Source organism: Leptosomus discolor, chromosome 1 (assembly GCF_034619465.1).
Source record: "Leptosomus discolor isolate bLepDis1 chromosome 1, bLepDis1.hap2, whole genome shotgun sequence".
In the NCBI taxonomy this organism is placed as follows: domain Eukaryota; kingdom Metazoa; phylum Chordata; class Aves; order Leptosomiformes; family Leptosomidae; genus Leptosomus; species Leptosomus discolor.
In genome coordinates, this window is record NC_141391.1 from 2,442,106 (window position 1) to 2,572,823 (window position 130,718).

At 65.2% G+C, this 130,718-nt stretch overlaps 2 protein-coding genes across 2 annotated transcripts; both read right to left on the reverse strand.

Annotated features, from left to right (window-relative positions):
• Positions 1-1,099: 1,099 nt before the first annotated feature.
• Positions 1,100-59,183, reverse strand: PDE2A (phosphodiesterase 2A). The gene is made up of 31 exons (XM_086481619.1): positions 59,116-59,183; positions 30,822-30,882; positions 14,342-14,431; positions 12,248-12,336; positions 10,436-10,545; positions 10,058-10,113; positions 9,904-9,963; positions 9,634-9,793; positions 9,461-9,513; positions 8,735-8,809; positions 8,542-8,583; positions 8,379-8,447; positions 8,100-8,230; positions 7,035-7,146; positions 6,903-6,942; positions 5,363-5,426; positions 5,163-5,241; positions 4,881-5,058; positions 4,517-4,629; positions 4,163-4,240; positions 3,811-3,933; positions 3,528-3,598; positions 3,286-3,408; positions 3,102-3,189; positions 2,927-2,974; positions 2,730-2,804; positions 2,444-2,543; positions 2,142-2,254; positions 1,822-1,860; positions 1,546-1,652; positions 1,100-1,322 (listed from the first exon to the last, which is right to left on the reverse strand). The coding sequence occupies exons 1-31, from the start codon at positions 59,181-59,183 to the stop codon at positions 1,100-1,102; spliced, it is 2,838 nt and encodes a 945-aa protein (XP_086337745.1).
• A 17,964-nt stretch (positions 59,184-77,147) lies between these two features.
• On the reverse strand, positions 77,148-116,152 carry ARAP1 (ArfGAP with RhoGAP domain, ankyrin repeat and PH domain 1). The gene is made up of 34 exons (XM_086481620.1): positions 115,479-116,152; positions 106,414-106,562; positions 104,652-104,722; positions 103,578-103,678; positions 100,744-100,908; positions 98,125-98,194; positions 97,715-97,835; positions 97,373-97,578; positions 96,855-96,961; positions 96,570-96,769; positions 96,369-96,454; positions 94,302-94,484; positions 92,426-92,600; positions 90,863-90,997; positions 90,448-90,583; positions 89,534-89,636; positions 89,249-89,444; positions 88,859-88,904; positions 88,431-88,594; positions 87,860-88,072; positions 86,779-86,884; positions 86,349-86,496; positions 85,976-86,059; positions 85,734-85,802; positions 85,459-85,576; positions 84,112-84,225; positions 83,161-83,303; positions 82,226-82,258; positions 80,928-81,010; positions 79,416-79,466; positions 78,997-79,060; positions 78,616-78,771; positions 77,406-77,444; positions 77,148-77,185 (listed from the first exon to the last, which is right to left on the reverse strand). Exons 1-33 carry the CDS (start codon positions 116,150-116,152, stop codon positions 77,427-77,429), a joined length of 4,488 nt encoding a protein of 1,495 aa, XP_086337746.1. The 3' UTR covers positions 77,148-77,185; positions 77,406-77,426.
• Between the last annotated feature and the right edge of the window lie 14,566 nt (positions 116,153-130,718).

Genomic DNA, 130,718 nt, shown 5'->3' on the forward strand with positions numbered 1-130,718 from the left:
GCTCGTGGACATGCCGGCCACCAGCGCAGCCGCTTGCAGAGGGGACGCTCTGGGTGGGCACCACGGTGCCGAGCCAGAGAAACCCCCACGTGGTGGGGACCCAGCGGGGACACGGTGGGGTGCGGACCACCCCCCCCCCCCCTCCCCCCACTCCTGTGGTGTCCCTATGGGCGCGCAGCCCCCCCCCCACTGTGCGTGCCAACCGGGAGCAGGAGCCTCCCCCAGCCTTGGCACGCGTGTAGCCCTTGCAGGGGACGTGGCTGCGTGGGACTGAGGTGGCCGAGGGCCACGAGGGGGTCCCGGGTGGGGGGCTTTTAGCTCAGGAGCTGCTGGGAAGAGGCAGCAGCTGGTTCTGCAGCGGGGGGGGGGGGGGGGGGGGGCGCCAGTCTGGCAGGACCTGGCAGCGGGTGCAGGCAGAGCATCCCCATGGCCATGGCCATCCCTCTCCAGGTGCCTCTTCCCCTCCTCCAGCCTCCTTCCGTGGGCCTGATCCTGACTCCTCTGGCCTCAGCCCTCCCCCAGCCTCATGCCCCCCCCCCCCCCTCCGTGGTCCACAAGGTGCTCCCCCACCCCCATGCCCTGCAGCCCACCCCACCGCCCCTCACCATCCTGCCAGCACCATCCCACTGCCCTCCCCCCCCCCCCACCCCCGCAGACCCCCAGCCCCGTTTCAGAGGGATGACCCCTCCAGGGGGTGCTTCCACCGAGGACGTTGTCCCCATTGTCACCCCGTGGGGACAGGACCTGTAGCCTTAAGGCAGTTTAAAGCACATCCATCCCCGCCCCCCGCCAGCCCCACAGTGTCCCCTTGGTGTCCCTTGGAGGCAGAGTCCCAGCAAAGAGGGGTCCAGGGACCACCGGGTGGAGGGGACACCTGAATACTCGCCCCGGAGGGAGGGGACAGTCACCCACCGGTGGGGAAGGACCGGCGGTGGGTGTCGGCAGCACACAGACCTCGCCGTGGTGGTCCAGAGTCACTGATGTGTCCCCCTCCCACCCCCCAAACCTCCTCCCCAGGGGCTGGGGCGGGGGGGGGGGACACGAGGGTTGGGGATGCTACTGGTCCAGCCGCGGTTCCCCCCGCCCCGGTGCCTCCCCTTCATTCGGTCCCCGCCTCGAGCTGCCCCCCCTCGGGCTCCAGGCAGCCGTTGAGCTGGGGGTCGGGGGCTTGGGGGTCGTATTCCTCATCCAGAAAGTCCAGGGAGTTGTTACTGGGCAGGCCCCGGATGGTGAATTTGTGGGACACCTTCGTCCACTGCTCCCGGTTGCTGGCCACCCTCTCGTAGAGCTCCGCCGCCTTGGGGAAGAGGTCCTGCAGCAACCTATTTTTTTTGGGGGGGGGGGAGGGGGGGCACCCCATCAGCACGGGCTTGCACCCCCTCGGTTGGGTGCAACCCCGCTCCTCCCGTCCCCGCTGCTTGGAACAGCCCCCGCTAAGATCTGCAAGACCCCGTGCCCAGCGCCCCCATCCCACCCTGGCATGGCGAAGCGGGGGGTGATGGCAGAGGGGCCCCCCCACCCCCGGTGCCATCCTTGGGGGCTCACTTGTAGATGGGCATGGCGATGTGCTCCATGAAGCTGATCTGCAGCTCGGGGATGTAGGCTTTCTCCCGGTCCATCATCTCCAGCGGGCGGTTGCCCATGGCCTTCTCCTGCAGCGGTGGCAAGGGAGGCGGGGTGTGGGGTCAATGCTGGTCGTCCCCCCCCCATTCCTGCCCAAGACCTCCTTGCCCACTCCCCCCCACCTCATCCGAGCTCCTTTGGGGCTTGCCAAGAGCGTTGGCCAAGCCCAACCCTGCCCCAAGTCCTGGTGTCACCTACCAGGTCACCCTGGGAGAAGAACTCCTTGTAGATCAGCTCCTGCAAGGGACAGGCTGTCAGCACGAGGTGGGGGGCATGCCTGGGGTGACCCCCTGACCCCCAGACCCCTCTCCACAGCTCTGCGTTGGGCAGGGACATGCTTCCGCCATGGAGGAGCTGCTGCGTGGTCCAGGGGTCCCTGCATGGAGGGACCCCCTCCATGGGGCACGACGCCACTGAGAGGGGTAGGGCTGGTTCCCCGGTGCCTGGGGGATGTGTGGGTGCCCGGGAGGGGTGGTTGGGTGGTATTCAGGGGGTCAGCCCCACGGTGCGGTACTCACCGCGATCTTCCTCGTGGTCTTCCAGCCCTTGGTCTGGTCGGAGAGGTCGCAGGAGGTCATGAGCAGGCAGAGGAGCAGGCTGCGGTGCTGCTTGTTCTTGGGGTCGTAGCCCACTGCCGGGCAGGGAGCAGGGGCAGGGGTTGGGGTGGGGGGGCTCAGGAAGGAGCCCCACAGCCCCCATCACACCCCCCCCCCCCCCGACGTGAGGACTTTGGGGACTGCTAGGACCTGCCGTTGCCACCTCGCAGCCTTGGTGGGATGAGTTCCCACCACACCCCCAAGCACAAGCACAAGAGCTTCACCTTCTGCCATCTTCTGGAGGTCCTTGAAGATGCGCAGGTGGTGGGCCAGGTCGGTGGCCAAGATGATGTCCCTCATGAGGTCCAGCATGCGCTGGTAGTCCTGCAGGACCAGGCAAGGTGGCCGGTGTGATCAGCTCCATGCCCCACCACTGCCCAGCCCCTGCATCCCAAGGGCCGGATCCAGGGATGGGGAGTTGGGGGGTCCGGAGGGGATGAAGGGGCTCAGCCCGGGCAGAGGGGGGTGACATGGGAGAGGAGCCAAGGTTGGTGGGGGGGGGGGCCTCACCTTACGGGAGAAGTGGTCGAAGATGTTGCAGCCTTGGCTGTTGAGGATGGCGATGGCTTGGGCAAAGTGGTGCCTCTGCGGGAGAAGCCGGGGCCGTGGGAGCAGGCAGGGAGTGGGCAGGGTGCGGGCAGGGGTGCTGCCGCACGGCTGGAGAGCCGGGCGGGGGGCGGGGGGAGATGTTTTGGGGAGGACCTTACCTCCATGACGGAGCCCTCTGAGCTGTACAGCGCGGCCAGGACCGATTTCTGCAAAGCAGAGCGGCCCGAGTCACGGAGCTATGGGGGTGAAGACCCCTCCCCCCCCCCACCACCCCAAGCTCTGTCCCCATCCCCCCCACACCCCGTGCACATCCCAGCGCCGGGCTCGGCTCACCGAGGCCACCTGGAAGGAGTTATTGGTGCCTCTGTGGTCCAGGTCGTGGCACATGCAGGAGATGAAGAGGGCAAAGATCTCGATGTCTCTGGGGAGGGGAAGGAGGGAAACTGAGGCAGAAGGGAGGGCAGGGAGCACCCCGGCCGGGCCGGGGGACGGGGACAGGGATGGCTCCTGGCCTTACTCCAGGTAGTTGACGAGCTCCAGGTTCTTGTAGAGCAGGTAGCAGAAGTGGGAGACGGAGAAGGCGTGCATCCAGTTGTGGTAGGGGGGGTCACGGTAGCCCTTCTTCACCATCAGGCAGAACCTGGTGGAGGGGACGGTGGGGACAGGGCCATGAGGACGGACCGGGGTTGGGTGTCTTCACTCCCTGGAGACCCCCCCCGCTTGCCCAGCATGGGGACAGAGACCGGGATGGGGACCCACCTGGTGAGCGTCTGACGGTCCATCTTGTAGTTGTTGATGAAGTTCATGTCCTGCAGCATGCTCAGGATGGCCTGCGGAGGGGACAGGGTGGGTGGCAGGGGTGGTGACAACAACCAGCAGGGTCCCCTTCCCGCCCCATGTGGGTGGCAGGTAGGGTGATGCTTGGGGAGGGGGGGTGCGGCTGCATCCCCCTCCATCCCAGCACCCCAGACTTAAGGTACGTGACCTGACTGAGGGCAGGCGGGGGATGGTGGCAGTTGGGGACAATCCCCGCGGTCCTCACCATGGAGGTGTCGTCCTCGGGCAGCGAGCGGGGCGTGTAGGTGAAGCTGGCGAAGTTGGGGTCGATGGTGGACACAGGTTGGATGCCCTCGCTCAGCAGCTTGGTGTACTCATCATCCGACACCTGCAGGAGACAGCGCCGGTGGCCCCACGCTGTGACCGGGTCCACGGGGTGTCCCCAAGCTGTCCCCTGGGCCATGTCAGCCCCAGCGAGAGCAGAGAGCCCCACGGGGGGTATCACCGCCACCCCCACCCTCCCCAGGCCACCGCCTCGGGGTGGAGTTGTAGGGGCACCACGCTGGCAACGGGGGGTCCCAGCTTGCGTCCCCGTCCCTGTCCCCATGCCACCTCACCTTCATGTGGTACATCATCATCTCGTTGGCCAGGTGGCTGCGGTACTGCGCCTCGTTCACCTTCTTGTACAGCAGCGACTGCGGGGGTGGCAGGGGGGTAGGGGAGAGCTGGGGGTGGGCAGACCCCCCCCCTCCCCCAAACAACCCACCCTGGCCCCCCAACACATCCCTGCTCCCTCCGTGTTGCCCTCTCCATCCCCATCCCACCACCGCTTGTCCCCAAGGAATGGGGACCCCGTACACACACCCCACCCCGTCAGTCTGCGCTGGGGCCAGCTCTAGGGCAGAGCTGGGGGGGGGGGTGTTCCCCTCGCCCTTTTCCCCAGGTTGGGGGACCCCTCCCCGGGCACGTACGTGGGCGATGCTGATGCCACAGTAGATGGAGAAGGCGGTGGCCAGGTCCTCGTCGAACTTGCTGAACCAGGGGCCGTTGATCTTGTTGACCAGCTCCGCCACCCCGATGACCTCTGGGGGCAAAGAGAGGGGGGGGACACACGACAGGGGACAGCATTAGGCCCATCTGCTGGGGGACCAGGATGGCGCCCTCACGCTGGGGACACCGCTGTGCCCCCACGCTGGGGACAGGATGGTGCCCACGTGTTGGGGGACGATGTTGTGCCCGTGTGCTGGGGGACGGCGCCTTGCCCATGTTTTGGGGGGGGGGGGGGTGTGGTGACAGTGCTGTGCGCCCCCCCCACCACCACCCTGCTCGCCTCACCCTGGCTCTCGTTCTTGATGGGGAAGCAGAGGATGTTCCTGGTGCGGAAGCCGGTGCTGTCGTCCACCCCCCGGTAGAAGAGCGGGTGGGAGTAGGCGTCCTTGATGTTGAGGATCTTGCCCGTGGTGGCCACGTGGCCAGCGATGCCTTGGTCCGCCGGGATACGGATCTCGTAGCTCTACGGGCAGGGAGAGGGGGTTCACCAGCACGGCTTGGGGGGGTGAGGGTGGGAAAGACCCCAGGACCCCCCCGCAAACCCCGTCCTCTTGTCCCCACGCTCACCTCGTCATCCACCACGCCGCCGTCAAACACCTTGGCCACCAGCTCGTGGCTGAGCCGGTCCAGCAGGAACACGGAGCATCTGCAAGAGACGCCGCCCACCGCTCGCACCCACTGGGGGGTGCGTGTCCCCCTCACCCACCCACCCACCAGTGGGTGTCGTGGTCGCCCCCCCCCCCCCCCCCCCCCCAGGGCCCACTCACATCTCGGCGTTGCTGAGGTTTCGGGCCTCGGTGATGATCTCCTGGAGCAGGACGGAGACGTCGTCTGTGGGGTGTGTGGGGAGGGGGGGAAAGGGTCAGGGAGCCCCCAGCCAGGCAGCCGCTGCCCACCTCACCTCCCCACTCATGCAATGAAAGGGGGGGGGTCTCAGCTCAGTCAGCACCGCGGGTGGGCTCTGCCTGCACCCCCCACCACAGGGGCACGGGGGTTGGGGGGGGAGAGCAGAGGGACGGGGTCTGCATCGTGCGTGGGCCTGCAGGGGGGTGCGTGCACACTGAAGGGCAACGCTGCCTGTGCAAGCGGGCAGCAGCGCATGCGCTGCGGCAGGGTGCTCGTGTGCAGCGCAAGCTGCAGCAGTGCAGGGGCGGGGGCGCACAGCAGCGCACGTGTTCCTGCAGCAGCGTGTGTGTCTGCGGCGGGGCACGTGGGGGTGCGCAGCAGGGCGGGTTTGCCTGCAGCAGCGCATGTGTGCCTGCAGCAGTGTGTGTGTGTGCAGCGGCACGTGTGTGCAGCGGCACGTGTTTGCAACAGCGCGTGCGCGCATGCAGCAGTACGTACATGTGAGCGGCGGCGTGCAGGCACTAGTGCATGTGTGTGCAGCAGCATGTGTGTCCGCAGCAGTGCATGCATGTCTGCAGCAGTGTGGGTTTGCCTGCAGCAGTGTGTGCAGCAGTGCATATGTGCATGCAACAGCGCGCGTGTGCGTGCAGCAGTGTGTGTGTGCAACGGTGCATGTGTGTCTGCGGCAGAGTGTGTGTGCAGCAGCACGTGTGTGCATGCAGCAGTACATACACATCTGCAGCAGCGTGCAGGCACTAGTGCATGTGTGTGCAGCAGCGTATGTGTCCGCAGCAGTGCATGCATGTCCAGAGCAGTGTGGGTTTGCCTGCAGCAGTGCATACATGCACGCAACAGTGCATGTGTGCCTGCAGCAGTGTGTGCATGCAGCAGCGCATGTGCTCATGCAGCAGCATACGTGCTCATGCAGCAGCATACGTGCTCATGCAGCAGCATACAGGCACTAGTGCATGTGTGTGCAGCAGGTATGAATCTGCAGCAGTGCATGCGTGTCCAGAGCAGTGTGGGTTTGCCTGCAGCAGTGTGTGCAGCAGTACATACGTGCGTGCAACAGCGCACATGTGCCCGCAGCAGTGTGTGTGCATGCAGCAGTGTGTGTCTGCAGCGGCAGTGTGTGTGCAACAGTGCATGTGTGTGCCTGCAGCAGCGCGTGTGTGCAGCAGCACGCACGCACTGGTGCATGTGTGTGTGCAACATCACGTGCATGCAGCAGCGCGTGCGCGCGCACGTTTCAACGTGCAGCCGTGCAGCCTCGGCGCCCGCCCATGGCTGCCCTCCTCCCACCATCCCCCCGCACGGCCAGGGCTGCCAGCGCAGGGGACAAGGACCCCCCAGCGCCCCCAGGCTGGGGACAGAGGACCCCGGGGCCATGCATGCAGGGGGGGGATGGGTGTCCACCCCCTCAGCCCCCGCGCATGGCTGCTCCCTGCAGCACACACCTACCCAGATGCGTGAAGAGGTTCTTCGCCACCTGCAGCAGGGCCTGGCGGGGACAGAGGGGACACCGTCAGCCCCCGCCGTGACACGGGACACGCGCACACACACGCGTGTGCCCGGCGTGCCGCGGGCGCTCACCTGGCACTCGCACTTGAGCTTCTGCTCCTTCTGGAAGGCCAAGGTGCTGGTGAGCACCGTGGAGGTGTAGCAGAAGCAGTGCTGGATCTTGTGCTCGTCCGCCTCCGTGTAGCTGCGGATGGCCCGGAGGAGGGTGAGACGGGGCGGGGGCCTCGTGGTCCCAGTCCCCCATTCTGGTCCCAGTCCCCCATTCTGGTCCCAGTTCCCCATTCTGGTCCCAGTCCCCCATTCTGGTCCCAGTCTCCCATTCTCTTTGCCCTAAACCACCATACCTCCCCCCCATGCAGGTGTCAATTAACGGACTTTGTGGCATTAACATAAGTGATAAGATTGTCTATAGTCATCCCCACCCGCACCTATACCCCACTGATGTGATGTAAAAATTCGAGTATAAATATCACCCCAATTTCGGCCCAAAAATCGGGACAGGATCAACTCGGAACCATACCGACGACCGGACGGATTGACGAGTTCGCTCCTTCTCCATCCCCCCCGACTCGGGACGCCGTGTGGGTGAGATTATTTACCTCAGCTAACGCTGAGAGATAGACTTTTCCTCCCCGGGTGTATTTCCCATTTTCTCCTCAGGTGCATTTCTGTGCTTCCCTGAGTGTATCCTTGGTTCCTGTTTGTCACGGCTTTACTGTCTCCTGTCCCACTCTATCCCTGTTACACAGGCTTGTCTATTTGCCAGGCGGCCGGGGCTACAGCGGGCAAGTTGTTATTGTTGTTGGGGTGTACGTGTGCGTATGGTGTGTGCTGTTGTTGTTATATTAGTGATAAACCTGTAGCTATACCTGTAGCTTTTCATTTATCACCGGCAATCCAAAAGAACCTGTAAATGTGGCTGTAAATAAACGATTACTATTTGTCTCCCAGTTTGTGTCTGTCGCGTATTCGGTGCCAGCCGCACCAGACTGGGTTGATTTCCCCATTTTCGCAACTGGGGGTGTGTGTGGGGGGGGGGGGAGATCCCGTGGGGATGGGACCCCTCAGTCCCCACCTGTCCCCACGCCACCCCTTTGTCCATGGCGGTGCCTTCTCCACGCCAAACCTGCTGCTCACCTCTCCCCGCTCAGCTTGTTGAAGGCGCAGGCCAAGGCCACCACCTGGGAGGTGGCCCGGCTGATGACGGGGACGCAGAGCATGGAGGTGACCTCAGAGCCCAACATGCTGCTCAGCTGCTTGTGCTCCTCCTGCGGGAAGGAGGCGAGGTGGGACACCCAGGGGGCACCCAGTATGGGGGGGGGGGGACGACGACGTGGGGATAGGACACCGTGTCCCCGGGGTGGGGAGCTGGAGGGGGGACAGTCCCCAGCCAAGGCGGGAGAGCTGGGAACGCACCTCGCTGATGTCCTTCAAGGTGATGGACTTCTTGTCCTCCACCACCTGCCCCAGGCGCCCGAAGGTGAGCTGTGGGTGGAGGGGACGGGTGAGCCCATGGCACCCACTGCCCACCCACTCCCCCCCCACCCACCCCTCCTCTGCCCCTCGCCACCCCGCTCACCGAAAAGCTGATCTCCTCCTCCAGGACGCGGTCCCCCACCACCTGGAAGAGATGGGGGTGGGGTGGGGGGGTGAGCAGCCACGGTGGCTGAGCCCCATGGAGCTGTGCTCGGGGGGGGGGGGGGGGTACAATGGGACCCACGGTGGGGGTGGGGGGTGGGCAGGGCAGGGGGGACCAGCCCGGTGGCACCCACCTGGCAGAAGAGCTGGTGGTTGTCCTCGGAGACAAGCAGGAGGCAGCAGCAGAGCGATTGGGTCTCCTGCTTCAGCTGAGGGGGGGGGGAGGGGAGCAGGGCGGGGGGGGGGGTCAGCACCCCAGCCTGCCCCAAGCTCCCCCCAGGGCAGGATCTGGCCCCGCTGCCTCCCTGTGCCCAGGGCACCCCCATGTGCCACACAGGGCCAGGTGCTCTCCTAGAACCTCTCCCCTGCGTCTGAGCAGGTTCACTCTGGAGGCTACTGATGGTGAGGGCAAGGCTGTTCACTCTGGACACTACTGAGGGTTGTGTACGGGATGCTAGAGAGCAGGAGGAGAACCTATAGATGCTCTTGCAGATTTTCTGTGTTTAGTGTGGCACTGTTAACTCTGGAGACTATGGATGGTTATGATGGCTGTTCACTCTGGACACTACTGAAGGTTGTGTGCAGGATGCTAGAGAGCAGGAGTGGAACCTATAGATGCTTTTGCAGAGTTTCTGTGGCTAGGGTGGCACTACTAACGCTGGAGACTATGGATAGTTATGACAAGGCTGTTCACTCTGGTCACTACTGATGGCTGGACAGCTGATACTTGAGACATTTATTTGGGAGAATTTTCTTTGTGGGTTTTTTTTTTTTTTTTAAGTAAAACAGAGCTCCCTGGTGTGTCCTGGGGCTGGGGGCAAGGGGGGTTGGGGGGGGAGGGAGGGCGTGTAACTACTCACATAATTGATGACCTTGAGCTGCAGCGAGGCGGCGTCCAGGTCATACAGCTCGCCTGCACAAGGGGCGAGAGCGCCGTGAGGGACTCAGCACCCTGACTTCCCCCTCCCGTGCACCCTCCCTTCCCCTCGGTGTCCCCCCGCCCCCCCCCAACACCCCCCACCCCTGGCCTCACCGCAGAGCTGCAGGATCTTGCAGTCCAGGTGGCTGTAGCCGCTGTCGGGCGCCTTCTCGGGCTTGGCCAGGGAGTTCTGGGAGGAACTGGTGGAGAGGCTCACCTGGGGCCAGGGCTGCAACTTCTGCAGGGCTTGCAGGCGCCGGTACGCCACCAGGGCCTGCAAAGCAAGGCGTAAGGGACAAGGGACATGGGGGGGGGGGGGGCTTGGGGAAGAGGGTGGCAGGTCCCCAGGCGCCGGGTGCCACGGCCGAACCAGGGGTCACTCACGTGTCTCTCCAGCGCCCGCAGGTTCTGCTCGTCCGAGTCGCTCAGCTGGCCGCAGTGGACCTGGTGGGGTGGGGTGGGGGGTCGTGGGGGTGAGGACCCCATGCCCGGGCCCTGTCCCCGTCCCGCAGAGCCCTGCCCGCGTCCCCACGCTCACCAGGATGACGCACACCACGGCCCCGCTGTCCTTGTCCACCAGCGGGAGGATGAGCACTGCGAGCCAAGAGAGAGGGGGTCAGTCCCGGGTGGGCACCGGGACGGGGGGCAGCCCTGGGCACGGAGTCCTCGGGGTGCATGTCCCCACCATGTCCCACGCGTCCCCCACCCACCCAGCCGGCCTCCCACCCACCTACTGGCTTTCCCACCCATCCCACATCCACCCACCCACCCACCCATCCACACCCATGCCCACCCATCGTCCCACGCACCCGCTCAGCCCTACGCCCCCCCACCCCAGCCCCCTGTCTGCCCCACCTGTGCCACCCCCACCCCAAACCCCCCCCGTCCCCCCCCGTCCCCACCCCGCAGCCCCCACCTTGGGTGCCAGGGGCCAGGGGTGCTGCCAGGGGGCCCAGCTGCTGGCCGGGGAGCTCGGCGGGGGGCAGCCCCCCGCACTCCACCCGCTTCTGCCTCCGCACCGCATCCCTGCAGGGACGGGGACACCCTGAGCCACCGCCCCCGGGGGGACCCAACGGCCCCCGGCAGGGGCACAACACTCCCCCGCCACCCCCCACCCCACCCCCCCCGGCAGGGGACCTGCACGTTCCGGGAGGGGACAGGCCACCAGGACCGAGCAGCACGTGTGGGCACGCGTGTCCCCTGCACACACGCAGCGCCTGTGCAGGAGGGGGTGTCCCTGTGCACGCGTGTCTGCTGCACACGCACGGTGCCTGTGCACACGTGTGTCCCTGCACATGTGCATATGTGTGTCCCTGCACATGTGTGTCCCTGCACATGTGTGTCCCCTGCACACGCACAGTGCCTGTGCACACGTGTGGCCCTGCACATGTGTCTCCCTGCACATGCACAGCACGTGTGCACATGTGTGTCCCTGCACATGTGTGTCCCCTGCACATGCACAGTGCCTGTGCACACGTGTGTCCCTGCACGTGTGTGTCACCTGCACACACACAGCACCTGTGCACACATGTGTCCCCTGCACACACACAGCGCCTGTGCACACAAGTGTTCCCTGCACATGTATGTCTAAGCACATGTATGTCTATGCACATGCACAGCACCTGTGCACACGTGTGTCCCTGCACATGTGAGTCCCTGGACATGCACAGCACATGTGCACATGTGTACCCTGCACACACACAGCACCTGTGCACACATGTGTCCCTGCACATGCACAGCTCCTGTGCATGCATGTGTGTCCCTGCGCATGTGCATGTGTCCCTGTGCATGCACAGCACCTGTATACACATGTGTCCCTGCACATGTGTGTTCCCACTGGGCCACATGCGTGTGCATGCATGCACACCCGCTGGGCCACACGCGTGTGCATCCCACACACACCTGCACATGTGTGTCTCTGCACATGCACAGCTTGTGTGCACATGAGTGTTCCCTGCACATGTATGTCTATGCACATGCACAGCACCTGTGCACACGTGTGTCCTTGTATACGTGTGTCCCTACACATGCACAGCATGTGTGCACATGCGTGTCCCTGCACATGCACAGCACATGTGCACTTGTGTCCCCTGCACACGCACAGTGCCCGTGCACACATGTGTCCTGCACACACACAGCACCTGTGCACATGCGTGTCCCTGCACATGTGTGTCCCTGGACATGCACAGCACGTGTGTACATGTGTACCCTGCACACACACAGCACCTGTGCACACGTGTGTCCCTGCACATGCACAGCTTCTGTGCATGCATGTGTGTCCCTGCGCATGTGCATGTGTCCCTGTGCACACGCAGCACCTGTATACACATGTGTCCCTGCACATGTGTGTTCCTGAGCACAGCACCTGTGCACGTGTCCCCTGCACACACACAGCACCTGTGCACACGTGTATCCCTGCACACGCAGTGTCTGTGCATGCATGTCCCTGTGCACACGTGTATCTGCTGCACACACAGCACCTGTGCACACGTATGTCCCTGCACATGCACAGCACCCGTGCATGCGTGTGCGTCCCTGCACACACACACAGAGCACGCTGCACACCCTCTGCCACACCGGTGCCCAGCTCCCAGGGAGCTCCAGGGACACCCGCCGGGCCACATGCGTGTGCATGCATGCACACCCGCCGGGCCACATACATGTGCGTGCACACCCGCTGGGCCACACGCGTGTGCACCCCACCCCCACCCCCAGGGCCAGGGCTCACCTCAGCTTCCCCTGGGGCGGCAGCTCGTGGGGGGGGTCGTCGCAGATCAGCCGGGTGTCCCCGTCCAGCAGGTAGATGTAGACGTGCTCCTGGGGGGAGAGCGGGCAGCGCTGGGGGACAGGGCCCCCCCACCCCCTCACCCCCACCCCCTTGGCAAGACCTTGTCCCCCTGGATCCCCCCTGATCCCCCCCAGCTCTGCAGGGCCTGGCCGGGGCCAGGGAGGCGCTGCGTGCCTCAGTTTCCCCAGGTGCACAGGGCTTTTGCGAGGCGAGCATGAGATGCCACGCATAAACACGTGTGCACACCCACACACGTGCATAAACACCCGTACATACCCAGACATGTGCATAAACACGTGTGCAGACCCACACACACGTGCACACGCACACAGGTGCATAAACACACGGGCATATCTAGACATGTGCATAAACACACGTGCACACCCACACACCTACATAAACACCTGTGCACACCCACACACGTGCATAAACACCCATACATACCCAGACATGTGCATAAAAACACGTGCACAAACACACACGTGCACAAACACACATGCACAAACACACGTGCACACCCAGACATGTGCATAAACTCATGTGCACACCCACATACGTGCACAAACACCTGTACATACTCAGACACATGCATAAACATGTGCGCACGCCCACACCCATGCATAAACACCCGTGCATACCCACATAGGTACATAAACCCACGTGCACACTCACACGTACACACGCACATGCACACTCCTGCACACACACCTGCGCACACTAATGCAGTCGTGCACGTGCATGCACGCTCACCTGCACACGTACGCACCATACGTACCCGCACACACATGCGTGTAGACCTGCGCACATGCTCGCACCCCCCGACACGTGCAGCCCTCACACACGTGTGCCCACCTGCACGCACAGACCTGCTCACACACACACACGCACGCACGCGTGCTCGCCCCGTGGACCCCAGCCCTGCCCTTGGCCTCGTGGCCACAGCTGTGGCTCCCCGTGCTATGGCGCTGGCATGATGCCTGCCCCATGCCAGGCCACCAGCAGCACCAGGGCCACCAGCAGCACCCTGGGGCCACCAGCAGCACCAAGGCCATCAGCAGCACCAGGGCCACCAGCAGCACCAGGGCCACCAGCACTGCAGGGCCACCAGCAGCACCAGGGTCAGCAGCAGCATTGAAGGGCTCCCAGCAGCACCAGGGCCACCAGCACCCTGGGGCCACTCCCAGCACCCTGGGGCCACCACCAGCACTGGGGTCATCAGAACTGCAGGGCCACCAGCAGTACCAGGGCCACTAGCACTGCGGGGCCACCAGCAGCACAAAGGCCACCAGCACTGCGGGGCCACCCCCAGCACCCTGGGGCCACCACCAGCACTGGGGTCATCAGAACTGCGGGGCCACCAGCAGCACCAGGGCCACCAGCAGCACCAGGGGCATCAGCAGCACCAGGGCCACCATCAGCACTCTGGAGCCACCACCAGCACCAGGGCCACAAGCAGCACCAGGGCCATGAGCAGCACCAGGGCCACCAGCACTGCGGGGCCACCCCCAGCACCCTGGGGCCACCACCAGCACTGGGGTCACCAGAACTGCAGGGCCACCAGCAGCATCAGGGTCATCAGCAGCACCAGGGTCACCAGCACTGTGGGGCCACTACCAGCATCCTGGGGCCACCACCAGCACTGGGGCCATCACCAGCACCAGGGCCAACATGAGCACCAAGGCCACCAGCAGCACCAGGGCCACCAGCACCCTTGGGCCACCAGCAGCACTGGGTTCACCAGAACTGCAGGGCCACCACCAGCACCCTGGAGCCACCAGGAGCGCTGGGACCACCACCAGCACCAGGACCAACATGACCCCCAAGGCCACCAGCAGCACCAGGGCCACCAGCAACACTGGGGTCACCAGAGCCGCGGGGCCACCACCAATACCAAGGTCACCACCAATACCAAGGTCACCACCACCCACTCCTCCCCCCCCAGGACCACCACCACCCCGGGGCCACCACCAGCACCAAGGTCACCCAGACGAGTCCCGGATCATCCCGGATCGGTCCCTCTCCCACCCCACCTACCACTCTGGGCAGGAGGGAGACGAGGGCATGGCGGAGGGCGTCCCGCAGGCAGGAGACATCGAGCACGGCCCCCAGGCTCAGCAGGGCGTCCTGGGGAGAGAGCACAGCAGGGGCGGGGGGGGGTTAAGGTGGCCCGAAGCCACGGTGAGGGACACCAGGCAACCAGTGTGTCCCCCCCCATCATGTCCCCAAGGTCCCCATGGCACAGGTCCTCCTTCCCCCAGACCCTCGGCCACCCGGCCAGCTCCTTTTTGGGGAGGGAATGTCCCTTTTTGGTTGATGCCCATCACGGGAGAGCTGGGGTGATGCTGGGAGGGAGCCGGTTAAGGTGGCCCAAAGCCACGGTGAGGGACACCAGGCAACCAGTGTCCCCCCCATCATGTCCCCAAGGTCCCCATGGCACAGGTCCTCCTTCCCCCAGAGCCCCGGCCACCCGGCCAGCTCCTTTTTGGGGAGGGAATGTCCCTTTTTGGTCGATGCCCACCATGGGGTGGTGCTGGGAGGGAGTTGGGGGCTCCCCAAAACGTGGGGGGGTGGGGGGTGCACTGGGCTCAGCGCGCTGGCGGACTGGGAGCACTGGACTGAAGGCTCGGCCCGGCAGGGTTGGCATGGGGACGGCATCCCCAGGGAGCTGAGTTTGGAGGGTGGTGGCCCCGAAGGCACGCTTGGGTACACGTGGCCTCGCACTAGCCACGCTGATGGCTGCACTAGCCACCCCAGTGCCTGTATTAGCCACCCCGGTGCCTGTATTAGCCACACCAGTTCCTGCACTGCCAATGCCATGCCAGTGCCTGTGCCATGCATGCCATCACCAGCGCTAGCCACGCCAATGCCTGCACTAGCCACGCCACCCCCAGCACTAGCCACGTTAATACCTGCATTAGCCACACCAGCACCTGCACTAGCCACGCCAATGCCTGCACTAGCCACATCGATGCCTGTTCTAACCAAGCCACTCCCAGCACTAGCCACACCAGCACCTGCACTAGCCATACCAATGCCTGTACTAGCCACACCACCCCCAGTGCTGGCCATACCAATGCCTGTACTAGCCAAGCCACCCCCAGCACTAGCCCTGCCAACACCTGTATTAGCCACACTAATACCTGCACTAGCCACGCCAGCACCTGCGCTAGTCATGCCAACACCTGCAATAGCCACATTAATACCTGCACTAGCCATGCCACCTTCAGCGCTAGTCACACCAGCACCTGCACTAGTCACATCAACACCTGCACTAGCTATGCCAATCCCAGCACTAGCCACACCACCCCTAATGCTAGCCATGCCAATGCCTGTACTAGCCATGACAACACCTACGCTAGCCACACCAACGCCTGCACTAGCCAAGTCACCACCAGCACTAGCCACACCAATGCCTGTACTAGCCATGCCAACACCTGCACTAGCCATGTCAGTGCCTGCACTAGCCAAGCCACCACCAGCATTAGCCATGCCAATGCATGCACTAGCCATGTCAGTGTCTGTACTAGCCACACCGACACCTGCACTAGCCATGTCAGTGCCTACACTAGCCAAGCCACCACCAGCACTAGCCACACCGGTGCCTGCACTAGCCACACTACCACCAGCACTAGCCATGCCAATGCCCGCACTAGCCATGCCGACACTCGCACTAGCCGTGCCAGCGGCCGCACTAGCCACACCAACACCTCGAATCCCTTCGCTTGCTGCCGCCGCCTTCCTCAGCCCCGGACTTGTTCAATCCTCCATCCACGGCTGAGCTCCTGCCTGCGCTGCCGGCAGGGAGGGCAGGGGGGCAGGGTGGGCAGGGGGGCAGTGCAGGTGGGGCAGTGCAGGTGGGGCAGGCAGGGGGGCAGTGCAGGCAGGGCGGGCAGGGGGGCAGTGCAGGCAGGGCGGGCAGTGCAGGCAGGGCGGGTAGTGCAGGCAGGGCGGGCAGGGGGGCAGTGCAGGCAGGTGGCAGTGCAGGCAGGGGGGCAGTGCAGGCAGGGCGGGCAGTGCAGGCAGTGCAGGCAGGGGGGCAGTGCAGGCAGTGCAGGCAGGGGGCAGTGCAGGCAGGGGGCAATGCAGGCAGGGAGCAGTGCAGGCAGGGGGGCAGTGCAGGCAGGGGGCAGTGCAGGCAGGGGGCAGTGCAGGCAGGGGGGCAGTGCAGGCAGTGCAGGCAGGGGGCAGTGCACGCAGGGGGGCAGTGCAGGCAGGGCGGGCAGTGCAGGCAGGGGGCAATGCAGGCAGGGAGCAGTGCAGGCAGGGGGGCAGTGCAGGCAGTGCAGGCAGGGGGCAGTGCAGGCAGGGGGCAGTGCAGGCAGGGAGCAGTGCAGGCAGGGGGCAGTGCAGGCAGTGCAGGCAGGGAGCAGTGCAGGTAGGGGGCAGTGCAGGCAGGGTGGGCAGTGCAGGCAGGGGGCAATGCAGGCAGGGAGCAGTGCAGGCAGGGGGGCAGTGCAGGCAGGGGGCAGTGCAGGCAGGGGGCAGTGCAGGCAGGGGGGCAGTGCAGGCAGGGGGCAGTGCAGGCAGGGGGGCAGTGCAGGCAGTGCAGGCAGGGGGCAGTGCACGCAGGGGGGCAGTGCAGGCAGGGCGGGCAGTGCAGGCAGGGGGCAATGCAGGCAGGGAGCAGTGCAGGCAGGGGGGCAGTGCAGGCAGGGGGCAGTGCAGGCAGGGGGCAGTGCAGGCAGTGCAGGCAGGGGGCAGTGCAGGCAGGGGGCAGTGCAGGCAGGGAGCAGTGCAGGCAGGGGGCAGTGCAGGCAGGGTGGGCAGGACAGGCAGGGCCCCTGCCCTTCCCTCGTTGAGTCGGTGCTGGTTCCTTTGCACTAATGCAGGGGGGGCCAGGCCGGGTCCGTCCCCGCTCCCCACCCCACATCACCCCGGGGGTGCACGGGCCGGCGGGAACCACGCTCCCCACCCTGCTCCCCGCCAGCTCCCTTGGCTTTGCCGGAGGGTGCCGGGGCGCAGCCGGGGCTCCTGCCGGCCACCCGAAAGGACCCTCGCAGGCAGGACAATCCCCGCTGTCCCCTTGCCGGGCATCACCGGCGGCCAAGCCGAACGGGATGAGGAGTTGGGGAAATGAAAACTCATCTGAGGATTTACGACCCCAACCCTGCAGCCCGGGGACCCCAGCCGGGACAGCAGCCCCCTCGCCAGGACCGTGGCACCCAGGAGCCTCCTTGGCTGTGGGGTCGGCTGCGGGTGGCGGGTGGGAGCGTGGCCGGCGGCGGCGGCGAGGGCGCTTCCAGCTGAAGACATCGGCGCTGGCTGTTATTCCAACAGGGCTGCATCTCCAGTCGCTTACTCACACTGGAGACACATGCACTGTAGAATACAGCCGGGCCTCGGCCGGGTGTCCGTCCTGCCGTCCCTCTGGTCCCTTCCCGGCGGCTCAGCACCCCCGCCGGGTGCGGGGAGAGATGGGGCAGAGCCCAAGCAGGACCCTTGGGGCCGCTCGGAGCGGCAAATGGTGGCGGTGGGGATGGACGGGTGGCAGCTGGACATCAGCGATGGCTTTAATAGGGCCAGGAATCCGGGTCCATCCCCGGAGGGGGTGGAAAAAGCTGCGGGAGCTAAAAAAAACCCCATCGCCACGATAAGGAGAGAGCGGCAGAGGCAGGCGGGAGTGTTTGCTGCAGGGGGAGGAGGCAGTGGGAGCAAGGCTGGCCTGGAAGGGCATCCCACTCATCCCACTCATCCCACTCATCCCACTCATCCCACTCGTCCTGCTCATCCTACACCTCCTGCTCATCCCACTCATCCTACTCATCCCACTCATCCCATTCATCCCACTTGTCCCACTCGTCCCGCTCATCCTACACCTCCTGCTCATCCTACACCTCCTGCTCATCCCACTTGTCCCATTTGTCCCGCTCATCCCGCTCATCCCACTCGTCCCGCTCATCCCATTTCTCCCACTCATCCCACTCATCCCGCTCGTCCCAATCCCAGCCCCCGCTCCCCCACCCGCAGCGGGAGGTTTTCCCCAGCAACCCCTCGCCCCCCAGTTGCTCAGCCCTGGGGGTGCTGCGGTGCTCAGCCGGGGGGCTCTGCACCCCTTTGCTGCCAGGACGCAGCTCTTCTCCGCGCCGGGCAAGGAGCCAGCGCCCGGCCGGAGCCACCAGCCTGGCCACAGCCTATTTTTTGCCATAAATAGTATTTCCCGCTGGCCCCGGCTGGGCCGATCCCACCGCAGGCTGGGGCCCCGCTGTCAGCTCTGTTTATCGCTTTTATTTAATGAGCCCACTCGGGAGGCGAAGCAGCGAGTCCCTGCGGGCACCCAGCGAGCTCGGAGCCGTGCACGGCACTGGGGGGGACACCACAGGTCCCCAGTATCCCCCCTCTGCCAATTCCTCCTCCTGTTGGGGTCCCTCCTCCCGCAGATTTGCCGGGGAGGTGACGAGCATCCCGTCACGCAGTCGCGGGGTGGGGGGGAAGCACAGATGGGATGGGGGTGTCCTCCCTGCCACCACCTTGGGGTGACCTGGGGCGGGCAGGCCGCCTGTTTGGGCAGCGGGGCACGGGGAGGGGGTTACCCCTGCGCCGGCTCCCACGGATGGGGCCCCGCTGCAGGCAGGGTGCGGGCAGCGCGCAGGCAGCAGCGTGCACCCGCTGCATCCTTCCCCCCCCCCCCCCCCCCCAAAAGGGGCTGCCGGAGAGCAGCGGGGATGGGGCGGCAGGATCCATCCCCCCCCTCCCCGCACCCCCAAACCAGGCAGGGTGCACCCCTGTGTGCCAGCGGGCACTGGTGCGCTCTCCCACAGCCTGGGAACTGGCCAGCGCCCCTGCCAGGGAGCTAATGAAGGGGCTAATGAAGGGGCTAATTAGCTCCCAAAGCTGGGCGAGCCGAGGTGGCTTTGCCATCTGCTGGGGTTGGCAGCGAGGGGGACAGGGTCCCCCATGTCTCGCTGCTGGCTCTCCGCACCACGGGCCCCATCCAGGCAGCACCCCGGGTTGGGGGCTGCGGTTGGGAGACGTTGGGGTGGGGGAGGGGGTGTGTCCCCCCAGATCCACCCAGGAAGACACAACGGGACGGGGAACGCTGCTGGGCATCACCCACAACCCCAGGAGGGACACCGGTCTCGCTCTGCCAGCTGCCTGAGCTCCCTGGGTGACACATGCCACCGCTGACCCACCCCGGGTCAACAGCGGGGATTTTGGCGGCTCCCGCTCGGCTGGCACGCCAGCATCCCCCAGCGCGGCGCAACGCCGGAGCCGTATCTGCCTCGATATTTCCCGCTGGAGCCACCGGGTGATTAATGAAGCCGTTCGTCTCATTCGAGCCAGCAATCCGTCTTGGCTCCGACACCAGCCAGGGCACAAAACCCCCGCGGCTTCGGCAAAGCCAAACCTCACCGCGGCCCAGCCGGCCGGAGCGCAGGCTGCTCGCTCCTCTCCGGGGAACGTGGCATCGTTTCATTTTCCCTTGATTTTTTTTTTTTCCCCCTCCCTTTTTTTCCTTTCGGAGAGCGGTGGCAGCACCCCGGACCCAGCCACGCCAGGGTGGGGACCCCCAGCACAGATCCCCCACACACACTCATCCCAGCTCCCCCCAGGCTCCCTCAGACCCCGCTGGGATGGAAAAGCTTCTTTTCCAGCGGAGGGAATTGTCCCGCAATGAAAATGTGGCTTTTTTCAAGGGAGGGAGAGCCGTGTGCTGGGTGGAGATTTCTGGGACAGATCCATCCCCCTGCTCACCCCCACCACCCGCAGCAGCTGGGTTCGGGTGTCCTCCCCCTCTCCCCGGCCTCTCTGGATGTTTATGGAATAGAGAAATCCCATCCTGGCCGGCTTCCTCTCCAGAAAGGCTCCTCTCACGCTCACCATGGGGAGGGAGAGGAACCAGGGGGGTCCCACGTCCTCCCCCAGCACCAGCAAAAGCTCAAATCCAGGACCTGCCACCCACTGAGCTCCCCTTTAACCCAGGGGAAACTGAGGCACGGAAAGCCAGGCGGCGATACCCAACGCCTGGGAGCATCCTGCTCCCACAGGGATGCGGAGCTGGGCTGCAGGGCCCCCCTCCTGCCTTGCAAGAGGAGCTGGGGTTGAGTGTCCTGCCCGGCTCCCAGGCCGAGGACAAGGGTCCTGAGCTGGGGGAGGGGAACAGATCTACAGCCTGGCTGGATCCTGCTGTCACTGCGGGAGCACCCATGGGTGCTGGCTTTTGCCGTGTCCTTCCCCACTGGGACAGCGGCCCCTACTCACTGTGGGGCCACCCTCAAGGGAATGAATCATCTCCCAGTTGAGTTCCCAGCCCAGTAAAAACGGCAAGGAAATTCTTTGACCGGCGCGACCCTTCGAGCTCGGAAGGCGTCTGTCTCCCTGCGAGCCCTCGGCGCTCATCTCCCGCCCCTCCCGTGGGACTTAATCCACCTGGGAAACGATCCCGATGAATTCTGGAAGCGGTAGACCCTGCGTGAGGCGATCGCCGTCGGGATGGAGCCGGCCATCGCTCCGTCTGGATGACTTCACCCCCCCTCCCCCTGAGCCGGGGCGCCCAAATCAAAGCAGAGCATCCGACACGCCGAGGCCGCAGAGCTCCGTGCCCACGGGCATCGCGTCCCCCCCCCGCCCTCCGGTACCCACCTCCCACCGTCCCCGTCCCCTCGGCAGACGTTGCCCGGTATCTTTGCCCGCCGGCTGACAGCAGGATCCACCGGGGCTGTAGATCTGTTCCCCCCCCTCCGCCACCCCAGCTCAGGACCCTTTTCCTCAGCCTGGGAGCTGGGCAGGACACTCAACCCCAGCTCCTCTTGCAAGGTTGCCCCCTTGTAGGCAAGTGGTTGCCCCCTTGTAGTCCCACGGAGCTGGAGGCTGGGGGCTCGGCTCCCTCCCCCCCCCCTTGGCTTCGTCCCATCGGATGCATTTTTAGCCGCCAGCCTCTGGGTCTCGTTCCGCTCTCCCGCCTGACGGGCCAAAAAGTAAATCCCATTTGTATTCCCGCCGCCGCTCGCTGCCATCTGGGCGGCAGCCTGCCTCCGCCGCCACAGCCCTTCGCCCATCCTCGTGTCCCCAGCCTGGGGACCTCCCCGGGGGGGATTGGGTCACCTTCCTCAGCCCGGGCAGCCCCAGGAGCTCCCTGCCTGTCCCCAAACCTGCGGACAGCGGGTCAGTGCCTGCAGGCAGGGACCCCCAGATCCTCTCCCGTGCCACAGCTCTGGCTTTCCCCCTCACTTTCCCCTCTCCAGGGCGCTTTCTCCCCTCCCTCCTCCTCTTTGCAGAGGAAGGTGGTGGCCCAGGACCCCCTTCTGCCCCCACCTATTGCACCCAGGGCTGTTTCCCAGGGCACTGGGACGGACGTCCCTGCCTTTGCCACCTCTCCAACGCATGGCAGCAGGGTGACACCACCACGCTCACACCCTGGGATCCCAGGGGAGCCGCCGAGGGCCCCCCCCCCAAGCCCCAGCCCCCTCCCCCCCCCCAAGTTGAGCCCCAGCCACCTGCAAGCAAACACCCAGCCCCGGCGCCTGCGCCACCCTGCCCAAGCATTTGCCGAGCAATCTGGCAGCGTTAAAAATATCCCCGAGCCGTGATTCATCCTCTTCTCCTGCCTCCCCCTCGCCTCCGGTAACGCTGAGCACCCCCCACCCCACCCCACCCCCAGCCCCGCTGCCCTCCTCGGGGGTCTGCTCCCCGCCAACCCCTCCCGGCTGCTCGGCTTCGTGCTCCGGCCGCCGCGGTTAAATATAGCCGAGTTCTGGCTGTGTGTTAGCAACGGGGAGCTGACAACAAGCAGGCAAAGGCCAGGCAGGAGCCCTGTTGTTGCAGGCAGAGAGCATCGCCGGGCTAAAACGCTGCAAGGCGAGCAGGGAAACTGAGGCACGGAGCGGGGAAGCGACTGCGGGAGGCAGCAGGGCCCCGCCGCGGGCAGGAGCTTCGCTGTCGCCCGCTCTGCCGTGGGCTGAGCGACGCTGCTGAGGTCCCTGTCGCCCTCACCCCGCGCTGCTCCTGCCCCCAGCTCCAGGGCCACCATTCCCCAAGGAATCCTCTCCGTTGGGGCAGGGATATAGAGGCAGCATCCCTGGGGCAAGGGCCAGGGCAGCGGAGGATGGAAGGACGGAGGGATGGATGGACGGACAGAGGGATGCAGGGGAGAGCTGGCAGCTCTGCCCGACCCCAAGCCGGGAAGACATCCATCACCTCCGAGCCTGCCCAGCCCGCATTAGAGCCCTGCTTTCGGTCCCAAATTACATTGCTTTAATCTAATCAGGCAGCAACAACCTGTAACCCGAAGTAGCTCCTTAATTACCTCATCTTTTATAGGGGGATAATGAGCATAAACGGGAAGGAAACACTTCTGGGATATCTCTTGCCTCCCCACGGTCATTTGCCCGGGGTCCTGTTGCAGCAGTCAGATGAGGAGCTGGGGCCCCGGGGGGCAGAGGCTGGAGGCAGGAGCGGCCCCGGCATCCAGCGCTGCTGGGTTGAGGCTTCTCAAGGCCGGAGGATGCAAAACTGTGGGATCACCCGCTCGGAAAACCACAAAAAACCCCACTAGGATCCCAGCACATCCGCGCCTGCCTCAGTTTCCCTGGCTGTCGCAGCCACGCAGCACCAGCTCGGGGTGATGCTGGGGTTGGGTCCGGCTGGGAAGGGCTGTGCCGAGCCCAGCCTCAACCCCCGATGCTCGGCGCATCCCTCCTCGCCCAGGCAGCGGCCTCGCTCGAGCCCACCGCGCTCAACCGCGGCCTTCGCCGCCACAGAGAGCTGCCTAACGGCACCGGCGAGCGGTTGGCATCTCCTTCAAGAGCGCTCGAACGGGCATTTCAGGGGCTCTCGGCCTCTGAGCGAGTCCCAGCGGACGGAGCCGCGATATAATCACCGCTGAGGCCGGCGGAGAGCGGCGGCCGGCGCGGCATCGCCCTTGCCGGGCCCACGGCGGGCAGCCGGGCTGGCAAACCGCAGCGGTTCGTGCAGGGTGGGCTGCACGGGGGTGGGTTCCACGGGGCTGCTGTTTGCCCAGTGTGGTCTTGACGGGGTCAGTCTGCACCCGGGGTATTTGCATGGGGCATTTGCATGGGGAGGTTGGCACCGACTGGGACCAGGTGAACCGACGCTCCCTGGGGACACCGCAGCCTCCCCTGGCGGGGCTTTTTCGGATTTTCCAAGCAAATTTTCCAACCTCTGTCATCCCCCGCCCCCCCCCCCCCCGGCTTCGAGACCTTCAGGGGTGCTCCCCAGGTTCGTCCCCCAGCATATCCCGGCCTCGCCTCCCCCCCGGGGGCTGATGGAACAGGGCAGGAGTCAAGGTCCCTTCCTGTTGATGTCCCTTTGTCGGGCAGGACAAACGGCCGGGACCGCAGCCGTCCTCCTCAAGGATTTCCCGTCCCCAAGAACATCGCGGCCTTCTTGGAACACCAGTCCCTGGCCGGGCTGGCCAAACGATTTTGCTGCTAATTAGTTGTTGATAAGAGCAGAGCTGGAAAGAGGAGGGGGAGGGGGGGGGGAAATGAATTGCGAGGAGGAGAGAAATGGCTGCTCAGCGCCTCTGCACCCCGCAGCCCCCTCGGGGGGACCCCTGGGCACCCTGCAGCCAGAGCAGGGCGGTTGCTGCCTGCAATGCTGCCTGCAATGCTGCCTGCAATGCTGCCTGCACCCCGCTCAGCCCCCCCATCACTTGGCCTTAACCTGTGTCCCGTGGTGGGGAGGGGGACACAGACCCTGCTCAGCCCCCCCATCACTTGGCCCTAACCTGTGTCCCATGGTGGGGAGGGGGACACGGACCCTGTTCAGCCCCCTGTCACTTGGCCCTAACCCATGTCCCGTCGTGGGGAGGGAGACATGGACCCTGCTCAGCCCACCATCTCCCACCCCAGCCCATTTTGGGGGTGCAGCAGCGCCGCAATGACACCCTGGCGTCCCCAGGAAGGGACTTGACCTCGCCACCCTTTTGTTCCCAGCACGGAGCTGCCCGCCCCGCAAGGCTGAAGTGCCGATAAATAACGTGCCGGAGGATGGGGGGCAGGCAGGGATGGGGAGAGGGGACAGGCCTGGGGGCCGGGGGGGTGCCTGGACCCAAGGGGGGTGATCCCGTGGGTGGGCTGGGGGTGCAGCCAGGGCCGTCCTGCAAACTCCGGGCTGAAAACGGTCGTGGGTGAGCTCGGATCAGCGGCCGCATCCCGGCGGCGATGCCAGCCCCCTGCCAGGGCTCGGGGGCCATCTGGGCAGAAAAAGCCCAAAGCCAAACTGGTCCCTAAAATCCTCCCGTCATCCCACGGGCACCGCACGCCCTCCCCGTGCCACGGCTGCAGCCCCAGACCCTCCTCACCCTCCTCCCTCGGCAGCTGCCGAGAAACCGCCCCATCCTTAGGAGCATCCCTGGTACCCGATCGCCTTCGCCGCGAGGGACGGGGACATTTATAGCAGCCACCATGCCCACCCCGGCACCCAACTGCCGGGGGTGGCCGGCACGGAGCCTTCGGCGCTGGCACCGGCGGCAGAAGCAGGCACGGGGCCGAGCATCGCTGCCGCAGGGCCCCGGCTGCGGGCAGTGCCATCGGGGAGCTGGCACCACGCACACCCCCGGGACGCGGCGTTCCTAGAAGGCTTTCCCTGGCCCACGGTCCCCTTCCTGTCCCCAGCCGGCCACCAGCACCTCCCGGCTCAGTTTTAAGGACTTTCCTAGATGTTTTCTGGCAGATTAGCCGTGCCGAGGCTCCCCAGGTCTGGCTCTGCTCGGGAGCATCGTGGCAAAGCCTTCCCCACCCCACCCCCCCACCCCCCCCCCCCAGGTTCTCCAGGGATGGGGCTTGGAGGGATGGGGACAGCCAGGTCCCTGGGGGGACACTTGGAGCGGTGGGATGGGGAGATGCAGCATTCCTGCATCCCCTCCTGGTGCAGCCAGGGATCTGCGCGGTAATTAGGGAGCTCATTTATCCGCCTCTGATGGGATCTGGGAAAATTGAATTCCAGGCCATCTGCAGCTGGGGAGGAATTCAATTTGGGGCAGCGCTCCGGAGCAGGGCCCGGGTAGCTGGGGGCTGGCAGAGCCACCTCCCTTGGGGGATTTGCTCTGTATGCACAGGGACCTCTTTTATTTTCCATATATAAGAGGATCTGGTTATGGGATTCAGCTCTCAGCCGCTGTGGAGGGGTCTGGGCATTGTGGGGGGTCTCAGCACTCAGATGGGGAAACTGAGGCACGGCCAGGAGAAGCCCAAAGCCACCAGTTCAATGGCTGCCCATGCAGGATGGTTTCCAGCGCCGGAGGCTGGTGGATCAGCACCCAGCTGGGCACCACCAGCACTCGACCAGGGGTCCCATCTCCAACCCCCACGTCGGTCCCAAAGCCAGCCCCAGGCACCCAAAGGTACCAGGCACCGTGTGCCCGCCAGAGCCACGGGCATCATCCTGCCCGGTGCGCAGGTGGCCGAGGGATGGGCCTGCGGGGACCTGCCCGAGCCAAAAAGCAGCGAGAAAATACCCGCTCTGGCTGGCACGCAGCTGCCAGGGAGGATTTGCTTCTGGGTTTGGCAGCATCCCGATGGAGCCGGGCTGGGAGCAGCGATCCCCTCTCCTGTGCCAAGAACAGGGAGTCTCAGGAAGCAGCAGCCCTGCTCCCCATCTGCTCCCCTCCGCAGCCCCCAGCCTCTCCCTTCCCCACACCTCCTCCTCGGGGCAGGTCCCCAGCATCCTCGCCATGGGGCAGCCAGGGTAGGGATGCTAACCGGGTCCTCCTGCAAAGATCCAGCAGCTCCAGATCCCAGCGTGGTCCCCAAGTCCACCAACTCAACTCCAAGAGGGTCATCCCGGAGCTGGTTTGGCTCCTCAGCCCTGAAGCCCATTTTAGGGATGAGCCTTCCCATGGCTGCGGATGCTCGGGGGGGGGGCTCAGGTGAGACCCAGGTTCAGCCCTCCCCAGTGACACCCCGACTGCCACATCAGTATGAGACGGATGAGAATCCCCCGCTGGATTCACCCCTCTCTCCCCACTGCGCTGCCAGGGATGCCATCGGCCCCGCAGCGAGCCCCCCACCCCGGGGCAGGGGATCTCTGCCATCACCTCCCCGCAAAATGCCTCAGCTCAGCCCCAAAAAGGCGAGGTCGTCCACGGTGCCCCGCGGGGCTGGGAAGACGGTGCGAGAAATTCCTCCCCTCCAGCAAACACCAAAAGTCAACCCCGACCCGAATCTGCATCTCCCAGTGCTGATGCCTGCCCACAGCCCCCGTTGCCCAGGGTGCACTGGGAGCACCCACTCCCCAGCTCCTCCATCCCTGGGATGCACCGGGAGCACCCACTCCCCAGCTCCTCCATCCCTGGGATGCACTGGGAGCACCCACACCCCAGCTCCTTCATCCCTGGGGTGCACCGGGAGCACCCACTCCCCAGCTCCTCCATCCCTGGGATGCACTGGGAGCACCCACACCCCAGCTCCTTCATCCCGGGGATGCACCGGGAGCACTCACGTCCCAGCTCCTCCATCCCTGGGATGCACTGGGAGCACTCACGCTCCAGCTCCTCCACCCCTGGGGTGCACCGGGAGCGCCCACACCCCAGCTCCTCCCTCCCTGGGATGCACTGGGAGCACCCACACCCCAGCTCCTTCATCCCTGGGGTGCACTGGGAGCACTCACACCCCAGCTCCTCCATCCCTGGGATTGCACTGGGAGCACCCACTCTGCAGCTCCTCCATCCCTGGGATGCACTGGGAGCACCCACACCCCAGCTCCTCCACCCCTGGGGTGCACCGGGAGCGCCCACACCCCAGCTCTTCCACCCCTGGGATGAACTGGGAGCACCCACACCCCAGCTCCTCCACCCCTGGGGTGCACTGGGAGCACCCACACCCCAGCTCCTTCATCCCTGGGGTGCACTGGGAGCACTCACACCCCAGCTCCTCCATCCCTGGGATTGCACTGGGAGCACCCACTCTGCAGCTCCTCCATCCCTGGGATGCACTGGGAGCACCCACACCCCAGCTCCTCCACCCCTGGGGTGCACCGGGAGCGCCCACACCCCAGCTCTTCCACCCCTGGGATGAACTGGGAGCACCCACACCCCAGCTCCTCCACCCCTGGGGTGCACTGGGAGCACCCACACCCCAGCTCCTCCACCCCTGGGGTGCACCGGGAGCACCCACACCCCAGCTGGCCTCGGGGCTCACCGTGCAGCCCCCCAGCTGCTGCAGGCCTGTAACACCGTGGCTGCGCCATTTCTGCCCCCAGCCTGCTTCCCACAGGCCTGGAGCTGGCCACAAACCCAGTATGATGCCGTGGGGCACGAGCGAGCCAGGACCCCCAGCCTGAACCCCCCAGCCCCCCCCCAAAAAAGCAACGCCAGGGCACACGCCACACCAGCACGGGCCGATCCTGCAGCCGTGCGCAGTCGCTCCTCGGAGCGGCCGTGCCGAAAGAGCTTTGGCCCGTGGGGACCCCCAGGCCGGGGACCACTGGGGTGCACCCCCCCCCCCCCCCCAGCAGGCTGGGGGTCCCGCTCTGTCCCCCGACCCTGCGGCTCGGTGGGGTGGAGGAGGAAGGCGGCCGTGCCCCCACGTCACGGAAAGAAGCGCCCCTGGTGCATTGTGCGCCGCGGCCCTTTTCCTCCCCTTTATGGCCCTGCTGATGTGTTTGTGTCCGCCGGAGGAAACGCCGGGACAAACGCCCGCACACGCATGTCCCCACGCCCCCCCCCACCCTCCTCTCCCAACCCCACGAGCCCCCCCCCGCCAGCCCCACGCTGTGGGGAAACTGAGGCAGGAAGGCTTTGTGCCACCCGGAGCTCCGGCAGGTTGGCAAAGGCGACCCTAGGGGTAAGGGGGGGGTGGGGGGGTGTGTGTGATGTCCAAGCGTGCCCCCTCGCCTTCCCAAGACCCTGGGCACAGCCTGTGTGTGTGTCCCCCCCCCGCCGCTGCCCCCAGCTCCTTCCTGCTTAGCCAGGCTGTGAACACGTTATCAATTAGGGGTTGATTCATGGCCCAGTCAGCGGGTAATTGCATTGGGGCTGGCGGCTGGGAGGGAGAGGAGGCACAGACATCTTCAGCCTCACCCCACAGCGGGGTGATTAAGGACTGGGGGGGCCCGGCTTGGGGGGGCAATAAAGCCCCAAGCCTTATATACCCACCCCGGCTCAAGGGTGGGGGGTCCCAGATGCAACCAGCACCCAGGGCACCGCGGGGGGCTGGGGTCGGGGAGCATTTCAGGGGGGGGAGGGATAAGCTGTTCCTTGCCCACCCTGGAGCAGGACAGCCCGGCAGGAGCCATCCCCCGCGTGTCCCTGGTCACGTCCCTTTGCCCCCTGTTGCTCACACGCTGGGGACAGCCAGAGGGGTGGCTCTGCCCCGTCATGCATTCCCGTTCCCCCTGCCCCTCGGTGCCACCCCAGCAGCCCCCAGACCAGGCTGGTGGTCTCGGTTAAAACCAGCTCCCCCCCCCCTGCATTTGGGTGGCTTTTGCTCCCCCAGGACTGGGATTTGTGGCTCCCTTCCAGGTGTGTGTGTGTGTGTCCCCCACCTCCAGGTCCCCTCAGGGGGCTGCAGCCAGGGCTTGGTGCCCACCCAGCTAAGCACTCTGCTGGGTGCTGGGACCAAAAGGGGTCACAGGGACCCCCACCCCACAGAGAGGGCCGCTTGCCCTGGCCAGGAAGGAGTCACACGTCCTGTCCCTGTGCCGGGTGACAGCTCTGAGGTCCCCAAATTTCATCCTGCCCCTCCTGGGGGGCTCAGTGCCCCCCACAACAAGCCCTGGCCCCCCTCTGGCACAGGCCAGCCTGGCTCAACTCCTTCCCCTCTGTCAGCAGCTTTCGACTGTTTCCCGGAGAGCGTTTCCTTCCCTTCGTTTCCCAGCGCAGACCCCCAGCTCCCTGCCTCGCTCCGGCCTTGAACCCCGAGCCACCCCCTGCCCCCCTGCCCAGTCCGAGCCCACCGCAGCAGGACAGAGGGGCTGTGCCCACCCCCCCACCCCACCCCCCTGCCAGCTCTGGGCACGCCGAGGGGACCACGGCCACGGCTCTTGCACCCCAAAACCATCGGGTGATGCCCAGCGGTGGGGTCAGGGGTCCGGCACAACGGGCAGATGGGCGGTGAGAAGGGGGTGCGAGCGTTCTGACCTGAGGTGAATCCCCTCCCCCCCCCCCCCCCCAAGGCGCCCCCTTCCCCAAATTTGGGTGCGTTTGAAGGCGCAGGAGCACAAGGGACCAAACGTTTTCCCATCCACATATTGGGGTGCAGCCCCCCCCCCCAAAAAAAAGCGTGCAACTCGTGCAAGGAGAGTGAGGAGGACTGAGGGCAGGGGGCTGCTGGGGAGAGGGGGGTGTCTGGCGGGGCTCCCCCCTTCCCAGCACAAGCCCCCCGAGCACTGGCCCCACTGTGGGGGGGGGTGAGCTCTTGGGGCTCCCACTGCGAGCGGAGGGGGACCCTGGGCAAGCCGGAACCCCCAACTCCAGCACCCCAATACCCCCCAGACACACGCGACTCGCCTTCCCAGGCACCCCCAAACCCATCGCACCCCCAAACCCTCAGCACACAAAGGACACCCCCCCCCCCTCCCCCCGCATGCATGGGACCTGAGACCACCGACCGGCACCGACCCACCCCACCCGGGTCACCCTCGTCCCCCCGCCGCCCGGGGGGTCGCTCACGGTGTCCTGGAGGGTGCCCATGGCGTGGCCCCGGCTCCCACCTCGGCTGCGGGAGGGCGCTGCGGACCCGCCGGGACCGGGACCGGGGCCGCCCGCCCGGTCCAGCCCATTTCCTCCGGCCCGGCGGGATCTGCACAACCCCCCACCCCCACCCCCCCCCCCCGCCACCTCCTTCCTGCGTGGCTGCGGGGGGGGGGACGACGACACGGAGCCCAGCGTGTCCCCAAACCCCGGGGAAGGAGAGGACACACCCCCACACACAGCTCCGTGCCTCAGTTTCCCCGCCGCCAGCTCTCCCGGGGGGTGCTCGCAGCCCTTTCGACAAGGAGGGGGGAAATCAGCTGGTGCAAGCAGCCTCCGGAAAGCGCCCCCCCCACACTCCCCCCCACCCCGGCCTGGAAGGGAGCTCAGCCCCGGCGAAGGGTCGGGGGGGGTCCCGGAGCCCACGGTCCCGCCGCACCCCCACCCCGTGCAGCGCCGAGCACAGCGGCCCGGGAGTCCGGGGTCCTCCGCCCCGCTCAGCGCTCCCGGTGCCCCCCTCTCAGCATTAACCCGGGGTGACCACCCCCCCCCCGCCGCCGCCAGCACCCCCGGGATCGGGTGGGGAGTGGGCTCAGCAAGGCTGCTCCAGTCCCCGGGTCCCGGGTGGGAGGGGAGGAGAGTGGGATGGGGGCCCGGGGAGGAGGGAAGGCAAGTGGGATGGGGGGCCCGGGTAGGAGGGAAGGTGGGTCTGGGGTCTCGGGTGGGTGGGGAAATGGGTTGGGGGTCTCGGGTGGGTGGGGAGGTGGGTTGGGCGTCCCGGTTCAATGGGGAGGCGGTTGGGATGGGGGTCCCGGGTGGGAAGAAAAGCGGCTCTGGGGTCCCGGCTTCGAGGGGAGCGTGGGGGGGGGGGGACACCCGAAGGGACACCCGTGGTGGGGAGGGGGGGGGTCCCGCCGTCCCTACCTGTAGCGCCTCGGAGCCGGGCACGGCGTCCTCCACCTTCAAGAAAACCTGCTGGCCCCGTCTGAAAAATTGAAGGAGGGCGGTGAGGAGGTGCTGCAGCCCCAGCACCATGCCGGCTCCCGGCTGGCCACGGCCCGCCTGGGGCTCCCCGCCCCCGGGCAGGGGCTGCGGGCTCCGCCGCTCCCCGCCCCGCTCCGCCCCGCGCTCCGCTCCGCACCTGCTGCGCGCCGGCTCCGCGGGGTCCTAAGGGGCGGGCAGGGTCGCGGTACCGCTCCCCGCCGTGGGGCGGAGGTCGGGGTGGGGGGTCTCGGGGTGGGGTGGAGGTCGGAGCATCCCTCCCTGGTGTGGGGCGGGGGTCGGAGCATCCCTCCCTAAGGTGGGGCGGGGGGCGGTATGGGGGTCCTGGTGTGGAGTGGGGGTCGGAGCACCCCTCCTTGGTGTGGGGCGGGGGTCGGGGCATCGCTCCCCGCCGTGGGGCGGAGGTCGGGGTGGGGGGTCTCGGGGTGGGGTGGAGGTCGGAGCATCCCTCCCTGGTGTGGGGCGGGGGTCGGAGCATCCCTCCCTAAGGTGGGGCGGGGGGCGGTATGGGGGTCCTGGTGTGGAGTGGGGGTCGGAGCACCCCTCCTTGGTGTGGGGCGGGGGTCGGGGCATCGCTCCCCGCCGTGGGGCGGGGGTCGGGGTGTGCGTCCCGATGTGGGGTGAGAGTCGGGGCATCGCTCCCTGGGGAGGGGCGGGGGTCGGTGTGGAGATGTCGGGGTGGGGTGGGGGTCGGAGCATCCCTCCCTGGTGTGAGGCGGGGGTCGGTGCGGTGAGGGTCCCGGCGTGAGGCGAGGGTCGGTGTGCGGGTCCCGGTGTGGGGTGAGAGTCGGGGCATCGCTCCCTGATGTGGGGCGGGGGTCGGTATGGGGGTCCCGATGTGGGGTGGGGGTCGGAGCATCCCTCCCTGGGGTGGGGCGGGGGTCGGGACATCGCTCCCCGCCGTGGGGTGGAAGTCACGGCGTGGGGCGGGGGTCCCGCCGTGGGACGGGGGTCGGAGTGGGTGTCTCGATGTGGGGTGGGGGTCGGAGCATCCCTCCCTGGTGTGGGACGGGGGTCGGTGTGGGGGTCCCGATGTGGGGTGGGGGTCTGGGCAGTCCTCCTCGGTGTGGGGCGGGGGTCGGTGTGGGGGTCCTGATGCAGGGCAGGGGTCAGGGCGAGGGGCGGGCAGTACTCTCCTACTGGGCGGGTGCCAGGTGTGCCCCCATGGTTCTGGCATCTGGGGCTGGGGGACAGCCCCCCCCCCCCCCCCCATGTTAAACCCCTCGTTGGGGGTTTGGGGTTGAGGGTTTGGGTTGGAGGTGCCTCCCCTGCACCTTCTCCCTTTTTGGGCAGGGGTCTCCCCCCAATCCCCCCCCCCCCCCCCCGTGCAGTCCCCAGCTAAAGCAACCCCTCCATTAAGGGCTGTGCCCCAGGCTTGGGTTGGGGGTGTCCGTCCCCCCCCATCCTCCCTGGTCGGGCACTGGAAGCCCCTCACCCCATTTTTGGACAGGGGTGCCCATCCCTGGCTTTGGGGTGACCCTGCTGCAGCGCTTGGTATAGAGAGACTCCCCCCCCCCGAGCCGCCCCCCATCCCTGGGGGATATTGGGAATGTCCCACCCGCCACCCTGACAAGCCCCGCACTGGAACTGCACCCCCACCCCGTTCTGGGATAGGGAGGGACCCCCATCTTACACACTGGAGAAGACCCCACTTGGGGACCACCCCATAGGGATGCAGGGGCTGTTCACCCCCAGCCTCCTACATGCACCCCCTGTCACCTTCAGTGGGAAGTGACACACCACCACCCCCCCCCCCCGAGTCTCCCACCCTCTCCCAGGGGCAAGCACCAGGGATTTTGGGGGGTGCCGCTCCCCCTGCACAGCCTGAGCCATACAGGGACCCCGAGGACGGCTTCGCCGCAGCATGCCCAGAGGAGAGGGGTGCTCCGCCACCCTGACATCCCCTGGGGCTCGGGGAGCCCACCCCAAAAAGCCGGGGCTCCGGCGGTGCCCACGCGACGTGACAGAGGGGTACAGGCAGCGTGACCGCATGAGAACACCCAGAAAAAGCATGAAAACACCCAGAAACGGGAAATAAAGGAGACAGGAGAGAGATGGGCGATGGAAGATGTTACACCACCAAGGCACGGCCTGCCAGGGCTGGGGCATCCCGCCTCCAGCTCCTCCGGGCTGGGGGAGGAAGGCTTCCTGCTCTTCCTCCAAACCCCACGGACCCCTCGGCTCGCTCCATGGTCCCCCAGACCAGCTCAACTGGAGCTAAACTGGCCTAAGCCACCAGGAACAGTCGCTTCAGCGCTGCTCACGCACTCATCCTCTCCCAGGGGCCGCTCAGCGGCTCTCGCCTGCCGTCTCTCAAGCCAATTCTTCAGCCAGGAGAGGCTGGGGGGGGGGGGGGGGTGTCGAAATCCATGGGGTGCAGGGCCCTTTGCAGGGTGCTCAACCGCAGGCCCCATCCCTGCCTGCCCCGGGGAGGTTTTGGCAGCACCTCCCGGCTCGCAGGGTCCCCAAATTAGCCTTCCTCCCGAACTCCTCCCTGCTGCCCACAGGAGGAGACAGCCCCAGCTCAGCTGTCCCCCGCTGCCATGGGGGTGGGTGCGTGTCCCCCCCGCCCCATGGCAGTGGGGCTCAGCCCCTCTGCAGAGGGGTGGCCCCAGCACCTCTGCTCCGCGAGTTCCGCAAAACACCCCGAAGAGCCTCCAAAGCAGAGGATCGGGGTCCCGCTGCTCCCCAGGGAGCTGCAGGGACGCGCTGGTGGCTCCGAGGGGCTCAACCCCTCTCACATCGGCTCGTAACCCACCCTGGGGAACACCGCACCCCACCCCACCCCACCCCCAAAAGTCTGGCTGCTGAGGGAAGCAGAAACGTTCCCGAAAGGGTGGAGGGATGGAGGGAGAAGTTCTTGGGTGCCCTCACCCCCCGCCATGAGCGACCTGTGGGGGACATGGCGTGTCAGCGAAACCAGGGCCAGGTCACCTCAGGGCAGCGGCCAAGCGAGGGAGGGTTTGGGGGCTGCTGAAACAGCGCCATCCCCGTCCCCCCCCGCCAGCAAACCCCCCTCAGCGGCTCAGGGAAGGGTGCGGCACCCCCCGCCCTGCACCCCCCCCCCCCCACACACACACACTTGCACCCCGCTCCTGCGACCGAAGGGGGGACGTGGCCACGGGTGCGGGGTGACGGGCACCTCGCCCCGGGGGGTGGCCCACGGTGACGGGCGCCTTGTCCTGGGCATGAGGTCACGCACACCCCCCCCTGGACGACAGCCCCTCGCTGGGCTCAGCCCCCCACCATCGTGCCGGGCACCAGAGGAGCTTTTCTCTCTCCCGGGGCCTTGCTCTGCCATGGAAGCCCCCTGCCTTCACCCCCTGCCCGCTCCCCTGCCTTCACCCCCTGCCCGCTCCCCTGCCTTCACCCCCTGCCCGCTCCCCTGCCTTCACCCCCTGCCCGCTCCCCTGCCTGCCTCATGCCTCAGAGCCGCTGTGCCCTCGGTTCCCAGCCCCGGCAGTGGCCACTTTGGCTCCCATCCTTCTTCTCCCACCGCGGAGGGGTCAGCCACACACCAGCCACCGAGGAAAAAAACCCTTTGGAAAGGTTCTTCCTCCACTCCAGCCTCAGTTTCCCCTCTCGCCGAGCGGGAATGCGGGCACTGGCAGGGTTTGTTTCTACGGCCACGGGGATCAACGCTGCCGAGACGGGAGCAGATGCCGCAGCTTTGGAGCCGTGGCTGCCAACCCCGCCAGGGTTTGGGGAGCAGCACCCCTGTGCCAGCTGGGGAAGGACCCCGCCAAACCCACCCCCATCCCCAAGCGGCACCTGGGGAGGGATGGGGTTCCCACGGCAAGGGGGAGGGGGGGCGGGGGGGGGGGGGTGTCAGGGTGGGCAAGGGGCAGGGATGTGGTGCTGGTGGGTGGTGGCGCAGCACCCCATGCCAGGGAGAGGGGGGACCGGGGGCTGCTCGTGGTGAGTCACCCTCCGGCTGGGCTATAATTAGAGATGGCAGCGAGGGGGGGTGTGGGGAGCTTCGTCAGCCGCCGGCCTTAACGAGGGCACCCACACAGCCCCATCGCGGCACCCCACGGCGGGGGGGGGGGGGGGGGGGGCAGGGGAGGGGGGGGCGGGGGAAGGGCAAGGGCAGAGCCAAGCGGGCAGCACCCACCTTCAAACCCCGGGGGGCTCCAGAGCTGGGGGCTCAAGCCTGGCACCCCAAGTCAGCTCTCACGGGGCAGGGGGTCGCCATGCCCAGCGCCCTGACCAGGCCACCGCGGGGCCCCCCCGGGTCCCCAAGAGCAAGCCTCGGGGGGCACCAGCTCTGGGGACACCCCGCTGCGGGGACCCAAGTGTCACCTCAGCCCGCTGGCTCTTGATGCGGGTCCTGTGCTCCGTGCGTGAAGCAGATTCCCTGTGCGGCTAGCAGATTTGCGTGCGGGGCTAGCAGATTTCCCCACAGGGCTAGCAGATTTCCCTGTGGGGCTAGCAGATTTCCCTGCGGGGCTGGCAGATTTCCCTGTGCAGCTAGCAGATTTCCCTGTGGGGCTAGCAGATTTCTCCACAGGGCTAGCAGATTTCCCTGTGGGGCTAGCAGATATTCCCATAGGGCTAGCAGATTTCCCTGCAGGGCTAGCAGATTTCCCTGTGGGGCTAGCAGATTTCCCCATAGGGCTAGCAGATTTCCCCATAGGGCTGGCAGATGCCCTGTGGGGCTAGCAGATTTCCCTGCAGGGCTGGCAGATTTCCCTGCAGGGCTAGCAGATTTCCCTGCGGGGCTAGCAGTTTTCCCCATAGGGCTGGCAGATTTCCCTGTGGGGCTAGCAGCCAGCAATCGTGCCCCAAAGAGCCGGGTGCCCCGCAGCAGCTCCTGGGCGAGCAGGAGCCGGTCACGGGCCTGGCGCGGCGGCCCCGGGGACAGAGCCCATCGCTGAGCCCACCCGAGGACACCGTGGGGGGCTGTCCCCAGCCTCCCTGTCCCCGTGGGAGCCTGGGGATGGGGCAGGGGGACACAGGGGTGCAGGGACACTGGGGTGCCTGGGGACAGGGCAGTGGGACACTGGGGTGCGGGGACACTGGTGTGTAGAGACACTGGGGTGCCTGGGGACAGGGCAGGGGGACACAGGGGTGCAGGGACACTGGTGTGTAGAGACACTGGGGTGCTTGGGGACAGGGCAGTGGGACACTGGGGTGCAGGGACACTGGTGTGAAGAGACACTGGGGTGCTTTGGGACAGGGCAGTGGGACACTGGGGTGCAGGGACACTGGGATGCCTGGGAATGGGGCAGTCAAACACTGGGGTGCAGGGACACTGGGGTGCAGGGACACTGGGGTGCCTGGGGACAGGGCAGTGGGACACTGGGGTGCAGGGACACTGGGGTGCCTGGGGACGGGGCAGGGGGACACAGGGGTGCAGGGACACTGGTGTGTAGAGACACTGGGGTGCTTGGGGACAGGGCAGTGGGACACTGGGGTGCAGGGACACTGGTGTGAAGAGACACTGGGGGTGCTTTGGGACAGGGCAGTGGGACACTGGGGTGCAGGGACACTGGGATGCCTGGGAATGGGGCAGTCAGACACTGGGGTGCAGGGACACTGGGGTGCGGGGACACTGGGGTGCCTGGGGACAGGGCAGTGGGACACTGGTGTGCAGAGACACTGGGGTGCCTGGGGACGGGGCAGGGGGACACTGGGGTGCAGGGACATGGGGGTGCCTGGGGTCAGGGCAGTGGGACGCAGGGGTGCAGGGACACTGGGGTGCAGGGACACTGGGGTGCCTGGGAACGGGGCAGGGGGACACTGGGGTGCAGGGACACTGGTGTGCCTGGGGTCAGGGCAGTGGGACGCAGGGGTGCAGGGACACTGGGGTGCAGGGACACTGGGGTGCCTGGGGACGGGGCAGGGGGACACAGGGCTGCAGGGACGCAGGGCTGCAGCACCGCAGTTGCATGCAGGCGCTGCTCCTCGGGCACCATGCCTGCGACCGAGCTCATCTCCCCGGCGGGTTCGTTACCGAGCCGGTGTCACGACGAGCTGCTCCAGCTCTCCGGCTCGTGCAGCCCCCCAGGAACAATGTCCCTCGGAAGGGAACGTCACAGCCAGTCGGACGGGGGACATGCAGCATCGCCCCCCCCTCCCCAACCCCAGCACAGGGCCGGGAGCTACTGGGGAATAAATCCAGGTGCTTTTCCAGCCACGCTTCCCACATTCCCATCCTGCCTGGGTTTGGGTTTGGTGGGGTGGGTTTTTTCCCCCTTATTTCCGACCTGGGGTCGATAGATCGGTGCTGCCCATCCTGCCTCTCCCCAGGGACTCGGGGCGGCAGCCTGCCAGGCACCCCAGCCCTGCTTCAGCCGGAGGGTGTTTAATGGCATAGGAAGGAGCAAAGTTCAGGCCGGTTGGCAAATATTAACCCTTATTTCACCCCGAAGACGCCAGGAGAAACCCCCCCCCTCTGGTGTTTTCAGCCCCCCCCCGGAGTCGGCTTTTCCCTGGGAGAGCAGGAGGTGCCGGCAGCAAACGGCAGCAAAGCACCAAAGCCGAGGGATTTTGCAGGGGGGGTTAAGAAGCAAGGCCGAGCTTTCGAAGCCCACGTAGCCCCAAAAGACCAGCAGCACCTTTCTCCCCACACCCAGGCCCCTTTGCAGGTCGTCTCTAGGAGGGGGGAAGCTGCAGAAACCTGCCCCCCCGAGCAGCGTCTTTGGGTATACTGGGAGCACTGGGAAGCCGGGCTGCTGCTTTGCACGGGGAGGGGAGCGTGCCCCCGCGGTTACCAGCTGTGCCAGCGCTGCCGTAAATCATGTCAGATCAGTGAAGCTTCATGAAGCTCCGTGGCGGTGGAGCCGGGATGGATCGCAGGGCTGGATCCTGGCTCCGGCAGCGGCTCCGTGACCCCTTCCCCGAGCAGCCCCGCAGCACCCCTGACCCCCGCAGAAGGGAGGGGGACACGCGGCGTGGCCGGGCACGGTGACACGCTGGCCCGTGGGAAGCCAGTGGGATGCCGGGGGGCTGCAGCAAAGCCTCCGGCACTGAAAACGCCTCATTGCACCGAAAAGGCCTCATGCCGCGCCGCGGGTGCGCGGCAGGGGACGGGCGAGTGGGGAAACTGAGGCTGCGGGGTCCCTGCGTGTGGAGCGGTGCCTGTGGCCGGCTGGAGCAGAGCTCTGGGGTCACGGCCACTAATCGAGCCGCTGTTATCTCCAGATAAATTGAGGTGTTATTTCTCCGGAGCTGCTAATCTGGGGGGACTCTGCCAGCTCTAAATTCAGGCGGAAATAAATCCATCTGTTCTCTCGCTCGGCCGCTAATCCCCCCCCCCCCCCCCGCCCCGGCCAGGGCTCTCGGCAGCAGCCAAGCCTCCCCGCTCCCTCGGCGGGGCTGTAACCCGGCGCTGGACGCGGCCGCCGATCGATATCTCATTTTGCTGCTCGCAGAGGAAGGTGGCGATGGTTTCTTGCCCGATCAATCCTACCCACCACCCTGGCCCTGGCTGGCGGTGGCCAAAATGTGGCCGGCCTCGCCCGGCTGGAGCAAGGGGATGCTGCAGCATCGCTCTCCCGGGGAGAGGGGGGGGGTTGATGCTTGGGGTCGGCCACCGTCGAGCCCTGAGGAGGGGGTTTGGGGCGCCGGGAGGCTCCGTGGGCCCAGCGGGTCGATAGCACCGGCTGCTGCGGCCAAACCACTTCGGAGGGAGAAGCCACCGGCTCCTTCCCAGTAAAGAGGATCTCTGTGCTGCTGGGCAGGGGCAGGCAGGGCCCCCTGCCCACAGGGAGACCTGGGCAGGAGTGAGGAAGACCTGCAGTGGGGCAGGGAGGAAGAGGAGGGCAGGAGGGTATTGCTGCTGGCGGGGGGGGGGGGGTGTTTCTGGGAGAGCTGGGGCTGGCAGGGCACGTGTGCGTGTGCACGCACAAGTGCGTGTGCATGGGTTGCACGGGTTTGGGTGTTACATGCATGCAAGCACGGGGGGGTGCGTGCAAGGAGGGGGGGGGGGGGCGTGCAGTTGGGATGCACGGGGGGGTGCGTGTGAGCGTGCACACCGGGAGTGCACGGACGGGGCTGTGCGTGCACAGGGGTGTGTGTGTGGGGGGTGTGCACACAGGGATGCATGCGGGGGCGGTGCAAAGGAGGGGGCGCCTGCATGCAGCGCGTGCATGCACAAAAGGCACGCATGCGGGGGGGGGGGTGGTGTGTTTGTGCAAGCGTGGGGTGCGTGCACGCACGGGGGGGGGGGGCGGGTGTGCGTGTGCTTGGTGGGCACGTGCGTGCTGATGGGCGGGGGGTGCGTGCACAGGCGTGGGGGGGGTGTATTTGTGCGCACAGATGTAGGTGTGTGGGATGCTGCGGTGCCTCGGGGCTGCGACAGAGGGGCAGCAGCTGAGGGGGCAGCAGCCTGGTATTTGCCCCCCCCCCCCAATCTTGCAGCCCCACATCGACACCCCGTGCACCCTGGTGTTTGCACCCCAGCGTTTGCACCCCACGCAGCTCGGTGTTGGCACCCCCTGCACCCCCGTAGCGGCTCAGCCCCATCCTGATCCCCCGTATCTGCCTGCACCGGGGCACGGGGACACCCCTTCCCTTCCCAGCATGGGCTGGGGGCAATCGGCTCAATCCCCAACTTGCCCCGTCCCCATCCTGCCCATCGCTGGGGCCGCTCCTGCCATCGCTGCCACCCCAAAAGCCGACAGCACCCCTGTCACCCCCCCCCCGGGTGTGCTGAGAGCCCCATCCAGCACCCAGGCAAGGGGATGAGACCGAAACATGGCAGGGCTGGGCAGGGACGTAGGTGTCCTGGCACCCAGCCCCTTGGCAGGGACCATCCCCAGGAGGTGCCAGCTGAGGGGACCTGGTGGCAACCACGTCCCGGCCGCAGGCAGGGAAGGTTTTGCTGGTTTTTGGTGCCACTGTCATTCCTACCGCTGGATTTTGAGCTGGATAAGGCAGGGGCCTGGCTGAGCAAGCGATGAATAAGTGATGGAGCCCTCGGAGGGTCTCTATGGAGACAGCTCGGAAGGCGCCGGGTGCCGGGGGACCGCTGGCAGCCCCCGCATCCCGTAGCCACGGCTAATTAGGGGGATGACCGTGATGGCAGAGTCCTCTCCGCTCCCCAAGAGGCTGATTTCCCTCCCCAAGAAGGTGGCCAGGCCCCCGTAGGGCTGGCGGGTAGGGGTTTCAATGGCTGTTTGCTCCGGTTCCATCCCTCTCCCAGCCCCCCCCCGCCCCCCGCCGCCTCCAGCAGCAGCTTTCTCCTGTTCTTCCACTGCTTTCCCTGTGTGGAACCAGTTTGGCCAGTCCCTGGGCATGAGCAAGCCCTGGCCGTGGTGGCCATGGGCATCTCCAGCTTGGCTTGCAAGGGCACCCTGGGTGGCTGAGCCCCGCTGTCACCCGCAGCCTGTCCCCTGCGTGCTCAGAGGGGTGAGGATAGATGACATCCATGGGGACAGCATGCAGCCGGGGGGGGACACACACAGCGTGTGCCCAGAGGGACAGCGTGGGTCTGGAGGAACATGCATCTGGGGGACAACATGCATCTGGAAGGACCCCACACACCCAGGGGGGGGGACGACGACACAGCGTGTGTCCTAAAGGACAGCACGTGTTCTTGAGGGACAGTAGGTGCCTGAAAGGACAGCACGTGCCCAGAGGGACAGCGTGTGTGTCCAGGGACAGCACGTGTTCTTGAGGGACGGCAGTTGCCCGGAGGGACAGCATGTGTCTGGAGGGACAGCGTGCATTTTGGGGACAGTTTGTGCCTGGAGAGAGAGCATGCATTAGGAGGAGGGACAGCGGGTGGCTGGGGGACAGCATGCACTGGGGGGACAGCGTGCATCAGGTGGGACAAGACGCATTCAGGGGACAGCAAGCACCCCGGGGGCCCAGCACACGCCCTGCCGCCACACGCTGCGGTCACCTCCAGCCCTGGGAGCCCCCCGCTGTGAGTTATTCAGCCATAAACAACAACGCTGGGACTCCGGAGAGCGAAGCTTAGAGCCTGACCTGCCTCCAGCCCCCTCGTGCCTCAGTTTCCCCAGGAGAAAACCACCTTGAACCCTACCCTGAGCCCCTAGGGCTGCCCCAAACAGCGGGCACGGCACTCGGGTGCAGGCTGACCCAGCCCAGTGCGACTGGGAGCCTCGTTTTGCAGCTTCATTTGGCTTTGCCTTGTTTTACCCGCTCCCTTTTACCGCTGCAAATTTCTCTTCTGATACGTTCTAGGTGAAAAATAAACGAAGCATCCCGAGCCAGGCGGGTAATGTTCTTCAGAAGTACTTATGCAAATCGTCAGCACGTTAATGATTGTGCCACGCCAGCTATTCCAGGTGGCCAAGCAGCAATAAGGAAGCCCCCAGGCCGGCCCAGGCATACGGAGGATGTGAATTTATTGCCGGATTAAATAAAAGAATAAGAGATGATATCCATGAGCGATGGGCCGTGTCGGCCCGTGCTGGTCCCGCTCCAGCTGCAGGACACGGGGACTTCTGCCACCCGCACCCGGCTGTCGCCTCTGCTTGCCTTGGCCCCTTGTTTCGCGGTGGGTTTGCTTCCAGGTGACAAGGGGCGGAAGCGTGACCTGCCGGCACCAGGGCTGGGCTCGGGGCTGGAGAAGCAGGGCTGGTTTCAGCTTTGGAGACTCCTGACAAAATTGGGGCACAGGGCACAGGGTCCCTATCCTGACATCCACATCTGAATCCCATGGGCATGTCATGAATGATAGCGTCACTTAAGCCAGGGACTCTCTGAGCCCTGATCCCTGGGGTGCTCTGAGCCCTGACCCCAGGGATGCTCTGAGCCCTGATCCCAGGGATACTCCTGGCCCTGACACCTGTGATGGTCTGAGCTCTGACCCCGGGGGTGTTCTGAGCCCTGACCCCGGGGGTGCTCTGAGCCCTGACCCTGGGGTGCTCTGAGCTCTGACCCCGGGGATGCTCTGAGATCTGATGCCTGTGATAGTCTGAGCCCTGACCTAGGAGATGCTCTGAGTGCTGACCCCAGGGGATGCTCTGAGCTCTGACCCTGGGGTGCTCCATGTCCTGACTCCGGGGATGCTCCATGCCCTGACTCCGGGGATGCTCTGAGCTCTGATGCCAGGGATGCTCTGAGTGCTGACCCCAGGGGTGCTCTGAGCCCTGACCCCAGGGATGCTGTGTGCCCTGACCCCGAGATTCTCTGAGCCCTGACCCCAGGGATGCTCTGAGCCCTGACCCTGGGGTGCTCTGAGCTCTGACCTTGGGGTGCTCTGAGCCCTGACCCCAGGAGTGCTCTGAGCTCTGATGCCCGTGATGGTCTGAGCTCTGACCCTGGGGTGCTCTGATACCTGGGATGCTCTGAGCCCTGATCCCAGGGATGCTCTAAGCCCTTACCCTGGGGTGCTCTGAGCTCTGACCTTGGGGTGCTCTGAGCTCTGACCTTGGAGTGCTCTGAGCCCTGACCCCAGGGGATGCTCTGAGCCCTGACCCCAGGGATGCTCTGAGCTCTGACCCCGGGTATGCTGCATGCCCTGACCTTGAGATTCTCTAAGTCCTGACCCCAGGGATGCTCCATGCCCTGATCCCAGGGATGCTCTGAGCCCTGACCCAGGGATGCTCCATGCCCTGACCCCAGGGATGCTCCGTGCCCTGACCCCAGGGATGCTCAGCCCTCTGTTGAAGCCCTCCCAGCCTGGATGCATGTGCCCAGCACAGCTCTCTGTGCCCATGTCCCCCCCCTAAACCTGTTCACCCCCTTCCAGCACGGCTCAGCTTTGGTGGAACTACAGATGCCTTCTTCACAAGGGCACCCGCTTCAACCCTCCTCCTGCTCCAGGGATACGAGCACCCAGGTCTCAGCCTCTGTTTCCCCTACATGTTCCCTCGCTGAGAGGACCCCCTCGTACCCCTGTGGAGGGACAGCTCTGTCCCCGAGGCCACCACAGGTGCCTGGGTGCTACATCGTGCTACGACGATGCTTTGAAACACTGTGTGACAGTTTCTCCTTCTAGATAGGGGGGCCAAAGGGGAACCCATCCCTTCCCAAGCCCCTTCAGGTGCTTCCCACCCTCCTCCCCATGGAAATCTCCTCCTTGGAAGCAAATCAGGCCACGAGGATGCTCCGCTCCAGCACAGGCAGCGCCGCCAGGAGCCTGGCAGGACAGGCCCCAGGGTCCCAGGTGACACCCACCTCTCGCTCCCCTCCCTCTTGCAGCTTCCTGCTGGTGTCCCCAGGATTTTCCCCCCCTCTCGGGACAACTCCCCGTGAGCGTCCCTTGGCATCCTACGCCCCGGGTGGCTGCTGTCACCCTCTTGCCTGGCACCTGCCTGCTCCAATTCCCCCTCGTTATGTCTCTCTTGTTAACGAGGCATTCACTCACCGATTTAACCTGGATTAAAACGGGCTCGCTCGTTCTTCTCCAATTAATTTGTTTGTCGCTTACGTTGCCAAATTAATTCCTCAAGCCCTTTGGCAGGGAGAAACCAGTGGCGCCCAAGGTCTGGGCTGCTCGGGGAGGGATCAGGGTTAATTATCCCAGGGGGAACGACCGGGAAGGAGGGGAGGGCTCATCCCAGAGACCCAGATCCCAGGGTGAGCAGCATCCCCTGGACCACCCACAAGCCTCCCACCACAGGATGCATCCCACTTCCATGCTCCTTCGGGAATACGCCCCAGGGATCAAATCCTTACGGAACAAACCGTTGTATCTCGGGGGGGGGGGGGGTGTCACCTCAGTCTGTGATGGGGGGGGGGGGGCCATGCTGTGCCCTGCAAGGGTTAACGCTGGGTACAGCACGGGGTGTTCGAGCTAAAAATACGCGGTGACTTTTTCTGTATTTGCTCTAATGACTCATTCTCTTTAAGTAATTTATTGCTCGTTACATAATCACTTTCATTTTCAGCTCGAGAAAAATGGAATTTTTTTTTCCTTTTTTTTTTTTTTTTTTAATGAAAAGGGCATTTAGCAAACCTTGTACGCCACCGGCCATTTTCCCAACGCTTCCCTGCATTTTTCCAGCCAAGGGCCGGGATGCTGCCACCGGCTCCTGTCGCACCCTCCAGCGAAAGCCTTTCGGGAGCCTGGTGGGCGCTGGGGTGATGCTAAAGGGGTGTAGGGGGGGCTCGGGGTGGCTGGGAGGGGGGTGGAGCATCCCAGGGCCAGCTCAGCGTGGGGAGGCTCCGGGATGGACTCGAGGGGCCGGATCCGCAGTGCCCAGCCTGGGCACATCTTGCAAGCCTGGACTCCCCAGGTGAGTGTCCCAGCAATCCCAGTGCCATGTCCCAGCAAGCCCAGTGCCATGTCCCAGCAAGCTTAGGGCTATGTCCTAGCAATCCCAGTGCTGCATCTAAACAAGACCAGTACCGCGCCCCAGCTGACGCAGAGCTGTGTCCCAGCAAGCCCAGTGCCATGTCCCAGCAAGCCCAGTGCCATGTCCCAGCAAGCCCAGTGCTATGTCCCAGCAAGCCCAGTATGGTGCCCCAGCAATTCCTGTGCCATGCCCCAAGAAAAGAAGTGTCACGTCCCACCAAGCCCAGTGCCATGACCAGCAAGCCCAGTGCTATGTCCTAGGAAGCCCAGTGCTACATCCGAGCAAGCCCAGTAGCACGTCCCAGCAAGACCAGTATGGTACTCCAGCAATTCCAGTGCCTTGTCCCAACAAACCGCGTGTTGTGTCACACCAAGCCCTGTGCCATGTCCCAGCAAGCCCAGTGCCGTGTTCCAGCAAACCCAGTGCTGTGTCCCACTGAGCCCAGTACAGCGCCCCAGCAAGCCCAGTGCTGTGTTCCAGCAAGCCCAGTGCCATGTCCTAAAAAGTCCAGCGCCACACCCTTGCAATCCCACTGCTACGTCCCAGCAAGCCCAGTATGGTGCCCCAGAAAGCCCAGTGTTGCGTGCAGCAAACCCAATGTTATGTCCCAGCAAGCCCAGTGCTGTGTCCCAGCAAGCCCAGTGTCCTAACAAGTCAAAGGGATGGGGAAACCAGCCACCCTCAGCATTTGGGGGGCGGGGGGATATGGGGGTGCTCCGGCTCAGGCCCCCATGGGACTGGTGGGGGATCTACCAGCTGGGGGCTGGGAACCCCGCTCTCCTACCCCCGCCAGCCCTCGCTGCTGGCAGCTGCCCGCTCCCCTGCCACCGAGGCGAGGGCTTGGAGGGGTGGGGGGGGGTGAAGTCTCAACTTCGGAGCTGCAGCCGAGGAATTAACTACGCCAAATGTTTTATTTGTGTAGAAACGCAATTATGCTAATTAAAGCCTATCTGTAATTACAGCACTTAGTGGCCCCGTAAGTACACAAGTGACTCCGGTGACTTTGGAGGAGCTGAAAACCTGGAGGGTGGCTTGGCCCCGGCGCCGGCACGAGGTTCTCGGCGGGGCGAAAGCCGGGGTTCCCATGGAGGGAGGGGGACACGGCGGTGACCCCAGCGCCTGCAGAGCGGGCAGCTGCCCGGGCAGAGAATAAACGGGCAGCAGAGGAACACGACAGGCAGAGCATCGGCTCGTTGGGGTCAGATAACTCAGTCTCAAGGCAAAGAGGGGGAGATTATCTCTGCCCCCCGCCTCAATAAAGCCCTCGCTGTGGGCAGCGGGTGACGGAGGGGACGTGGCCCACGGCGGCGGGATGGGACGGGGCGGAGGGGAGACACCGAGGGGGCACAGGACAGCCCAGGGCAGCGGGAGCAGCAAACTCGGGGTGTTCTGGGCTGACGGAGCAGCAGGTATCGACGGTGGGGGCGGTTCTGGGGGTCCTCCAGGAGATTCCTCCTCCACCCTTCAGCAGCAAAGAGCACCTGGAGGCAGCCAACCTCCCACGCCGGCACCTGCCGAGGCGGATTTCAGCTTCCCCAGCCTCAAGCAGCGACAGAAAAGCGCCTGTTTACTGCAACCGTCCAGCCTAAAAGCCGAAGAATTTCACCGAGGGACGGATCCCGGCGCGGGCGTGGGGGTGCCCCGTGGTGAAGCGTCCCCGCGGTGCCCGCAGGTAGGACGGGCAGGGCTGGCTGCGGTTTCATTTGGAGCAGTCGTCAGCGCCGGGTAATTACAGGCCTGCAGATGAATCTGCAGGTGCTGCAGGACGGCGGGGCGGTGACACGCCAGCTGGCAGGAGCGCGGGAGGGAAGGGGAACGGTGTCACCGCCGAAGCTCGCCTGGGTGGCGATGTGTTTGCTGAGCAAACGCATCGAGCCCTAAGTGCCTCCGATAAAAGCCCGCGGAAGGGCTGAGCTCTGTTTGCGCGGGCAACGCGCTGCCCTGGCCCTTCGGCGGGAGGGAGGTCGGTCCTGTGCAGGCAGCTGCCTGCGCTGCCGGGCTGGAAGAGCAGCGGGGCTTCGAGGAGCCGCAGGAATGCAGCCCCGGCCCTGACGGAGGGGGCTAGAAAGCCCGGCAGCCCTGCGAGCCTGCAAATCCCCCTTGCACAGCAGCCCTGCAAGACTGCAAACCCCCCCTCCCCGTTGCACAGCCGCCCTGCAGGCCTGCAAATCCCGTCCCTGTCGTAAGGCAGCCCTGCAATCCTGCAAACCCCCATCCCCATTGCAAAGCAGCCCTGCAATCCTGCAAACCCCTATCGCCGTTGCAAAGCAGCCCTGCAATCCTGCAAACCCCCATCCCCATTGCAAAGCAGCCCTGCAAGCCTGCAACCCCCCATCCCCGTTGCAAAGCAGCCCTGCAAGCCTGCAAAACCCCATCCCCATTGCAAAGCAGCCCTGCAAGCCTGCAACCCCCCATCCCCGTTGCAAAGCAGCCCTGCAATCCTGCAAACCCCCATCCCCGTTGCAAAGCAGCCCTGCAATCCTGCAAAACCCCATCCCCATTGCACGGCAGCCTTGCAAACCCCCATCCCCGTTGCACGGCAGCCCTGCGAGCCTGCAAATCCCCATTGCACACCTGCCCTGCAGGCCTGCAAATCCCACCCCTGTCGTAAGGCAGCCCTGCAATCTTGCCAACCCCCATCCCTGTTGCACAGTAGCCCTGCAAACCGGCAAACCCCGTTGCACAGCAGCCCTGCAGGCCTGCAAATCTCCATCCCTGTTGCACAGCAGCCCTGCAAACCCCAATCCCCATTGCATGGCAGCCCTGCAAGCCTGCAAATCCCATCCCTGTCCTAAAGCAGCCCTGCAATCTTGCAACCCCCCATCCCCGTTGCACAGCAGCCCTGCAAGCCTGCAAACCCCTGTCCCTGTTGCACAGCAGCCCTGCAGCGTTGCAAACCCCCATCCCCATTGCACAGCAGCCCTGCAGCGTTGCAAACCCGCATCCCCGTTGCACAGCTGCCCTGCAGGCCTGCAAACCCCCATTGCACAGCAGCCCTGCAACCCCCCATCCCCGTTGCATTGCACCCCAAGACACCAGGCCCCAGCTGACTGGAAGAAGGGGGGTGTCCCCAAGGTCCCCAGCAAGCTGTCCCCAAGCAGGGGCGCTGGGAATTCCGGGTGACAAGAGGAACTTTGCCTAGCGGCACCGGAGCAGGGAGGAGAGGCAAGCAGGAGGGCCACCACCTTGAGGACCTCCTCGTGCCACCACCTTGAGGACCTCCAAGGGAGGCCACCGGCACCCCGAGGGAGCCGTGCCCGTGCCACAGCCCCAGCACCAACCCAGGCAGGAGCAGCCAGAGCCAGGCGCGGCGAGGAAACACACGGTTACCCTGAACCTCCGGGGAATTGTCCTTGGATAAATGCAGCGTTGCAGACTCTGCCAACTCATCTTTCAATTAGTAGGTTTAGTTGATAACCAGAGGGAAAAAAAAAAATAAATAAAAGGCAGCCAGAGGCAGCATTTTAGCTTGTGTTCGTTATCTTCCCAGTGCTGATTGCTGGGTTTTTTCCCTTTCGTGGCTTTTTTTCCCTTCCCCAAGCCCCCTCCCCATCCTGCCCATCCCACTGCTCATCCCTGCCCAGCACCAAACCAGGCTCAACCCCACATTCGGGGTCCCCGGTTCCCTCCACTTGCTGCCATTGGCAAAATCCCATGGTCATCGAGCAGGACGCCAGCATCCCGACCGTGTCCCCTCCCTCCCCGGGAATCGCAGCCCCTGCCGGAGCAGGGATCCTCTCCCAGGCTGCAACACTCCGGATTTCTCACCAAAACTTATGTGTACAACCCCGGTGCAAGCAGCAGCCACTCCCCACGCTGGCCTCCCCTCCAAATTGAGCCAAATCTCCACGTCAAGGAAATAAATGCGGGGTAGGCACCGTGCAAACACAAAATAGGAATATTAGCCAGAGCGAGCCCAGGGATCTGAGGATCAGAGGAGCGAAAGGGAAAGGACAGGGCTAAAGGATGCTCATGCCTTGGGGGCTTGGGAATGTGAAAGCTGCTTCGTCTGACACCCATTCTTTAGGTGTATCAAGGATAAGAGGGTCATTAGGAGCAGTCAGCATGGCTTCACCAAGGGGGAGTCATGTTTGACCGACCTGACAGCCTCTTATGAAGACACAACCAGGTGGGCAGATGACGGCAGTGCAGTGGCTGTGGTTTATCTCGATTTCAGGAAAGCATTTGACAGCGTCTCCCACAGCATCCTCGCAGCTACGCTGAGGAAAAGTGGTGTAGAGGATCGGGTAGTGAGGTGGGTTGTGGATTGGCTGAAGGAAGGAAGTCAGAGAGTTGTGGTCAATGGGACAGAGTCCAGTTGGAGGCCTGTATCTAGTGGAGTCCCTCAGGGGTCGGCACTGGGACCAGTACTGTTCAATATATTCATCCATGACCTGCACGAGGGAACAGAGTGCCCTGTCAGCAGGTTTGCTGATGAGAACACTGGGAGGAGTGGCTGCCACCCCAGCGGGCTGTGCTGCCACCCAGCGAGAGCTGGACGGGCTGGAGAGCTGGAGGGGGAGACGTTTGATGAACGGCAACAAGGGCAAGTGTGGAGTCTGGCATCTGGGCAAGAACCTCCCCATGTCCCAGTACAGGCTGGGACTGAGCTGTTGGAGAGCAGCGTAGGGGAAAGGGACCTGGGGGTCCTGGTGGGCAGCAGGGTGACCATGAGCCAGCAACGTGCCCTGGTGGCCAAGAAGGCCAGTGGCATCCTGGGGTCTATTGGGAGGGGTTGGTCAGTAGGTCGAGAGAGGTTCTCCTTCCCCTCTCCCCTGCCCCGGTGAGACCCCATCTGGAATAGTGTGTCCAGTTCTGGGCCCCCCAGTTCAAGAAGGACGGGGAACTGCTGGGAAGAGTCCAGTGCAGAGCCCCAAAGGGGATGAAGGGGGTGGAACATCTCCCTTGTGCTGAAAGGCTGAGGGAGCTGGGTCTGTTCAGCTTGGAGAAGAGGAGGCTGAGGGGTGACCTCACCACTGGTTATCACCACGTAACGGGCGAGTGTCAGGAGGATGGAGCCGGGCTCTTCTCGGTGATGGCCGGTGACAGGACAAGGGGCAGGGGGTGCCAGCTGGAGCACAGGAGGTTCCACAGGAACATGAGGAAAAACTTTTTCCCTGGGAGGGTGGCAGAGCCCTGGCACAGGCTGCCCAGAGAGGTGGTGGGGTCTCCTTCTCTGGAGACATTCAAGCCCGCCTGGACGTGTTCCTGGGTGACCTGCTCTGGGTGGTCCTGCCCTGGCAGGGGGGTTGGACTGGATGGTCTTTCGAGGTCCCTTCCAACCCCTGACATTCTCATTCTGTGATTCATTTGCTTAGAAGCCCCGTTTTGCTGAGCTGAGCTTAGTCGTTCATTTGCAAAGCTCCATCTTTTCCTGAGAGGAGGGAGGAGGCAGCTGGGGGTGGGGGCTGGCAGCGGGGACACGGGTCCTGACACCGATGGGAAGGCAGGCAGCTCAGCCCCGGGATGGGCACGGAGACACCACATCCTCCGGTGACGGTCCCTGGCACTGCCAAAGCTCCTGCACAGCCCTGCTCACCCCTGGCACCAGCTCTCCAGCCATGAACTTCAAAAAGCTTCTGCAGCCTGGCCAGATCCTGCTGTCGGTGTGACCAGCGCCGGAGTGGGTCAGGTTATTAAGGCTGGATTGCACTTTCTATGAATTAATGGATTCTTTTTTTAGCTCTCTCTGCCACGCCGTGCCCAGCCAGGGTGCTTGCGGGAGGGCTGGCAGCTGGGGGCCACCCAGCCAGTGACCCCAGCCCCGTCCCCTTCCCTTCGGCGGGGTCTCCATCACGCAGGGTCTGGTTCTGAGCGCCAGGATCTGCGTGAGCTGCACAGGGGAGGGATGAAACAGGGTCCCCGGGGTAGCACGTTGGGCCCGCGGTTCCTTTTGGTGCCTCGCTGCTGTGCCTGCAGATTTGGGGGTTGGAGGAGGGAGGTTGGGGGGGGGGGAAGGGGGTGTGTGCACAGCTGGGGTGTCCCCCCCCTGCCCCGGCTGGGGCTCTCGGCGCTCTCGCAGCTCCCAGGCACCAGCGATGCCTGACTCTGCGCTTCTCGCTCAGCCCACGGACCTGCTGTCCCAGCTCCCTGCCAGCACGGCGGGGGGCGGCGGGGGGGGGGGGTGTCCCCCCAGCAGCACCGTGGGCCCCTGCCAAGCCCCCACCTCCGTACAGCCCCTCTCCATCCTCACCGAAACGGCCGCAGCCCACCCACGCGCCCCAGGAGCTGGCTCCTACGCTAGTCCCGGGGGCAAGAGACCCCCTTGGCACCCCCACATTCCCATGGGAGCAGTGAAGAGGGGGCGATGGACATGGCTGGACCCGGGGGACCCCCAAGGACGTGTCCCCAGCATTGCCCTGAGGCAGCTCCCAGGGTTTTGGAGGGCACCGCTGGCACCGGTGCCCCCTCCACCCAGCCCACGGCACGCATCCAGCCCCGGCTCTCCCCGGGGGGCTGCAGGCAGCTGGGCAGCCCCAGGGGTATCCCCCCCATCTGGCGGGGGGCAGGATCAGAGCTTGGTGCCCAGCAGGGAGCCACAGCTGTCGCCCGGAGTGCCACTTGCCTGGGGACAGCCAGCCCCCAAAGCAGCCCTCCCTCAACCTCGCCCCGAGCCCCTCTCGGGGTGCAGCAAGCCCAGCTCCCACCGGGAGCATCCCCTTTTCCTGCGGCATCCCCCGAAATGGGCGCGTGCTCCGCTCTGCAGCTGCCTCTCCTCCGCACCCCGGGTTTGAGCGAGGGAAACCAGCACCCAAAGGGCACCTCGGGCTTATTTCGGGGGCTGCTCGTCTCCTTTGGGGCACCGGCTCACCCCGAGCGTCCCACTGAGGGTGAAATCCCCCGCTAGCATCTCACGGCTTCCTCGTGACGGGCAGCTGCGCCGAGAAGGTCATCGGCACAGCCAGACCGAGCCCAAACCCGCCGTCCCGGGGGTACGGCAGCGCCCACAGTGAGGGTAGGCAATAACTCGGAAGAAACCCCGTAATTACCACACCGCTGGAGGAGCCCAAGCCTCTGAGGGCGCCGAGCGCTGGAGGGAACCCAGGGAAATAAAACAGCAAAAGGAATTTCATTAACAAAGGTCTCCTGGCTCCCACCGCTGGGCTGAGGCTGCCCTGACCCCCCCCCCCCCGTCCCTGCCAAGGGACCCCCGGGACAGACGAAGGCAGCCGCGGGAGGGGATGGGGAGAGGAGCACACACACACAGAACCACGGGGTTCTGCCGGCGGAGCTGGGGCAACCAGCAGCCCAGGCAGTAGGGCCCAGGTGCCCATCAACCCCGGCGTCTGACGCCGAGACGGCCCCACGGCCGAGCCGTGGGCTCGCTGCAACTGCTCCCGCCTTGAGACCTGCTTTGTCCCCAGGCCCTGCCGGTGTCCCCAGCCCCGCACTGTCACTCCTCGCTCAGGCTTTAGCAAAACGCTCGAGTTTTGGGGGGTTACCCCCCACGAGCGTTTGCTGGCTCAGCATTGGTCCCGCTCCCCGGGTGAGGCCGGGAAGGGTGGGAGACAAAGCCACCCCACGTGGCGGGTCTAACTCTAATCCTAACCCTAAACCTAATCTTAGCCTTAACCCTAACCATAGCCATAGTTTTAAACCTACCCTAAACCTAAGGTTAAGCTTAGGCCTAGCCCCAATCATAACCATAACCTTACTCTTAGCCCTAACTCTGAACCTAACGTTAGTCTTAACCTTAACCCTAGCCCTAACCTTAGCCCCAACTCTAACCCTAACCTCGGCCATAAACCTAGCCCTGACCATAACCCCAACCTTAGCCCTAGCCCTTGCCCCAACCATGGCCCTAATCCCTAACCCTAACCTCGGCCATAACCTTAGTCCTAGCCCTAACCATAACCCTATCCCTGACCATAACCCCAACCTTAGTCCTAACACTAGCCCCAGCACTAGCCCCAGCCATAGCCCTAGCCCCAACTTTAGCCCTAAACCCCAACTTTAACCCTAGCCCTAGCCCCAACCTTAGCCTCAACCTTAGCCCTGGCCCTAGCCCAAACCTTAGCCCTAACCTCATCCCTAGCCCTAATCCCTAACCCTAACCTTGGCCGTAACCTTAGTCCTAGCCCTAACTGTAACCCTAGCCCTGACCATAACCCCAACCTTAGTCCTAGCCCTAGGCCCAGCACTAGACCCAACCATAGCCCTAGCCCCAACTTTAGCTCTAAACCCCAACTTTAACCCTAGCCCTAGCCCCAACCTTAGCCCCAGATCCATCCCCAGCCCTAATCCCAACCTTAGCCCTAGACCCATCCCTAGCCCTAATCCCTAACCCTAACCTCAGCTGTAACCTTAGTCCTAGCCCTAACCATAACCCCAAACTTAGTCCAAGCCCTAGCCCCAGCCTTAGCCCTGACTATAGCCCCAGCCTTAGCCCTAGCCCAAACCCAAACCTTACCCCTGCCCCAGCCCCAGCCTTAGCCCTGGCCCTAGCCCAAACCTTAGCCCTAGCCCAAAACCAAACCTTACCCCTCCCCCAGCCTTAGCCCTGACTATAGTCCCAGCCTTAGCCCTAGCCCAAACCCAAACCTTACCCCTGACCTAGCCCCAGCCTTAGCCCTGGCCCTAGCCCAAACCTTAGCCCTAGCCCAAAACCAAACCTTACCCCAGCCCCAGCCCACCCGCCGTGCACCCGAACCGCAGCCCCGCACCCCGAGTCCCCACCTGACCAGAACCCCAAGGTGCTGCAGAAGGACTGGGGGGGGATGGATGTCCCCGTGTCCCGCCCCTCCCCTGGGATGATCCCGCTCAGCACCAAGGAGCCTCCCAGCCCCCCCTGAGCTGTGGGTCCCATCGCTGGCATCTGGCCGGCGCAGCCCGGCCGGCACAGGGGGGAGCTCCCGGCTGGCAGAGAGCAACAGGGCAGAGACTTCTTGTCTCGAGCAGCTGATAATAAAATTATTCGGGGATGTGCCATCACCCTGCTTGAGCCACGAGATTCACAACTTTGCTGGTACCGACACCTCTCCCCATTGCCAGAGCCGCCTTGCTCTGGCACTGGTTTCTTATGGAATGGCTTGCACAGCTTCCACCTGCTTTTTCCACACGGGAAGGATGCTGCCGCTGGCCTGGCTGTGTTGTCACTAGTCAAAAAAAAAAAAGGGAAAAAGCCCCATTTTTTTTTGGAAAGCAGGGAAAAACGCAGCGTCCTTCCCGCTGGGCTGTAGCTGAGTATCGACTGCGGACCCATCGTGGCTGTGGGACCAAGGCCACGGGGCAGCCCCAGCCCTCGTAGAGAATAAACCCCAGTACTGCTGCGAAGCCGTACGGCCCTCCCAGTTCCACTGGGAGGGGAGCAGGGGCTCCGGCTAACGCTCCGCAGGCAGGAGCATCAGGGCTGTGCTGCAGTGGGGCGAGGGTCGGGGTGCAAGGAGGGGTTTGCACAGAGGGTTTTTTGGCACGGCAGGCAGAGGGGAGCATCAGCTCCTTCGCCCCGTAGCAATCAGACCCTGAACCTCAGGGGGACACGGATGGGTCCCCTTCCAGACCCACCTGCCCGCAGCCAAAGGGAGCGCAGCCGCTTTGGGCCAGCAACAGCTCAAGGGAAGAGGTGTCGGGGGGGGGGGGAAGCCCTGCACCCATCTTAGCTTTTGAAATGCTCATTATAAATAGCTCCTCGGTGTCTTCTGAGTCACTCAGCCGAAACGTGCAAGCTAATAACCAACTGGGAAGAGGCTGGGAAGCGATTACAAGCCCGGGGAGGCTTTCGGGCTAAGTCATCACTTCTGTGATGGGGTTGCACCGGCAGCTGCCGTTTGCTTTCTCCCTCCTCGAACGCGATGATCCTCCAACTGCATCTGGCGAGCAAAGAGCTTTAGGGATGCCAAAACATGCTGCGAGGCCATCTTTGCCGGCGGCTACGCCGGGGCCAAGCCCTGAACCCCCCCGCCTAGTCCCAGCCAAAAAATCAGGTTTTAATATTTGCTGTGGGAAATGCACCCGAAACCACCTCCTTTTTCTATTTCATTTATTATAGAAAACACAAACTGGTGAAGACCCAGAAGGCTTGAACCCCCCCAAAATGCTCCCTGCAAGCTCTCAAGTCACCCTTCCCCCTCTGCCTCCCCACGCTGGCGTTGCAGGCAGGGCTCTGCCAGGCAGGGTGCAGGATTTGGGGACGGGAGCAGGACCCAGGGGCTGCTGCTGCTGCCAAATAACCAGCCCCTGGGACATTTCTGAGCTGACACTCAGCGAGTCCCGCAGGCTGCTAGTGCTAGTCCGTCCCTCGGGGATGCTCCGTGGGTGACAAGGTTTGGGAACAGCTTCCTGCTGCCTGGGGATGCCCCAGCATCGTGGACCACCATTGACTGCGAATGGCTACTCAAGGACCGGCCGGAGACCACCGACCCGGGCTCCAAGCGCCCCCCAAGCAGCAAATCTTGGGCTCATCACCCATCGCTGCAAGGCAGGCGAGAACCCCAACCACCCCCAAAACCTCGGCCAGGGGGTTCAAGCTGCCAGGCTGCCCGTTGCCTGCTCTCTGCCGGCTCTCCATCACCCAACCACCGTGCGGATGGAGCCACAGCGGCAGACAAAGCATCTCCCGGCGCTCTCCATCCCCCCTCGCTCCCCCCTCCAGACAGGCCCATCCATTAAGGAGGACAGCTCAGCCCTTTTGCAGGAAAAAAAAAAAAAAAAAAAGCTGGACAGGCAGAAAGTCCCAGGCAGCTTCAGGGCCCTGCCTGCATTTCTGGCTGCAGCCCAGCGCAGCTCTCGGCGAGCCACGTGGGAGCCGGGAAAGGAGACGAAAGCGTAAAGCGGGGACCGGGGTGGGGGGGGTCGGAGGAGAGCGGGAGGCAGGAGGGATTCCCAGAAAGAGCTGCTGCATCCACCGCTGCCCCGGGGAAATCCTGCACCCCCCATGGAGGAGGTGCCGGAGAGCTGGCTGCCTGCCCCGCATGGGTGCTCATCCTCCGGGAGCTGATGGAGGAGCGAAGCTCCCGGGGGGCTCAGCCGGAGATGATGGCCAGGGCACGCTCGGTGCAGCCCCTTGCCGGTGTTGCCACCATGGGCTAGGGGCCAGCCCTGTGGTGTGCCAGTCAGGTCGGCCTGACTACCAGCATCTGCGCTAGCATCTGCCTGGGAGCTGGCAAGCACCAGAGGTTAATCCCTCGACACTTTAAAAGCCACCCAGGGGACCTCCCCGGGCACGGAGACATGCAGGGTGCCAGGAAGCTTCCAGCCGGGAGCTTCCCCTCCACCCTCTCCGCCAGGCACCTCCGAGCTCCAGGGCTAGATGCCCACGGAGGTTGGTGACGCCAAAGTGTCCCAGACACCTCCCAGCTGAGGTGCTGGCACCAGGCGGTGCGAAAGGCAGAGGCACGAACCGCCTGGAGCTTGGCAAAAGCCTGGAGAACATCACACGCAGCCGCTTGCTGACGCCCAGCATCCCAGCAATAAGGGACCAGGCTGCCCTCATCCCGCTGAACCCCTTGGCCCTGGTAAGAGGGTGCCCAGCGAGGAGCTGAGCAGCCCCGGCCGTGCTGGATGGGGCGATGGAGTCAGTATTTTCCCCAGCATTTTAAACGTTCCACCCTGGGGGGGGCGGGGGGGGGGGGTCGCAATAACCACGAGGCAGAGGTTCGGGGTGGGCTCTGGTGGGCTCGGCAGCCTGCCCTCAGCTTTGTAGATGCTCAGAGACCTCCAAAAGGCGGGTGAAACGCTTTGCCAGGCAGCTTGCGCCTTCCATGTCCCAGCCGGCGTTGCTCCCTGGGTACCCGCAGAGTTAATGCCACCGGAACAAGCCAGAGAATCAGAGAATCATGGACAGGTTTGGGTTGGAAGGGACCTTTAAAGGTCATCCAGTCCAACCCTCACGGATGCTGCATCTCTGCCACCAGCGCTGGCCTTCAGGCCGTGCTGCGGGAGAAGAGCGGGACGAACGGCGGGGATGCACGAGGTGGGGAGGCACCAGGGTTTCCCTCCGATGCGCGCCCGGGCTCCGCGGGTCGTGGTAGGTAGGGACATCAGCAGCATCACAAGCGTCACCTCTCGCCATCAGTCCCTCCAGCTGCTCTCCTGGGCTGGGCCCTTGGAGGAGGTGGGTGCATCAGGGAGGGAAAATGGGGATGGTGCATCAGACATCACCCCTGCACGAGCCTTGATAGGGACACCCCGCCTGGGTCCTGGAATGACCAGCACAGAGACCAACACGCTCCTGCAAAGATGCACAAAACCCATCTTTGTCCCCTCGTGGGGCGCTGGGCCCTTCCCTTTGCTGGTGCCCACGGGCTCCCAGCCACTTGGCCAGCCGTGCCCCGGGTAGGACAGAGCCCCTTGTCCCAGCTGTGCCCGCAGCCACGCTCCCTCCTCCATCACGCGCCTGGCACCGACCCTGTCACTGGACCAGCGCTGAGCCCGGTGACACTTGGCCAGTTCACACATCCCCGCGTCTGCTCCTGCCAGGCAGCTGCCAGAAGCGAAGCAGGCAGCGGGGGAAGAGCTGGATGAAGAGCTGGCAGGCCTGCCTGCTCCCTGAAGGAAGCCCTGACCTCTCCCCAGCCTCTGCTGAGCCGGGTCCTTCCCTGCAGGGATGCTCAGAGCATCATCTCCTCCTCCGTGTTTTCAAGCCGCAGAGCTCGGCTGTTTCTCCCGCAGCCCCGGCTGCTGTCAGATATCTGGGAGAGCAGCAGCTCTGGGCACCCTGGCATCCCACCCGCTGCTAACCGGGTCAGGAGCCGCCCGCTTGGGAACACGCTTCCCGCCGGGGCGGGGGGAAAAAAGGAGGAGGAAATGGGTTAAAACGTGACCTGGATAATGCAAAATGGCACTTGACTGGCTGCCACCCGACGCTCCCCTGCGAGAAATCAGAGCTCATCAGCCGCGCACGTGGGGAGACCTGGCCCACGGGTGGATGTCAGCCCCACACAGCGTCCCCAGCCGGGTGGCAGCCCCCTGCGAGGGCGGGCAGCGGCGTTAGGAAGCTCGGCCGGCAGCACACGAGGCAAGCCAGCGCGAAACAACGCCGGGCTCGAGCGGAGGCAGAGAGCGGGCAGCATCACCCCGGCCTCACTGGGGACCCCCGCTCCAGCCGAGCGCCCAAGGGGCAGCCAGCCGCACGGGCAAGGGCATCGTCTTAAAGCCCCTTGGGAAGCTTTTCCACCTCTAAATATCCCCTGGAGTGTACAGGAACAGGGGCAACATCCCCGAAGAAGGATATGAAGTTCCATCCTGGGTAAAAGGGGGAAGCATCGTGGCTCACCATTCCTGCCTCTCCTGCCCTGGGCGGCTCGAGGGGCGCAGCCAGTCCGGCTGCACTAATTTTCTACAGCATCTACCTTTCTTAAAAGCCATTAAACAGCAGCTGCAAGTCAGCAGAGGCATTCCAGCTGGAGGAAACATGGGGATAGCATGGCATTTCAAGACCTTTGTGTGTTTTGCTTAAAGAAAAGGACACGGGCACATGTTTCCGGCAGCAGCATGAAAGGATCTCTGCAGGGAACAAAGCGCACACAGCACCAGAGAGCGAGCCAGGAGAGCTGGGAGGAGGGGGGAAGGATGCTGCCCGCAGGGGAGACTGGACCCAGCACCCATGGCAGCATAGAGGGCTCAGCAGCTCTTGGTGCCTCTGGAAGGTGGGCCTAAGCCCCACATCGCGTGTAGGCAGCGGAGATGCTGGAGGCCGTTTTCTATAGAGAGAAGCAAACTTCTCACCCGAAGGTCACCTCGTGGAGGTGCGAAAACCCGGCGGTGCTGGAGGGAAACATGTGGGGCTGGGTCAGGAGCGGGCAGCAGCTTCCCTCGGGCCCCGATGGTCCTGTAATCACCTAAAGCAGTCGCTCGAGGAGGCCTGAGCCTGCTCCTGGGCACATCCCCACGCGGCGAGGCAGCCTGCATGAGCAGTGGTCCCAGCACAAGCTGCCGAGCCAGGCAGTTCGGCCGGTGCCTGAGCACATGGAGCTGGCATCGCCAGACAAAGGAATCCGAGCACGGAGCAGCCTTCCTCCTCATCCCCTTACCCCTGCATCCCTTCCCCACCGGATCAGCTCACCCCTCTGGCAACGTGGGGTCTGATCCCAGCAATCGCCAGGGGGGCAAGGGACTGGGAGCACCCAAGATTTCCCAGTACCCAGAGGCAGAGCACCCACGTACTGCAAATCGCCTGTGCACAGCCTGCTACCCAGCAGCTGTGGAGCCTCGTGAGTGCCACACACACACGCACGCGTGCGCGCAGAGCCGGGGGTCTCCACCATCCCTAGCCGAGCCCGTGGGCGATGGGAATTCAGGCACCGCATGCTTCCCGGGAGCCACCTCAGACCCTCTTCCCACATGGGCTCTCCAGAGCATCCCCCTTCACCGCTTCCAGGGAGCACGGTCATCCCTCAGCAAGGTCACCCCACGCTCACACGCAAAGCCCCTCGTGCCCGTGCCACGGAACAAGATCCCCATGACCCCCCCCCCCCGGAGCCCCCTTCCCCACCTCACGGTGGGCAAATGGCAAACAGGGACACCGGGACCCCCAGACCTGTTGCGTGGGTGGGTGCACGGAGGGGGCGGCTTCTCTGGCCCCGAAACTACCCTTCAGAGGCCTGACTTGCATTTCACAAAATCACCCGGGCTCCCCAGCCCAAAGCTGGGCCAGGAGCCTCCCGCCCCCGTGGGAAACTGCCACAGGCCGAGGGTGGCTCGGGAAAACGGGAGATGCTCTTCACACCAGCCCTCCGGCAGAGAGCCCTTCAGTCAGCCGCCAGCGATGACCTGCCCTGGGCTAACACAAGTGGCTAGTGGGGAATCTGGGGGGGGGGGGGTGGGTAGGGGGGTGGTCGCAGCTGCTTGTCATCCCCCCGCCACCCCCTCCCCGCCAGCTGTCAGGCAGGAGGAACTTTTTCCTGCCTGCCCTCTCCCCGATGTCTCCCTCACTCCTTCACCCAGCATCACCCCCCCCCCCCCCCCCCGCCCCACCACCCCGGAGCATCCCTCCCTCTCGGCGTGGTGTGTCGTGTGTGTCCCCCCCCCATCATTCCCGGTACCAGCGGGAGGGGACTCACAGGTCAGACGCGGCCGCCTGGTACGGCTGGCTCCGGCAGAGGATGGAGTGTCCGCAGCCCTGGCCCATGGCTCCGCATGCTTCGGCAGCCCTGCGGGGCTCGGCGAGGGCTACCGGCGGGCTGCGGGCAGAGAGGAGCCGCCGCTGCGCCGGGTTCTCTCGGTGCCGCTTGGGAGCGGAGCCTCCCGCCGAGCTTCAGCCCGCTGCTGTCACCGAGCCCGATGCAGCGCGCCGAGGCGTGCGGGAGGGGAGGGCGGAGGTTTCGGGGGGGGGGGGGGGGGGGGGGGGGGGGCGCCGTTGATTGACGGCGCCGCTGCGGCTCCGCGGGGCTGGGCGGGGGCCGAGCCGTTCCCGCGAAGGGGTCGCGGAGGGGCCGCACCTGCCGCCCGCCGCGCGCCGCGCCCGGCCTCGCCCGCCGCGCCGCGCCGCGCCGCGGGGCCGCCGCCTTTGTCTAGCGAGGCACGGGCGGGCCTCGCCCGCCCCGCTGCGCTCCCCGCGGCGGTAGCCGCGCCGCCGGGCAGGGGGGGTCAGGCTGGGACCGTGAGGCCGTTCCGGCCGGCTTCTGCCCCCGGGGGCACCGGGCAGCACAGGGCAATACTGGGCAGGACTGGTTCTGCAGGCAAGTCGCTGCCTCGGGTGTACTGGGCAACACCAGCCCCACCAGCAGCTTCCTTCCAGAGGGGCACCGGGCAGCACAGGGCAATACTGGGCAGCACTGGTTCTGCAGGGAAGTCTGGTGTACTGGGCAACACCAGCCCCACCAGCAGCTTCCTTCCGGAGGGGCACTGGGCAGCACAGGGCAATACTGGGCAGCACTGGTTCTGCAGGGAAGTCTGGTGTATTGGGCAACACCAGCCCCACAAGCAGCTTCCTTCCAGAGGGGCACTGGGCAGCACTGGTTCTGCAGGCAAGCCCCTGCCTTGGGTGTACTGGGCAACACCAGCCCCACCAGCAGCTTCCTTCCGGAGGGGCACTGGGCAGCACTGGTTCTGCAGGCAAGCCCCTGCCTTGGGTGTACTGGGCAACACCAGCCCCACCAGCAGCTTCCTTCCAGAGGGGCACCGGGCAGCACAGGGCAATACTGGGCAGCACTGGTTCTGCAGGGAAGTCCGGTGTACTGGGCAACACCAGCCCCACCAGCAGCTTCCTTCCAGAGGGGCACTGGGCAGCACAAGGCAATACTGGGCAGCACTGGTTCTGCAGGGAAGTCCGGTGTACTGGGCAACACCAGCCCCACCAGCAGCTTCCTTCCACAGGGGCACTGGGCAGCACAGGGCAATACTGGGCAGCACTGGTTCTGCAGGGAAGTCCGGTGTACTGGGCAACACCAGCCCCACCAGCAGCTTCTGTGCTGTCCATTTGGGCTTGTGGGACGTGGGATGGGGTTGTCCCCCACAGTCACGCTGCAATCTCCTGCCCTGGGCCGGGGGCTGTCAGGGTGAGTTGTCACCAGGGTGGGACGGTGGCAGAGAGCAGCTGGAGAAGGGCAAGAGTTGCCGTAGTGCCAGCCCCAGACATGCTCTCCAGTCAGGGCTGATCTGCTGCAGCCGAAGGCCTGGTGCACCAGGTCATCCATCCTGCGTTGAATCGGGGTCAGAGCAGGCTTTGCCTGCTACGAAACGCTACGTCTCCTGGCAAAAGGGGAGAGGATGAAGAAGGAGTGAGAACAGCTGGACTTTTTATTAAAGCATTTCATCTCCTTCCAATGCAAGCCCTTGAGACACCAGGTGAAGCTGACAGGAGCCAGGTCCTGAACAAAGAGCGGGAGGACATCATCCCCTGGTGAAGGTGAGGAGCTGAACTTCTTGCCTCAGGATGTTGTGGATGCTGAGTTCACATGGCTTAAGGGCAGCATTTCACAAACACAATGATACAGCCACCGTCAGTAGCTCGGGTCATGCCTGAGCACCACACGGTCAGCAGAGGCCAGGAGAGAACTCAGGAAAGCTTTGCATCTACTTGCCCTGCTCTTACACTCGCCCTTGGCATCTCTTGGCCACTGGCAATGTGGGGTGAAGGACCTCTGGTCTGAGCCACTACAGCCACTCTGGTGAACCCAGGAGCATCTCTCAGGTCCACGGGCTTCGAAGCATCCCTCTGCAGGTACCTGCATCCTCCACACGCTCCCCACGTGCTGGCTTTGCTGCACAGCGCTACCAACCCCCACCCCCAAACTGGGAGCGCGGCTTCGTGTAGCGAGGTTTTTGCACCAAAGGGAGCTATTTTGGTTGCACTTCACTAGCCCCGCAGATCTCCATCCCTCCGGGGTCACTTTTTGTGGGGAGAGGGGAGGAACGTGCTTTAAATCGACGTGGATATGCTGCTACTCCCCTGCTCCTTCCTGAACCCACCAGCTGGGACTTTAAGAGCAGCCACAGATATTAAGAGATTAGCACTCAAATCACATCAGTTCCTGTCAAATTCACGAGGATTAATATCCCCGTGGTCTACATAAATAGGCAGTGTATCGTAACAATTACACAAGATCCTCTGCCTGCGTTATCCAGAGGGGGAAACTGAGGCCCAGACCTGCGATGACTTGCCCAAATTTTATCCCAAGAGCCAGGGCTAATTTGAGATTGTTTTAAGGACCATCACTTTAGTCTAAGCCCTATTTCCATCCTGAGTCTCAGGTTTAATGACGTTTTCAAGCTCTGGCTGAGCTCACCTGGGTTTTTGGAGCATATCCTACAATCCTTTGGGGAGGACCTGCTGTGGGACACCATAGGATAGATACTGGGAGCCATCCCCGTGCTCACCCATCTTCTCCCACCAAAGCGGCTGCTACCAGCCCAAGGGTGGGCAAAGCCTCAGAAGGCTCAAACATTCAACTCCACGATTTTATTTATCGCTCTCACTCATATTTTATTCTTTTCCATGTTGTTATGATTTGATTTCCTCCCAGCAGCCTGAATCAGAGCAGGTCTGGGCGCAAGGCCCACCAGGAGGACCCATCCATCCCCGGACACGAGGCAGGGACCACCACATCTGTATCTTCCCAGCATCCAACCTGCTCTCAACCCCCCGTGAATCCTTCCAAGCGGCCGGCGTGATGCCTGCCTCTCTCCCCATCCAAATGTTATTCCCGGTGTTTCAAAGACGTGGGTTTTTTTTTCTCAGTTCCACATCGCTCTGTACCATTTTGCTCCTCAAGAGAAAACTCGGCCCCGTATCCAAGCATCTTCTAGGAGTCCTTCTGCAAACGGCAGCACGGGCGCTCTCCCTAGGAGACACAGTTCCTCCTTTCAGCGTGTGCAGCCCTGGGAGTTTCACAAATGCTGAGAAATTTAAATAGCCTGATGGAACGCTTCCACGGCTTCTGAAATATTTTGATGCATTTCATTAAAAATGCTCGGGTTTTGGGGTTTTTTTTTTCAGATCAATACCTGCTCGCTCTTGCTTGGAAGCACCCAGGAGGGCTGGATCGGCGCCTGGAGGACCTGGAGGAATTCTGGTTTGGTTTCATAAACAACTAAGGACCACAGGATCCCACCCAGGGTGAGGGACATCACACAGATGGCAGGAGGATGTCACCTTCTGGTGGATGCCATGAAAACGGGGGGCTGATTCGGTGATGCTGAAGGCAGAGGATCCTGAAGCGCCGAGTTTGGCTCTTGTGCCACGTCTTGAGGAGGTTTCTCGGCAGGTTTCTCCACCAGCCCCAAGCAAAGAGGTCTCTGCCTGTCCAGTCCCATGCCTGTGGTGCCCCCAGTCTAGCGGGGTTGTTGCAGGGCCGGGACTTTAGGTCTCTGATCCAACCTTCTGCTCAAAGGTGGGTCAGGCCAGGGCTTCATCTGATTCATCTCCAAGGAGATGGAGACCACACGACCTCTTTGGGCCACCTCTTCCACTGCTCTACGGTGGAAGGGTTTCTCCATCCGCCCAGGGTGAACGTCTGTGTTCGCTATGGACACCCGGCTGAGCTGCTCCGGGGGTTGCTCGTGGCCCCCAGCCCACATTAGGACCCTGTGGTTGGGAACACATCACCCTCCAACACCCATCCAGCTCCGAGGCCACCTCCACCTCCTCTGCTTGCCACCCTGTGCCCACCAAGGTCCTGGGGGGGCTCCCACCCCCACAGAGCTGGTGCTGAGCCTGGCTGCTGGAGCTCCTCAGAGGGCAGCCAGACCTGAGCCACGGTGCAGGAGCGAGACCCTGGTGATGGCCAACGAGATCCACCAAGAAACCTCCTCCAGGCGCTTCCAAAGGGTGCGCCTTACCCCAACCTCCCGGCTAGAGGCAGGGGGTCCTGGGGGGGTGGTCCGACACAGCGTCTCCTCCCTCTTGTTTCTCCGTGTTCGCCGCAGCAAACATCCTTTTGATGGAGTTCCTGGCAATCCCCGCTCTCTCGGCGCTGACACGGGCTCTACATCTTTCTACATCTTTATTTATTGTCAGGAAGACGAAGCGCTGCCGCCGGTGTTTCAAAGGCATCATTACAGCTACATGCCCTCGTCCCAGTATTTGTGGCATGCATGTGAAACGAGCCTTGCTTTCGGCTTCTGCAGGATTGGATTTTTTTTTTTTTTTAAATTTTTTTTTTTTTAAGCTCTGAACAGCCCGTGCATTGTCCTCGAGTGCTCATTGTGCAGGGTACCAATTCCACCGCTAATGTAGATGTTATTTGCTGATACAAAGCAATTTGCTCGGCAGATACTTTCCCTACAAAAGGGCTCGGCGTCGCCTGCCACCCTGGGCTCCGAGCTGCAGGCTCGCAGAGCGAGCAATCTGCTCCCTCGCTGGAGCGTTCCTTCCTCCAGAGATACCCCAGCGGCTCATCCCAGCATCCTGGGGACCAAACCACGCTCTTGCTTTCCTACTTCCAGGGTTTCCCGACATCTGTCTCTCAAGCATCCCTCCACCTCCATCCGCTGACCCTCAATAAACACCACGGCTGGGCAGGGAGGAGGTGGGTGCTGGGTGCTCCCGGCGATGTCAGGGCAGCTGCAGGGTGCTGGGGGTGAGGGGCAGTCCTTACTGCCAGCTTTTGCATGGCTGGAGCCCCCAGATGGGGCAAGGAGGAGGAATTTGGGGAAGCCCCCAGTGCTTTTGCACGATGGGCCCTGCACAGTCCAGCTGCGCACCCGGGATGGATGCGACCCTACGGGATGTGGCCAATACCGTCGATATTCCCACCGAAGGAAGCGCTGGTTCTGTGGCTCCTGTGGAAATATCCGTGAGAAAGTTCGATTTCAGCAATTTGGAGGGTGTTTTCCCCCCCCCCCTCTGATTTTTTCCACTGTTTTCCCCAGCGCACTTGCAAAGCTGAGGAGTCTTTCAGGGAGGGAAGAAGATGGCAAAAAAGAAAAAAAGAGAAAGGCTTCGCTGACATTTATCCCAGGAGCAGAAACAGAACAGAAAACAACACCCAGAGGAACCTGGAACCTTGTTTTTATCGCAAGGTCGGTACAAGCTGTTCTCAAAAAAAAGAAAAGAGGGGGGGGGAGAAGAAATCCTCGTTGATCACGAAAGTGATTTCAATGATTTCCCACATCTGCAGGTACAACAGCTCTGCTGTGGTGTGGGCAGAGCAGGGGAGAAGCCGTCCCAAGGATTTTGGGGCAGGGATGGGCGGCTTGGAGGTTGGTGGAGGGGGTCCTCACGCCGGAGAAGATGCTGCAGGGAGAGGTGGGATCCCGTGCCAGATCCCGTGGCAATGCCGGTTACCTCACCTTTGTTTTATTTTATTTTGTCCCCCATTTTTTGCTCTCATTCTGTTCCCCAGCAGCAGAAACGAGAGCAGAGGACCACGCTCGCTTGGCCATCCAGAATTACCGTTGCATCTTCCACTGCCTGCCCTGGGCCAGGTCCCGGTTTGGTGCCGCTTGCTGGGATGGTGCCGGGGCTCCCCGGCCGTGGCAGAGCCCCTGGGACAGCCCACGGCTGCGGTGCCGGGATCCGTCCAGCCTGACTGGGGATGGAGCATCCCAAAAGGCCCAGGAAGGAGCTTGGGCAGCCCGGGGTGGGCAAGGACTTTCCTTGGCTTTGTGAGAGTGGTTTGGAGAGGGAAGGGGAAGGGGAAGGGGAAGGGGAAGGGGAAGGGGAGAGGGGAGAGGGGAGAGGGGAGAGGGGAAGGGGAAAAGGGAGAAGGGGGAAGGGGGAAAGGGAATGGGAAGGGGAAAGGGGAGTGAATGGGGAGTGAATGGGGAAGGGGGAAGGGAAGGATGGGGAAAGAGAAAGAAAGAGGGAGGGGGAAGGGAAAAAGGGGAAGGGAAAAGGGGAAAGGGGAAATGGGAAGGGGAAGAAGAAAGGGGAATGAAAGGGAAAAGGGAGAAGGGGGAAGGGGAAATGGGAATGGGAAAGGGAAAGGGGAGTGAATGGGGAAGGGGGAAGGGAAGGATGGGGAAAGAGAAAGGAAGAGGGAAGGGGAAGGGAAAAAGGGGAAGGGGAAGGGGAAATGGGAAGGGGAAGGAGAAAGGGGAATGAAAGGGGAAGGGGAAAGGGAAGGATGGGGAAGAAGAGGAAGAGGGAAGGGGGAAGGGGAAATGAGAATGGGAAGGGGAAAGGGGAGTGAAAGGAGAAGGGGAAAGGGAAGGATGGGGAAGGGGAAGGAGGAAGAGGAAGGGGGAAGGAGAAAGAAGGGGAAGGGGTCTGAGTCAGCCACCTTCTCCAGGGTGGTTTCACACCATTGCAGGCTGCAGGCCGGTCCCAGCAGCATCCCCCCCCCCGCAGCCTGCAACCCCCCCCTTGTGTGACAGGGGCAGCAGAAGGACGGCTGGTCCCAGGGCCTGGGGGCCGCATCCAGCACTTGTCATCGAACCTGCCCTCCAGCCTCTCCCGGCGTCCCCTGCCTGGTTGCATCTGTCAAACGGGGTGCGGAGAGGGGACAGGGACCCATCGGCTTCATCGCACCGAGGACTTCACACGGGTGCCCTTGCCCGGCGCTGACCCAGGGAAGACGAGGCGCTGGTGGCCAGCGAGGGGCTGGGGGGACCCTCCACCCCCCTGCTGTCCAACCTCCACCTTCATCTCTCAGCAGACGCTTCCCGTGGGTCTGATGCGTCCCCGAGACCCAAGTCTGGAGCGAAATCCCCACGGTGCCGACTCCCCGGGTGGCAGCACCCATCCCCGGGTGGCAGCACCCATCCCCGGGCTGTGCCCCATCATACACGTCGTGGGAAAGAGGGACTTCAGCAGGGCTGCAGGATCAGCCCTGGAGACACCCGGCCTGGCCGTGGGAATCATCAGGAATCCATCAGGTGGCTCCCAGTCTGCACCTGGGGCTTTGCTGGTTCCTGTGGTCCGGGCACCATCCCCATAGCCCGCCACGGACCTCAGCCATGTCCCACTCCACCAGTTCCCCATCCTGAAGCTGTTGGAGGTTTTGGAGATCCTTCTTGCCACCCCTGACCCCTTCCCAGCTGCCTGGGGTGGGGGGGAGCGTGGAGGCACCCAGGCCTAGGGTGGCACTGGGGTGTGGGCTGAGCCCAGAGGTCCTGAATCCCCGCTGCCCCCCCCCCCCCCCATCACCCAGAGCTAGGTGGGGGTTCCTCTCCTGGTTTGGGGGTGACAAGAGGCCAACACCCCGTTGCAGATGAGGCTGGGAGGGGATGGAGGACAGGGCAGGGATGGGGAAAGGGGACAGGGCAGGGATGGTGCAGCCCTGGGGACACAGGAGGAGCAGGATGGAGCTCTGTGCCCGCGGGCAGGGGTGTCCCAGTGGTCTGCACCCCAACAGCGCTGGAGCAGCTGAAAGGAGGCGTTTCTGCACCCTCAGCATCCCCACACCTTCGGTGTCCCCTTGGCACAGCCCAGGGGTGCACCCAGGGTGCAGGATGGGACCATGAGCTTCTCCCTCCCCACAGCCCTACCCATGCACCGGGGGGGGGGGGAAACCCACAAAAAACAAGGGCTAAAAACCACGAGAGGCGGCTGCTGAGGAAAAATCAAGGAGAAAATGAAGGGGAAAGCAGAAAAATCAACCCCCTCACCCAGCTGGACCCGGGGCCGTGGAAATGAGCGGCGTTGCTGCCCACCCCCTTCACGCGCGGGTGGGCGCCCACAAAAGGGAGCAGAGAGGGATTAAGCGGTCGTGGATTGCACCAAATCCGTGCCAGGCGGCAGCGGGGGCTGTTGTCGGGCGATGATTAGACGCCACGCTGCACGGAGCCGTGCAGATCATCATCGTTGAACAAGCCCTGGGTGGGGAGAGGGGGGAGCGTGGGGTCGGTGGCACCCACGCGCTTGGGCATGGGTTTACCTGCTGTCCCCCTACCCCAGTGGGGCACTGGGGACACCCCACGCTGGCAGCGGGGATGGGGGGTCCCACAGGACAGGGGCTTGCCTTTGGGATGGTCCTCGGGGGGGTCGTGGAAGGGATAAAACCCACTGCTTGGGGGTTTGGGGTATCCCTAGCTGGGCTCGGCCCTTTGCTTCGGTGGGGTGTGGGAAATGACCCCTCCACCTCCTGCTCACCCCGCTGGCAGCGTCCCCAGCGCTGAAGCGAGCCCAGGGGAGGGCTGAACTGGAGAACCTCCTTCCTCCCTGCACATCATGCCCCCGAAGCCACCAGGAGCATCCCCAAAGGGTGGCACGGGGCTCCGAAAGCCGCTTTCCGAGGGTCTCCTCTCCAACCCACCCGCCTCGAACCACTGAGCAGGGAGGTGAGAGCTCAGCCCCCACCCAGGGCAGTGAAAACGTGTCCCCCTGCGTGACAGCCCCGTTCCCTGCCGCGCTCCGGGGCTTCTTGCCGTGGGGAAAAGCAGGGCTGAGGTTTCCAGGGGTGGTGGGTGGATTCAGTGACCACCTGGGCTGCAGAAAGGGTCCTGGGGCGTCCCTGGAGCATCCCTCCCTGGGTGGTGGCTCGGATCTGCTCCCCATGCTGCAAACGAGCCCTCAGCCCTTTCTTCCCAGCAGGTGAAGGCAGTGAAATCCCCGTGGAAGCAACCAGGGTGGCCCAGAGCCCCCAGGCTGTAATGACCACAGGGCTCGGAGCAGCCTCTGCTCCCTTGAGATGCCCCACAGCATCCCCCCCCCAGGCGGGTCCCAACCCTGGGCATCGGGGTCGGCACCCCACGCCGTGGGTTGCTGGGGGGGGCTGAGGTCGATGGAGTTTGGCCGAGCGCCGCAGCAACACGTTTGTTCCCCCGGTGGGACCACGAGGACACGCGTGGTGGCCCGTGGGGCTGGCACGCTGCCGCCGCCACCCCAGCAGCGGGGCTGCCAGGGCTCGCAGGTAGCCATGGAAACCTCCCGGCGGGATGCCGCGCCGATAAATAGCCAATTTGAAGTGATTCTCCTCAAAGAGCTTTTTTTTTTAATATATATATGTCTGTGTGTGCAAGTCCCACTGGGTTTTTAGGGTTTTTTCCCCTTTTTTATTTATTATTTCTTCTGTTATGCTGCGTCCCCGGCCTGAACGCTGCTGTGTCACGGCCACTTGTGACCCTTCTTGGTGCTGAATGGGACCAAGCGGGTTTATCCCGACGGCAGTGGGGTGAGTTTGTTCAGTGGGTGCTGCGCACAGAGCTGCTTCTTACCCGGGTGTTTATTCATCCACGCGCGCTGGGATGAAGAAAGGCGTGTGCACCTGAGTGTGCGTGCACGTGGGTGGATGCACGGGCAGATCTGTGCACGCCACGTCAGTGCAAGGATCCTCCTCGCCGGCACGCCACGTGTGCACGGGTTGGTGTGCAGATCTGTGCACGCCACGTCAGTGCAAGGATCCCCCTCGTCAACACGCCACGTGTGCACGGGCTTGTGTGCAGATCCGTGTGTGCCACGTCAGTGCAAGGATCCTCCTCGCCGGCACGCCACGTGTGCACGGGGTGGTGTGCAGATCTGTGCACGCCGTGTCAGTGCAAGGATCCTCCTCGCAGCAGCACGGGCCGCCCGGGTCCTCGTGCGGACACGCGTGTGTGTGTGTCAGGGCAGCTCCAGCCCAGCGCGGGCTCCTCTGCAGCGCCACGTTTGTCCCTCTCGGGGGGGGGTGTGGGGTGGGGGGGTGTGGGGTGGGGGGGTGTCTCCCCAATGCTGGTCCAAGGGGAAACGGGGATTTTCCACACCTGGTGGGGCACAGCCGCCGCGGGAGGTGACAGCCACCCCGGCGGCAGGAGCTCTGGCCCCAGCCAGATGCCACCTCGGCTTCGTTCTGCCCGAGAGGCAGAGCCCTGCCCGCGTCTCTGAGGTCGCAAACCCGGTTTTGCCAACGCAGCAGCCCAGGGCCACGCTGAGGCTGTAATTACCGATATCTGCATGCCCCACGTGGCACACGTGTCCCTGGGGATCCCATCCTGCTTCCTCAGCGCTGCTCCCAGCTCCGTGCCCAGCCCCAGACAGGGATGGAGCAGGGGATCTCTCCAGGCTGACAACCTGGGAGCGTCACTCTGGGTGACCCGGGCGGGAGGTGGCGGGAGCAGAGACATTGCAAGCTCCGTTATTTTGGAATCAGTGCAAATTGACGTTGGCTTCGTGGAGAAAGACAAGCCCAGCTCCTCCTCGCAGCCAGCGTGACCAAGGGGGGGTGAAAACCAGCCCGCCGGTGGGGCGAGGAGCCAGGGCCCCACGCCGGCACCCCAGGGCTTTGCCAAAATCAAGCCGCTGTGCCCGGCATAGCGCTGGTGCCCCCCCCCACGCCCCCCCCGAGCTACCCCAGTAGCCCTGGCCTGCAAACTGGTCGGTCGAAGCATCCTCCCCCGGGTGCCAGACCCGCACGTCTCCAGCACATAACGGCACTGGGAAAATCCCAGTTGGGCTTCGGCCTCCGCCACCCACCACCCAGTAGCCTTGACCGTGGCCCATGCCGAAGCGAGGCCCCACCCCACCCAAACACCTCCTTCTCCGTCCCCAGTGCCGAGCCCCCAGTGCCCATCACCTGCACTGGGCACCGACCCCCCTGGCACCCCACGGGAGCTGGGAGAGGCAGATCCCCCCCCCCCCCCCCCCCCCCCCAATCCCATGGGACCCCGGTGCTTTGCATTTCCCCCCGGCACAACCCGCCTCTGCACCCCCTTCTCCCCCGTGCCTGCTCGGCATTTATTTAGCTCTTTAAATTCCCTTTATTTTTCCGAATTAAGGCAGGAGCGGGGAGTGGGCGGCTGCTGGGGAGGGAGGAGTGGAGTGCGGGGAGCAGGCGGGGGAGCACGGGGGTGGGTAAAAGGCTTCAAGCAGCCAGGCCTTCCCCCTGCCCCATCGCTTCGTGCTCTTCAAACCCTCCAAGGGGCTCTTCTCCCCGCTTCGCTGCCATCGAGAGCCCCTTCCCACCGCTCTGGCCGGGCTGGAAATGAGGGGAGCTGCTGGGTTGGGAAGGGAGGTCCTCTGTGCTCGGTCAGGGTGCGGAGCTGGTGGTTGTATTTTCAGCAGGTTTCCCCAAATCCTTCCCCAGCTTGAGCCCATTTTATGGACGGGTAAACCGGGAGGAGAGAGAGAGAGAGAGAGAGAGAGAGAGAGAGAGAGAGAGAGAGGGGGATCCTCCATCCCTGGTCACCCCCTAGGAGCATCCCAAGCGGGGAGGCAGCCTCACACTCCACTAAAAAAAAAAAAAAAAACCAACTAAACAGGGACGGGGAAAAGGCTGGCAAGGGGGAAAAAAAAGCGAGAGCGCCTGGAAAAAGCCGGTGACAGTTTAATGGGGCTGCTGATGAAATAATGAGTGTTTTAAAGTCTGCAGGAGTGTGGCTGTGCCTCTATTAAATCCGGGAGCTGGTAATCTGCTGAGTTCATTACCACGGTGGGGGGAAGAGCAGCCGCTCGGCGGGACGCGGTGCCGGGGGCTGAGCTGCTGCTGTGGGCGCGGGATGCAGGTGGGGAGGCGGGGGGGGGGCCCCAGCTGGCCCAGCGTGGGGGGGGACACACGTGGGGACAACGGGTACAGGTGCCATAGGGTGGCTGCGGCGTCGCGCCAGGCTGACAGCACTGCCCACATCCCCCTTAGGGCACCCGAGAGGAGGAGGGTGAATGTGGGGTGCCCCCCACCCCCAAAAAAGTGCATGTGTCTGGGTGCGTGAAGCCCCCCCCCCCCCATTCCTGGATCTCCCCAGGGACATTTGGGGCTCTCTGACTCGGAGCCCAGCCCTGCTGTGGCCCCTGAGCCGCTTCCCAGCTGGGGGGTTCCTGGGGTTTTCCTACAAGGGACTATGCAGATGGCACCCCAGGAGTGGCAGCACCCCAGGAATGGCAGCACCCCACGATTGGCAGCACCCAGGGCAGGCAGCACCCAGCGCAGGCAGCACCCCAGGAATGGCAGCACCCCAGCAATGGCAGCACCCCTGGCAGGAAAAACCCCGGAATGGCAGCACCCAGGAATGGCAGCACCCCTGGCAGGCAGCACCCCAGCAATGGCAGCACCCAGGGCAGCAGCACCCCAGGAATGGCAGCACCCCAGGATTGGGAGCACCCGGGGCAGGCAGCACCCAGGGCAAGCAGCACCCCAGGAATGGCAGCACCCTGGGCAGGCAGCACCCCAGGAATGGCAGCACCCTAGGATTGGGAGCACCCAGGGCAGGCAGCACCCAGGTCAAGCAGCACCCCAGGAATGGCAGCACCCCAGCAATGGCAGCACCCCTGGCAGGCAGCACCCCAGGATTGGCAGCACCCAGGACTGGCAGCACCCCGGAATGGCAGCACCCCAGCAATGGCAGGACCCCTGGCAGATAAAAACCCAGAATGGCAGCACCCAGGGCAGGCAGCACCCAGGGCAGCAGCACCCCAGGAATGGCAGCACCCCAGGAATGGCAGCACCCTGGGCAGGCAGCACCCTGGGCAGGCAGCACCCTGGGCAGGCAGCACATGCTGCAGCCCTGGCATCTCCAGCCCTGGGCCCGTGGGAGTTGGTTGGGGCTGTTTCAGGAGGGGCTGGGACCACGGCACAGCCCTGGGGAGCAGGAGGGGGCATTGCTCCAAAAAGCAAATGCTCTATTAGAACAGACCCATAGCAGTGTATTTTATATACATATTTTTAATATGTATTTAAAGCACAATGTATGTTTTATATACCACGGGGCTGCCTCAGTTTCCCCCTCCGCAAAGAAACAAGCCCTCGGGGACTTGCCCTGTGCCAGCTGAGAGCAGAGGAAAGCCAGGGGCTGACTTCGAGCCCCCCTGAAACTTGGTGGCAAGTTCCCGGCACGTGCTCTGTGCCACCTCAGCCCTGGTGACTCTTGCCTGGCATTTACCTAACCCGCGTGTTTGGCACACATGAGATCACGGCTGCTCCTGCCACCGCCGGACCGTGGGCAAGGGCAGGGACGCCGCCGGCTCTGCCACGTGCTGAGGGCTCCTGCACCGTGGGGAGAGGCACCGGGTTGCAGCCGGCGGCTGCGGAGGGGCCAGAAATTGCCCTCACGTGCTAAACCACGGCGGATTTATTAAGTTGTTTGTAAATGACTCTGCAATTAATCACTTGTCTGTGCAAGGTATCACATGGCGCTCGCCTCCGCAGCTCTATATATAGAGGGGAGGTGTAGGTAGGCTCCATCCATCCCGCTCTTGAGAGACAGGCTCTTGGCTGGGCTTCCTCCCGTCGCGGGGCCGAGGCTGAGCACGCACCAGCTCAGTGCAGCTGTGGGGCTGCTGCTGCTGCCAAGCTCCCCGGCCCCAGGGACGTTCGGGTGGGGAGTCCCCAGCCCCATTCCTGCAGCCCGGCGGCTCCTGCCGGCTCCCAGCTCCCCCTCGGATGGTCCCTCGGGAACTCCCTGCCCAGCCTTTCCCCAAGGAACCGAGATGGAGAGGAAGGCGACCCCAAATCTCCTGCTTGTGGGATCCGGGATGCCACGGGGAGGTAGCAAAGTTGGCATCAGCCCCAGGCAAAGACGTGGATGTGGCTGGGGGGGGGGGGTTTGGAGCATCTCCGCGCCGCATCAGCCAGGCTGCAGCGTGGCCTGAGCTGCCCCCGAAAGGGACGGGGCTTGCTGGGTGCTGCGCTGCTGCCTCTCGCACCACGGGCAGCCCTCGAGGGCAGCACGGGCACCGAGGGCACGCGGCAGAAACCCGGCGGGCGGGCGGGCACCGGGCGTGCGAGCAAGCGCACGCTCAGCCAGACACTAAATGCACGCGCGAACGTCCCAGGCGTGCGCCGGTGCCAAGCGTCTGCGCAAACTGGGGGTGCGCGAGCACGTGCGGACGCCGAGGCTGTGGCGGTCGGGGGACGTGTGCAGGCTGAGCGCGCGCGCGGCGCTGAGCACCCGTTGCAGAGGTTGAGGGCCTGAGCAAGCATGCAGGCGCTGGGCACGCGCTGCAGACACTCAGCACAGGTTGCAGCCACCAAGCGTGCGTTGCAGACGCTGAGCACGGGTTGCAGATGCTGAGCGCGCATTGCATGCACTGAGCGTGCGTTGCAGGCATGGGGCACGTGTTGCAGGCACTGAGCGTGCATTACATGCACTGAGCGTGCGTTGCAGACATGGGGCACGGGTTGCAGATGCTGAGCATGCGTTGCATGCACTGAGCACGCATTGCAGACATGGGGCACGCGTTGCAGACGCTGAGCATGCATTGCATGCACTGAGCGTGCGTTGCAGACATGGGACACACATTGCAGATGCTGAGCATGCGTTGCATGCACTGAGCATGCATTGCAGACATGGGACGTGTGTGGCAGATGCTGAGCACATGTTGCATGCACTGAGCATGCATTGCAGACACGAGGTGTGTGTGGCAGATGCTAAGCACACATTGCAGGTGCTGAGCACGTGTTGCAGACTTGGGGTACACGTTGCAGACGCTGAGCATGCATTGCATGCACTGAGCACCTGTTGCGGACATGGGACACGTTGCAGATGCTGAGCACGCGTTGCAGACGCTGAGCATGTGTTGCATGCACCGAGTACATGTTGCAGACACTGAGCGCGTGTTGCATGCACTGAGCATGCATGGGGATGGGTGGTGGGAAGGGTGGAGGGGTAGAGGGAGGGATGGATGGGTGGTGGGATGGATGAGGGGATGGATGGATGGAGGAATGGGTGGGTGGGTGGATGGAGGGATGGATGGATGGATGGGTGGGTGGATGGAGGAATGGGTGGGTGAGTGGGTAGATGGAGGGAGGGAGGGAGGGAGGGATGGATGGATGGATGGATGGAAGGAAGGAAAGATGGATGAGTATCTGGGCAAAGCTGAGCACTGATGGCATTCACGGCACGTCACCAGGCTTCAGTGTCAGGCACCTGCTCCCCTGCCTGCAGGGCTCTCTGCCTGCGGAGCCCTGGGCACCAGCAGCCCCATGGGACCCCCTGGCAGAGCAGAAAGGGGGAGGGACGTGGAGCTGGGAGTGGTGGAGGCTCTTCCCCTCTCCTGGACACCCAGGTCCTCGCCCAGGCACGGTGACGAGGGGCCCAAGCCACACGTGGGTGAAGCCGAGGGTGGCAGGGGGCTGGTGGCGGGGGGCCGTGGGGACGCTGGGTGCTTCCCCTCCATCTCCATCTCCACCACCCCTTGCAGCGCCACGGGCGCCGCCGCCAGCGCCACCACCACAAACCCGCAGCCCCAGCAGCGCCCGGGAGTGATTGACAGCCCTCTCCCACGCATGACTCACCGCCCAGCCCGCCCCCCCCCCCCCCCCCCCGGGGGGGCTCTGCGCAAGGAGAGGGTGCTGGGACACCCCCACTCAAGGCCACCACCACACGCAGTGCAGTGGGGGAGCGATGCTGCCACCCCTGCAGTCACACCCACTCGCCCCAGCCAGCCCCCTGCATCCCCGCATCCCTCTATCCCTCCATCCCTGCAACCTCCCATCCTTCCATCCTTGCATCCCTCCATCCCCGCAGCCTCCAATCCCTGCATCCCTCCATCCCCACATCCCTCCATCCCCACATCCCTCCATCCCTGCATCCCTCCATCCCTGCATCCTTGCATCCCTCCATCTCTCCATCCCTGCATCCCTCCATCCCCGCATCCCTCCATCCCCACATCCCTCCATCCCTGCATCACTCTACCCTGCATCCTCACATTCCTGCATCCTCGCATCCCTGCATCCCTCCATCCCTGCCTCCCCACATCCCTGCATCCCTCCGTCCCTGTATCCCCTCATCCCTCCATCCCTGCATCCCTCCATCCCTGCATCCTCATATCCCTCCATCCCTGCATCCTCGCATCCCCGCATTCCTCCATCGCCGCATCCCTCCATCCCTGCATCCCTCCATCCCCGCATCCCTGCATCCTCGCATCCCTGCATCCCTCCACCCCAGACAGAGAGCCGGCCACCTCCTGCCACCCAGGCTGAGCTCCGAGGACCTTCCCAGCAAGGACGGCTGCAAGGTGGAGCTCGAACCGTTTCCACAGCAAAGACCGAGGTGGTGGACACCGGCAGGCCGCGGTCACGCGTGCCGGCAGCCACGTGCCGTGGGGCTGACACGGGTGTTGGGGCGCAATTCCCGGGGCTGCCGTGCTCTGAGCCTGCACAGAGCATAAACACCAGGCAGCTCCTTACCTCCGGCTTTAAAACGCCCCTTGTGCCCCGTGCTGCAGGGCGCCGCTCCCTGAAACACGCCTGCAGGCGTGTTCTTGGGGGTGCACACGCATGTACATGCTTGCGCACGCACCTTCGTGCGTGCACACGCGTGCTCCCCGTGACAGCAGCTGTCACGGAGCAGCGCTGAGCGGCCGCGGGTTTAACCTGGGTTTTGCTGGGGGTTTAGGATGGGCTTGGCCACGGGTTTAGCGTGAGTTTGGCCACGGTTTTAGGGTGTGTTTGGCCACGGGTTTGGGGGGGGCTTGACTGGGGTTTGGCCGTGGGGTGGCTGTAGCCTGTCGGGATGCATCACCAAACAGGCCCTGGCACACAGGCTGCACCCAGCCCCCCGCACCCACCCCACCCAGCCCCCCGTGGGTGGCCCTGGCAGTTCCCAGGGCAGTGCCCACCTCGCTGACACCCCCCCATCCCCAGCCCCAGTGACCCACGGTGGCAGCCCAGCCCGGACCCCAACGCACCGCCCTGGGCCTCCTGCCCCCATCCCCCCCCCAGCACCCCCTCTGCTGCTCCCCATCTCCCTGCGGGGGAACGAGCCACCGCTCCTGGGCACGTCCCCGAGGCCACTCCGGTCCTTGCTGGCACCCAGCGAGGCAGAGCCGTCCTGCAAGGGGGTGGTGGGTGCAAGCAGGTGAACAGCAAATGCTCGCCCACCCCAGGAGCCACCTTCTGTCCCTGTGTGCCAACACCCCCAGCGCTGGCACCGTGTCCTGGTGGCACAGGCACGGTGTCCTGGTGGCACAGGCACGGCTGGGCAATCCCAGGGCTGAGCAGAGGACCGTTGGACTGGGTTGCCACCACTCTGTCCCCAAAAGCGCCTTGGCAACTCGCTGCCAGCTCCGTGGCATCACCCATCAGCTCGGGAGCACCCACTGGGTGCCTCTGGGGCCATCCTGCTGCACCCATGGACTTGCCAGCACCCGCTGTCCCCAGCCCCGGCCACCCACCCCCCGCACGGCCGGCAGAGACCTGGACACCCCCACACCATTTCCCCAAGACCTTTAATATCGTTGAGGGGCGGTGGTGGGAAGCGGGAGCAGCTCCTGCCACCCCCCACCCTGTCTCCCCCCGCCTCCAGCAGAGGCTGGAGCCGGGGTAAAGGGGGGACAGAGGCCAGACACGTGCACCCTCCCCAATTTAAGGGGGATACAGAGGCTCTTGACACCCTGCACGGCATGGAGGGGAGCCCAGGGATGGGGGTCTCCCTGCCCCAGGAGTGATGGGAGCACCATGATGCCGGTGCATCCCCCGGGAAGGGCTGCTCCTGCCTGCCTTGTCATTTTAAAGGGGAGAAAATTAAAAATAGAGGGAGGAAGAGGAAAAATGAGAGCCTTCGGGCGCAGCCCCCCGTCCCCTGGCTCTGCTGGGGTGCCCGGCCGGGTTCTCCTTCTCCACCTGGAGCTCGGAGCAGAAGCGGCAGCCGAAAGTCGGGGTGCGGTGGGCTGGCAGCGCCCCCTCCCCACGGGCTGCTTGGCCATGGCTCCCGAGACCCGCTCTGCTGGAGGGTGGGTGGCCTCGCTGCCATTTCCCCTCCTGGTTGCCCGTGGGTCACCGTGGGGGGGAAGGCGAGAGGGTCCGGTAGAGGCTGCGGCGCCGGCGGGACCCCCCCGGTGAGCGCCGGGGTGCGGGGCTGGCGTGGGTCCCCGAGGGGCTGCCCCGCTTGCAGACGACCCTGCGGGCACAAGCGGAGAGGAAAGGGTCAAGGAAGAGGAAAAGGGGGAGCTGCCACCCTCCGTCCCCTGCAAGGTGGCAGGGGGGACACGAGTGGCCCCGGGGAAGGGGCACACACGCTGGCGTGGGCCCGCATCCCCAAACTAGGGTGGCAATGGCTCCCGCCTCCCCTCTGCCCGTCCTGCCTGCGTGATGGGTTGCAGGCAGGGAGGGACGCTCACCTGGCGTGTCAGGCCTCCAGCTCAGACGTTTCGCAGGAGCTGAGGACAGAGAGCAGACGGGGGGGTGTCCCCCCCCATCACCACCCCCCCCCGTTAGTCCTCGCACCCTCCACATTTGGGCATCACCGTCACCGGTAGCGCCAGGCCCCAGGGGGGGGGAAAAAACTGCACCAGGGGATGGGGGAGAAAACCCAGAGCAAGGGGAACCCCTGGGGCCCCCCCCAGCACATCCACTGAGCCACCGGTACCAGGGGATGCTGCGGTGCCAGCCCCCATCCCATGCTGGGACCGCGGTGGGGGACAGCGCTGTCCCCTGGGTGCCCTGGGGTGCCGGTCCCTTGCCCTGGACCATGCCAGCCGCTGCTCCGTGGCCCTTGGGGGGCAGAGGGACAACCCCCCCCCCCCGGCCAGGGGACCGGAGGAGCGGGCAGGGATGGCCGTGCCTCGCACGCCCGCACACGCACCCAGCAAAGCGCAGCCCACGGTGAAGCCCCTTTATAAACCTGAGCCTGGGTGGGGGTCCTGGGGCAGGGCTCCCCCACAGACTCAGTCCCAGGGGACGGGGGGACGGGGGGGGGGGGGGGGCAAGGCAGGGGGCACCGGGGCAGTGACAGCGCTGCTCCCTGCCCTTGGGGCCCCCTTGGGCACCAGTGGGCGATGCCCAGTGGATGCCACCGGTGGGACCCCCAGCTGCGTCCTCGGGTTTATAACAGCAAGGAGGGCCCGAGGGATCGGCTCGGGCACGGTGGGACCGGGAGCAGCTCTGTCCCACCCCCCGCGGCTGAGCAAAGCTCCAACACCCAGGGCCACCACCAGCATGGCAGAGGGATCCCCACGTACGACAGCACCCCCCGGGCAGGACGGCTGTTGCACCCAAGCCACCCCTGTTATCGTTAAAATCAGGAGCCTGGCAGCATCCCCTCTTCTTGCATCACACGGTTTGGGACACCCCTGCACCCAGGAGACCACCCACCAGCCCTAATGGCACCCAAAGGGATCAGCCCACCTCCCCCAGCCCTCTCCGAGGTGATGGGAGGCTGATACTGGTACACAAGGAATGGGAGCAGGGACACCCTCACCACCCCCACCACCAGGTTTGGGGACCAGGACCCCCCCCAGCGTGTGATGCAGAGGTGATGCAGCCCCACGCAGAGGGGAAACCCCCCCCCCCCCCCTCCTCCCAGCACACCCCCCCCCCCAGCTCACTCACGGTTAGAGGGTCAGTAGCAAAAGCAGCCACACTGTTCCTCATCTCACTCTCATTGCCCCGCAGCGGGATGAGGGAGATGTTACCCAACCTGGAGTCCTGCTGCGACCGCGACGCCCGCACCTTGGAGGTCTCCGAGGGCCACAGGGCCCCACCGTTCTGGGGACAGAGGGGACAACAGGCTGCAGGAGAGCTGGAGACGGGCTTTGCGGTCCTCAGCCCCCGCCGTGGGACCTCTCCTCCGCCTTGGGGTGCTGGTATTTAGGGGTGCTTGGATACCCCAGAGGGTTTCTGCTTAGCCGGGCGTCCCTCCGGGCTGTCACCCGCAGCCTTGCTCCTGCCCAGTGCCCGCTGCCTGCCCACGGGCGGCTGCCCGCTCCCTACCTGCACGTGGAGGAAGGTGGCGAACCACTCCCGCAGATCGGCCTGGGTGTCACAGCACAGGTACCTGCGCGGGGGGGGGGACACACACACAGCGTCAGCGGCCGGAGGGGACGGAGGGATGCGCCTCTGCCCGCTGCGGGGACACCCGGCTGCCCCAGGGGGCAGGAGGTGGGACCCCAACCGCTGCTTCCCACGAGGTCTTGCACGCCCCAAGGGTCCCGAAGGGGGCAGGGGTGACAGCCACAGACCCCGGGGCGGGGGGACCGTGGGTGTGTCTGTGGGCGACGAGACGGGCTCTGCCCCCAGAAATCCCCCTCCACACCCCCATGGCGAAGGCTCTGGAGAGCAGCCGCGCCAGCAGCGTGTCCGTCTGTCCTGGGGGATGAATTTACCGCCCCCCTGCCTACCCCGGCCCTCACCATTGCTGCTTCTCGTGCTTCTCGTTTTCGTAGAAGACCGTAAAGCCCCAGCTGAAAGGGGAGAAGTGAAAACATGAAGGCCAACATCCCAGGCTGCCCTGCCCTCGGCTCCGGCAGTCCTGGTGTCGAGGTGCCCCAGCCCCCCGTCCCTGCAAACCCCCCGTCCCTGCAAACACCCCATCCCTGCAAACACCCCATCCCTGCAACCCCCCCGTCCCTGCAAAACCCCTGTCCTTGCAATCCCCCTGTCCCTGCAAACCCTCTGTCCCTGCAAACCCACCTTGCCCCTGCAAACCCCCCCATCTCTGCAAGCCCCCCCATCCCTGCAAACACCCTATCCCTGCAAACACCCCATCCCTGCAACCCCCCATCCCTGCAGACCACCCCCAGCCCTGCGCTGCTGGGCGCACAGGACAGGTTCCCCTCGGGTTCAGCAGCTGGACACAAAGCCGGGCGGCCATTCAGGGCCAGTAAAGCAGCAGGCAAGGGCGCTTTCCCAGTTTGCACTAGTTTGCGGCCCAGCAGGCCAGGCACAGCTCCCCGAGCCGGCCCTTTTGGGGATGGTGTTTCTTTCCCGCTCCTGCCCGACCTCCTGTCACCCCCTACCTGGCTGTAGCTCTGCCCCAATGTCCCCACGACCCTGGCCCGGGGCACCAACCTCCCCCCAGTGCCAGCCCACCCTGAGACCTGCAACGCTGCCCGGCACACAGCCAGACCCCTGGCAGGGCAGGGACACGGCCTTGCACACTCACGTGCACACATCCACTTGCACACGCACACGTACACCCGTGTTTCCTGCCCCCACAGCGCGGGGCGCCTCTGGAGCACGGGGCTTTGAAGGCTCCCAGCAAGCGTGCACACACAGGCAGGCGCTTGCGCTCACGGGCACACCCGTGCACACCCCCACGTGTATGCGTGTGCAAGCATTGCACGCACACGACCACGGGCACAGACACTCGTGTGCATGCACGCGCACACCCGCACGCAGCTGAGCATCTGCACGTGCGCGCAACTTGCTGACACGCACGCGCACGCATACACGCGCACGCACGCATGCCCGTGCGCTCACGTGCACGTACGCACACGCATGCAGACGCCCACGTGCACGTATGCACACGCACACGACTCGCTGACACGCGTGCAGACACCCCCTTGCACGCACCCACAGGCACACTCCCGTGCATGCACGCAGGCTGCAGGAGCGTCCTGCAAGGCTGCTCTGACATCTGGTGGCAAGAGGCATGGCCAGCAGGAGACATGTCCCAGTAGCCGAAACTGTCCATGTCCCCATCCCCATCCCTTTCCCCACACCCATCTCCACCTCCATCCCCATCTCCACCCCCATCTCCACTTCCATCCCCATCTCCATCTTCCTTCCCCATCTCCATCCCCATCCCCATCTCCACCTCCAGGCCCAACCCCAGACGCATCCCCGTCCCCAGCCTTGTCCCCAGCCCCGTCCCCAGCCCCAGCCCTGTCCCCAGCCCAGCAGGCCACCGCATCGCTGCTCACCACGTCGGGGCCCGAAGCTTCTTCTTAATGCCCAGGTAGACCTTCAGGTTCCTGACGGGCCACTCCTTCTCCGGCTTGTGGCTCTGGAGGGGAGAGGCACCCGGCACTGGGTTGGGGGCTGCCAGACCCTTTGCCACCCATCCCCACCCGCTGTAGCCCACACCGATGCCGGGATGGGTGTTGTCCCCCCGGCAGGCAGAGAGGAAAAGCCGTAGGGATGTGGTGATGGGCAAGGGCTTGCCAAGGATGGGGACAGAGTGGGTGCCCATGACCCGTGGGTCACAGGGGACGCAGGAGGCCTCGGGGGTCCCCCAGTGATGGTGCTGGTTGCTCTTTGGAGAAGGGATCAGCACTGGCACGCTGTGATGGGGTCTTGAGAGCCTGGCACTTGACGTCCCACCCCTCCTCAGCAGCACGGCCATGGCCAGGGCAGCGCTGGCTCCAGCCCCGCTGTGCCATCAGCTCTGCCCCAGCCACATCCCCAGATGCCCCCACTGCTGGCACGGCACGGCACGGCACGGCACGGCACGGCACGGCACGGCACGGCACGCAGGCACGTCTCCAACATCAGGTGGAGATGGGTGCCCCAGCTCCCCGCTCCCACTGAGGCTGTCCTGGGCTCCCCCCCCCCTACAGCAGGGAGCACCCCTCGGGGTGCTGGCTGCGAGCTGCACCCAGCAGCATCCCAAGGGGAGGGATGGGGGAAAGCGGGATGTCCCAGCAAAGCCAGGGCACCGCCAGCCCTGGCCAGCGCCTTCCCCGTGGCCTGTGCCACGGCACCCGCGGCCAGTAGACATTTCGAAGGGGCAAAGCCCCGCAGCTCCCTCCCCTCTCACCCAGGAGCTCCCCGGTGTTGCCATGCCGCACAAGCCATGCCCCGGCAGCGGGTGACACGTCGGGGACCCCCCGTGCAAGCGGCTGTGACTTACAAGAGCCCAATCCAATGCCCGCGGGATGGGGGGAGCCTGCTCGGCCCCTTCCCCATCCCCATCCCCAGTGGCATGGAGCGAAGGGCAGCGGGAGCCCCAAATTGCAGGACTTTGGATAACAGGGGGGAGGGGCAGGGTGCAAGCTGAGGCAGCTCCAATGCTAATGGGGAGGGATGGCAGCACCGGGGGGGCAGCTCTGGCACTCGCTGCACCCCATTGCTTGGGGCTGCTGCCCCCCGGGAGCATGCGGAGCGGGCACGGGCGTGCTGCGGGATTGGATTTGGGATTGATCCCGGGCAGCCTTGTAAGGGCAGAGGGCACGGGAGCCCCCGCACGCCCCGGCTGAGCCCCCTGGGCTCCTCTACTCACATTCTCCAAGGGGGGGATCCGCTGCTTCAGGCTCTGTTCAACAGAGGACGGGGGTTAAAGCAGAGGCGGGGGACAAGGCACAGTGGCAGGGGACCCAGGGGACGGGCGACAGAGGCAGCGAGGTGCCAGGGTGCGGCGTCAGAGCAGGGAGGCAGGGCAGGGGGAGCGGGGAGGAGATGGCCCAGCACGGCTGGGGGGCTGGTGTCCCCCTCCGGAGCCTTTGCACTGCCCCACGGCCGGCTCCAGACCTGCTCTGGGAGAGCTCCGGCTCTGGGAGAGCTCCGGGTCTGGGAGAGTGACAACACTGCTGGGGGCAGCCCCATTGCTGCCTGCAATGCCTGTGCAGTGACAGCCCCATTGCTGCCTGCAATGCCAGCCCCATTGCTGCCTGCAATGCCTGTGCAATGCCAGCCCCATTGCTGCCTGCAATGCCTGTGCAATGCCAGTCCCATCGCTGCCTGCAATGCCAGCCCCATTGCTGCCTGCAATACCTGTGCAATGCCAGTCCCGCTGCTGCCTGCAATGCCTGTGCAATGCCAGCCCCATTGCTGCCTGCAATGCCTGTGCAATGCCAGCCCCACTGCTGCCTGCAATGCCAGCCCCATTGCTGCCTGCAATGCCTGTGCAATGCCAGCCCCACTGCTGCCTGCAATGCCAGCCCCACTCCTGCCTGCAATGCCTGTGCAATGCCAGCCCCACTGCTGCCTGCAATGCCAGCCCCACTGCTGCCTGCAATGCCAGCCCCACTGCTGCCTGCAATGCCTGTGCAATGCCAGCCCCACTGCTGCCTGCAATGCCTGTGTGATGCCACCCCACGTGGGTCCCACGTCCTCAGGGACTCCCGGCCCAGGGTCACAACGGGGCAGGGCAGGGCAGGGCAGGGCAGGCAGGGGACGGGAGCGGGGCGTCGCAGGCAGCCGGCAGGCAGGGCTCACCCGCACTTCTTTGTAGAGGCGCAGGCAGGTGTGGTTGAGGATGAAGTAGCGGTCGTGGAAGCCGGTGCTCAGGCCGAGCCCCAGCAGGTTCCTCTCCTCCCGAAATTTCATCATGCCGTGCTTGCAGTCGCCCACTCTGCTGGCTGGGGGCACACGCCTGAGCGGCTCCGGCCCCCCAGGGGGGGTCAGGCCCCCCAGGAAGGGCGCGGGGTGCAGCCAGACCCGGTCCCACAGGGCAATAGCAAGGGCAACCCCCCCCCCCTCCCCTCACCCCCCAGCATCACAGCCCGCTGGCTGCTGCTGCCTGCTCCCAGCCCAGGCAGGGCAGGCAGGACCAGCTCCCCCAGTGCGCTGTGCTCAGCACCCAGCCGCGACCCCAGAGGCCGGGCCCCGGGAAGGTTGATCCCATGGGGATTCTCTGCATGATGTAGCCAGCAGGATGGGGAGCTGTGCCCATCCCCGTCCCCATTCCATCCCCATCCCCATCTCCATCCCCGTCCCCATCTCCATCTCCATCTCCATCCCCATCCCCATCACCATACTTCTCCTCATCCCCATCCCATTCCATCCCCATCCCCATCTCCATCCCCATTCCCATCTCCATCCCCATTCCCATCTCCATCTCCATCCCCATCCCCATTCCCAGCTCCATCTCCATCCCCATCCTCATCTCCATCCCCATCCCCATCCTCATCTCCATCCCCATCCTCATCTCCATCTCCATCTCCATCTCCATCTCCATCTCCATCTCCATCTCCATCTCCATCTCCATCTGCATCCCCATCCCCATCTCCATTCCCATCCCCATTCCCCATCTCCATCCCCATCCCCATCCTTCTCCTCATCCCCATCCCCATCCCCATCCTTCTCCTCATCCCCATCCCCTTCCCCATCCCATCCCCATCCCCTCCCTCCTCTCCCTGCCAGGGCCCTGGCTCCCCAGCTCCTCACCGAGGTAGATGAGCATGCTCTCCATGGACAGCTGCTTCTTCACCACCAGGTAGCTCTCCGTCCCCAGGCAGTGCAAGATGGGCAGGACTTTTTCCGAGTAGTGCAAGGGCCGTTCTGTCGGGCAGGGAGACAGGCAGGAGGGTCAGGCAGCATCCCTGGGGGGGCTGGCACCCCCCAAAGGGAGGGGTCGCACGTAGGTCCTGAGGGTCCTGCCTGTCCCTAAGCAGAGCTCCCGTGCAGCGCTATCGCCTTTTAATTGAATTCATTTCCCGGTGCTGCTGCTTCCTAACTGTCCCCTGAGGAGGTGACTTTTGGCCCGCGGTACGGGAGCGGCGGGGACCCGCGGGGACTGGAAGGTGGCTGAGGGGCAATTGCCAACAGAGGCTGCGATTACAAAGCGGAGATGTTGGGAAAAGTTAGGCTGCTGTAGGCAGCAGGTAACCTGCCCACGTGCTTGCGAGAAAAAAACGCGCGGTGGCATCTCAAACACGCACGTTGCCACTCGAGCAAAGGGTGACTCAAGGATTTCACAACCGTTTGTAGGTGAATATTCAATTTTCAGCCAATTGTAGCCCTTGCACAGCCTGAGGACCCTCTTTTTTTTTTTTTTTTTTTAATTTAAGGGCTGGGCACGGTGCTTCCCTGAGCAGGGCGGGCGAAGCAGCACCCACTGCAGAGGGAAGGCTGAGCTGGATGGCTTGGGGTCAGCAAGGACCAAAACATCTCAGCAGAGGCTTTCAGCGATGTCCAGAGGGCTGCCAGGCTCAGCACCCTGCCTGGCACGGCCCCTGGGCGCGTCAGCCCACAAGAGCCGTCGGCAGGAGCTCAAGGAACCAGCGGGCAGGACCAGGGTCTCATCCTGCTCACGCCAAGCTGTTGGTTGCTGCTGCCCATGGGTACCCCAAGGCTGCTCCCTTGGGTGGCCTGAGAGCCCAGGCACCCCCCCCCCCCCCCCAAGCTCCAAAGGCATTTGAACCCCTGGGGATGCAGACAGAGGTCCTGTGGGTCCTGGCCCAAACCGCCGGCCCATCTGCAGCGCTCAGCTCCATGCAACCCTGGTGCAGCAAGCAAAGCTGCAGCACCGCAGCGGACCTTCCCCAAGGGCCTGGAGCCCGTCCCAGCATTGCTCCATGGTGTGGACCCCAAGGGAGCCTTCTCATCCCCATCCTCACCCCCATCTTCATCCCCATCCCCATCTCCATCCCCACCTCCATGTCCATCTCCATCCCCATCCCATCCCCATCCCCACCTCCATGTCCATCTCCATCCCCATCCCATCCCCATCCCATTCCCATCTCATCCCCATCCTTGTCCTCATCCTCACCACCCTCATGGCTCCACACCAACCTGCCTCCTCCCTCTCATTCACTTCGAAGCAGCTCCAATAGTCCTTCTCCTTCATGACAATTTTCCTCCGGTCTAGGATCTCGAAGGTGAGCTCCTCAGCTGTCATCGTGGCCGGGATCTGGGAGGGAGGGACAGAGGGAAGGGACAGGTCTCCATCAGCCAGGGCCCGGGGCCATGCCACCCTCGTGCCACCTCAGAGCATCTCCCCACGCCACCACAGAGGTTTGGGCATGCAACGGGGAATCCCTGTCCCCTCTGTGCCCTCCACCTCTCACCTTGACGTGCTGCTCTGCCTCTGTCTTCTTCTCCTCCAGGTAGACAGTGCAGATGAAGTCCCCAGCTTGCTGGAGTGTAACGGGAAAGCACTTCAACCTGCAGCCTCCCATGGGTGGGCTAAATCCCCCCAACCCAGCATGGTCACCCCCTGCCTGGGGCATCTCCAGGAGATGCTGGAGCAGGCAGTGAGGTCCTCATGCACAGAGGGTGCCCCAGGAAGTTCCCCGTGTCCAGGACCCACCTGCGTCCCACTGGATGCTGCCTCTCGCATCTTCATGATGGCCATGATCTCATCCTGCTGCTTCTTCATCTCTTGGTCATTGACCTGCCAAGGAAGAGGAGCCCAGGGAGCCATCAGGGCTGAGCAGACCACCCTTGAGTTTCGCTGCAGCAGCAGATGTGGATCCCCAGGGGAATCTCCTCTGCCGGCACCTCCAGATTTGGAGTCTCCAGAGTTTGCAGGAACATGGACCCCCCTCCCTTTGTCTGCAAAGCAAGGAGATGTCTGCAGACAGAGTAGATCCAGCTTCCTCCTCCTTCCACCTCCCCATGCCCTGGGAATGCCCACACATCGGCCTGATCCAGAGCACCACCGGAGGCGGGGAGGAACCTACATTAAAGATCTTCACGTAGTGGCTGATGAGGTCCTCCACCACGCGCCCTGCCTTGTAGTCCTTCCCGTCCGTCTGGAAGAGCGTGGGCCCGAAGACGATGGCCAGGTTATGCGTGTTCATCTGGTTCTCCCCGGAGAAGCGCTGGACCCTGCGGGGAACCCTGTTCTGATCCCTGCCCTGGAGGCCCCCCAGCACCCCCCTTCAGCCTTGCCAAGGGGAATGTCCCCCACACTGGGACGTGATGCTCGGCTTTGGGCACAGCTTGACCTCAAATCCTGCTCCTTTCCTCGCTTGGGATGTGAGCCAAGGGGGGAGGGCTCTCCTCCGCCCCACAGCCTCCCCAGGAACACTCAGCGGGTGAAGCGATGCCCCACGGGAGGTTGGGGACCCCAGGCTTGGCCGAGCTGTGGACCCACCACCCGTGCCGTACCGAAAGAGGTGGTTGATGAGCGCCTTCAGGGTGGCCCGGTTCACGGTGGGGAGGGTGCCCAGGAGCCGCCGGTACTCGCTGATCTTCTCCTCCTCATCCTCCAGCGCTGCAAGAGGAGCACAAGGGAGAGGATGAGCACGGTGGGGCGTGAAGGTGAGATTAAGACCTGCAGCCCCACCATCCCCTCTTCAGACCCCACCTCAGACCCTCAGGTCCCAATGTGGGGCCAGAGCATCTCAGCTCCACAGGGCTCAAGAATCCCAGTTCCATGGGGCCAGAGCATCCCAGTTTCATGGGGCCAGAGCATCCCAGCTCCATGGGGCTGAAGCATCCCAGTTCTGCAGGGCAGGAGCACCTCAGCTCCATGGGGCCAGAGCATCCCAGCTCCACAGGGCTGGAGCATCCCAGCTCCACCAGGCCAGAGCATCCCAGGGCTGGAGAATCCCAGCTCCATGGGGCCAGAGCATCCCAGCTCCACAGGGCTGGAGCATCCCAGCTCCACTGGGCCAGAGCATCCCAGGGCTGGAGAATCCCAGCTCCATGGGGCCAGAGCATCCCAGCTCCATGGGGCCAGAGCACCCCAGCATCATGGGGCCAGAGCACCCCAGCATCATGGGGCCAGAGCACCCCAGCATCATGGGGCTGGAGCATCCCAGCTCCACAGGGCCAGAGTATCCCTGCTCTACAGGTCTGAAGTGTCCCAGGGCTGGAGAATCCCAGCTCCACGGGGCCAGAGCCCCCCAGCTCCACAGCACTGTGGCTCGTGGCCATTTGGCTGCTCGGTGCCTCCAGCCCTGGTGTCCAGAGGCTGGATCCAGAAGCGAAGCGGGGCCGGGGGGGGGGGTCTGGCTCTCTGCCCTGTCTCAGCCCCAGCCGTGCCAGAGCACGGAGCTGCACGGGGTCACCACGGGTGCCTTCTGCTCCCCACCCACTGCTCCAGCCCCCGGAACACGTGGGGCCCAGATGTGCTCCCCACCACCACGCAGCCCAGAGGAGAGGACGAAGGGGGTTTGCAGCAGAACTGGGGACCCTCACCCCCCACCACCACCACCAAAGAAGCCCCCCCCCTCCTAGGGCTCACCCGTCGCCCGCAGCCAGTCCTGGCCCCACTGCCTGGTAAAGAGCCCGTCCCCGAGGTCACGGAAGAAGCGTTTGAGGGTGTTGGCGACGTCGTCCACGTGGTGCTCGCCCTCCTTCAGCCGGACGCTGCGGGCGTCGCGGCGCAGCATCTCCAGCAGGCTGGTGGTCTTCGAGTTCTGCCCGCTCTTGCGGTAGATGCCCTCGGACGTCAGCCCTGCGGCAGAGCCGGTGGGGATGAGACCCCTCCCCGTGGGGGGACAGGCACCCTTCCCGTCGTGTGTCCCCCCCCCCAACCCGCCCGCTGGCTCGAATGCCACAGGCAAGAGGGAATCGGTGCCGCGGCGCTTCGCGCCCCGCAGGTGCTGCCGCGACCGCCGAGGAGCTGCGGGGCTGAAGCCAAAGCCTTGCTCCAGCCAGAGCCCTCCCACGGAGCTGGAGCGATGCTTAGAGAGGGAGGGAAACACACGTCACGAGTGGGTCTGGGTCTCAGCCTGCCACGCCACACCAGTGTGGGGGGGGGGTGACCCGAATGCTGCCCTCCGGTCCCCGCGCCGATGGACGACGGCGCGTACCGCACTGGGTGATGTAGTCGATGCAACGATCCACCAGCAGCGGGACGTCCGACTCCGTCAGCTGCTGCTCCCTCAAGGTGTCCCCCGAGCTGCCGGCAGCTTTCTGGATGGCGTGGACCCAGCCCAAGAAGTCCAGCTTCCTCTCCCCCTGGAGGTACAGCGTCCTGCCGGCGAGCCTGGCCTCAGCGGGGTGCCAGCCACCCCCCCCACCCCCCCCCCCACCCCCCTCCCCAAACCCCACCGCACGGCTGGGACCCCCGGGAAGGCTGGCCCTGGGGGCCTGGGGATGGTCTCGACTCGCTTTTGGGGGTCCACAGGCACCGTGGGGAAGGTGAAGGCACCCCAGGATGAGGTGGGGGGGCTTGGGTAGGGTGGGGTATTTTGCTGGAGGGGTCTAACCCCGTCCCCCCCCCCCCGTCTGCTCTCACCTCCGCCTCTCCACCAGCACCAGCACCTCATTGTCTCCCTGGATGGCTGGAAGGGAAGGCAGAGAGCGTCGCCTGTGGGAACATGAGGTCCCCCAACGCCCCGCACCCCACGGGGGGCTGTGCCTACGGGTCCAGCTCCAGCCCGAATGGGACACCCAGCAGCTTTCCAGGGGTGGGGAAGAGGATGGAGAGGAGGAAGAGCAGCTGCACGCCGCTCAGCGGCGGGATCCCGAGCTCCGGCGTTCACCAGCCTCCCACCAAAAGTGCAACCCAGCTGTTTGGGGCAGGATTTGGAGCTGGGGGGGGGGACACACACACCCTCCCACCTCCCCAAGGTCCCTCGCAGCCTTTGGGGGAAGTGTGACCCTAGGGCAGGGCAGGGGCACTCACAGAGCTCCTGCAGCTTGCGGAGCTGGAGGGGCTCCTGCCTCTCGCTGTCCTCGAAGCCGACGTGGAGCGCGGAGCCGGCCAGGGCGAACCAGCCCTCCTGGGCTCGCTCCAGGTTGAGGCCCCCCTTGTAGTGCAGCCGCCCGATCCGCTCGAAATCCAGAGCCAGCAGCTCCTCGGCGCGGGGGTGGACGAAGGACTGAGGCGGGGAGAAGGGGGACCCGTCAGCGCCACCGGCACCCGGCTCCCTCCGGCACCCGCGGCCCCCCGAAGGCCACCACGTCCTACCTTGGCGATGGACTTGAGCCATTCCCGAGCGGAATCCGGGCTCTCCATCCCGAAGAGGTAGAGCCTCTCCGACTCGATGTAGACCTCGAACGTGTTCTCGATCCTGCAGGAGGGAGGGAAAGGGGAGCCCGGGTGGGCGCCGGTTGGGTGCCAGGGGATCCCAGGTAGGGAGAACATCCCACTGCGCGTCGGCTACTGGCTCTGCCGATGGCTGATGCCGTTTGGGATCCTGCCACCGCGTCACCCGGCCCTCCAGCATCCCCCTGCTGGCATGCAGGCTGCAACGGGGAGCACAGGGGCTGCAAAGGGGTTGCAAAGGGGCTGCAAAGGGGCTGCAAAGGGGCTGCAAAGGGGCTGCAAAGGGCTTGCAAAGGGCTTGCAAATGGATTGCAGAGGGGCTGCAAAAGGGTTGCAAAGAGGCTGCGTAGAGGTTGCAAAGGAGCTGCAAAGGAGTTGGAGAGGGGTTGCAAATGGATTGCATATTGGTTGCAGAGGGGTTGCAGAGGGGCTGCAGAGGGGCTGCAGAGGGGCTGCAGAGGGTTTACAAAGGGGCTGCAAAGGGGTTGGAAAGGGGTTGCAAATGGATTGCAAATGGGTTGCAGGAGGGCTGCAAAGGGGCTGCAAATGGATTGCAGAGGGGCTGCAAAAGGGTTGCGAAGGGCTGCAAAGGGGTTACAAAGGGGCTGCAAAGAGATTGCAAGGTGTTGCAAAGGGGCTGCAAGGGATTTACACCGACTCCTTGCAAAGACAGGTCGGTCGGGCATGCCACAAATGCTGGGGGGACCAGCGGTGGGGTTGGGGACAGCAGGCCCCCCAGCGCCGCCACCCGTGGGCGAGCCCGTGCCCAGCCCTGCGGGAGCAGAGGGGATGCCGGGGTGCTCTGGGGTGGCGCGGGGAGGGGGGTACAGCCTCACCCGTGGGTGTGGGGCGGGTTGTTCACCAGGCACACGATCTCCTCCACCTTGATCTCGCCGTTGGGCACGGCGTTGCGGTCGTTCTCGTAGTAGCTGAGGACGCCGTCCTGCAGCGTGCACCACCGCCGGCTGAACTCTGCGCGGCACAGGATGGTCCTGAAGCGGCCCCCCACGCTCCAGCCAGCCCAAGGTCACCCACCAACCCAGCCCGGGTGGCCCTGCAGCACCCACTGGGTGCCCACCCGCTGGGACACCTCCCCCTCCCCCCCCTCCTCAAACCGGGCTGGCCTCTTTGCAGCGCCCTGGGGAGCAGGGGACGGTGCTGGCACAGCTTTTGGGCCACCCCAGAGCACCCCCCCCCCGTCCCCCTGCACCCCTATTTCCCTGCCCCTTGCCCCTCCCCTCCCCCCCATACCTTCCTGGCCCTTCCGCTCGCCAACGGGCTTGGCCATGGAGGGGGTCTTGTAGAGGAAGCCATTGTGGGTGACGGAGGGCAGGGGCACCGAGTAGGGCTTCTCCTCGCTGCCCCCCACCTCCAGGCGTGGTGTCTCTGCAAACGGGGTGACAACCTGTCACGGGGGGGCTGGGGGGGGGGGCTGCACACACCCCTAGAACAACCCCCACCCCCACCCCCCCCAAGTACTGCTAGTCCACGTCCCACATCCCCCCCAGCAGACCAGCCCCCGAGCACTGAGCTGTGACGGGATTGGGGACATTATGGGGGTGGGGGGACTGGTGTCCCCCACCAGCAAGGTCTCTCCTAGGCTGTCCCAGGTCCCTGCTGCTCCGGGGGAGGAGAAGGGCAGAGCATCGCAGTCCTGCAGCCGAAAGATCAGCCCAGGGCTCTGCCACCGCCTCCCCGTGTGACCACGGGCATGTCCCCCCCTGCCTCAGTTTCCCCCCCCCCGGTGAGAGGCTTCCCTCCATTTCCTCCGGGGACCAGGCAGAGATAGGGTGTGGGGACACCCCTAAAGCACCCCCCAGCTCAGCCCATGGGGCTGCCCGGGGTTCTGGAGACACAGAAATTCGGGAGGACGCAGAGCCCTGCTCCGCCAGCCCAGCCCTGCTCCACGCACGGCGCTGAGCTCATCGACCCCAGCAATCCCAGCACCCCGGAGATCCCTGCCAGAGCCAGGTAGGACAAGCTCCGGGGTTTTGGTTTTCACCAGCTCCCTGGGGCGACTGGGAGGCCTCGCCGCTCTCCCAGACCCCCTTTTTTTTTGTGCTGACATGTCTGGAATGGCAGGGCCAGCCCCAATCCTGGGCAAACTCCAGCTTCCGCCGGACGGACTTGGCCGCCGAGGCGGCGAGGGAGGTGACGGCTCCGGCCGGCACTGGCTGGCCCCGGTACACCTCCATCCCTTGGGCTGCCCGAGCTTTCCAAGGCCGGAGGTTTATCCGGCGTTAGGGTGCGGATCGGTCCCCCGTGGAAGCCGCCAGCCCACCCGGAGCGGGGCTCGGTGGGGTGGGCACGTTTCGCAGCACAGGGGAGGGGGGTTTTAGGGGAAACGGTTGGACCCTTCACCCTTCCCAGCCGGTGGAGATGGTGGAGGTGGGGGCTGGGGGAAATCCCCTGAGGCTACCGGGGCTGCAGGATGGTGGCCCTGTCCCTCCCGGTGCCCAGAACACCAGCCCGCGTCCCCAGTGGGGTGCTGGACCTGCGTCCCCAGCTGGGACAGAGCCTCCCTCCCCAGCCCTGATCCAAAAGCACAGAGTCAAGGAGGGGGGGGGGGGGTGCTCCCAAAGCCCCTCTCTCCTCTCCTGGGGTGCACAGAGCCCAGCAGCTGGAAAACTCCTTGCCAGGAAGGTGCTGAGCAGGACACAGAGCTGGGACCAGCTCAAAACACACCCCCCACCCCCCACCCCCCCCCCGTGTGCCCCGGGACACCCCAGCAGCTCTCCTCCGCATGCCAGCGGTGGGTTTAATCCCACGGGGAGGCGGGGGGGGGGGGGGGGGTTTCAAGGGATCAGCCCTTACCGGAGGTTTTGTTGTGGAGCAGGAACTCCATCTGCAGCCTCTGCCCGCTCTTCTCGGCCAGGGCGAGGGGCGTCGGGCACTGGGGGTCCCCGGTGGCACAGGTCACCGCCGCCCCGCAGAAGAGCAGCGCCTGCGTCTCCGCCAGGTCACTGGTGGTGACGGCCGCGCACAGAGCCTGGGTGGCAGAGCCGGGAGGGCGGCGGGTGAGGCCGAAGGCTCACGAGGAGAAGAAGAAAGAGGAGACACACACACACACCCCCCCCCGAAAAAAAAGGAGCTGGGGTGGGAGCGTGGCGAGCAGCCGGACCCCGGCCTCCTCTCGGCTGCTTGGATAGGACAAAGGAGGCTGGAAGTGGGAGAAAAAGTTTGGAATCCCTCCCTTAAGGAGCCGGGGTGAAGTCATACGGCGGCGGGGCGGGACGGGCTCGCCGGAGGAGAAAAACAAATAAGCCCACATGTGAATTCTCGCGGCCGCCCAGGCCCCCAGCGTGCCCTTGGCCCGGGTGCAAACAGCGCCGAAGGCAGCCGGCGGAGCCGTGGCGGTGGTGGGAGGCGACGGGCCGGCACACCGGGGTGGCATTCCTTGTGTCGGTTGTGCAGAGGGGCACGAAGCCCCCCATCTGGCACCCTGCCTGCGGCTGGGACTGGGACTGGGTGCCCTTGGGTGGGGACTGGGGGTGTTGGCTGGGGACTGGGTGCCCTGGCTGGGGACTGGGGGTGTTGGCTGGGGACTGGGTGCCCTGGCTGGGGACTGGGTGCCCTTGGGTGGGGATTGGGGGTGTTGGCTGGGGACTGGGTGCCCTGGCTGGGGACTGGGGGTGTTGGCTGGGGACTGGGTGCCCTGGCTGGGGACTGGGTGCCCTTGGGTGGGGATTGGGGGTGTTGGCTGGGGACTGGGTGCCCTGGCTGGGGACTGGGGGTGTTGGCTGGGGACTGGGTGCCCTGGCTGGGGACTGGGTGCCCTTGGGTGGGGACTGGGGGTGTTGGCTGGGGACTGGGTGCCCTGGCTGGGGACTGGGTGCCCTTGGGTGGGGATTGGGGGTGTTGGCTGGGGACTGGGTGCCCTGGCTGGGGACTGGGTGCCCTTGGGTGGGGACTGGGGGTGTTGGCTGGGGACTGGGTGACCTGGCTGGGGACTGGGTGCCCTGGCTGGGGACTGGGGCTGTTGGCTGGGCACCTCTTTCCCTGCCACCGTGGGGTGCTCCAGCTTCGTGCCACTGCAACCAGGGTATCCCCCCCACCAAGCACCAGCCCTCCTTGAACCCCACTTGAGCCCAACCAGGGTATCCCACCCCCCCCCCCCCAAAGCACCAGCCCTCCTTGAACCCCACTCAAGCCCAACCAGGGTATCCCACCCCCCCCCCCCCAAGCACCAGCCCTCCTTGAACCCCACTCGAGCCCAACCAGGGTATCCCACCCCGCCCCCCCAAGCACCAGCCCTCCTTGAACCCCACTCGAGCCCAATGCCATTCCCAAGCCAGGCAGAGAGGAACCCTGGGGACATCTGGCTGTGGGATCTTGCCTCAGACTGGGCTCTCCAGTCTGGAAATGAAGCTGGTTGCACCTCCATCCCCAAAATGTTATCCTGTCCCCACAGCCGGCTCGTCCCTCCTGGAGACACCTGGCTACGGCTCAGGGTGCACGGTGGGGACACGGGGTGTGCAATGGGGGGCTTGGGGGGATACAGGCAGGGAGGGAGGGGGGGAAACCATCCAGCCCCGTGCAGGAGGCTGGGCAGCCTGCTCGGGTAGAGACTTTACTCCCCAAAAGATCCTCAGACCCCCAGCTCAGCAGCACCACTTCGCACCCAGGCAGGACCCCCGCGACAATGCCCTGGTGTGTGTCCCCCCCCCCCCCCCCGGGGGGGGCAACTGACCCTGTCGAGCTCCTCCTGGTTGCCGAAGAGCGGGTGGTAGCGGCGGTACTTGCCCTCCCGGTATTTGGCAACGAGGAAGCGCCTCCTCTCCCGGCTGCTGCTGGCAGGGCCGATGGCCTCGCTGGGGGGCACGTTGGCGGCCCAGAACTGGTTGGCCACGGCGTTGCCGATCCGGTGGAAGAGCTGCGGGGACAAGGAGAGGCCGCCGTGACGGTGCCGCCGAGGGACGGCGCATCGAGGGGGGGGGGTTTATGGGGGGTCTTCAGGGGTCTTTGCTCGGGGAAAAGGTAGTAGCTGAGCTTACAGGGACATGCCCAGGAGAGCAACGGGGTGCAGGTAGAGTTTTTGGGGGGGGGGGGGTTGAGGGGGGATGACAGGTGGTGCCGAGGGAGCGGGGACCAGGGGTGGGCAGGGTGCAGGAGCACCCACCCGCTGCAGGCACGCCGGGCTGCTCCCTCGCCAGCCCTGCATCCCAGCAGCAGCGGCGGCGGCAGCGGCTCAACCCCGGAGTCTGGCAGCCCCTGCAACCGCCGACCCCCCCCCCTTCTTACCCCGAAAAAGCACATCTGGAAAGCAGCGTCCAGCTGTGGCGGGGGGGGGGGGGGGGGGGGGGGAGGCGCTCAGCCTCCATCGGGGCGGATTGAAAGGGTTTTTCCATGGCCCCTCGCCGTCCCGCCGCCTGGCACCGAGCGATGCTCAGCCCACCCTGCAGAGCCCACACCCCCCCGCCATCGCTTCAGCAAGCCCCTGGGGTGCTCTACCCGCACCCCCCCCAAGCTTTTTGAGGGTGGCCTGGGTGCTTCCCAGGGGTCAGGGAGGGGCTGGAGCAAGACTGGGAGATGCTGGCAGGAGCTCCCCGCCATCCAGGGCAGCCTTCCCGGAGAAGGGAGGGGAAGGGGAGCAGCCGCCGGCAGCAGCTGGAAGCGTTTGGGGGCTCGGGGAGCAGGCGATGCCGGAGGCGGGGGGCGGGGGGGGGGGGGGGGGCCTGCGCGGGTGGGACGCCAAGGAGGAATGCAGGATGGAGAGCGGGATCGCTGGGAAGAAGCGAGGCCAGCCAGGGTCTGCCGGTTGGCAATGGCAGCCGGGGTTGGGCCTGGTCACGAATCCTGGCTTCCCCTCACCCGCCCTCGGCGCTGGCTGCACCGGCGCATTCCTGCGGCTGCGCCGCTTCTGGGGGGGGGGGGGGGGGGGGCTGCGCTGGAGCTTGGCCCCACGCCCCGGCCCCCACGGCTCTGCCGCCGTCGGCCCCACGGACGCACAGGCACACGAACGCCGCTTGTCCCCGCCGGCGTGCTCGGGTGGGCGCCGGCTGTCCGCAGGCCACGGGGCATGGAGGGCTGCTGGGGGTCCCCTCCCCACCCAAGCCACCCCACGGTGTCACCCCGAGGGGTGGATTGGACTGGGAAAACCCTGCTGTGCTCCTCCAGTCCCTGCCCAGTAGCCAGCAGGTCCGTTATGGGGAGGGGATGGGGTGTTTCCCCCAAAAAAGGGCTTTCAGGGTTGGCCTGTGCTCCTCCAGTCCCTGCCCAGTAGCCAGCAGGTCCGTTATGGGGAGGGGATGGGGTGTTTCCCCCAAAAAAGGCTTTCAGGGTTGGTCTGTGCTCCTCCAGTCCCCGCCCAGTAGCCAGTGCATCCGTTATGGGGAGGGGATGGGGTGTTTCCCCCAAAAAGGGCTTTCAGGGTTGGTCTGTGCTCCTCCAGTCCCTGCCCAGTAGCCAGCAGGTCCGTTATGGGGAGGGGATGGGGTGTTTCCCGCAAAAAAGGGCTTTCAGGGTTGGTCTGTGCTCCTCCAGTCCCTGCCCAGTAGCCAGTGCATCCGTTATGGGGAGGGGATGGGGTGTTTCCCCCAAAAAAGGCTTTCAGGGTTGGTCTGTGCTCCTCCAGTCCCTGCCCAGTAGCCAGTGCATCCGTTATGGGGAGGGGATGGGGTGTTTCCCCCAAAAAAGGGCTTTCAGGGTTGGTCTGTGCTCCTCCAGTCCCTGCCCAGTAGCCAGCAGGTCTGTTACGGGGAGGGGACGGGGTGTCTCCCCCAAAAAGGGCTTTTGGGGGGTTGGTCTGCAGCGATACCTCGATCAGCTCCTCCGTCCACACCTTCCTGTCCATCTTCAGGCTCCGAACTTTGGTGATGCTGGGGCCCAAGCCCCGGTGCTCCCCTGCCAGCGAGAGGAGCCGTTAGGGACCTCTTTTTGGGGCGAGAGAAGCCAAGGGTCCCCCGTGCCTCGCACCCCACGCCCCCCCCCCAAAAAAAAGGCAGGGGCTGCCCGGCACCTGCGCATCTCTTGCAGATGACGACGCAGAGGTTGATGGAGGCCCAGTCGGGCTTGGGGGCGCCGCAGTCGGCGCAGAAGCGGTTGGGCTCCGCCGCCCAGATCCTCTCGGCCACCTCCGAGGTGGAGAGCGCCTCGGCGACGGCCTGCTGCATGGCTTCCACCCACTCCTCCTTCTCCTGCTCCGAGTCGGCGGAGAAGCTGGGGGCGAGGGGTGAGGGGTGAGGTGGCCAGGGGGGAGGGTCAGCACCGCCGGCGTCCCCCCCGCTCCCCTCCCTGGGCTCACCTGAAGATCCTGTACGGTGTGGTGAGGTCGAAGCCCCGGCGATCCACCTCCTTGACGTTCCCCACGTTCATCTCGATGTAGGTGATGCCGATCCCCAGCCGATAGTCCTGGTGGGCGAGGAGGGGGTGAGGGAGGGCAGCGGAGAGGTACGGGTGTCCCGCCGCCTGCAGGAGCTGGCGCTGCCTGCGCTGCTGCCCGCACGTCACCCCCCAAGGCTGGTGGCTGTGGGTCCCCGTAGCCCTTCGCACCCCAGCTCCCAGCCCTGGGGGTGCACGGGGTGCCGCAGGCTGCGGTGGGTGCCACGTTCCCGGGGGACCCCAAAGCTGGCGGGGAGGGGGGCTGTAGCCCGGAGGGTCACCAACAGAGCCATCCCTGTTTTGGGGGGGGGGGGGGGGGGGGGGCGGTGGGGGTGGCAGCCCCGGGGTTTCCCGATCTGCTCTGCGCAAGCTGTGGCTGCGAAGGGGTCCCCCTCCAAACTGTCCCCCCCACGGTGACCTGGCGCCCCTCCGGCCGCCCACCTCCGCGTTCTTGTAGAGGAAAACTTTATCCCCGGCCACCGCCACGAACAGCTTGTGCTTGAAGCCCCGCAGCTCCAGGAAGCCGCTCTTGTCGGCCGGGTCAGCGGCACCGTTGGTGGTCGGGGACGTCAACGTCCTCTCCGGAGCTTTGCTCTTCCTCTCCTCCACCATGTGCTGCAGGGTCCGTATCCACTCGTTACGGTCCGCTGCGGGGCCGAGAGGAGAAGACGGGTCAGGATCAGCCCAGGGTCAGGAGCCTTTGGGGCTCCATCCTTTGGGTCAGGGGGTGGGGGAGCAGCTGGGGCCACCCAGGACAGGGCCAACCCCCGCCCCATCGCTCACCGTCGCTCTCGGCCCGAAACACGAAGTTGCGGTTGTTGGTGATGACCTCGAATTTCTGGTCCCCGACGCTGGCGATGCAGGAGATGGAGGAGACGGGGATGAATCGCTTGGAGTAGGCGTCCTGGGGCAGGGCGGAGGGGGGGGTGTGAGGGGGGGAAGAGACGCACTGGTCACCACCACGGAGATGGGACGGGGACCGCCTCGAGCTCGTGAGCATCCAAGTCCAGGAGGCTTTGAGCATCCCACCCCGGTGCTGCCGGCATCACCCCGGCTCCCATCCATTGCTGCTCCCCGGGATGCAGCCCCTCAGCACGGCCACGTCTCACGGCCAGGATACCCGGAGGGATGTGGTCCAACTGGGGCAGCTCCTCCGCCACCTTCCCACCCCCAAATCCTCCCTCCCTCCTCACCTTTTCACCGTCAAAATAGCGGAGGTAGTCGGCGTCCAGCTTCACCCAGCGCTTCTGGTAGATGTAGGACCTGGGAAAGGACCGGAGGGACCCGTTGACGGGGGGATGACGGGGTGACCCCGCTGTACCCTGAGTGTGGGGCAGGCAGCTGGGAGGCAGAGGGTGCTCCCAAAGGGGGGGGGGGGGTGTGCAGGAAGGGTGGTGTGACCCTCCCCAGGGCTGCAGCAGCCCCCCTCCCCGCTCGCCCTTGAACTCGGGGCAACTCGGCCGCTGCGTTCATGCCCCAGTTGCCAAAAGCCCGGGGCCACCTCGCCATCGATCCCGCGCCGTGTCCCCAGCCCTCGTGTCACCGCTGGGGACGGCGATGGGGACTTCACGCTTTCCTCCGGGCACCAATTAAAACACGGAGCTGCCAAAGGGGGCTGCCCCTAAAAGTCCACCCCCCCCCGCCCCCGCCCCCACCTCACCCCCCCCCCCCCAAATCCCTGTTTTCAATGACTGCACTGGACCCACAAGCTGGTGAGGGTTCGATCCAGAGGACACGTGCCAGGGGGGGGGCTGGTGGCACTCCAGGCAGAGGGATGGGGATGCAGGTGATGGGGGGGGAGGGGGACCCCAAAGCTCCAGCAAAGCCCACTGGGGGGACCCCTTCACCTCCCCCGCGGCGCCGGGCGAAGCATTCCAACCCTGCAGCCCATCCACCGCGGCGTTGTCGGGGCTGCGGGAGAAGCCGAGCCACTTCCCACCGTCAGCCCCCCTCACGGCTCCTGCGATGCAGCCCCCTACTAGCACTGCACCCCCAGAACCCCCCCCCTCCGGCCACCGTGCCAGCCCCCAGCCCCCCAGCCCCCAGCCGCCGTTCGCTCGAGGCCCCGTTGGCTCAGGAAGGATTTCGCCATCGCCGCACGTGACCCCGGCGCTCGGCCTTTGCGTAACCAGCAACGGCAACCGGTGCCAAAAGCCCTCGGCTCTGCCGTAGGTTCACCCGCTCCCCGTCAGGAGCCCCGCGGGGTGCAGAGACCCCCCCCCCCCAGCCTTGCGGAGGGCTCGGCATTCCTGGGTTTCCTTCCCCGGGCTCCCCCCACCCAAGCAGCCACCGGAGCAGCTTCCCGGGGTCCTTCCAGCGGCTCTCACTTCCCCAGCAGCCACGGGCTGATCCGCTGCCAACAGCCGGAGGTTGTTGTTGTTGTTCCTCCTCCTCCTCCTCCTCCTCCTCCTCGGGGGGACTGCTGTCTCGGGGGGGCTTCCTCAGGGCCCGGATTAAGCAGCCCCCAAATATCCTGCACGTCTCCTGCTTGATTTTTGCCTCCCAACTGGCATGGGGGGGTCTTGGGTGGGCACGCTGGGTTTACTGGGCTCCCTGGACTCACTGTGCACACTGGGCTTACTGGGCTCCCTGGGCTCCCTGTGCACACTGGGCTTACTGGGCTCGCTGTGCACCCTGGGCTTACTGGGCTTACTGGGCTCCCTGGGCTTCCTGGGCTTGCTGTGCACACTGGGCTTACTGGGCTCACTGGGCTTGCTGTGCACATTGGACTTACTGGGCTCACTGGGCTCCCTGGGCTTGCTGTGCACACTGGGCTTACTGGGCTCACTGGGCTTGCTGTGCACACTGGGCTTACTGGGCTTACTGGGCTCCCTGGGCTTGCTGTGCACATTGGACTTACTGGGCTCACTGGGCTTGCTGGGCTTGCTGTGCACACTGGGGTTACTGGGCTTACTGGGCTCCCTGGGCTTCCTGGGCTTGCTGTGCACACTGGGCTCACTGTGCACACTGGGCTTACTGGGCTTGCTGGGCTCCCTGGGCTTGCTGAGCACACTGGACTTATTTGGCTCACTGGGCTCGCTCGGCTTGCTGTGCACACTGGGCTTACTGGGCTCACTGGGCTCACTGGGCTCACTGGGCTTGCTGTGCACACTGGGCTCACTGGGCTTACTGGGCTCACTGGGCTCACCCTCAAGCACACACACGCACACCCAGCAGTTTTACTTCGGCAACCCGTCAGCTCTGCATCGTGAGCCGCCGGGGCCGGGACTGGGAAACACCGGGGTTGGGAAACACCAGGGTTGGGGCTGGCATCCCACCGGCGCTACCGGCAATGCCCGCTCCCGTGCCGAACACGGCGAGCACCAAACCCACGTGCCTCCGGCCGAGGAGCCGGGGTGGCGGCGGTAGGAAGTCACCCCGAGCACCCCACTTCTCCTCCCGCCAGCTGCTTTTCGGGATCGCTGCTATTTCAGGGCTTCCCCCGAGCAAAGACCGCTCATTTCCCAGCGAGCCTGACCCGCAGCACGGGACCGGGTGGGGGGAAGTTCAAACCGCAGCCTTCCCTCCTCCTCCTCCTCCTCCTCAGCCGCCTCAGCGCAACCATTGGTGGCACCGGCTCTGAGGAAGGCTCTTTCCCCCAAAACCGACATTTTTAACCTCAATTAGGTGGCAGGAGGGAGCTGAAGGCACCCCTTGGGATGGCTATTCACCGAGACAAAATGACACCCCCCATGAGCAGGAATTCCGGGTGGAAAAGGCGGGAAGCATTTCCCTTCCAGGGCACACACCCCAAGGCACCCACGGGGGGGGGGGGGTGTCCATGGTGTCCCCCCCCCCAGCATGTCACTCACCCCTGCGGCGGGTTCTTGTCCAGCCACCCCGCTTTGATGGTCGGCGAGAGCGGGGCGGCGGCGGTGCCCTCCATGCCGTCGCCGAGCGTGCCGGGGCTGTCGCCGGAGAAGGTGGGCGCAGGCAGGCGTGGGCTGGGGCTGTTGTCACTCCAGCTGCTGCCACTGCTGGGGACGAGGAGCCGAGGGAGGGGGGGGGGGTTAAGAGCCGGCACGGCCCCCCCCTCCCCTGCCCCCACACGCTTCGGCCTCCCCTTGCCCTTCCCCGAGGCGCGGGCGACACAAGCGTTGGCTGGTTGCGAGCGAGGACCCCGGTGGCCGTCCCTTTGGTGAGGGTCCCAGCGCGTCCCACAGCTCCTGGGACAGCAGAGCCCCAGATTGGGGGTCCCAGTGCTTCCCTTGGGACAGCAGAGCCCCAGATTGGGGGTCCCAGCGTGTCCCCTGGGACAGCAGAGCCCCAGATTGGAGGTCCCAGCACTTCCCTTGGGACAGCAGAGCCCCAGATTGGGGGTCCCAGCGCTTCCTCTGGGACAGCAGAGCCCCAGATCAGGGGTCCCAGTGTGTCCCCTGGGACAGAAGAGCCCCAGATTGGGGGTCCCAGTCCATCCCCTGGGACAGCAGAGCCCCAGATTGGGGGTCCCAGTGCAGCCCCTGGGACAGCAGAGCCCCAGATCGGGGGTCCCAGCGCATCCCCTGGGACAGCAGAGCCCCAGATTGGGGGTCCCAGCACTTCCCTTGGGACAACAGAGCCCCAGATTGGGGGTCCCAGCGCATCCCCTGGGACAGCAGAGCCCGAGATCGGGGGTCCCAGCGCTTCCCTTGGGACAGCAGAGCCCCAGATTGGGGGTCCCAGTGCATCCCCTGGGACAGCAGAGCCCCAGATTGGGGGTCCCAGCACATCCCCAAGGATAGCAAAGCCTCAGATTGGGGGTTCCAGCACGTCCCCTGGGACAGCAGAGCCCCAGATTGGGGGTCCCAGCACTTCCCTTGGGACAGCAGAGCCCCAGATCGGGGGTCCCAACACTTCCCTTGGGACAGCAGAGCCCCAGATCGGGGGTCCCAGCGCATCCCCTGGGACAGCAGAGCCCCAGATTGGGGGTCCCAGCACTTCCCTTGGGACAGCAGAGCCCCAGATTGGGGGTCCCAGCGCATCCCCTGGGACAGCAGAGCCCCAGATTGGGGGTCCCAGCACATCCCCAAGGATAGCAAAGCCTCAGATTGGGGGTCCCAGCATGTCCCACATCTCCTGGGACAGCAGAGCCCCAGATTGGGGGTCCCAGCACTTCCCTTGGGACAGCAGAGCCCCAGATTGGGGGTCCCAGCGCGTCCCCTGGGACAGCAGAGCCCCAGATCGGGGGTCCCAACGCTTCCCCTGGGACAGCAGGGCCCCCGATGCCAGCCCTGGGAATGGGGACCCCCCCAGGGCCACAACCCCAAACCCGGCGAGGTGCGGCGTTGCTCTCTGCTCATGCACACCCACGTGTGTGTGTGTGTGTGTGTGTGTGTGTGTGTGTGTCCCCAAGTGCTGGCCACACGTGCACATGCAGCCCGTGAAGCCGTGCAAGCACAAGGAGCCCTGACCTGTGCACGCGCACACCCACCCCCCGTGCACAAGAGCTCTCTGCCTGGGCTTACACACCCCCCCCCCCACGCACAAGTGTCGCCTGGCACACGCACATGTGCCCCTTGCCTCTGCCTGCTCACACACACGTGCATGCCAAGTCTCACCAGCTGGTCTCGCTGTACACACTGGGCTTACTGGGCTCACTGGGTTTGCTGTGCACACTGGGCTTACTGGGCTCCCTGGTCTCGCTGTGCACACTGGGCTCCCTGGGCTCACTGGGCTCGCTGTGCACACTGGGCTTACTGGGCTCACTGGGCTCGCTGTGCACACTGGGCTCCCTGGGCTTCCTGGGCTTGCTCTGCACACTAGGCTCGCTGTGCACACTGGGCTTACTGGGCTTATTGGGCTCCCTGGGCTTACTGGGCTCACTGTGCACACTGGACTTACTGGGCTCCCTGGGCTCCCTAGACTAGCTGGGCTCGCTCTGCGCACTGGTCTTACTGGGCTCACTGGGCTCACTGTGCACACTGGGTTTACTGGGCTCCCTGGGCTCGCTGGGCTCCCTGGGCTCACTGTGCACACTGGGCTTACTGGGCTCACTGGGTTCCCTGGGCTCGCTGTGCACACTGGGCTTACTGGGCTCCCTGGGCTTGCTGTGCACACTGGGCTCACTGGGCTCACTGGGCTCGCTGTGCACACTGGGCTTACTGGGCTTATTGGACTTACTGGGCTCTCCCTTGAGCACACGCACGCACACCCAGCAGCCTCCATAGTTTTACTTCAGCAACCCGTCAGCTCTGCATCGTGAGCCGCTGGGGCTGGGACTGGGAAACACCGGGGTTGGGAAACACCGGGGTTGGGGCTGGCATCCCACCGGCACTACCGGCGATGCCCGCTCCCGTGCCGAACACGGCGAGCACCAAACCCACGTGCCTCCGGCCGAGGAGCCGGGGTGGCGGCGGTAGGAAGTCACCCCGAGCACCCCACTTCTCCCCCACCCAGGCGTTCGCATCTCATCCGTGCACACATGCACACCCCCCCCTGCATACGTGCACACACACCCCCCCCTGCACACGTGCACACACACCCCCCCCTGCACACGTGCACACCCCCCCCCACACACACGCATCCCCAGCTGTGCACACACTCGCACAGCCAAGCCCTGCCCGCGGTGCAGGCGGACCCATTCCCTGCCCACGCGTGTCCCCTGCTTGTGCCCACCCCCACCCACCCACACACACACGCGTGTGCAAGCACACCGCCGAGCTCCTACTTGGCGGGGGGAGCATTGTAGTAGTCCTCGATGAGCTCGTCCTCGCTGAAGAGGCTGTTGACACGCACGGACCGCGGCCGCCCCGTCACGGGCTCAGCATCCTCCTGCGGGGACAGCCCTGGCTGTGGCGGGCAGCCCCGTGCCCTCCCAAGCGGGCAGCTCACGGTGGCAGGGTCCCCTTGCTGACTGCCCCCTTCCCCACCTCCCTGCACCATGAGGGGTAGATGGAGAAAGAGGGGACAAAGCCACCGCAAGTGCCCACGGTGCCGGGAGGTGCCCGGGCGCTGCCGGCCCTGAAGAAGGGGCACGCTCCTGCCCGCAGCGGGACGGAAGGGCGGCCGTAGGGAGGAGCTCAGCACCGAGCTGGTTATTTATAGCAACCAAAACTGCCTGTGCTGGCTGAGCAATCCCGCATTTCCCCCTCGTTGGCCAAGGACAGACAGGCAGACGCGGCTGGGAGCTGTTGTAGGGGTCACCGTGGCTGCAGGATGGGGGTGAAGGGTGGCCAGGCAGGACCGGGCAGAGGGAAGCATCTGCCTGCGAGCTGCCGTGGGGGTTTATCCACAAACCGTGGCCCCACGGGTGCTGGGTGCCCACCCAGGCAGGGTTAGAGGCAGCCACGGCACCATCTCTCCCCGTCAGCCTGTTCCCAGGTAAAGAACAGGGATGCTCCAGGGGCTGAGGGAGGCTCCCCGGCTGTTGCAAGCCCCCAAATCCACCCAGACCTCCCCAAATTCGGCCTGGGGAGTGCGAGGCAGCTCCAAATCCCCGCTCAGGGGTTCGGTGCAGGCTGCGATGCTGCAGATGTCCACTAGCCCGCACTCTGTGCGCGCAAGTTTGCAGCAAGGCTGCCCGGCGGTGCTGCTCCCCTGGGGCTCCTGGGGCTGCCCATGGGCCTCTTCCAAAACCCATGGGAGACCCGGTGGGTGCTGGGTGAGGCAGAGCCCCCTCTGCAGACCTGCTCCTCCAACCCTAACCAGTATCTCCGGAGCAGCCCAACGCCAGCGCCTCTCCCTTGGGGATGTTCACCCCACTCGCTCCCGCTCACCGCCAAGCCCCGCGGTGGGAACCAACCTTGTCGGCCATCTCCTCGGCGGCTCCGGCTAATTCCTTCTCCCAGGGGGAGTCCTCGTAGTCCGAGTCATCTGCAAACGCGGAGGGAAGAGGCTGGGAAGCAGCTGGGGTGGAGGGAAGGGTCCCATTCCCCCCACCCCTGCCACCTCCCTGCCTTGTCCCCACCAGCACGGGGACGTGCCAACGCCGGAGCACGGCAGGGAGGACGCCGGCGCGGTGGGTTTCCCCCTCGTTCTGCCCTCGGCAAACAACGGGGATTTTATCAAGCAGTTTGGAGAAGAGCAAGGAAGGGCAAAGTCCCACCGGTGGCGGCTCCCGGCACCGTCATGACCCTCCTGGCACTTCTGGGAGGGGACTTGGGTGCCACCAGCTTCGTCCAGGCTCTGCCCAGGGGCTCCTGCGGCTGGAGGGTCGCAGGAGCTTTTCCTACAGCTTGTTTTTTCAGGGTAGATTTCCCTCCCTCCCCCTCCATTCCTTATCGGAGAGACGGGAGCAGTGAGCAGCTCCCAAGCCCGCGCACCCACGGGAAATAAGATCCCAGGGAAGGACAGGAGCAAAGAGCCGGTTCCTCCTCGCCCAGCACCCATAGCAGCAGAAATCCTGGCCAGCAAGCAGGGGACAAGCGGCCCCAGACAGCCTGTCCCTCGCAGACACCCTCTCCCAAACCCTGCTGATAAACCCGGACCAGATTTCTCCCGAAATCCTAATCCAAAGGGTGCTGTGAATATCCAGCGGACGCTGTTTCGGCTCAGGGAGCCCCAGCGCTGCTGGCAGCAGGGTGAGGATGCTCCCAGGCCGCGTGGGGATGAAGGGGTGCGGGTAGATGCTCTCCCTGGGCACAGAGACCACCCCCCCAAAACCCCAGCCCCCTCCATAGACTTTGCAGCGCCCAGTGCTCGCTGGCTTTTGGTGCAGAAGAGCAGCCGACCCACGCAGGGCCCGGGGCAGGAGCAGCTTTGCTTTCTGCCCACGGCTTCTCCTAGCTTTTGAAACACACCCCCAGCTCCCAGTTAAACCAGTGCTGCTTCCTGCATGGCCGGGCTGGACCCTGGGTGGGCGCCCAGCACCCTGCCCTTCCTCTTCCTTTCAGCAGAGCCGTTCAAGCTGGATTCGAGCTGTTCAGTCAAGGTGCAGATAAAGCTGAGCTGCTGCTGTTACAGAGCAGCCCCCCCGACTCCCCAGGCCACCAGAGCTCCTTCCACGGGGGGGTCCCCAACCCAGCATCTCTCCCTGCAGCTCCTCGAGCCCCGGTGACCCCCTGAGGAGGGGGGCTGGGGGGGGGGGGGGGTGCAAAGAGCTGCTGAAGGCTCTGCAGGGGGTCGGGGGTCCCAGCAGCGGGGCTGACGCTGCGTCCTGCTCCTGCCCTGCTCCCCCAGCCCCCACCGGCCGCAGCTCGGGGCCGTCGGAAGGCGCAAGAATTTATCAGCCCTGATGGGTTTATTTTTCCGCTGCGAATGGGGGCGGTGGCTTTCCGAGCCCCCCACCCCCACCAGAGCACCCAACCCCCCCACCCAGATCTTGCACCCCCTGAAAATCCCCCAGCTCAGAAGGCAAAGAAGGGGGGGGGGTGGAGAAAGAGGGGGGGGGACACCCAAGCAGGACAAACTGATGGGGAAGGAGGAAAGCACAGCACCCGTGGCATGGCTGGTGGCAGAGGGGCAGCCAGACCCAGCCAGACATCCCAAGGGAAGACTGGGGACAGGGGAAGACTTGAGGGGTCCAGGCCTGACCCCCACAAACACCCCCCCCCCGCCATACTCACCGAACTCGGGCACGAAGGGGAGGTTGGCCTTGGAGGGCAGCTCTGGCGGCAGCGGGGCCGGTGGCTTGGCGCGGGGAAGGAGGGCTGGTGGGGACGGGGGGACACCGGGTGCTCTGTCGGGGACGGGGACCTCCTCTTTGGCAGGGATGCTGCGGGGGAGAGGAGCGAGAGCTGCCTTACACCGGCCCTGCAGCCCCCTTCCCCTGCCTTCCAAACCCCCACGCACCCACAACCATCAGAGGGAGGGTCCCAAGGGGCAAGAAGACCCCCCCGGCACGGCCAGCGTGACACCCCCCGCGAAGGGACCCAACCCCCAGCAGACCCAAGCCCGATTCCTAACAGCCTCCCGTGGCAAAAAGCTTCACTTTGCTCGGGTTCTACCGGTGCTTTGCTGGCCTGCAAATATTTTCTGGCACCCAACCTCGCTTCCCCGTGGTGCCACCGCGGCTCAGGTTCCTTATCTGGCTCTCAAGGACACCAGAAGCCGCCTACAGCCTTGAAGCCCACATCCCAGATCAGGTTTTTGGTGGGTTTTTTTTTTCCTCCTCCAGTCTAAACAACAGCGGAGCTGCTTCCTTCCCCGGTTTGCAGATAGCCACAGGGTTCCCCCCCAAGTGGGATGGGGGGTCCCGGGGATGCTCCTTTCCCACCAGGATCCCCAGCGGTGGGGTGGGCGCAGGAGATGTGGTGGGGCAGCGAGAAGCCCCCTGCCAACGGAGCTTCGGGCTTCTCCTGGGTCGGGGAGCAGCACACGGTGCCCCCAGCCCCAAAACCTCGGCCAGGGGAGCAGAGGGACCCCGAGGGAGTCTCCTCCTGCCTGCAGAGCCCCTCTGTGCAGCCTCCTGCCTCCTGTTCTTTGCTTGCTGCCTGCTTCCCTGCCAATGGCAGGCAGACAGGCAATAAATAGAAGCCTCTGGGGTCACGGTATTTTTAAGGGCAGGAAATTAAGAGGAAGTTTATTCAGGGTATAAAAATATGAGGCACTTGATGGACCAGCCCTGAAGTCCGGGAGAGGGCAGAAGAGGCAGGCAGAGACCTGGAACCCCTCACAGCCCCACGGCTGGCCGGGTGACCCCCCAGGGGGGGACCCACATGCTGGCATTGAAGCCACCATCCCCATCCCCAACCCCGCTGCCTCCCACCGCCACCCCAAGCCGGGGCAGCCGGCGCAGGACCCATCCCGCTGAGCACCGGACGGAGAAAGCTCAGCACGGCCAAAGGTGCCACCAGCACCCAGGGGTCCCTGGGGGTGGCCAGCGCCAGGGACTGGTGACTCCCAGCTCCATGGCTGGTGCCTGAGAGGTTTTCCCTGAGCTCCGGGCGAGCTGCGGAGAGGAAACTTCTCCCTCGGCTGCCTGAGCAGGGGGAGGATGTTCTCTGGCTCTCCTCTGGGTCAGGCTGACCTCATTTCTCGGCAGCCATTTCCATGGGAACCAGCCACAACCATCCATACATTAGGGAAAGCTGGCAGGGAGGGCAGGGGAGAGTGCAGGCAGGGAAGTGCGGGCAGGGAAGCGTGGGCAGCGGAGCTTGGCCCCCAGCCCAAGGGCAGCAGCACTGCTCCCAGCATCGCCAGGCAGGGGTTTTGCTGGGGTGAGGAGGGGTTGGCACCCAGGGGGGCGGGGACCCAGGGGCAGGGAGCAAGAGCCCGGCTGGGGTTTGCATCTGCAGGGCCCCCCCCCCAGGATGGCGTGTGGCCACCCCCACCCCGGCAGGCTGGGTGGCCGCAGAGTCCAGCCACAGATAACACCCCAGTTCCCCAAAACACCCTCCCCGATGCTCTGCTCGCTCTCCAGGTCACCCCCCGCCGCTGGAGCATCCCTGAGCCTTGTGTGTGTGTCCCACAGCTCCGTGGGGAAGCGTGTGGGTGCCCCATCACCCCCTGCACCCCCTGACCCCCACTTTCCCGCTGTGGCCGTGCCCAAACGATGCCGCTCCTGCTCCGGGCAGGGTCAGGCTGGTGCAATTCTCTGCCGTTAGAGAAGTGCCAACCGGCACGTTATCTACCGTCCGGCTGGGCTGGGCCGCCCTCCACCAAGGTTGGAGGGTGGCAGGGGGGGCTGCTTCCCCCCAGGTGATGCCACCCCGAAGCCAAACCTCTGCCTGGGCCGCTGCCACCCCTGCCCAGGGTCACCGGGCAGTGCCCAGCCCTGGGCAAACAGGGAGAAGGAGCCTTCTGCCATCACCTTCTTGGACATCACTCGCCGCCTTCCTACACGCCCACCCCTGCTGGGACCTCTCTGTAGGTCTGAGCCATCGGTAGCCAAAATTGGGGGCTCATAGCCCCGTTGCTGGCATGGGGCAGGGGAGGGGGGGGATCAAATCCGACCACTTTCAGGAGCTGCTGAGCGGCCCACGGTGGGCTGCGCTCACCCCAAAGGAGGTGGCAGGGTGGGCGCTAGAGCTGGACGTCCCGCGCGCAGCAAAGCTGAGGTGTCCCTGTCCCCTCCTGCTCCCTGGCACAGGGATGCCCCGGGGTGGCCCAGGGCTGGGGTGGGGACAGCAGAACCCCGGAGGTGAGCGGAGCGCGGAGGAAACCACAACGCAACGCTTTTGGCAGCCCCAGCAAGCTCAGAGCCCCCCACCCCCACCCCCGCCCCGGAGCAGCCACACCGGCGGCTGAGCCCCGCGCCGTGAGCAGCAGGGAGGAAGCATTGGGGACCACGGGGGTGCAGCCGGAAGGCAGGGCAGCCAGATGGGTGGTGTCACCCCAAAAATGCCAGGCAGCACCGCTGCAAAGGCCCCCATGGCACCGCCGGCTCCCCTGCTGTACCCAGGTCTGCCTGCACAGGCAGGGATGCTCCGGCTCTTCCCTAGACTTTGTCCTCGGAGATACCTCCCCTGTGGGCAGCCCTGCCTCTGGGTGGGGGGTTATGGTGAGGGGCTCACCCCCCCCCCCCCCCGCCCCCCAAAAGCCAGGGCCAGACCCCCGCAGCAACCTCGCTACCCGCTGGCAGGGCAGCCAGGCAGGAGCCAGAACCCCGGCATCAGCCTGGATGCAGCAAATGTGAGCCCCAACATGGGCAAGCGTCATGCAGACAGGGGCAAGCATCACCCCAGACATGGGCAAGCATCACCCCACAACATGGGCGAGTATCACCCCTGACATGGGCAAGCATCATCCTGACGTGGGCAAGCACCACCCTGACATGGGCAAGCACCACCCTGACATGGGCAAACGTCACCCCAGATATAGGCCAGCATCAACCTCAACATGGGCAAGCATTACCCTGACGTGGGCAAGCATCACCCCACAACATGGGCAAGTATCGCCCCGGCATGGGCAAGCATCACCCCCAATATGGGCAACCACCACCCCAGGTACAAGCCAGCATCACCCCCCACCATGGGCAAGTATCATCCAGACATGGGCAACCATCACCCCAGACATGGGCAAGCACCACCCTGACATGGGCAAGCACCACCGTGACATGGACAAGCATCACCCTGACTGGGCAAGCATCACCCCCCACCGTTGGCAAGTGCCATCCAAACATGGGCAACCACCACCCCAGACATGAGCAGGCATCACCCTGACATGGGCAAGCACCACCGTGACGTGGGCAAGCGTCACCCCAGATACAGGCCAGCATCAGCCTCAACATGGGCAAGCACCACCCTGACATGGACAAGCATCATCCTGGCGTGGGCAAGCATCACCCTGACGTGGGCAAGCATCACCCCACAACATGGGCGAGTACCACCCCACAACATGGGCAAGTATCGCCCCGGCATGGGCAAGCATCACCCCCACTATGGGCAATCATCATCCCAGGTACAAGCCAGCATCACCCCCCACCATGGGCAAGCACCATAAAAACATGGGCAAGCATCACCCCAGGCATGAGCAAGCATCACCCTGACATGGGCAAGCATCACCCTGACGTGGGCAAGCACCACCCTGACGTGGGCAAGCATCACCCTGACATGGGCAAGCATCACCCTGGTGTGGGCAAGCATCACCCCCCACCATTGGCAAGCGCCATCCAAACATGGGCAACAATCACCCCAGACATGAGCAAGCATCACCCTGACATGGGCAACCACCACCCTGACGTGGGCAAGCATCACCCTGACATGGGCAACCACCACCCTGACGTGGGCAAGCATCACCCCACAACATGGGCAAGTACCACCCTGACATGGGCAAGCATCACCCTGACATGGGCAAGCATCACCCTGACATGGACAAGCACCATCCTGATGTGGGCAAGCATCACCCCAGGCATGGGCAAGCACCACCCTGGCGTGGGCAAGCATCACCCCACAACATGGGTGAGTATCACCCCACAACATGGGCAAGTATCGCCCTGGCATGGGCAAGCATCACCCGCACTATGGGCAAGCATCACTCCAGGTACAAGCCAGCATCAACCTCAACATGGGCAAGCGCCACCCTGACATGGGCAATCATCACCCTGATGTGGGCAAGCATCACCCTGACATGGGCAAGCACCACCCTGATGTGGACAAGCATCACCCCAGACGTGGGCAAACATCACCCTGGTGTGGGCAAGCATCACCCCCCACCATTGGCAAGCACCATCCAAACATGGGCAACCATCACCCCAGACATGAGCAAGCATCACCCTGACATGGGCAAACACCATCCTGGTGTGGGCAAGCGTCACCCTGGCGTGGGCAAGCATCACCCTGACGTGGGCAAGCATCACCCCACAACATGGGCGAGTACCATCCCACAACATGGGCAAGCATCATCCAAATATGGGCAACCATCATCCCTGACATGGGCAAGCACCACCTTGACGTGGGCAAGCATCACCACTGACATGGGCAAGCATCACCCCAGATACAGGCCAGCATCACCCTCAACATGGGCAAGCATCACCCTGACATGGGCAAGCATCATCCAAATATGGGCAACCATCATCCCTGACATGGGCAAGCACCACCTTGACGTGGGCAAGCATCACCCCAGACGTGGGCAAGCACCACCCTGACGTGGTCAAGCATCATCCAAACATGGGTAAGTACCATCTTGATGTGGGCAAGCATCACCCCAGACATGGGCAAGCACCACCCTGACATGGACAAGCATCACCCTGATGTGGGCAAGCATCACCCTGTCGTGGGCAAGCATCACCCCCCACCATTGGCAAGCGCCATCCAAACATGGGCAACCATCACCCCAGACATGAGCAAGCATCACCCTGACATGGGCAAGCGTCACCCCAGATACAGGCCAGCATCACCCTCAACATGGGCAAGCATTACTCTGACATGGGCAAGCTTCATCCCAACATGGGCAACCATCACCCCTGACATGGGCAAGCACCACGCTGACGTGGGCAAGCATCACCCCATTGCTTTATGTCCCTGGACAGCCCGGACGTGTCCCCGACACCCCCAGGGGAGCCACAGCGCGGGCAACCCCAGGAGCTCCCCGGCACGTGCCGCCCTGCACGCAGAGCTGGCCCCGCGGCTCGCCGCCGGTGGAGCCGGCGCCCGAGAGCCGCCGCGGGGTGACTCAAGGCTGAATGCCCCCCTTGTCTGCGCCGCCCCTCCTGCACCGTGGCACCTCCTCCACGCCACCGGTACCCTCCCCGTCCCCAAACTGGTGCCCATCACCGCGGCCCACCCCAAGCCCGTGCCCTGCTGGAGGGACCGAGCACCTATACGTGCCCTGCTGTATACATCCACCACAGGGGGCAAGTACGGCCCTGCTGTGGCCACCCGCAGCACGGGATACATGCGCCAGAATAACCGGCTTATCGCATCCCACCGTATATATCCCCTATAGCAGCGAGGAATATACGGTACCGCGTACCCCCGCTGCCCTTCCCTGCACCAGTGCATGCACACCCCCCCCCCCCCGCAGGGACCCAGCACCTCCACGGGGGCTCCAGGATGGATTTATGCACCGTTTAGACGTGTCACGTATACGGTGGTTGGTCCCTGGCCCCTCCGGCGCTGGGCACGTCGCTGCCAGCTTGAGCCAAGCTGAGTCAGAGCCTGGCCCGGCGCCCGCCAGCGCCGGCAGGCAGCTCGCAGGGGGGCCGTGGGGACCCCCCCAGTGGGTGGGCACATCACTGAACACCCCCCCCCCCCTCCTTGGGGAAGCTCTGGTGGCTCGTGAAGCCTCTCTGGTGGCTCGTGAAGCCTCCCTGGTGCCAAGCCGGGGCTGGGCACCGCCTGCTCCCGGCGCAGATGTCCCCCAGGGGAGCAGGGATTGGGGTGGGGAGGGGGCTAAAGGACACCCACGGCAGCACCCGGCTGCTTTTCGAGCCACCCGAACTTTCAACATCTGCAAAACCCTGCGGCAACGTCGTCCCTGGCCCAGCTGCCCCCCCACCCCCCACCCCCCACCCGGGGAGCCCGAGGAGCTCTTGGCGCCCCCCCAAATCTGTCCCTCAGCCCTGGGACGCCCATCAGGGCTGGGAGGAGAGGGTCCCGCTGGGGTGCTCAGCCCCAGGGTGGGGGCACGGCTCCCCAGGAGGAAGGAAACACCCGTGGGAGCAAACCAAAAAAAAAAGCAGAGGAAGGGGATGCTGGGTGGGGGTCCCGGCCACCCTCCACGGCGAGCGCCGCGGCACCACGGCTTCCCTCTCCGGGGGGGGGGAAGCCGCCGCTGCTGGGGACTTGTCCGGCGAACCACTCCTTTCCCAGCAAAGCCAGCGTGCCGTGCCGGCTCGCCGCAGGCGAGGTGACCCCGTCACCCTTAGGGGACAAGGAGGTGTCCCCTTCTCGGCCCCTCTGGGCCCCAGCGCGGCCGAAGAAGGGGCAGGGGTGGGCGAACCAACCCCCCGAGCGAAAGGCGGCGAGACTCGCGCCTCTCCCCACGGGCGGCAGAACCTCCCGCCGGCCCCTTCCGCCACCGCCCGGCGAACGTGGCGTCGTGGGAGCCGAGGCGGTGGCCGGGGTCACGTCCCTACCTGGGCACGCGGCGGGGGACCCTCCCGGTACGGCTGGACGTGGCGGTTCGGTGAAGGGCCGAGCGAGGCCGGCGGGGAGCGGAGCTCGTCACCCCTGAGCGCTTCCTGCGCCGCGGCTCGCCCGCCACCAAAACTTCCTGAGTTGGCCAAACCGGCGGCATGGCCGGCACCAAACCGGTGGCCACCGGCCTCGCCGGACACCGGCGTCCTCCCAGCCGGGCCGCGATGGGAGAGTGGCTCTCCTGGGGGCGGTGGGGTGGATTTTGGGGACCCCCGCAGCGCAGAAATGCAGCCAAGGGGACGGTCCCTGAGGGTGCTGGGACCGACACTGCTTTGGGGGAGCCCCAGGGGTGGGTGTCCACCCGTGGGGTGCCAGCCCCTCGCCACCCCCCCGCTGCCTGAGCCCCCTCCCCAGCCAGGCAGGGGGGGGCAAAGCACAGGGTGGGGGGGGGGGGGGCATCTCTACGCACCTCACCCAGGCGAAAGCGGGGGTTCTGCCCCCAAAAAGCCTCCTGGGGCGCAGGGATGGGCAATGGGGAGGGGGGGGTAGAGCCACCAGCCCCCCCCCCCCCCCCCCCCCGTTCCCATCCTGACCATACAGACACCTTGGGGCAAGGGGGGGGAGGGTCTCACCCAGGGGTTCCTCTCGCCCCCCTCCAGCTGCCAGAACCCCCTCTCCCACCCCCAGCTCAGCCCTCACCTGCTTGCAGTGGGTGGATTTTGGGGTGCAGCGGCTGTGGCATGGCGGGGGGCGGGGGGACACACACACACACACACACACGGGACACCCATGCACACAACAGGTCGTGCCCTGGCAGCTGCAGCCTCGATGCAGCAAACCCTGCGCTTGCAGGGAGGTGCTGCGGCTCTGCAGCGGAGGTGGGGGGGTGAGGGGGGGGGGGGACACACACACACGACACTGCGAGGCGAGGCGGGGGGGGGGGGGGGGCATCCAGGGGGGGCTGCGAGCGATGCTCTGGCCAAAGGCCAGCCTGCTCTCGTGTCATCCGGCCGCACCAGCCGGCAGCTGCCGGCTCTTTACCCCCCCCCCCCCCAACCCCCCCCAAACCCCCCCCCCCCCCCCCCCCCGCCGCCCTGCGGTTTGCTGCCTGCCACCACAGGGTGTGACGAGTTCCTCGGGCCTCAGCGCTGCCTGCAACAACACACACGCCCCCCCCCCCCCCCCCCGGCTCCCGGTACGGGCAAGGCAGGGTTCTGCATGCCCACGCTGCCAGGCACAGGGGTGGGTTTGGGGGGGGGGGGGGGGGGGGGGCAGAAGCACAACCGAAACCACGCTGGGGTGACCGGGGTGATTTTGGTGGCCGCATCCAGCCAATAGATCAGCCCCCCCACCCCCACCCCCCCCAAGAGGTGCATCGAGTTCGGGTGGGAGAAGAGCCGCAGACCCCGGCACTCACAGAGCCCACGGTCAGGATTCGGCCACCCCACCGCTGGCCCTGCACCCCGCCATACCCCCCCCCCCCCCCAAAGAGGAAAGGGATGGGGACAAAGCTGGGGTGTCCCTAGGGGGGTGACACCCACCCACCCCCGGGACAGCGTGGCACTAGAAGGCACCGCTGCCCTCGACGAGAGATGCTCTAGTGACACCCCCCCCCCCCAAGTCTGCTTGGGCCCCCCCAGGAGATGGACTGGGGCTGGGGGCGGGGGGGTACCCCAGGGGGGTGTGCTGGGGTTGTGGGGGGGGTACCCCAGGAGATGGACTGGGGCTGGGGGTGAGGGGTACCCCAGGGGGACGTGCTAGGGCTGCAGGGGGGTACCCCAGGAGATGGACTGGGGGTGGGGGTAAGGGGTACCCCAGGGGGATGTGCTGGGGCTGCAGGGGGGGTACCCCAGGAGATGGACTGGGGCTGGGGGTGAGGGGTACCCCAGGGGGATGTGCTGGGGCTGCAGGGGGGGTACCCCAGGAGATGGACTGGGGCTGGGGGTGAGGGGTACCCCAGGGGGATGTGCTGGGGCTGCAGGGGGGGTAGCCCAGGAGATGGACTGGGGCTGGGAGGGGGGGGTGGGTCCCCCCCAAAAACCCGTGTTGTCACCACATGGACCCACATGAGGGTCCCACCCATGTCACAGCAGCCCCCCCCAAGAGGACCCTGCCCAGGCTGGCTCAGCACCCACACCCCCCCCCCACCGCCCCCCCCCCAGCCCCCTTACCTCCTCTGGGACATGGCCCTCGGGGGCAGCACTGGTGGGCAACTGGGTGCTGGGGGGGCCTTCAGGGACTGGCACTTGCCTTCCAGCTGGTGACGCTTGGCCGGCAGCGGTGGCAGGGGGGGTCTTACCGGGGGCTTCTCAGCGAGGGTTGGCGACGAGGGCACCTCTGGGGCCGGGGGGCGGCTGCGGGGTGTGGGGGGGGGCTCGGGGCTGCCCCCCGTTAGCGACGGGGAGAATTTGAGGGGCGGGCGGCAGCCCACCCTGGGTGGGATGGGGGGGGGCAACTGGGCCAAGCTTGCGTCCCCCTCCGGCTCCAGCAGCGAGGACCCCCTGGGCATCGCCGGGCACCGGGACTCCGGTTGCTCCGGTTGCTCCGGCACCGTCGTGGCGCTCAGGCGGAAGATGTGGCGTTTCATGGGCACGGGTCTCCTGGCAGGGGGCTGGGGGGTCCCGGCGGGTGGCGGGGTGGCCTCGGTGAAGGCTTTCTGGAGTCCCAGGAGGATGCGGCGGCGATGGCCCGGCAGCACCACGCCGAGGTGGGTGAGGGCCTCGTCCGTCAGCGCCCGGCAGTCCCACACCGTCCACAGCTCGCTCTGCTGGAAGTTCTCCACGTACTGGTCGAGGTGGAGGGCCGCCAGCCAGGTGGCCACTGGCAGAGACCCCCCCTCCTCCATGATGGGGGCCTGGCCGCAGAGACCCCACGCCGCTCAGTGCATCTCCTGTGCCCGGCGAGGCTCAAGACGGCATCAGGACCTGGGGATGGAGACAACAGGGATGAGCTCGGGATTGGGATCAGCCCTAAACTACGCCCCGGCTGGAGCCCAGGGTCCCAAAAACTGACAGCTCCCAGGGAAGCTGGGAAGAAGGAGCCAGCAGAAGCCACCGGGACGCAGCGGTGACAGTGCTGAGGGGCGGCGGGGGGGTCCCGGGCACCCGGTGGGGCTGATCCCCAATTCTGGGTGGGTGTCACCCCCTCAGACGCAGCCCCCGCTTACACCAGTGTCAGGTGCCGCCCCGGGGTGGGAGGGCAGGGAGGATTCTGGGGCAATACTGGGGAGGTGACACACCGATGGCTGTGGAGCTGCTGCAGAGGGGCACGCAGCACCCCCTCCCCCCAAAACCCCCCTGCTCCAACAGGGGGGGGACACGGACAGACAGACGGGACCAGCGGGCCGCACCTCACCGATGCTGGACAAATCCTGCGCGATGGGGTGCTGAGAGGAGCCCCCGTCCCCTCTCCTGGGCTGTCCCCAGCCCTGTCAAACCCACAGGTCCCAAAACGTTGTCCCCCGAAGCCCCGAGCGAGCAAGCGCAGGCTCAGAGCCTGCCTGGTCCTCGGTGGGTCTTCAATTCGGTTTGGGGGCGAGCTCAGCGCCTTAGGAGAGGGGCCAAATCCTGACCTCCGCGGGCAAACGCGGTCCTTGCCGCCCGCTGCCCCCACAGACCAGGCTGCCGCTGGAGCCCCCCGACCCAAACCCCACCGAACCCCTCCTCGCAGCCCCCGTGCCCCACCGAAGCTCCGGCTGTCGGGGCATCGCTCCGGCGCAGCACCCTGGGGTGCAACCGCCTGGCACAGCACCCTCGGGGTACCCAGAGATTGGGCGGAGGCGGGGGAGGATACGGAGGCTCGCTTGGCGCCCCACGTCCCGGGCGGGTGGCAGAGCGCCCGTGCCACGGCCCGGCCGCCGGCGAGGCCGAGTCCCGTTATTTTGGGTTTGCCGGAGGCTTTTTTTTCGACCCGCTGAGTAGGAAGCAGTGGGTTTCCTGGTGCTGTAGAGAGGCCGATCACGAAATCTGCCCGTCAGAGTCACATTTGCTCTGACTCAGGCAGCTCCAACCCCTCCGGCCGGCGCTTGCGGTTTCGGCACCGGCAACGGGCGAGCGGCTGGCGCTCCTGCCTGCCACGGCAGGGCAAGGCTTATCCTCTTCCCGGCACTAACCAGGCACAGCCGAGCCTGGCAGACCCCCTCCGTGGTGGTGTGAGGCCCTGGCTGGCCATGGGGTTCCCCCCAGGGCCTCTAGACGTGGGCATCCCGGGGGTCTGGCCACCGTGTCCCTTCCCCGGCACCTCCTGGCACAGCTTCAGGCTGCAAAAGCCACACGCACCCATCTCCTGCCAAGGAAGGAGCAATGGGGACGCCGGGGCTGGCTGTCCCCCACCCCCCCACACACTGCAGCTTCTTGCCAGAGAAACCAGCAGCACCCAGGACTTTCCTGCTGGTCCCAGCAAACGCGACCAGCGGCACATAAATCCCTGAAGCGGCATAAAAACCCGAGGGGCCACGCACAGGCAGACCCGCCCTTCCCCTCTCCCACTTCCACAGCTTAAAAAAAAAAAAATCTAAATCACCATTTACTATTAAAAACAGGCAAGTGACCGCGCTGGGTGACAGGGCTGTCACAGGACACAGGGCACCCGGTGCTGCCTGCGCAGGCAGGCTCATCACCCCCCCCACCCCCCCCCCCGGCCGGTCGCTGCCTGCGCCGCGCTTCTTCCAGAGCCAAAACCCCACGGAGGAGCAAAGGGAAACGGGGTGGGACGGTGTTCCACGCGTGTCCCCTCCCGGCCAGGAGCCAAGGAGTCACCACTGCCCGTGTCACCCATCGCCACGAGCGATGGCAACCCCAGGGCGGCGCCACGAGCCCCGTGCGGGTGCGAGGGAAGAGCAGTCCCCACTGGGGGCTCGCCTTCACCCCACCGCCCTGGCACCCCCGCCGGGGTGGCCACGAGGCCTCACTGCTCCTCGCTGGGGACGGGGACGAAGCTCTGCCGTGGGATTCCCCCCCCCCCCCGCCCCCGCCTCCCCCGGGGCTGGCACCTCGCCGTCGCTCTGCGGCCCTTCGCCCTCGCCCGGTCAATCATTCATCAGGACCTCGCTGGGTGCCCTCCGCCGGTCATTAATCATTGAACCTCTGCCCAAAAGAGACGAGGAAATCCCAGCGACCAAAATCAACCCAAAGAACTGCCCGTAACCCAACCAGCTGCCGGGGATCGAGGCCGGCGGGGGGAGAGGAGAGGGTGTCACTCAAACCCTGGCGCCCCCCTCGCTGTCGTTTTCGGCCTCACAAATCCTCGCCCTGCTTACCCACCGCATTCCTCCCCGGGATTAGGCAACTCCGCCGAGGCTGTTTTGTAAGAGCCTTAAAGGCTGTAAGCGTGGCGTGACGAGGGGCAGGCGAGGGCTCCAAACCACCCCCCCCCCCCCCCGGGGAGACCAGGGCAGGGCTGGGCAGCCGCCCGCAAACCTGGAGGATGGAGCTGGGACGCCCGAACACGCTGGGGAACAAACCAGCCCCATCCCAAACCCCTCCGTCTCGCCGTGGTGGGGATGGAGGACCTGGGGGTGATTAGGGATGGTCCCCGTTGTCCCCAGAGGCTGGAGCGCAGGGCTCGGTCACCCCCTCTGCTCTCAAACTGGGGTGCTGGCTGCTTTTCCAGGGGGGTCCCACAGCCGCCCCGTCCTCACCGGTCCCGCTTGGATGCCCCCAACTGGGCGGAGGGGTTGGGATGCTCTTTTTTCCCCCGGCCCACCTGCATGTGAGCCCTGGGAGAGCTGAGCGTCGCCGCGGGCTCCTGGGGCTCAGCCTCCCCCGAGGGCACCGGGGAGCCTCTCCCCGCCCTCCCCCATCCCGGCACCAGCATCCCCAGCTTCGGGGGACACCCTGCGCCCAGTTTCCCTTTCCGAAGCGGAGTTAAGGAAGAAAACGGCCGTGCCCTCCCCTTTGCGGCCACCCCACCCGGGACCCGGTCGCAGCCTTGCTATGGCTTTGCTTGCCGGCGGTGCCGGGCGGCCCGTCGGCCACCAAGCAGCCCCGAGCCGGTGGCTACGGGCAACGAGAGTGTGCGCGGCAGCGATGAGGGCCGGGCTCGTTAGCTTAACGAGCTGGGTGCGCGATGGGAAGGGTGGTGGGCTCTGGTGAGGGCTGGCAGGCAAGCACGCTGCCATCACCAGCTCCGGCGAAGCCACGACCACCGCAGAGGTGACCCCCGGCAGCCCCGCGACACCCACCCGAGCCATCGTTACCCCTAACGAGGCACCAGGGAGTCGAGCGGTTTGACCGGGACGGGTCGGGGCGTCAGCGGCAGAGCTGCGCCGAGCGGCTCCGGTGACCGCCGGGCTCACAGCAGCGCCCGTCCCTGGGCACCGGCAGCTGCACCGCGGGGAGGAAAACAGCCGTGGGAGCCCGTCGGGCGTGCATCACCGGTTTGTCTGCCCTCCTTCCTCCTCCAGCTCCGCCAAGCCGGCAGGCAAAGCAGGCAAACCCTGCCTACACCCCGGCGTTCCCCCATCCCAGGCCCTCGGGCTCGTTAACCGAGGGGAGCTCATTAAAGCGGGCAAAGCACCGTACCTTGGCTCAGCTGCGGGAGGCGGATGGTGCCCGCAGCCCATGCCCAGCTCCCCGGCCAGGACGACGGCGGAGGTCGGTGGAAGGGGTCTCTGCCCGCTCAAAGACTTCCTCAAACGCCGCCTCGGCAATCGGGAACTCGCCGTGGAGCCAAGACGGGCGTTACGAGCCCGGCGTGAGGGGGGGGACGTGTTGCAATAACTGCCGCCGCGCTTGCAAGAGCTCTCCGGCCCCGGCGGAACCCGGGGTATCTCGGCGCCGGCAGAGAAACACCGACCGCAGGCACCGTGAGAGAGGAGGAAGCCGGACCCCGGTGGTGGCCGAGCCCCGGGTGACGGCGGGACGGGGCAGGGCCTTCGGCAAGAGAGGAAGGAAGAAACGGGGAGGGTGGTCCCCGGAAAGCCGCGTAGCGCGGCGGGGAGCGGGGCAGCGAGGATGGGGTGGCCCTGGGGCCAGCAGGACAAGCTGAGTCCCGGCCACTGGCAAGGAAGGGATGAGCGACCGGGTGGCTGCCATATCCCCATCACCCCCGTGGACCCCTCGGGGGGCAGTGAGCCCTCATCCACAGGGGTCCCAGTGGGCACTGGGGATGCAGAGCCAGGTCGTGGGAGGACTTGCAGGATCATCGGTGGGAAGGGGGTTGCTCAGCCACCGTGGTCCTGGCTGCATTGGCCAACCGGCCTCGCACCAAGGTGATTTTTACCCCTTTTTGCCTAAATAAAGGTTCCTCAGCCGATACCACGGTTGTCCAGGACGGGGCCGATGTCCCCAAGATCCCTGCAGGACCCAGGGGACAGACCCAGCCTGGCAGAGGAGCCCAGGACCGACTCGCCCGGGGCTGCCGCGGCCACCGCCGCTCTCAGGCGGGAATCGAAAGCGCCGCATCCTCGCACCGAAACTTGCCGACACCGATCTCCGGCGGGTAGAAAACTCCCAAAAGCAGAAGCAGGGTCCTGGAATGGTACCAAGCCTTGGCTCCTGGCAGCGCCGCACCCCACGGACCTCCCACCGAAACCACTCCAGCGCTTCGCCTCGGCAAAGTCCCGCCAGTTCAGCAGCTGCAAAGGTCTCGCTCGGGGAAGACGAAGCTGTTTCATTTTCAAGCTCTCGCAGCGGAGGCCGGGCCGGCAAATACGCCATGCAAATAATATTCAAACACCTCGGGCAGCGTTCAGAAATCAAGTTAAATCTTGCAAAGTCGTCAAAATCTCGGGGTGGAAAAGGTTCTCCGGAGCCTCTTCCCGCCGCCAGGGATTCAAATCGCGAAGTGCTTCACGTTGAAGCGGCTGGGCCGGCACCCCAGCCTCGCTGCGGGCCGCTCTGCTGGCTTTAGAGCTCCCGACACACCCGGCCTTCCTCCGAGGGTGCCACCGGCTGCCAAGCTCCCCGCGGTGGGAACCGCCCGAAGGCAGCTGGGCACCGGCGGCGCGGGGTGCGCGTGATCACGGAACAGTTTGCGTTGGGAAGGACCTTAAAGATCATCTCATCCAAACCCCTGCCCGCCTGCCACGGCGAGGGACACCTTCCACTAGACCAGGTTGCTCCAATCCCCATCCCTGCTGGATGGATGCCGTTGGTTTTCTGGGCTGGGAGCGCATGGTTGCCGGCTCAGGTCCAGCTTTTCACCCACCGGCACCCCCAAAATCTCTCTCCCCAGCGCTGCTTTCCATCCACTCATCCCCCAGCGTGTGCCTGTGCTTGGGATTGCCCCAACCCACGTGCAGGACCTTGTTGAACTCCATGAGGGTTGGCCTGGGCCCACCTCTCCAGCCTGTCCAGGTCCCTCTGGATGCCCTCCCTTCCCCCGCAGCGTGTCGCCCGCACCACACAGCTCGGCGTCAACGTGGGGTGTGCACGGAGGTGCAAGGCCCCAGATTGCAGCCCAAACGAGGACCCCCGAGCTCCCAGCGCCCCCTCCCAGGGCTGCGCCGCCTGCCTCGCAAAGCGAGCCAAGAAACAGGGCAAAGCTTGTCAGAAAAGGGGCAAATCTGGCCCAAAAAAAACCCCCCCGAGATCAATCCATCCGGTAACGGGTGTCTCTGCCCAGCCCCAACTGGGATGCTCGCGGCTCCCGACACACTTTCTGGAAGCCGCCTGCAAAATAGGTCAGGGAACTGGACCCCCCCTACAGACCCCTTTTGGGGTCCAGTGATGCCATGGCGGGGCGGACCGTGCCGAAACCCCGGCGGCGGGCTGAGGCTGCCCACAGCACCGGGGGCAGGGGGGCACACGGTACCTCCTTCCCCTGTGGGAATCCTCCATGGCACGTGGCACCGAAACCAGGCCGGCTCCTTTTCCACCTTCCCGTAAGTGGGAAGTGAAAATCTCTCGGTGAAGGGCTCGATCGCTCCGGCTGTAGGTGGCCCGGGGGGGCCCTTTGCCAGCCCCGCTGCCCTCCTGCCTCCTCTTCCTCCTCCTCAGGGTGCAGTGGGTACCCACGGCACAGACCCAGGGCCACCCCAACCCCTCTGCCCAGCTCCGCGGGGTGCAGCAGCACCCCAACCCCACGCACAGACCCCCCCCAAAGCCGCCGGGTTCCACCGTGCCGCGGCCAACCCCCCCTTGTGCACCCCCTGGCCACCGTGGGCAGCTTTTTGGCAAGGACAGAGCCAAGCCACAGCGAAGGGGGTGCCACCGGCGGGGACCCTCCCAACCACACACACCCACTCCCCCCGTTTGCCTTTCCACGCAGCCAGGCCCCCCCCTTTCCCCTACGGATTTGGGGTGTTCAAGCCCCGGCCGCGCACCAGGGACCCCAAACTGGGGCAGCAGCACGGGCAGGAGGAGGAGGAGGAAGGTCGTGGCAGGGAGGTAGGGGCATGGTGGTGCTTTCTAACCTGCCCTGGCTGGGTGGGAAGCCCCGAATTATTTTTAGACTATTTTTTTTCCCCCCCTCAAGCGTGACACTCGCGCCGTGCCGCAGGCAGCGAAGCAGGCGGGGAGGCAGGCGATGACCCCGACCCCCTGCCGGATTCCACCCGCTGCTGTTTTGGCTCTACGTTGTCAAGATTTAATGGTTCACATCCATCTGCAAACCTTCCCGGAGCACTAACACCCCGACAGCCACGGGGTCCCTGCTGCGGGACACGCGCCGGAGCCACCCGAAGCCCCCACAAGCCCCCCAAGGTGATGGAACAGGAGTGGATTTACCGAGGCTGGGGTAGACACGTGTGGCACGGGGTGGTAAAAATACCCCCGTGCCACCCTGCCCAAGGAGAAGAGCCGAGGGGTGCCAGGACGGGGGAGCATCGCTCCCTGCCTCCCCCCAGACACCCCCAAAATACCCAGGGCTCACCCCCCTCGGTGGGTTTTCTGGGTTCTGGCAGCAAACGACCTGCTTTCGGGCAGGGGGGGACAGAGGACATGGGGCGTGGAGGGTTGCAAAAACCCCGATATTGCTACAAATATCCCCATTCCTGAGGTGGTCCTGGCTGCTTCCCGTAAGAGCTCGACCCCGGTACCCGCTGCGGCGGAGGGGAGCACCCCCAGAAAACAACGGGCAGCTCTCCGAGGGGCTTTCCCCAGCACAGAGGTGACCTTCCTCCCAACACCGGTCCTGGCACCCCAGGGGAGCCCTGGCACCCCAGGGGAGCCCTGGCACCCCAGGGGAGCACTGGCACGGCCACCCACCCGCAGCACCCAGCTCTGCTGCCCGGGGCCAAGCCCGCGCCCCCAAAGGCTGGATTTTAGGGGTGAACGCTGCCCCTGCGAGCGGTGCCGAAGCCCTGCAGACCGCCCCCCCCCCCCCCCCCCCAACCCTGGAGTGAGGGACACCCCCCGTGCAGGGCCCTGCACCCCCGAGCATCATCCCTGGGGACTCGGCGGCAGCGGGAAGGCGAGGGAAGGATCCAGCTCACCGTTCCCGGGGGGCGAAGCAGCGACCGTCGCCGTTCCAGCCGCGCGGCACCGGCAGCCTGTGCCGGAGCAGCTCTTCAGGCCGTGCCAGATGTACCAGGACGCGGTGAGGAGGAGGAGGAAGGTGAGAGAAACGCGCTGGTGGCACGGCCCGGGGTTTGGACAGCATTGGCGGCGATGGGCGCCGCTGGCAGGGATCCCGGCGGCGCCGGCGGAGCCGAAGCTGCCAGCGGTGTTTGGCCGCGGATTTTGGGACGTGCCGAGCCGGTTCCCGACCAGAAAACCAACCTGCCGGCCGGGCCCTCGGGGTGCTGCTCTCCTGGGCTTTACCCCTCCATCAGCGGCCCCGCCACCGCACCCCCGGCGTCCCCGGGCATGTCCCCTGTCCCCCACCAGGTGACGGGACCCCCGGTGAGCTCAGGGCCACGGCTGTTGGTGCACCTTGGCTCCCCAGGGCGGCCCAGGGATGGGGGGTGTCGGCACAGCCAGGGCCTCCCAGAGACTGAATTGAGCTGGGTTATACTGGGATTGAGCTGGGGTCTGCTGGGGATGAGCTGGGGTCTGCTGGGAGGGAGCGAGGGCATACTGGAAGTGAGCTGGGGAGTACTGGGGTTGAATTGGGATCTGCTGGGGATGAGCTGGGGCATGCTGGAACTGAGCTGAGGAGTACTGGGGTCGAGCTGGGATACACTCGGGTTGAGGTGGGGTCTGCTGGGAGGGAGCAAGGGCATACTGGAAGTGAGCTGGGGAGTACTGAGGTCGGACTGGGGTGTAACGGGGTTGAGCTGAGGTGGGCTGGGAGTGAGCTGGGGTGTGCTAGGGGTGAGCTGGGGTGTGCTGGGGTCTGCTGGGGTGGAGCTGGGACATACTGGAATTGAGCTGAGGAGTACTGGGGTTGAATTGGGATCTGCTGGGGATGAGCTGGAGCATGCTGGAATTGAGCTGAGGAGTACTGGGGTTCAGCTGGGGTACACTCAGGTTGAGATGGAGTCTGCTGGGGATGAGCTGGGGCACACTGGGGCATGCTGGAATTGAGCCGGGGAGTACTGGGGTTGAACTGGGGTGTAATGGGGTTGAGCTGAGATGGGCTGGGATTGAGCTGGGCTGTGCTAGGGGTGAGCTGGGGTGTGCTGGGGTGTGCTGGAGGGGGGAGCTGGGGCATACTGGAATTGAGCCAGGGCCTACTGGGGTTGAACCGGGGTGTGCTGGGGTTGTGCTGAGATGGGGAGCGCTAGGGGTGAGCTGGGGTGTGCTGGGTTATGCTGGGGTCCTCTGGGGGTGAGCTGGGGCACACTGGCATTGAGCCAGGATATACTGGGGTTGAACTGGGGAACACCAGGGTTAGTCTGGGACGTGCTGGGAGTGCGGGTGCATCCTGCCAGGGGGCACAGCGTGGTTGTAGCCGAGAGATTTTGGAGCACGGGGGCAACCTGCCCCCCCCTCATCCCTTCTGCACCCATAGCAGCTCACAGCCCCCCCGCCCCCCGCTGCCCCCACAGCCCAGGGAGAAGCATGAACCCCTCCCCCCCCCAGGAGAGAACCCACAGGAGGTGGTGGGAGGGGTGTTGTTTCTGTCCCCCCCCGCCCAGACTGGGTTTGCACCCCTGCCAGGCCCAGGCTTGTTCCTACAAGGAGGTTTGGCTGCCTCGTGGGAACAGGAGCCGAGGGGAAAACCGTAGGGACTTCCCCCACCCCCCACAAAAAAAAAAGAGGTGGGTGGTTTGGGGGGTTTTCCCCCCTCCCCACCCAGTTCCCAAGGGGGAAAAAAAAATGAAGGGGGAGAATTTGGGGATGTGGGGGGTGGGGGGAGACGTGGCCACCCCACATCGCTCCCCAGCCTGGGGTTGGGGGGGACGGGGACGGGGACGGCTACGAGCTGGCCCTGGCACATGGCGCTTCGGCTGGCCTTGACAATGGTCCTTTCATCCCGCAGAGCAGCTCGGGGACGGGGACACGCTGGCTGCCCGCTCCCGTGGTGGCGGAGGAGGGGGACACACACACACACACACACGGTCCCCGCGGGCTCGGCCCCTCGCCCACGCCGGCCGAGGCACCAGGCTCAGCCCCGCATTTAGGGGACGATGCTCTGGGGGGGGGTGGGGGGGGTTTCAGCCTGTGTCTGATAAACCACACATACGCACCCCCCCAAAAAAAAAGTACGTCTGCTGCCTGCGTCCCCCCCCTCACAGCATCCACCCCACTCACAGCGTCCCCCCACTCACAGCATCCACCCCACTCACAGAATCCCCCCCACTCAGAGCATCCCCCCACTCACAGCATCCCCCCCACTCACAGCATCCCCCCACTCACAGAATCCCCCCACTCACAGAATCCCCCCCACTCACAGCATCCCCCCACTCACAGCATCCCCCCCACTCACAGAATCCCCCCCACTCACAGCATCCCCCCCACTCACAGAATCCCCCCCACTCACAGAATCCCCCCCACTCAGAGCATCCCCCCACTCACAGCATCCCCCCACTCACAGAATCCCCCCACTCACAGAATCCCCCCCACTCACAGCACCCCCCCTACTCACAGCATCCCCCAACTCACAGAATCCCCCCCACTCACAGCATCCCCCCCACTCACAGCACCCCCCCTACTCACAGCATCCCCCCCACTCACAGCACCCCCCCACTCACAGCACCCCCGGGGCCATCGCTGCGGGCCCCCCTCCCCAAGCCTTCCGCAGAAGCTGAGGGGGCCACGGCCTTACCCAGCTCATGGGTGACACCGAAGGGCACCCCGAGGTCCCAGGGGGTCGGAGGGTCACCCCCCGGTGAAGCCGAAGCCTCGCAGACCTTCCCAGCAGGATTTTGGGGATCACTAACACCCTCCCCAGCACAGAACCCACCCAGCACCACAAGAAAACCCCCAGCACCGCCTTCCTCCACCCGGTGCCTCCTCATCCTCCCCCTGGGATCACCCACAGCCTACCTGAGCCCCCGGCTCTGCCCGAAGCCCCCTGACACGCAGCTCCTCCAGCACCCGGCCACGCTCCGGACCATCCTCCGCTCCCCTACGAAGCCATTTCTCCTCGCAGCCCCCCCGAAAACGAGGAGCTGGCAGCACCTCCAACAGGCAAAAGACCCCAAAATCCCCCAACGAGGGCTTTGGCCCCCATGATCCGTCCCCACGCCGTGTCCCCGGCACTGGTTCTGCTCCAGTATCGCCCCGCTCAGGGGTGGGGCGGCGGCTGGCTCCCTTTTTTTTAATTGGGTCCTATTTTTAATGGCGCTTTGGGAGGGGGGGAGGACGGGGGGGGGGGGGGGGGGATGGAGCAGATCTAGAAATTAAGGGGCAAAATTGGGAAGCGAGTCCCCAGGGGGTCACGGCTGGGCGCTGGGGCGCACTGGGGACATCGGGGTGGCCGGCCCCAAGGTGGACACCCCCCCAAGCTGGGGGTCCAGGGCTGAGGCCACCGCAGTCGGGCTCCACGCAGGGCCACGCTCCCCTGGGGGTGCCAGGCTGTCCCCCAGGATGGAGCACCCCCCCTGACACTCCCCCCCCCCCCCGGTGCACCAGGCACCCCAATACCCCGCAGACCCCCACTCCCCTGTCCCCATGGACGGAGCACCCCCCTGACCTCCTCATGGTGCTCCCGGTGCCCCAACACCCCGCAGACCCCCACGGAGCACCTCCCTGACCCCCCCCCCTTCGGTGCTCCCAACACCCCAACACCTCGCAGACCCCCACAGAGCACCCCCCTGACACCCCCCCCCCGGTGCTTCCGGCACCTCAACACCTCGCAGAACCCCCACTCCCCTCTCCTTCCATGGGGACCCCCCCCCTGCCGGTGCTCCCGGCACCCCAACACCTCGCAGACCCCCACGGAGCAGCCCCCCTGACACCCCCCCCCCGGTGCTCCCAGCACCCCAACATCTTGCACACCCCCCTCTCCCCCGTCCCCACGGACGGAGCACCCCCCCCGACCCCCCCCCCCCCCCGGTGCTCCCAACACCTCGCAGACCCCACGGAGCACCCCCCTGACACCCCCCCCCCCCCGGTGCTCCCGGCACCCCAACACCTCGCAGACCCCCACTCCCCCCTCCTTCCATGGGTACACCCCCCCCTGCCGGTGCTCCCACCACCCCAACACCTCGCAGACCCCCCCTCTTCCCCGTCCCCACGGACGAAGCACCCCCCCGACCCCCCCCCTCTCGGTGCTCCCGGCACCCCAACACCTCGCAGACCCCCACGGACGGAGCATCCCCCATGACCCCCCCCCCCCCCCTCCGCCGTTTCCCCCCCCCGCCCCCGCAGCGCGGGACTGGCTGCGCTCCCGGGAGCCGGTGCCCCCCCCCCCTTCCCCCCCTTCCCCCCCTTCCCCCCCTTCCCCCCCCCCCACTTTAGCCGCTGCCCAAAGTTTGCACGACCCCCCCCCCCGGGGTGTCCCCCTCCCAGCCCCCCCTCTTGCTCCCCGGAGCATCCCGGGACTGACCTGCCCGTGGGCTCCGGCGGCGGCTCCGGGCTGGGAACGGGGAGGGGGGGGGGGGGTGGGGGTGGAGGGGGGGGGGTGGGGGAGGGAAAAACCCTTCCCAGAATTAAATAAATAAAGAGCGGCCCTCGCCAAGCCCGGCACCGGCCGGCTGCCTCCTGCGGGTCCCCCCGCCATCCTCATCCTCCTCTTCATCGCTCCCCAGGCTCCGGGCATCCCAGCGCCCTGGCTCGGGGCCCGTGGCTGCGGGGCGGGGGGGGGGTGTCCCAGCAGCCCCCCTGGGGGGGATGGGGGGGGGGCGGGATGCTGCTTTGAGTGGTTCTTGGCAAATAGCAGCGGGAGCGGAAAAGGAGGATGAAGGCCTCGGGGACATCGCGTCTTCCTCAGATCCACCTTCCTCAGCCCCGTCTTCCTCAGCCCCATCTTCCTCACCCCCATCTTCCTCAGCCTCATCTTCCCCACCTCCATCTTCCCCAGCCCTGTCTTCCTCAGCCCCGTCTTCCTCACCCCTGTCTTCCTCAGCCCCGTCTTCCTCACCCCTGTCTTCCTCAGCCCCATCTTCCTCACCCCCATCTTCCTCACCCCCATCTTCCTCAGCCTCATCTTCCCCACCTCCATCTTCCCCAGCCCTGTCTTCCTCAGCCCCGTCTTCCTCACCCCTGTCTTCCTCAGCCCCGTCTTCCTCACCCCTGTCTTCCTCAGCCCCGTCTTCCTCACCCCTGTCTTCCTCAGCCCCATCTTCCCCACCTCCATCTTCCTCAGCCCAGTCTTCCTCATCCCTGTCTTCCCCACCCCGACCTTCCTCACCCCCATCTTCCTCACCCCCATCTTCCCCACCCCCATCTTCCCCACCCCCGTCTTCCCCATCCCCGTCTTCCCCACCCCGACCTTCCTCACCCCCATCTTCCTCAGCCCCATCTTCCCCACCCCCATCTTCCCCACCCCCATCTTCCCCATCCCCGTCTTCCCCACCCCGACCTTCCTCACCCCCATCTTCCCCACCCCCATCTTCCCCACCCCCGTCTTCCTCAGTCCCGTCTTCCTCAGCCCCATCTTCCCCACCTCCATCTTCCTCACCCCCATCTTCCTCATCCCCGTCTTCCTCAGCCCCATCCTCCCTGCTCCAGCGGGGCGGGGGTCCCGTCGGACACCGGAGAACCCCCCCACGGAGCACAAGGCGCCATCGACGGCCACGTCCCACGCGGCCCCTGTCCCTGCAGGGCCACTCGCCATTTTCACCTTTTATGCCCATTTTAAGGCCTTTCCAGTCTCCTTGTAGCGCTGGGGAAAAGCTGGAGAAGACGTACCCCCAAATAGTGCCCCCCAAAGACCCCCCCCCCTCCCCCCCCCCAGCTCAGCACCTGGGGACGCTTCTCCCAGAGGTGTTTTTGGGTGCTGGGGTGTCTGCCCCAGTCGAGATGTTCAACAGGCGGCACTGGTGATACTGGTTTGGCTGGGGCAAAACCCACGGCAGGAATGAGCAGCCTCGTACCTAATTAGTGCCCAGCGCTAATTGGGTTCAGGGCTTTCTCTGGCACCCTCTGGTGGCATCGCCACCACCGAGAGACACCCCCCCCCCCCCCCCCCCCCTCCGGGCTAAAGCCCACAGTGGCTCTGGGGGATCACCCCGGGGACCCCCCAAAGGGTGAGCAGGACCCAGTTGTACCCACCATAACTGGGGACCCCCCGCCCTGCCCCGAGCCCACCAGGGGCCAGGGAGGGTTCCCAGGGGACCGAGGCAGGACAGAGCCACCCCCGGCACTGGATTTATTTGTTTTATTCCTAAATAATCAGCTCCGGTACAAGGTACAAAATCTCTCTCCTCCCTTGGGGGGGGGGGGTGGGGGGGCGGGGGGGCAGGAACAGCTCCCAAATCCCGCTTCAAGGCCTCGAATTCTCACGTAGAAAGTGTTCAGACATCAAGCTCGGGGTCCCTCACCTGGAAAACGAGGTGGGGGGGGGAAGGAGCCCCCAGAACCCCCCCCCCCAGCATGCCTGGAGGTGCCAGCAGACACCACCCCCCCCCCCCCCCAGTCCTCTCAACATGCCTGGAGGTGGCAGGAGCCCCCAAAGACACCCTCCCCCCGAATATCTGGAGATGCTCGCAGCCCTCAGAGCCCCCCAACATGCCTGGAGGTGCCGGGAACCCCATGAAGACTCCTGAAGATGCTGGGAGCCCCCAAGCGCCCCCCCCCCACACACACACCTGGAGGTGCCAAGAGCCCCCAAGAGCAAGAGCACCCCCCCCCCCCTCCAAGTCCCCTCAACATGCCTGGAGGTGCCAGGAGCCCCCAAGACTCCCCCCCCTCCCCCTCCCCCAGCACATCTGGAGGTGCCAGCAGCCCCCCCAACACCCCCCCCTGCATGCCTGGAGGTGTTGTAAGACCCCAAAGACCACCCCCCCATCCCCCCCCCCGCATGCCTGGAGGTGCTGTAAGACCCCAAAGACCACCCCCCCCCCCCAACACGCCTGGAGGTGCTGGGAGTCCCCAAGCCCCCCGCCCCGGCATGCTTGGATAAGGCAGGAGCCCCCCCCCCCCCCCCCGAATGTCTGGAGATGCTGCAAGACCCCAAAGCCACCCTCCCCCCCTCCATGC

Excerpts from the sequence above, each read along its gene's own strand:
- PDE2A (XM_086481619.1), bottom strand. The coding sequence starts at position 59,183 with ATGGGCCAGGGCTGCGGACACTCCATCCTCTGCCGGAGCCAGCCGTAC. Across the intron at positions 5,427-6,902 it reads GAACCTCTTCACGCATCTGG|ACGACGTCTCCGTCCTGCTC; the intron begins GTAGGTGTGTGC and ends CACACCCCACAG. Across the intron at positions 3,599-3,810 it reads CCGAGGACGACACCTCCATG|GCCATCCTGAGCATGCTGCA; the intron begins GTGAGGACCGCG and ends TCCCCTCCGCAG.
- ARAP1 (XM_086481620.1), bottom strand. The coding sequence starts at position 116,152 with ATGGAGGAGGGGGGGTCTCTGCCAGTGGCCACCTGGCTGGCGGCCCTC. Across the intron at positions 90,998-92,425 it reads GCTCCACAACAAAACCTCCG|AGACACCACGCCTGGAGGTG; the intron begins GTAAGGGCTGAT and ends CCCCGTTTGCAG. Across the intron at positions 90,584-90,862 it reads CGAGCGGAAGGGCCAGGAAG|AGTTCAGCCGGCGGTGGTGC; the intron begins GTATGGGGGGGA and ends TGTGCCGCGCAG.